This window comes from Dipteris shenzhenensis, chromosome 24, assembly GCF_047967505.1.
Source record: "Dipteris shenzhenensis isolate YYH24624 ecotype China chromosome 24, Dip_SZ_1.0, whole genome shotgun sequence".
Taxonomy (NCBI): domain Eukaryota; kingdom Viridiplantae; phylum Streptophyta; class Polypodiopsida; order Gleicheniales; family Dipteridaceae; genus Dipteris; species Dipteris shenzhenensis.
The window spans coordinates 16,283,141-16,427,319 of record NC_141619.1 but is presented as its reverse complement, the minus strand read 5'-3'; the positions used below and the strand labels follow the sequence as shown (position 1 = coordinate 16,427,319).

Sequence of the window (144,179 nt, the reverse complement as noted above, 5' to 3'; positions counted from 1 at the left end):
AGGGGCTCCACTCCCTACATACTACCCTCCTCCCTCCTTTATTAATGAGTTCCAACTCAACTCCTCTCTTTTCTCTCCTCTTCTTCAGTATCTCTACTCTTGTCCCATTTGATCCCTCTCCTCTTTGAAATGGGGTATAGAGGATTTATTTTTTTCACAAAATGCTAAATGTATAAAGGGGTTGTTAAGGCCCTACAAAGACCAAATACAAAAATTGACTGATAAAAAAGGGCCGAGCCCTTAGCCTACGCTGAACATAGCAAACAAGCGCACCATAGGTGTGCACGTGAGCTCTTACCAAACCGCGAATCGAGGTTCCTACTTACCACCCGATCTTTGTGGGTTAGCACCCACCGGAGGTCTCTCAATATCCCTTCGATAGTTACCGCGATTGCTGTTTCATGACACCCATGACCTACCTCAGTACCAAACACAAGATTGTTCCTAAATTCCAATGTTGCAACCATGACTGTGGCCTTGATGTAGGACCAACATGTTGCCAATGAAGAAGGGAGGTTGGCATCTTCTCCTAGCAGCACAAGGCTCCAATCTAGAGCCCACATAGAGCTTGGACATAAGTCCTGAGGCATGAATAGGGATCCCAAAGATCTACCCAAGTTTTGAAGCCTTTATGAAATAGGTTGCGAGCCCTTGCCACATCATAAGTTCCAAACGGATCGTTGCAGAAGGCGAGGCTCCACCATATACTTTCATGGAGGCTCGCATCGCCTCTGAGTCCCTAGCGGCCTTTCCATTTCAATAGGGCGATGCACTCCTTCCAAGCAGCAACAACTAACCCTGTTGCTATATCAGATCCACAGATCTGCAATGGGAACCTCGATACCAAACAATCATACCCTAAAAGCCCATACCAAGAGCCCACTCTTCTACCCTTTTTGATCTCAATGAAGTGTGTAACCAACTCGATCCACGGTGAGTTTCCATTGAATAGGCAGGGAAGCCATTTAGAGATGAGCGCCTTGTTGCGGGGGTGGACGTCCGTCAAGGAGCCCCTAGGCCACTTTCTAATTTTGGGGCCTTGAGGGGCTCCCAGGGAATATGATGCATTTTCCTTCTTCCTCCTAGTTCAGCTCACATGGAAGGCTCTTAATAGCCTCTCAATCTCCATCCGGTTAGCTTTAGAGAAATTCCAAACTGTGACCACGTAAGTTGTAGTAGCTAAAAGCACGTGTTGAATTATAATGGTTCTAGCATTCCACCCCAACCAAGCCCCATTCCACCTCAAGTGAGCCCCAACGTGTTGAATTATAATGGTTCTGACATACCACCCCAACTGAGCCCCATGCCAATTTTTCAATTTAGCTTTGATTTTGGATAAGAACGAGTCGAGCCTCTGTTGAACCGGTAAGCCTAAGCTCAACGGTTCGCCAAGGTACCTAACTATCTCACCTCTTCTAATGAACTGGATTTGCAAATCCACCAACCACGAACATCTGTCGACCGTAGGGAAAAGTTTTTTGCCCAACTGCACAACGAACCAGAGGCCCTACAAAACTTCTCAACAATGGCCATTAGATTGTCAACATCCCCTTTTCTTCTAGAGAGAAGGAGATCATGCTGTTTGCGAGAGAAATTGGGTGGTGAGTTAGTTTCCTGAGTGGAGAGAGACCCCTTTGCTCAGCCCCACCACCGTGGCTTGCTTAATCCGATGGATGAGAGGAATCATACAAATTGTGAATAGAAGCGGGGCAAGGGGGCATCCCTGCCGAACATACCTCTTGAGGTCATAGGTTCCAACAACACTACCGGTAAGGCAACGAATGGCCAAAACATTCCTAAACAGGGTAGCCACCATTCGGGCAAAATGATCAGCGAACCCGATCCTATTGAGAACTTTTAGGATGAAGTCCCATCTTACCCAATCGTACGCTTTGTCGAGGTGAAAGCCAAAGAGTATGATCCTCTATCTTGAGCTGTAAGCATGGTCCAAGGCTAGCGACACATTCAAAATATTGTTGAGGATGTCTCTCCCTTTCACGAACCTGCTCTGCTCCATGTCAACGATTTCAGTAGAAAATTTTCTTATTATGATTGCCAAGGCTTTGGCGATGACCTTATATGAAGTTTAGCATGGTGATGGGTCGCCAGTCTCAGACCTTCATTGGAAGCTATCTCTTGGGAAATAGCTTCACCAACCCAGCATAACATCTGCCAAAAGAAACAGCTTCATTGGAAGTTGTCTCTTGGGAAATAGATCCACCAACCCAACGTTAACATCCATCGAAAGAAATCCCTTGTCAACTACTGCATTATCCCTGGCTGTGAGGTCTTCTCACATACAATCCCAAAACTCTTGGTAAAACTCGAGTGGGAAGCCATCTTGCTAGGGGCTCTGTCATTCACCATAGCAAAAAGGGCCGCTCAGAGTTCCTTAGAAGTAAAGGGTCTTTCAAGCACAGATTTGACATAGTCAAAAATCGTGGACTATAGGCCATCAAGGAGCTCATTAACTATCTAGGCCCATTGAATGTTCTCACTTGTGGCCTCTCCTACAATCGCAATGAGTTGTTCTTTAAAGACGTCTGCCACATGCCAAATTTCACTAATGAGATTGCCTTCACGATCCTCTGGACTCGGTTCGCTCCGGCTTGCATTTCATTGCTTGAAAAAAGTACTTTGATGGCCAGTCTCCCACCGACAGCCAGCACTACTTGTATCTAATTCGGGCCCATTCTACCTCTTCAAGTTCTTTTGCTTGCATTAAGTCTTCGGCTTCCACCTGTAGGGTGGAGAGGATTGGATTTGTAGGGGTGTGTATTAGGGCTGCCTTGATAGGTGTTGTCCTAGTTGGCCCAATAGAAGGGACATGCTCAGACATTGACACAAAAGAATTGTGTCTGACCCATGAATGTTGCTCACTCCATGACCAACTGCTCCAACCACTACATGATTGACCCATTTCATCTCCTCCAACTACTACACCAATCACACGTTGGTGCCATAAATTTTAGTAGCCTAATGATCGTCGACTACTATCAACATGTCATTCAATGACCATCCTCTAATTTTATTGTGTTACTATCTTTAAATCTTAGTATCTATGGATTGTAGGAATGAGACACAATGACAATGCATAATTCATTCATAAGCATTAATCCTAGTATCTACACAATGACTAAGATACTTCCTCATATTTCATTCTCTCTCCTATTGGGGCAAGTTGTGTGTTGATGTCTTTAAATCTTAGTATGTATTCATGTATGAATTCATTTTTATGTCAAAATCTTTGATTGATATGATTCCTTAGTGTCAAAATCTTGGAGGTGTTCTTTAATTCATACAAAGTTGCAAACATATCCAAGGCTTCTTTTGATGTTTTAATTGTATTCAATTGACTAGGCATAACTTCTTGTACATTTTGTTTGATATGCATAATGATATTTTGTATTGCATTTTAACCAATCTCTAGCAAGGGCAAGATCCATTGTTGATAGACCAGATAGTGTACCATCCACATATTCCCATGTATGTACAAGTATTATTTCCATTTGATACTTTCATATGCCATAATTTGAGTTGTCTAGCTTTGCTAAATATACAAGTTGATGTTGCATGACTTTGACAAGATGTTGGTGTGAAATGATCAATTTATAAGCAAACTCAAATATGTCTAGATAGAGTAAATAAAGCTTGAATCTCGGTGACTAAGATGTAGCTTGATGAACCATAGAGCCCAAAAATTGATTTTTTGGATTATGCTTTCAAAAATGGGGCCAAAATACTCAAAATTTCATTGAATTTTTTTTCTTAACTTGTTAAACCTTATGGTAAAGTCAGGACTAAATGTTCATGAAATTTGAACTAAAACGGGCAAAGTTTGGCAACAAGTTCTTGGATTGACCTCAATAATGACATCCAAAAGTAGTAAAAACATCATGAAAATGTGTCTTTTTTTTTTTTATGTGCTTGAAGTTTTGGTTATGGCATGAACCAAAAATTAGCCATATAAGCCCAAACATTGATGTTTTGACTTTTGCTTTCAATAATGGAGCCAAAATACTCAAAACATCGTTGAGAATGTTGCCTTAGACTTGCTAAACCTGGTGGTGAAATCACGACTAGATCTTTGATCAAATTTGAGCCAAAAATGGGCCCAAAGTACACTATAAAGTATCGACACCAAGTGCTTGAATTGACATTAATAATGACATTGAAAAGTGGTCAAAACAATGCAATAAACACGTTAAAGTTTTTTAGCTTAATGTACTTGAAAATTTGGTTAAAAGAGCACTCAAATAGAGACTAGACAACCAAGACACATAAACCTAAACCTACAAAAAATGGCACCTTGATTGAAAAGTTACCATAAGATATCAGAGTCAATCTATAAATAGGCTATTGTGGAGTCCAATCTTTGGAATGACCTATGGGATTAGCTATTTTATCCACCCATTGAAACTACCATCAACCAAGCATGAAGGAAAATGATCAGTGTTCTTGTGTAGAGGGTGCGTTGGTGAAGCACTATGATAGAGAGGCACAAGGTGTTATATGCTACAAGAGAAAAGTATTCCTATCAAGCAAAGTGAGGCCATTAAGCACAAAGGTAACAAGCACTGATGATGACATGGTATCATTTTATAATGTGGCATTGATATGGCTACCCTGCTTCCCTTGATGGTGGAGAAAGACGGTGCCACAGTCAAAATTCGACTAGATTTTGGCTCCTAACTTGGGAGAAATGTGGCCAGATTTTAACGATCGATCGGTGGTCATTTTGAAATGGGCTGAGGACTTTTGCAAGGTGGTGGTGAGTGAATTTCTTTGAGCTACAAGACATCTGGACTTACTATTGGTGGTATTTTTTGTGGCGTGCTAATTTCCTAAAGGCATGGCAAATGGTAGCTACGAAGATGTGGATGATGGCATAGCACAAGGTGATTGCAGCAGTGTGCTTAGGTAGTAGTAGTGTGTTGTGATAGCAATGGGTGACCCCAAACAATGATCTAGCATTGTGAACATATGGGCATCAGTAAAGGCACATGCAGCACGTATAGTGCTGAGGTGGTTACATAGGGGGGAAAGGTGGTGTGGTGACAAGGTGACTGTGACATTGAGGTAGCATGAATGATGAAATAGAGGTGGTGGTGCAAAATGTGGTGCAAAAGACACATCAACTATGTGTGTAGCATGCTGCAAGCTAATTGTAGATGCAGGCTTAGTTAAGAGCTAGTGTAGAGTTGTCAAGCTGTTTGTATGCTTCAAGGTCAGTACGGTTTCCACTTTAGGTGCTATGGTCTATGATCAAGATCAACAAAGCAAACAAGGTGAAAGCCAACAGACAACAAGTTTTCAAGTAGGGGAAAGATGATAGTCAAAAGGGAGAAAAAAACTCTTCGGCTAGTGTAGTCCAAGCTAGAGTTAAGGGTTTATTCAAATTCCACAACCATTTTGCCACATGCCATTATTTCATATGCTATTATGCCATTAAGGCATAATATGTCATACATCACTAGAAGTTCTTGCGGTGGGAAGCACTCAATCCTAGAGCAAGGAGTCTCTTTTCCTCCACCAAAAAGGCAAACATTTCTTCAAGGGGGAATAGATCCAACCCAAAAAATGATAGATCAATCAAGACAACGGGGAATAACTTTAAGCTTAGATCCTATCAATAAAAGTTCATACTAGCTTATTGAACAAAACAACAACATGGTTTTGTGCTAATGCGGTGGAGGTTATGTTCATGGTCCTAGGCCTCCCATGACCTTTTATAGAGGGATGGATAACAAACACATGCATCAAGAAGTGTCTATTAGTGTTAAATATTATATTTTCTTCCTAAAGGCTAAGATTGTGTTAATCTTATATTTTCATCCTAAAGGCTAAGATCGTGAGTTTTGGGTCAAGAATGGGACCTAGATAATTAGGAACCAAACCCTTTTAGTCTAGTTTTGGGGCCTCTCCTTTTCCCAAGATATGCATTCCCATCGAAAGAAACCATTTGAGTTAAATTTTTGATTTGCACCTTGCACTCTTTTTGCAAATTGAGAACATTTGTTTGACTTTAAGACAATTTCTCAGTTTGGAGGTGAAAAAGATTATAAATTGAGGGCCAATCCTTAAGTATGTGTCGTAATGGATCTTATTGTGGACCCTCCAAGTGTGCTCAGAATAGAAGATGGAGCAGGGAGAGAGCTAGATCCAAAGGTGTTCTACAAAACAACCACAATTCTTGCTTTCTTTCTGGCTTTGGTGGCCATTTTTTGAAAGACTTCCCACAAAGGTCTAGTTGTAGAAACTTTGGGAAAAATTACGGAGACACCAGAGACAGAGCAAAACAAGGATGAGAGTGTTGCAATAGGATAGAAAGAGATGCTAGAGGTTGACCAAGAGAAGAGAGAGCATCCATAATAGTATGCCAAGGGCAAAGGACACCAATAATGCTTTTGATGTGCTAAGGGATTAGGATATGGAATTGGATGATGATGTAGTGGAGGAGACACACAAACATATGAAGAATAACTTCTAAAAGTAGACAAAGACAACTTGGAAAATAAAATGAAATGCAGCCTTTAATTAATATAAAAAGTAGAAGGGTAACCCAAGTTGACAAGAAGGGTCCAAGAAAGGAATGTAGGTAGGTCTTAGAGAGATTAAAAATGTAGAGGTAAGGGAGAAGAGAAAGACGCTCAAGGGATTTTGTAATTTTACCTATACAAAGTCTTGTCTAGTGTGTGTTTAGTTTAAGAATAAGAGAAACAAAAATATTGATGTTCAAGGATTAACAAATGACTTGAAGACATTATTTCTAAAGAGATGGCTGAAGAGAAAGGGAATTACACCAATCTTGTTAGCTACAAGATTGAAAGTGGGTGGTGATAAGTTGAGGTGGAAAATCCAATAGATTATTAGTAACCAAAAGTGGCTTTTCACTTCCTTCCCATGAGGAAGGAAGAGGAGAAGAAACAATTTGATAGTTTTAAAATTGGAACAACGTAGTTTAAAAATTGGAACAATGCATTGGCTAAAGCATTCCAACCTGAGGGTTAAATGGTATTAGGATAGAATTTAGATAGGAAAAGTTGTCTTGTGAGACCTCTTCTGTTTATACTCTAACCTCTACTAGGGATAGGACCCTCTTGTGGGATTATATGTTAGCCCCTTCCCTTCCTCATCCATCCCTTTCCCTTCCATTTACTATACCACTTAGACCCTTTCCTTCCCCATGCATTCCCTCTTTCCAAAATTCAGCTCTCTTTCCCTCTTCCATACTACTCAACCCTTCCATCTACCATACCATTCCTTTTCCTCCCTCTTCCAGACTACTCAACCCTTTCATCTACCATACCACTCCTTTCCTCTTTCCCTCTTGATGGTTTCCTATAAGGAGTTTTCTATACCAAATGGCCATGATCTTGATACAAAGTACATGCTTTGTCATACATAGCCAAACAAAGTCTCTAGAAGAAAAGCTATGTCATAGACCCACTCTATAAGAAGTTTCCCATACCAAATGGTCGTGAGTTTGGTACAAAGTACATGCTTTGTCACATGTGCGATGTACTCAACACTATCAATTAAATTTGGGATGTGGTGAGGGATGACAAGTCGAGGCCTCCTCATGTGAGAAATATAGATTGGAAGAGGGCCAAGTAGGAGTTCCGTGATGATCCAGAGAAGTGGGACAAGTGGCAAAAAGCAACATGAGTCCACATATAGAGGGGAGGCACTTCACATCTCATGAGTGGTGGCAAGAAAGGACCCTTTGGGTGGTAAGTATGTGTGCTATATAGTTCTTTTGTAATTTTTAGCTTGATGTTTTTAATTTAGATTTGCAAGTATTTTGAGATTGGGCAATTTCCTACTGAGGAGGGGTAAGACACGCAGTTACAAATGGCATGTAGGATCTCTTGGAGAAGCTAAATTATAAGGGATTCCCTACCATTGAATGGTAATGTAGCAATGCCATGTAAGTCTCCAATCCTCCTTATTTTCAATCATCATAAACCTTCCCATTTTAAAACTCAACCTTTAGTTATATTTTCAACATTGTTTCAAACAACATGCTTAAGGCATGAGCACCCAAAACAAGGATGTAGGTGATTACTAGGGAGGAGCCAAGACCATAGGTGACACAGGCGAGGGTGTAGGCAAGATTAGAGACCCAGGTGAGGAGAATGAGGACCATGAGGATGAGTAGATTTAGCTTGCATATAGCTATCTTCACCTATGATCACCTTTTGGCCATTTTACCATTTTGTAGCTCTCTTTCAACATGTATCCATTTTTTTACTACCCTCTTTTGAAGGGAACTTTTGTAATACATGATGTCAAAGTTTTGTCTATTTTGCAAATTTTAAGCTCTCTTTTGATATGTATTAATCTGTATACTACCCTCTTTTGAAGGGAACTTTTGTAATACATGACATATGTGAGAATTTATGTAGTAATATTCCCACAAAGTTTTTAAATAAAAGAGACACAACATTGGGCCATATGCTTATACTAATGTTGTCAGTTACATGTAGGAGAAAATATTTTTAAATTTATGTTTTATCGGAATATGAATCGAAATGTGTCCAATACCTTGTAGTGGTGTCTGAGTATAGGTTGGAGCATGGGTGTGCCAAGGCACATCATTGGAGCCTGAGCATATTAAACAATGTGTCACAAGTAAAGGTTGGGAAAGACTCTAGAACATACTACAAAATTTGTGGTGTTGGGTTATTCTTATCAAATTCTCAGTTTTTTTGAATGTGATATGCATGCAAATTCCCATTTAGCTCCATGATCCACAATGCCAATACCTTACCTTTAGATTGTGATAGCAAGTGTAGTGCCAAAATACGAACCATGTAATGAACACCTCTTGAGTAAATTTTTTTGGAAATGTAGTAAGTCAATGTTTGTAGCAAAAAAGAAAGTACATTTTGATGTAAAAAGCAAAATAACATATTTGAATTCAAAAATAATATCCTCTCCACAAGATAGCTTTACATCAACCATCATGTTGGAATAAGATTACAAAGCTAGAGCTGTTTATAGTAAAGCTTCCACTCAACTTCATGTCTAGGAGCATCAAGCAAACATAGAAAACACTCTTAGCATGGAAATGGAGTAATGGAAAATCAAGGGCAATGTGATTTCCTTTAAAAAATTTGCAAATGGAGAATATTCTAAATGAAATTAACAACAATATAGTGGAAATCAACCATGAGGTTAACAACAAAGTATTGCATGCACATAATAAGAATGTCATAGTATATGAAGTATTATGAGTTAAAATTAGGTTGCAGTTTTTTTTAAAAATTTAATGGCCAACCATTCATTGAAAGGATAACCAAGGACCAATTCAAAGAAGACCATCTTAACAACCACTTTGCAAAGATGCATTAATCCTAAAGCAATCACATTAGTTGTCCCTCTTTTTTGTCATCTACATGTTCTTTGGGTGTTGTTGCCCTTGTTTTTTGTCATCTATACATTCAAGATAAATATTTATGGTGCTTCTTATCTTTGTGTTCTATCTTTTGGTGTGTAGGATTTTCACCATTGAACACCATGAAGCTACTCTCAAGATAAATATTTATGGTGCTTCTTGTCTTTATGTTCAATCTTTTGGTGTGTAGGATTTTCACCACTGAACACCATGAAGCTACTCTCAATATAAACTCAAACAACAAACTTAATCATGAATGAAGTAAACAAAAGGGTTGAATTTGTGCATTAATTTACAATCTGAGTATGCCTATTTTGCAAAATCCTTAAAGGCTTTTTGCACTTTTGATGGATCACTATTTGATAGTGTCTCATCATACACATACCTGGGGGTTCTATTCTTTGGCCCTATCTTCATGATGAGATAGGTGATGCAGGCCTACTTGATCAGAGGATACGTCTCTCTTGCCCAACTGGCGAGATATTTCTTCCACTCACACTTTTAAGATGCACAACTAAGGCTCTACTCTTCGATGCTTTGGTCCAACTAGCAAACAACATGTATGGCAACCACATGTGAAGGAGGTGCCACTCCACCCTACAAGTGACATACCCAAATCTCAAAGCATCCTCCATAAGTCCCTCCTCTACATACAAGGCATATGGAATCTTGATATTAGTAAATTGGCATCTTAAGTGAGGCTAAACATAAGCTGATTACAAATCAGCTACCTTCAGTGGTGGTGATGAGGAATACCACCAAGGCCATTATATTCTAGCTAGCAATCCTCATCGGCTGGAGGAAGCAGGGTGGAACAACTTACTCAACCTAGTGGCATAAACAACTCCCTCTTGAATAGAGCATCTCCTCGAGCAATGGAGAGGAGCAAAATACATAGGGGAAAGATCCCCCACACTGTGGAAGAATCTCTATTAATAGGAATACCAAGAACTGTGTCACCAAATGTAGAGGGTAGAAACTCCATCTCCAAGATCAAATAGGGGAGAGAGAAAGATCCTACAATTCAAGCATGGCACCAGAGTGCCTAGAATTTCTTCCTACTACAAAGGCAAAGAACAGGAAAGACCCATACTCTTCCTTGAATTAATGAAGGGAGACGAAAGAGCTAAGTGGAAGTGGGTTGCTTGGATGAAAGACTAGGGCCTAGGAGAGGATTTGAGGGAGCTACATGAATGGCCTCATTTAAGGTTGGATCTAGAGCATCCTTGGCCATGACTGAGTGGGCTCATGGGAATCACTAGTCACGATAAGAACATGGATAACAATAGACCCAGAGTGGAGTCCAAGGAAAGAGAAGTGCCCTCCTAATCTATAGGTTAAGGTGGAGCAACAACTCTAACTTTCACCCAATGTAGGGCGGCTAGTGCGAGATGAGTAGTTGGTGTGATGGAAATTTGGATGCACAATTGGTGCCGAATATGTAGGAGGTTCCATAAGAACACTCTATTGAGGATAAAGAGGGACTGCACTAGAAGATTTCTTGGGTCTTTCTTCTTCTTTGGGAAATCTCTAGAAAAATGCCCAAAGTTCCTACACTCTATTTAGGAGCTTCCACAAGATCACTCTATTGAGCATGAGGAGGGGTTGCACTAGAATATTTCTTGGAACTTTTCTTCTTTTTTGGACAATATCTAGCAAAAGGTCCTACATATGTGACACTAGTCTTGCCTGCCTACATCATGACAAGCTAGGAGTAGGTGGGAAGGATGGGATAAGAGATAGAAAGGGGCAAGGAAGCAAGAAGGGGGAGGAGAAGCAATGGGGAGGGCTACCATAGCTAGCACATGTGTGTTTTTCAAAGCATAAATGTTGAAAAAAGCCCCAAAACATGAAAAACATAGAAACTAAAGCACCAAATGGAATATGAGTTCAAACTTCTTGCAATCATCCTTCATTAATCTTTGTTCCTATTTGCCTTCTAGTCACTTGTTGTACTTTGGATTTGTTGTTAGAAATAACGAGAGTGAGTGCTCAATGGAAGAAGCTTATAGGGGAGAAGGAGAAGATGAAGAGACACCACACAAGCAGATATGGATCAACATATCCATCTCATATTGATCGTCGACCTTTAAATTATAAGGTGCTCCATGCAATACACATAGGTTCCACCTACAAAATAGGGAACCAAGTCTCCACAAATTTATCTAAATCCTATCCTAAATATATTTCCCTCCAATCACCTTGATGATCAAATCTCAACACCCCCTCTCAATATGAAGCGAGGAGTATTGCACTACATCAAGTGATATACAGAATAGGAAAAGCCTTTATCAAGCAGGCTTATTACACAATTTTGGATTTGCTAGGAGACATGGTAACATTGCATGTTGGCCTTCCTCACACAATGACTAACACAAGTCTGCCACGCTTGTTTAACAATGCACTCCATAATTAGAGTATTATATTAATTGAAGTAGATGACTCCGTGAAGTTGCTTGTCCTCTTGATCCGTATACATTGCATGTTGGCCTTCCTCACACAATGACTAAGATAAGACTATCACCCGTGTTTAACTGATTTGCACACTTCCACGAACATTCTTGGTGAGTCTTTGTATACTTTACCTTCTCCAACTCATGAGGATAGCAACATCTCCTCTATATTGCAATGAGGGCTTTCCTCTAAATGATGGTGGATGTAAATGAAGATAGATGGTCTCACCACTTGCTTTACACGAAGGTCAAGGATAGTGCCTACTTCATTACAAATGTCAAATGTGAGCATGAGCGGATTGAGTCCATGAGGTAGATGGAGCGAGAGCAACTTGACTCGATGGAAAGAGTAGATCGAGACAGTCTGCTAGTCTTTGAATTGCATTGTCGAATCCTTGTCTTCTCGTAGGAAATAGGTTAGTGTTCAAGGAAGCCTTTTCTCTTGTGTTTGAATGATTTCATGCAAATTGCAGCTACTGTTATTATGTCGAATTGGAGCTATTGTTATTATGATGTCCAATTGCAGATACTTTCATATGATGTCGATTTGGGTTTGTTATTATATCGAATTGTAGCTAATAGAAAGACATATGGGTTTCATGTGATGGTTGATTGTCATCTTTATTTTTTATGTTGTGGCAAAAAACACTTGGGTTTCATGAGATGATGAGTTGAAGCTTTATTTATTATATTGTAACTCATAACATATTGGTTTCATATAACGTTTTTAATATTAAATGGCAGCTTTGTTTTTGATGTTATCACAAAAAGCATTTTTACATTTCTTTTTAATCTTTCATTAACATTTTATCAGGATTTCAAGGGCGGCTTTCTTTATTTTATAGGCACCGAAATGAAAGAACAAATTGAATTTATAATGCTTGCTAGAAAGCAAAGAGCTGAAACTTTGTATTCATGCTAATGATTGCTAGAAAGACAGAAAGCTTAAATTTTTTATTCATGCTTTACACAAGCAAGTCTCATGGAGCCTACAATTGAGTGTCATACACTCATAGAGCCCAATAGTCACTCTGGTACTAGGTAGTCTAGCAAGGACCTCCTCCTTGTAATCACCGGCCTCATTGTTAAACTAGACATTGAGGTCGGGCACAACATTATCCACTTTAAATCCCAGGCAAATGTTGTGGAGGATGCAACAAGCTGCCACAACTTGCGGAAGGAAGTTAACATCGGGCCTCCAAACGGGGTTTTTAAGGAATGGCTAAGTAGCTTTCAAGCATTTGAAAGCCCTTTCCACCAGAATATGGGTCGAGGAGTGTATGAAACAACCTGAGGTCATCTGGTGAAATGTAGCCTCCATTTGCAAGAATGTACTCCCGATTTCAAAATCACCATTGACATATGTAGCGCCATTCAGAATCTGTCCTCTCTCTGTGAGATGGTATAGGCTAGAATTCTTGAGGTCTCAAATCATTGATAGACCGTGCCCATCCAGTGGAGATGTCCAAAAAATGCATGTTGGCATCCACAATAGCCTGGAGGGACATGGAATACCTCTAGTTGTTGTCTCTCTGTGGAGTGTGCCATTCATTTGGAGGCAACTCAATCTCGATGTGCGTGTTTTCAATAGCACCGTAGCAATTGGGGAAACCATCAAAGCACCTAGAATCCTTGCAAGCTTCACTGTTTGCATGCTTGCATCTGTTTGAGGCCGCCAGATATGAAATCCTTGATGTGCCTTTCAAGGCCAGCGTATGAAATCCTTGATGTGACTTTTCAATCCTTTCATGAATTCAAAATTGCTACACCACTCAGCCAACTGTAGACTTTACCACCCCATAATGTTCAGACAAATCCATTAGCTTCATCCTCAATACCAGCCGATGCAATGCAATGGTAACCTTCTTCTCCACCATTGAAACTTGTGTGGGTATGGAGAGGGGGATTTCTTTTTGTGAAAGGTATAATCATAAATGAAACGGTATATCTGCCTGGGTAACCTCACGGCCACCTCGAACCTCACATCATCCTCATCGATATAGTGGAAAGAAATTCTGCCATAAGTGCAGGGACCTTAGCTTCACGTACCATAGGTCGTATGCATTAATCCTCCTACGACTGCTTTTGAGTCGAAGGAATTCATCCACTATTGATGTTGTTGTATGTACCAAAAGTGCTTGCATTTGTAGCTCCAAGTCTTCCTTATCCGACTCCTCTTCCTCGTCTATGCTTTTTTCCTTAGCTACACCCTCGACATTGGCCATTGTATGGTGAATGGAGTGGGTAGATATGGATTGCATCAGCTGTAGCCATTGTTGAATACACAAACCAGTTTCCATGGCTGTGGCAGTGAAAGATGCAACCATTTCAGAGTCCGTTTTTGAAGATGGATGCCTTACAGGGTAGGAGTAGATGGGCGCAGGGATGGATGGATGAGTTGCTAGAGGACTACTCAGTGGAAGAGGCATTGCTATGTCCAGGGATGATGTGGTCTCTAGTACATTGAGCTTATTGATTGACTGAGAATTCACCCACTACAGTCGGGATAGTTGCACCATTGATGCTGGGCCAGCCGCATGGGGACTAGACTCCAAATCACCAGTTGTGATCCACAGTCTAGTGAGGTAGATGTCTTTGCGGATGCTTCTCCATCTTCGGGGAGCCCCACTTCAAGAGTATTTGCAAGGACGTCTAACATGATTGTTTATCTCATCCGCTTCGTAACATACGTAGAGTTACATCCTTGCTTCCATATCTCGACGTATAACTAGTGCCAAAAAATTTTATCGGTCTTTGATGTATTGGAAGTTCAAGTAAGGTTGTAGATTCGGAATGCCTCTAAGTAAATTCCTACTCAAACTATTGTGTTCAGGGCAATATTACCCATCTGTTTTGTGGGTAGTTCCTTACCAAGGAAAAAGGATCGATGGATGCCAGGAAAGCACACTGCCTTTGGAAAGCAATGATCTCACCCAATGTTTTGATGCCAAGCAATGTTAATAGTATTTTCTTTTGATGTAATTCACTAATGATGCAGCCTCAAGCAGATCGGTAGATCATGTTTGCCTTCCATGCACCAAGGTATTTCTACCTTGGTATCATCCCGTCACCACAGAGAGTTCCAACTCACTGTTTTATTGTTGCAGAGAGCGACTCATTCTTTTCTTCATGGCCAGCTACTAGGTGTGTGCCACCATTTTCTTTGCATTTGCCATTTTTTGGCTGGCCCTCTGGGTAGCCTTAGCAAGGATGCAATTTCGGGAAAGCAAAAATTAGGCATTTCTTGAATTTTTCGGAAGTGCATTTTTCCTATTGGCTTTTCTTCATTGGACTTCAATGAAGACTTTAAAGTGACTAACTTTCTCTCTCTCTCTCACCCCCCCCTCTCTCTCTCTCTCTGTGTCTCTCTCTGTCTCTCTCTCTCTCTTCCCTTCTTTATCTCCTCAAGTCTTCTTACATAGGATCTCCATCTTTTCTCCCAGGACCCACACCCTCTCTCACTCTCACTCTCTCTCCCCCCCCTTTATCTCCTCTAGTCTTCCTCCATACCATTTCTAGTGGATTCCTTTTTGTTTACTTTTTTGACCTTGGGCAAGCCTTATGAATGATTGAATATCATTCACCTTGTTCTAAGAACCAACACTACCAAGAGTTGCTTCTGCATGCGATTGGATTATTTGAGGTTCTTTTGTCTATAAATCTAGGTGGCTGAGTTTCTTTTGTCTCTATATCCAAGTGCGCTGACGAGCTTTTGACAGAATTCTTTCCATCTTTGAGTAATGTATACTTGCTAAGATTTTTTTCCCTCTTTAATTACTTGCTAGAAGTATTGCAACTCTATGTTTTCTGCTTCTACAAAGTGTCCCAGCCAACTGACTTAGTATCCTAAAGGATACTTGCTCCTTTAATTAAAATAGGTAATTAATTTGTCGTGTTTTAATGATAAAAAATTAACCTAAGCTAATCGAAAGACTTTAACTTAGTTAGCATGTTAATTAAACTAAGCTAATCAAAAGACATTAACTTGCACGTCAATTATCCGATTAAGCATCAACTAGTCGGCCCTCTGCCTTCAACGAATTAATATTCAACACTAAGGATTTTTGAAATCGCTACAAAAGTCAACCGATATGGATTCCCATCCTTGATCTCTTAGTCAACGGTGCCAGAACGTCTAGAATACAAGGGTGAGTGCTACTAGAACCTTCACTTGAATGAGAGTGAGGGCTGGTTCCTTGCAAGGTCTATGTTTCTGAACGGAACCCATGCTCTCGACTGGACTTGTAGTCAATAAGCTTTTATTTGCTAATAGCATTTTTGAATTTGGGGCATCAATATGCCCCCCAACTGGACTGAATGACCAGCTCTAGCCAAATAAATACGCCAATGAAGGCCTCTAGAAACACTTCTGAACCAACACTAATAATCTAAGGCTTACAAAGGGAAAAATATTGTGGGCTACAAACATCGTCAATAGCTTAGACCTTTAGTTGATTGGTGCTTCTTCAGTAAGACATACCAAGGAGAGAGCAACATCTTATAGAATTTGAGAGACATTGTGATTCTGGAGTAGCAACGAGGTAAACATCAAGATAATGCTTCCAAGCGGCATTTGCCAAGTAGATGGCAATGTAGGTAGCATAGGAATAGTAGGACTGACAGTCATAGGGGAGAGCCAGCAATAGAACTAGCACCCCTTTAGAAGAGATAGCTCCAAATGAGAAGCAATAGTAACAAGATATGCCATTAGACAGACACCCAATAGCAAGTTGATTATTTAGCCATGGAAAAATGACATAACATGATGATAGCAGCCTTGAGAAACACTAAGAAACAAAAAAGGGAGAGCTATAAAAATGGCAGGAAGAGCTACCACAAACCAAAGCTGCCGTCCTGCCCAAGCTTAAATAGTATGGCTCCTGGTGGGCAGGGGTGCTTACACATGCCATAGTGAATCTTGGGCAAGTAAGTTGTGGGTTCAAGTGCCACCATCTCAACGTGCATTTAATGTTTGAAGAAGAAACCCCAAGCCTTTGGACAAGGGGTTTTGGCTGCCTAAGTTTGGGCAAGCTACATGACTTTTGGGGCCAATTGTAGATGGTGTGTAAACAGCCTAATACCATGTTAGAAATGAGGAGAGAGAGCTACAATATCTCTAATACCATGCTAGGAATGCAGAGATAAAGTGCTCAGGGGAAGAAACTCTTGTGATAGAAGGGGAAAATATAGAAGAGACACCAACGAGAGGATAAGAATCAAACATATCCATGTCATATTGATGATCAACATTGTAATGAGAAGGCTCCTAGGTGCTCCATACAATCAATACACATAGGTTTCACCTATTAAATAGGCAACCAAGGGGCTTAGCACCTAGATGTGACTAGAATGGGTTCGAGTGGGAATGGATACTTTTTTCCCCATCCTAGACCTTGGCATCAAGACTCTACCAGCCTCAAGACGCTACTTTTTTAGGCCTTGAAAGCATGGAATGATTACACTTGTCCTTGTCCCCACCTCCTAAAGACATGATATGATCTCTCCCACCTAATTCATCCCTAGTTCTTTTGACACTTAGCACATGGTGGGAGGGAAATAAATATAAATACACTTGGGTGGGACCACTTTCTCCCATTCTGATCCAATTTCCTCACATGTGCCAATGCCCCAAGTCGCCACAATCTTATCCAATTCTCATAAAAAGTACATCCCTCCACCCCCCTTGATGATCAAATTTCAACATTTGCGCTCCTTATTAGTGACATTTATTGAAAGTCCTATATTAGGCACTTTGATAGTTTCTACCCATTTTTGTTGAGGGTTAATTTAACTAGTAGCTTTCTATTAGGTGTTTGCTCCTCCTTTTGATGGCTATTTGCCCTTTGTATCATGTGTTGTTTGTTGCTTCAATACCCATTACTTTGCCATGATCGTTGGCTTGGTAGAAGTTATCACATATTTTGGTGGGTTGTGGGATGTTAGATTCTTTACTACATCTATTGGGTATAAATTGGTAGACATACTTCTTTGGTATCCATATAGATTGTGTATTGGATTGTTATATTTGTATTAAAGTGATCATTGTTGATCATTATTTGATGTCTTTTTCCTTGATAGGTCCATTTTGTCTTATGGATTTTTATTCACCTTTACTACTGATGTATCCTTGGATCCTTATATGACATTTAACTACTCCTTGTTGACTTCTATGGAGGGTTGGTGTCATTCGATAACATTGATTTGTTATCGTCTTATGTTTTTAAACTCATTTTCCTATTTCAAGTGGCGTGAAGTAAGATTTCCTTTCGTTCATGTTCCTATTGTAGTTGCTTCTTGAGATGATCTAACTATTGTTGCCAAGGATTTTATATTCACTCTTTGTTTTTTGTATCTACTCTTAGAAACATCCTTGAGTGGTTGACGATTTGTTTTGACTCTTTTCTTATCATTTCCCCTTTTTTTAAATCTATCTTGAAGGTGTCAAGGGATGGTGCTTGGCTCTTTTCTTATCATTCCCCATTTTTCTAAATCTATCTTGAATGTGTCAAGGGATGGTGCTCTAGGTATTATCTATGGTAGTTCCTCTAGTTGCTCTAAAATTTCATCTAACCATAATAGATCTTCTTTTGCAATCATAGGGATTCAGGGATAACTTTTGTTTGATATCAGAGACATGGACATGTCTGCTAGAGAGCTTTGTAGCACATTCTCATGTAGTATTGTAACTAGAGATTTTGATGGCAAGGTTGTTCCGGAATATCACACAATATCTCATTACCAAGGTTTTTGCCTACTTGATAGGTGTCACATTTGGTAAGAGTGCTAGTAGTTTTTCTTGTTTAATGTGCGTTACATTTGGAGGTTTCTTAGCTATTGTCATATGTGTTTTGGAGGTTGAGCTATGTCTAATTTTTCCACCTACAGGCATAGAGGATGAGGATCACTTCAACCATTTACAAAGATTTTATAAAGTGTCTTCGGTGAATGGGTGCAACATTGAGGGACATGTGAGGTCCTTCCCATGCACACTATAAAAGGTAGCATATCAATGGTTTAACTAGTACCTAGTGAGCTACGTTCAACTTGAGATCAAGTGAAATATTCCTTCCTTAGGAGATACAGGAGGGTAAAAACAATGAAGAGGATGTTATGACTTGATTGAATAATCTAAATCAAAAATATATATTGAATCTTTGTAGGAGTCAATACACATGAAATTGGTTGAGATAGATATTACATGCAATATTGTAGGCATATAGAAAGGCCTAAAAAGTTCTCACAAACTTACAAAAATATATACTCCATTCGCCTTGCATATGGTCTTGAATTTGTTGTTCCACTCACGTTGGTGGTACCAAGTCTAAGAGTGGCCATTGAACACCTTATTAATGAGCTCCAATCCATCAAGGATCAAATCAATAAGCTCTAGGTTTATGAAATTTGAGATCAAGTTGTTTGGTCTCCATTAGTAATTCAGCACCACAAAAAGGCACGACATGATTGCCATCTCATTGCCATATTCTAAAGAATCACCTAGATCAAAATATCTCATCCTTCTTAATATTTCCTAAGTAGCCACCCACGATGTACTTTACTCAAGCATTTGTATTAACATGAGCGGGAGTGGAGGGTTGAAAGGGCATTTAACCTAATTTTGATGGCAAAAAATTAAGGCTGTGTCAGAGATTCTAGAATGTTTGTTTTGGAACCTTTGTTCCAGAAGCTTCAAGGCTCCTGAGCGACTATAAAGAGGGGGGGTGGAGAGGGGGGAAGAGTGGGAGACTGGGGCGGTTGAGCTAAGGGAGAGTAAAGTGAGGGAGAGGCAAGGAGGAGGTAGAGAGGGGAAGGGAGCAACACAAAGGATAGAAGGAGTGGACAGAAGGAAGCAAAGGGGTGGCAAGGGAGCCAATGAGGACAGAGAGAGGTAGATTAATCCATAAAAGAGTAGTTTAAGCAAGGGCGTAGAGGGGCAGTGGGGTAGATTAATCGAGTAGGACCTTAGATTAATTGGGAACAAGGGGAAGTAAGGAAACAAATTAATGAATTTAATGTAATTATTAACTAGGACCAAAGAAGACAAATGTAAAGATGGATGGAATCACACTTGTCGAGTGGCCAATGTCTTCTCAAATTGAACCCTCAAATTTTAGGACCTCCAAAGTGACATTCTACTAGAGAATTGCAATGGTGGCAAAGTCAAACGATATGTCACCCTCATCATACTTCAATTCTATCAACCAAATTTTGAGATATTCCACTTGGCGAGATTTTTCCAGATTCATAATGTAACATTCACACATATGATCTGGTTTGGTTTACAAATCCAACGAAGTTTCATTACTAGGTTTGGATAAATCTAATCTAGCCTCATTAGGAAATCATATGGGATTTAGAGGCATGAAGTAGGTGGGAGTGAAAGCTATAAATATGGATTACTAGACTTCAATGGAGCACTTAGTGTTACTTTGCATGAACAAGATCCCCCTCAAGCTCTACAAATACTTTGCATTTTAGCTAGTGGCCAACCATAAATTGCCCTTAAATTTTACTTGGGACCATTATAGCATAATAAGACTTACAAATAAGACCTATGCACCCAATATCCAGGTTTGAGCTGTGATATCTTTGATGAAGCTAAATCACACCACTTTATTGATAGTTATAACTTCAATTGTAACACTCTAATCATTTGTAAGAACAAGGTCCCCCTGGAAATATAGCTTGTGCACAAAAATTTCTCCCTAACTCTTGCTACAAAAGACGAGCTGCTATTATGATAAACTCTTTCGACCATGTTAACTTTGCCTTCCCACATTGATACCCCATTATTAAGACTTTAAAAAAAGATAACCATTCTTTTATTTCTTTTTGAATATATTGATTATGAAGATAAAACCCAACCCAAGTGTTGATTGTAGCACTTGATCAGCTCTAGGGCCCTATAATGCACCCATTGTGCTTGCAATTCAACCCTTATGCTAAGCTATTCTCTAGTCTCAGGCCCATTCTCTTCCATTGCCTCCCTCTTTCGTGACCTTCTATGGATCTATAATGCACCATTTGTGCTTGCCATTCTACCCCTTTACTAGGCTCTTCTCTAGTCTCAGGCACACCCTCTTCCATGACCTCCCAACCTAGGTGGTTAGGCCCATCATGAAGCCCCACTCAACCTACATGGGATGGGGCTATCATGCTACCCACATGTCAGCCAGTTTGTTTCCCATGTGTTAGTCCATGAAAATCTAGATATTATCCAACCCCTCTTAGAATAACTCATCATAGCACTAGACTTCAAACAATGGGTCCATAGCTCACTATAGAATTTTTCGATAGTATATGCATCATACATTTTAGCTAGTTGCCATAGAAAATAATGCCCATGTAAAGTAAGGAAATGGGCTAGTGGTACCAATCCTTAAGCTCCAAAGATCCTCTCCATCAATGGGACCCTTCCTTGAGCTCTCTCCTCTACAAATGACATCTAATGCTTGCCCGTGAATTATGCTTGTACATGTGATGGATCCCTAAATGAGGATTACGTCGCATAGAGACTAGGGTGGCACATATGAAGACCATAGGTGAATCACATTCAATTGATCATATATTGCTCAAGGGTATAATCATTTTAATATAATTCTCTAGCAACTTGGGGAGTAAGCCTTGGTGATGATGGGGTGGATGCAAATCAAGACCTTTGGTAAGCACATGAGGACTAGTAAATATTGCCACAAACATGATAGTGTTAAATCAAGTCCTAGTCACATGGTTCTAGTTAAGACACTTCTAATGAGGCTAAAACTATCAAGTACATACCTTGATAAAGTATGGGGATGCATAGAGATTGCCAAGAGATGGCCTCTATTTTACAGATTGCATCACAACCAATGTTTATTTTAAGGCCACAATCTATGCAAATCGGACAGTTTTTTTGTCAAGAAGGAAAAAGGTCACTTTTTGGAACCTTTCTGACAGGTCACCAAAAATTGGGCATAGCTTTAGTATTTTCAAGACCAACACAACATTGAGCTTTTTGGTAATTGTAAAGCTCTATGTTCATCTCTAGTAGCACAATGATAAGATCGACACTATTTTGTTCACCCCCCATTACCAAATCCAACCAATTTTTGATTACTTATCTTATATGCTCACCATCAAGAAGAAAGACAACGATGCCATCATCAAGGTACACATCACAAGCAACATGGTATCTTTGGTGAGTAGTAATTTCTTTCAATTGCTCCTCGTATGTTATTCATTTATGTATGAGAGGAAGGAACCAATTGTTGAGTCCATAATTGATACTCTTGTATTTTTAAGCAACAAGGCATATCAAATCACCACGACTTAATGTCTAAAATATAGTTGTAGTATCGTTGGGAGTGAGGTTTAACCAACGGAAAAATATCTCTTAACCACAAGAACAAGGTTTGAAAATCTCCTCTACCTTGTCTTTCAAGTTCAATGGTGAGGTGGATATGAAGACTAAAATCTAAGATATAATTGGGCATTTGGTCATCTTTGCAATGGAAACTCTATTGAAGAACAATTTTGAGGGCCCAAAACATTGAAACAATAACCTTGTATGAAGGCAATGACATCTTCTAAAGTGTGCATACCTTTGGACAAAGTGTGTTAACCTTTGTCGTATGACATCTTGAGTGTGTCTCTTACAAAGTGTTTGAATTTGTGAATGGTCTCATCTCCAACAAACTACAATGCCTTTAGATGTTAGGTAAAGTGCTTTCCAAAGTCTCTATCTGTACTACACTTAATCATCAAAAGATTTGGCTTGCATAGAAATAATTTAGAATGTCTATAAAAACCTTTAGCTCATTGAAGCAAGCAAAAAGAGAAAGATGAAGCTGAAGAAGCAAGATCTATCTACCTAATGAAGGTGTTCTTGATGGAAAGAGTGGCTTCATGACTATTGTTTAGATTAAGGCCATAACTAGTGCTTTGATTATGTTCGTGGGTGAAGGTTGAGTTATTTTGTTGTGTAACATGTTCAGCATATTATGTCCCGATTTTAAGATAGTTTGGATGATGTACCTCCCTCCAATAGGATAATACTTCAAGTACGCCTTGAGAGGTGGGATCAGGGGGCGGGGCCGCAGGGGGGGGAGGGGTTGGCACATAGAGACATCGTCCCTTGGCCTCATTTATGTTATGAAGACCAAAGCCTTCTTGTTACTTGCATTAGCTCTAATAGATAGGAGTGACCACATTCCATACGGGTAGGGTAAAACCCACTAGAACATGGTCAATTATACTTAAAGGGAAATTGAATTACACTAGTGTTTAGTGTTGGATCATTATGATTAGGTGTGATGAACAGCACGATGGCAGCCATGCAGAAAAAAACCTCGACCTTAGAGTATGCAACTATGTATACGACTCTTCCTCTTTTTATAAAGTCTTGATTTCCAGTAGCAATATGTGGAGCTTTGAAATTGAGAACAGATCGTAAACTGCAGTGGAACTGGAGGTATTCATGAAACACCTTTTCTCACACTAGATCTCACAAAAGACTCACGCCTTGCTCTACCACTCTTGTAGCAACACATGTAGATAGGACTTCCAGCTAGAAATAGATCTGGAGCCATTTGACAATATTTTAAGATGTTAAGACTCGTCAAACAAATTCTAAAATAATCTCAAAATAAGTTGCCTATGAGACCGAGTACTGTCACCAAAAGCATTAACAGCATATTGACATTGTACTAAAAGATGCAACTACTACAAAAGAAGACACTTCGAGAGTTAAACCTGCAAGTTGAGAAAGAGCTACTATTGTATTCACAGAACGATGAGAATCCAATCAAGAGATCTACATTAAACTAAGCACATTCGCGTGTGAAAAAAACAATTCAAAAACCACCAGTTGCTCTAAAAACTGCAACTTCTTTCATAGAGAATATCATTCATATAGCTGCTTGGTTGGCACATATAATTCTTTCCATGGGTGCCACCTCGTAGTCCATCGTACATGATCATCTCTCTCTAACTCATAAAAATGGCAGGCAAGCCCTATGCAAGCTGTACCACTTTCAAAGTGCTTACTTCCATCACAGGTATCAACATTACAAGTCCATTGCATGGCTCTATTAGCCTTGTTTCCTTTCTTTGATTCTTACTTTATCAAGCCATCAAAGTTTATACATCTACAAGGTATTATGTGTGACAAGTATTGTCGAACAAGCTTAATAGTTATAATAGAAGGCTGCTGACCATGCAGTGCATACACTTTGCCACCAAAACTTCAATCGCATCCAACTGGCTGCCTCCTATTATGTACAAGGCATGTATCCATCCTTGTGGCATCCTCATTATTTCATTCAGATTGAATTGATAGAAAATTTTCCTTTTCACCTAGGGACACACAGGATAGTACAAAACTTCCCTTGTAGATTTCGTAAACTGATTAATGGTCCCATGATAAAATAGGTTCCTCATTAAAAAGAAACAACCGATATTACATACCATCTTCATCGTCATCATCATCTTGCTCGTAAATGGCATACTCTGCATCTTCATCGCTTAGATCAACATGGCGTTGTTCTCACATCCTCACTTGTATTCATGGAGAATTTTTCCAAAAGCTCTTGTAAGCAGTTCTTAGGGATGCTATCAGAGGGTTCCATAACTGCATTGCTGTTAAGTAAGGCTTCACATTAATCCATATTGTATTCCAAACGGACAATCATGGAATAACTCCACTTTCATTTCTTAAACTGTTGTATTCACAGCACGAGAAAGAGCTACTGTTGTATTCTTAAACTGAGAAAGAACTACTATTGTATTCACAGCACGATGAGAATCCAAGCAAGAGATCTACATTAAACTAAGCACAGTCGTACGACATGCATGTGAAAATAACAGTCCAAAAACCACCAGTTGCTCTGAAAACTGCAGCTTCTTTCATAGAGAATATCATTCATATAGCTGCTTGGTTGGCACATATAATTCTTTCCATGGGTGCCACCTCGCAGTCCATCGCACACGATCATCTCTCTCTAACTCATAACAATGGGAGGCAAGCCCTGTGCAAGCTGTACCACTTTCAAAGTGCTTACTTCCATCACAGGTATCAACATTAGAAGTCCATTGCATGGCTTTGTTAGCATTGTTTCCTTTCCTTGATTCTTACTTTATCAAGCCACCAAAGTTTATACATCTACACGGTACTATGTGTGACAAGTATTCTCGAACAAGCTTAATAGTTATAATAGAAGGTTGCTGACCATGCAGTGCATACACTTTGCCACCAAAACTTCAATCCCATCCAACTGGCTGCCTCCTATTGTGTACAAGGCATGTATCTATCCTTGTGGCATCCTCATTTTTTCATTCAGATTGAATTGATAGAAAGTTTTCGTTTTCACCCAGGGACACATAGGATAGAACAAAACTTCCCTTGTAGATTTCGTAGACTGATTAATGGTCCCATAATAAAACGGGTTCCTCATCAAAAAGCAACAACCGATATTACATACCATCTTCATCATCATCATCATCTTGCTCGTAAATGGCATACTCTGCATCTTCATGGCTTAGATCAACATGTGGCATTGTTCTCACATCCTCACTTGTATTCATGCTTCTTTCATAGAGAATATGTTCATATAGCTTCTTGGTTGGCACGTATAATTCTTTCTATGGGTGCCACCTTGCAGTCCATCGCACACGATCATATCTCTCTAACTAATAACAATGAGAGGCAAGCCCTGTGCAAGCTGTACCACTTTGAAAGTGCTTACTTCCATCACATGTATCAACATTAGAAGTCCATTGCATGGCTTTATTAGCCTTGTTTCCTTTCTTTGATTCTTGCTTTATCAAGCCATCAAAGTTTATACATCTACACGGTATTATGTGTGACAAGTATTCTCGAACAAGCTTAATAGTTATAATAGAAGGCTACTAACCATGCAGTGCATACATTTTGCCACCAAAACTTCAATCCCATCCAACTGGCTGCCTCCTATTGTGTACAAGGCATGTATCCATCCTTGTGGCATCCTCATTATTTCATTCATATTGAATTGATAGAAAATTTTCCTTTTCACCCAGGGACACACAGGATAGTACAAAACTTCCCTTGTAGATTTGGTAGACTGATTAATGGTCCCATGATAAAACAGGTTCCTCATCATAAAGCGACAACCGATATTACATACCATCTTCATCATCATCATTGTCTTGCTCGTAAATGGCATACTCTGCATCTTCATCGCTTAGATCATGTGGCATTGTTCTCACATCCTCACTTGTATTCATGGGGAATTTTTCCAAAAGCTCTTGTAAGTAGTTCTTAGGGATGCTGTCAGAGGGTTCCATAACTACACTGCTATTAAGTAAGCCTTCACATTAATCCATATTGTATTCCAAATGGAAAATCATGGAATAACTCCACTTTCATTTCTTATTTGTCCATTTTGTTTAGCACACCTCAGATAACTCACATAGAGAAACACACACACACACACACATTTTTTGGGGGGGGTAACATCCATTGAGGATTGCAATTACTAGCGTCAGAAGATTTCATTACTGATAAGAAAGCAGGATAATATAAATCCCGTGCATGTAGACAATCACACATGCATGCATGGCGACTCCTCTTTTAAATATAATCACAAATGTATTTCAGAGAGAGAGAAAGAGAGAGTTTGTGTGTTTCCTTCCAAGACTTTTTGTGCATATAGAGCGGACTTCAACTCTGCAGATCGTTAGCTTACCACCATCTAGGAAACATAAAGCTAACGGCCTGTACTGAAAGGCCTCCACTTCTGCATACATATTCTATATTAGCAGTGGACGATTGAATGTAGGGGTGAGTATTTGAATAACAGCAGCCAATAATAGTGGATCTAAAGGCCTCTCCTATAAGATCAAGAGATACAAAGGCTTGATGGAGTGAATTGTGCAAGGTGACGAGGACATTTAGTGTGGCTGAGTAGGTGGAATGTGAACCTCCTACCGTAGTGACTAGAGATGAAAATGTGGAATGACAAGGTGAAATAGGTGTTGAAATGCATCATTACATTGAAAACATAAGAAAGCCATGTTGAACGAAAACACAGTGAGGACAGGAACGCCAACACCCTAACACAGAATGTGGCCACATGATCCATTATGAGATACTCAAACAGGAGGACCTTGAAAGAAGAAAGGGATACAGATGTTTGCATCTTGTGAACCATTATCAATGCCTGGTTCCTGCAAAATAAGACCATCAAAAAATCTCCTTGAATGAGTGGAGAAATTATACTCAATTTTAATGCATAAACTGGCAGATTTGCCTTGAAACATCTCTGTTTACACCTTTGTTAAATTCATCCATATGTTTTGAAATCCTACTCAAGAAGTGATGAATACGAGTGGCATTCACCTAAAACTGCTGATATTCCTCCTCTTCCTCCTCCTCCTCCTCCTCATCCTCCTCCTCCTCCTCCTCCTGTTCCTCTTCCTCGTCTTCAGAATTCATAGTATTCAGATCACCTTTCTGGAGGCTTGTTCCAACAAAATCAACTGCTGAACAAACATCTTTCTCCACATTGTGCAATCCTACACCTTATGCAAAACATTATAGAACCAAAGTAAGACTCTCTCTCTCTCTCTCTCTCTCTCTCTCTCTTTATCTATCTATCTATCTATCTATCTCTATCTCTATCTCTATCTCTATCTCTATCTCTATCTTTCGACCACATGTTTCCTGTCATCACAGTCTCATTCATCGTCGGGCACCTCTTGAGCTTCCACCTTTGGCACAGGCCCAAATTTCTCTCATGTATTAGATCTGATATGATATGATTATGTTGTATTCCTATACTGGGTTTCGAAAGACCCGTCGAGTCTCTTGGGCAAACCCGGTGCTTACTAAAATATGTCAAATAAAAAAAAGAGAAAGAAAAAAAGAAATAAAGAAGAAAGGAAGAAGGTGACTGATCATAACTTTTATATGTCTGATCATAAATGAAGGATGTCAGATGCATGTTTCTATGGTCCGAATTACTAACTGATTTAGACTTTTGCGTAACCTTTCCGAAACCAACTTTTTCTTCAGAATTTTGGGTTCATATACAGTTTGATGTTCTTATTTTCTTGGAAACAGAATGCATGCCTCAAACTTAAACCAAGACATACCAGCAGTTGAGGCTATCTGGGGCTGACTGCTTGCAACCTGGTCAAGCCGATTCAAGATTCCGAATTTCTTGGATTCAATTTGCTCTATATCTCTTGTAATGTTCCCTGGGATAAGACTAAGAAAACAAACCCGTATATGATGATTGTGGATCGATTAAACTAGCCTATGTATTCCTGCAAATGCCATAATATCATAGGGAATGTCAGATGCAGAGAGAGTCCATAACGTTTACAAAAAATATACAGCAACAAAAAAGCTACTGAATACTTTGGGTATATTTGAGCAGTCAATCATCCAGAGCGTCTATCTTCCCAATGTCTCCCCTATTAAGTCTGAATTTTTATTTGCAAATATGCACCACCTATCCTTTATTAAGTCAATTGATAATTTAAGTTCTATTTATGCACACCATTGCATCGAAGAGTACTATGGCCAAGAGGATCTACTAAGGCATTGCACACTTGTTCAATAGGATGAGAAGAGGTACTTGTTACATCACTTGGGGATCCATGGCCATACTGTCACACCCCTGGATCTTCTATGAGGAAGCAGACTTGGACATGGCCATTCTCATTTCTAGACAGGTTTCTTAGCTCACGACTCTAGATGCAGTACCTTTATCTTTGCACAAACTAGAAACTTCTTCTATAAAGTCAGATTGGGGGATCATCACCAGCCTTACTGCATGGCAAATTTGGTGTACTAGATGCATAGAGGCCTTAGATGGTGAGAGAATTTAGAGCATACAATATGTTTGATACTGACATGACCCAAAATAATTACTCAACTCACACTCATAAATAACACATGATATCCGACACTATAGGAGAAATAAGAAAACCTTCTTATATCAACTTAGACTAATAGGCAACACTACCATGTTTGTTGGCTTACAAGACTCTTCAACAAGAACAGGAACATAAAACACTCTTTTCTCTCTTCATGGAGGGATTGCAGCAAACCAGTGGAGGTCTATGTTTCGAACAAATACTACTTGTATTTGTTGCCTTTCTGCTGAGGAGACTATTCAGCATTATTTATGGGACTGCACATAGGCAACAAGCATCTGGAAGGGGATTGCTTGTTTATTGAGCAACTTTATGCCTTTTCTTTTCTTCATGAGTTGAGGCTCGATAGCTTGGCTTTCTCAATCGGGGACTTAGGTGTTTAATGAGAGAAGACATGACTCCTGCTGGGCTCTTTCAGTTCGAAGACATTTGGTTGAGTCATGGTCACTGGATGGCATTCCTGGCTCTCCTTACAGACCTTGGAATCAGACCCGAAATACAATAATATAGTTGACCAGTCATTTCTTCAGCACAAGTCCTCGTCGATCGCAGAATCGAGACAACAATCTTTACAAAGGAATCAAATGACATTTTTTCCTCTCTCTCTCTCTCTCTCTCTCTCTCTCTCTCCTTCCTTCCTGCACTTTGACACACAGACTAGGGCCTAGAACCAAGAGGCTGGACCCCGCCATAGGTACTTTATTTCACAAATGAAAGATTTATAGAGTACAAGATCTGTAGCTTCTAGGCTGATTTTCCATATGTGAATATTTCAGATTACAAGAGAGATTAACTCTACTCTCTTGGCAAGTGCCAAGTGTCAAAGTTCTAGCTACTATCTAAACTCAGATCATGGGTTGAGTCATTTTGGGCCTTCCAACTCCCATGGTCACTTTGCTTTGGTAAGGTTCTTCCTTAGCTCCATAAAAATCGGCCATTTTGACCCCTCTTGGTACCTGCAACAATTCAATGAAGCACACCACCATGGCACCCATTAATTGTTAGCTTTTGCATGCAAAAATAAACTCTAGACTAATCCTTGTCTCTGTGGGCATCCCCACCAAGCAAACCAAAGCGCATGCTAAACATTAATTCTATGGTTAGCCGAGGTCTACCCTCTTTGACTATTATCAAGGGGCTTTGGCCAATGGTCAAGGTGCCTTAATTATAACCAATTCTCTCCAATCGCGGTTATAATATCTTGGTTGACTAAAGTCAACCCTCTTGGACTAAACCAAGTCTCCTTAACCAAAGTCAGGCCTTCTTGACCGAAGTTAAGTGTCTTTGACCAAAGTCAATGACCACTTAAAATAACTCTTTAACCACAATTAAAACTAAATAAAGAACTCTTTAATTATGATAAAATAAATGGTCAACTTTGTACTTTACTTGGAATATTTACAGCTTGGTAACACACCTACACATGTCTAAGTGGATACTTTAGGTGAGATTTTGGCTTTATCAAATATATAGAAAAGGAAAAGCCTTTATCAAGCAGGCTTATTACACAATTTCGGATTTGCTAGGAGACATGGTAACCTTGCATGTTGGCCTTCCTCACACAATGACTAACACAACAAGGATAGTGTCTAGTACTCCATTACAAATGTCAAACGTGAGCATGAGCAGATTGAGTCCATGAGGTAGATGGAGGGAGAGCAGCTTGACTCGATGGAAAGAGTAGATTGAGATAGTCTGCTAGTCTTTGAATTGCATTGTCGAATCCTTGTCTTCTCGTAGGAAATAGGTTGGTGGTTAAGGAAGCCTTTTTCTCTTGTGTTTGAATGATTTCATGCAAATTGTAGCTACTGTTATTATGTCAAATTGGAGCTATTGTTATTATGATGTCCAATTGCAACTACTTTCATATGATGTCAATTTGGGTTTGTCATTATGTCGAATTGTAGCTACTAGAAAGACATATGGGTTCCATATGATTGTTGATTGTCATCTTTCTTTTTTATGTTGTGGCAAAAAACACTTGGGTTTGATGAGATGATGAGTTGAAGCTTTCTTTATTATATTGTAACTCATAACATATTGGTTTCATATGATGTTTTTAATATTAGATGGCAGCTTTGTTTTTTATGTTATCACAAAAAGCATTTGTACATTTCTTTTTAATCTTTCATTAACACTTCATGAGGATTTCAAGGGCGGCTTTCTTTATTGTATATGCACAGAAATGAAAGAACAAATTGAGTTTATAATGCTTGCTAGAAAGCAGAAAGCTGAAACTTTGTATTCATGCTAATGATTGCTAGAAAAACAAACAGCTTAAAATTTTTATTCATGCTTTACACAAGCAAATCTCATGGAGCCTACAACTGAGTGTCATACACTCATAGAGCCTAATAGTCACTCCGGTACTAGGTAGTCTAGCAAGGACCTCCCTCCTCGTAATCACCTGCCTCATTGTTCAACTAGACATTGAGGTCGGGCACAACATTATCCACTTCAAGTTCCAGGCAAATGTTGTGGAGGATGCAACAAGCTGCTACAACTTGTGGAAGGAAGTTAGCATGCGGCCTTCGAACGGGGTTTTTAAGGAATGGCCAAGTAGTTTTCAAGCATCTGAAAGCCCTTTTCCACCAGAATCTGGGTCCAGGAGTGTATGAAACAACCTGAGGTCATCCGATGAAATGTCGCCTCCATTTGCAAGAATGTACTCACGAATTTCAAAATCACCATTGACATATGTAGGGCTATTCAAAATGTGCACTCTCTCTGTGAGATGGTATAGGCTAGAATTCCTGAGGTCTCAAATCATTGACAGACCCTGCCCATCCAGTGAATATGTGCAAAAAATGCATGTTGGCATCCACAATAGCCTAGAGGGACATGGAATACCTCTGGCTGTTGTCACTCCGTGCAGTGTGCCATTCATTTGGAGGCAACTCAATCTCGATGTGTGTGTTGTCAATAGCACCACAGCAATTAGGGAAACCCTCAAAGCACATGGAATCCTTGCACACTTCACTGCTTGCATGCCTGCATCTGTTTGAGGCTGCCAGCATATGAAATCCTTGATGTGCCTTTCAAGGCCAGCATATGAAATCCTTGTTGTGACTTTTCAATCCTTTCATGAATACAAAATTGCTACACCACTCAGCCAACTATACACTTTCCCACCCCATAATGTTCAGACAAATCCATTAGCTTCATCCCCAATCCCAGCCGATGCAATGTAATGCTAATCTTCTTCTCCACCATCCCTTCTTCTCCACCATCGATACTTGTGTGGGTATGGAGAGGGGGATTTCTTTTTGTGAAAGGTCAATTCATAAACAAAACAGTATATCTACCTGGGTAACCTCACGGCCACCTCGAACCTCACATCGTCCTCATCGATATAGTGGGAAGAAATTCTACCATAAGTGCAGGGACCTTAGCTTCACGTACCATAGGTCGTATGCATTAATCCTCCTATGATTGCTTTCGAGTCAAAGGAATTCATCCACTATTGATGTTGTTGTATGTACCATAAGTGCTTGCATTTGTAGCTCCAAGTCTTCCTTATCTGACTTCTCTTCCTCGTCTGTGCTGTTTTCCTCAGCCACACCCTTGACATTGGCCATTGTATGGTGCATGGAGTGGGTAGATATGGATTGCATTAGCTGTAGCCATTGTTGAATACACAGACCGATTGCCAGGGCTGTGGCAATGAAAGATGCAACCATTTCAGAGTCCATTTATGAAGATGGATGCCTTACAGGGTTGGAGCAGATGGACGCAGGGATGGATGGATGAGTTGCTAGAGGACTAGTCAGTGGAAGAGGCATTGCTATGTCCAGGGATGATGTGGTCTCTAGTACATTGAGCTTACTGACTGACTGGGAATTGACCCACTTCAGCTTGGATAGCTACACCGTTGATGTTGGCGCAGTTGACTCCCATGGGGACTAGACTCCAAATTACGAATCGTGATCCGCAGTTTGGTGAGGTAGATATCTTTGCGGATGCTTCTCCATCTTCGGCGAGCCCCACTTCAAGAGTATTTGCAAGGACATCTAACACAATTGTTTCTCTCATCTGCTCCGTAACATACATAGAGCTCCATCCTTGACTCCATATCCCGACGTCTAACCAGTGCCAAAAGAAATTATTGATCTTTTATGTATTGGAAGTTCAAGTAAGGTTGTAGATTCGGAATGCCTCTGTGTAAATGCCTACTCAAAATGTTACGTTCAGGGCAATATTGCCTATTTGTTTCGTGGGTAGTTCCTTACCAAGGTAAAAGGATGGATGGATGCCAGGAAAGCATAGAATCTTTGGAAAGCAATGATCTCACCCAATGTTTTGACGCCAAGCAATGTTAGTAGTATTTTCTTTTGATGTAAGTCACTAATGATTCAGCCTCAAGCAGATTGGCAGATCATGTTTGCCTTCCATGCACCAAGGTATTTCTACCTTGGTATCATCCTGTCACCACAGAGAGTTCCAACTCACTGATTTGTTGTTGTAGAGAGCGACTCATTCTTTTCTTCATGGCCAGCTACTAGGTGTGTGTTGCCATTTTCTCTGCATTTGCCATTTTTTGGCCTGTGGGTAGCCTTAGCAACGATGCAATTTCGGGAAAGCAAAAATTAGGCATTTCTTGAATTTTTTGGAAGTGCATTTTTCCTATTGGCTCTTCTTCATTGGACTTCAATGAAGACTCTAAAGTGGCTAACTTTCTATCTCTCTCTCTCTCTCTCTCTCTCTCTCTTCCCTTCTTTATCTCCTCAAGTCTTCTTACATAGGATCTCCATCTTTTCTCCCAGGACCCACACCCTCTCTCTCTCTCTCTCTCTCTCTCTCTCTCTCTCTCCCCTTTATCACCTCCAGACTTTCGATTCCTTTTTGTTTACTTTTTTGATCTTGGGAAGGACTTATGAATGATTCAATATCATTCACCTTGTTCTAAGAACCAACACTGCCAAGAGTTGCTTCTGCATGCGATTGGATTATTTGAGGTTCTTTTGTCTATAAATCTAGGTGGCTGAGTTTCTTTTGTCTCTATATCCAAGTGCGCTGATGAGCTTTCGACATAATTCTTTCCATCTTTGAGCAATGTATGCTTGCTAAGATTTTTTTCCCCTCTTTAATTACTTGCTAGAAGTATTGCAACTCTATGTTTTCTGCTTCTACAAAGTGTCCTAGCCAACTAACTTAGTATCCTAAAGGATACTCGCTCCTTTAATTAAAATTAGTTAATTAATTCGTCATGTTTTAATGACAAAAAATTAACCTAAGCTAATCGAAAGACATTAACTTAATTAACATGTTAATTAACCTAAGCTAATCAAAAGACATTAACTTGCACGTCAATTATCCGATTAAGCATCAACTAGTCAGCCCTCTGCCTTCAACGAATTAATATTCAATGCTAAGGATTTCTGAAATCAATACATATCTCCCTCGATTGATAGAAAAAGCCCTTCACCATCACACAATAATTTCAAAAAGGAGTCTGATACTTTATGTGCATTGCATAGTAATATTTACACCCAAACAACACTTGAAGTGATATGGATTCCGAAATCGCTTATTACATCCAAACAAAAAAGTCAACCGATATGGATTCCCATCCTTGATCTCTTAGTCAATGGTGGCAGAAAGTTTGGAATACAAGCTACTACAACCTTCACTTGAACGAGAGTGAGGGCTGGTTCCTTCCAAGGTCTATGTTTTTGAATGGAACCCATGCTCTCGACTGGATTTGCAGTCAACAAGCTTTAATTTGCCAATAGCATTTTTGAATTCGGGACATCAATATGCCCCCCAACTAGACTGAATGACCAGCTCTAGCTAATAAATACACCAATGAAGGCCTCTAGAAATACTTTTGAACCAACACTAATAATCTAAGGCTTACAAAGGGAAAAATATTGTGGGCTATAAACATCATCAATCGATCGGACCTTTAGTTGATTGGTGCTTCTTCAATAAGACATATCAAGCAGAGAGTAACATCTTATAGAATTTGAGAGATACTTTGATTCTAGAGCAGCAACAATGTAAACATTAAGATAATGCTTCCAAGTGGCTTTCGCCAAGTAGATGGCAATGTAGGCAGCATAGGAATAGTAAGGACTGACAGTCATAGTGGAGAGCCAGTAACAGAACTAGCACCCCTTTAAAAGAGATAGCTCCAAATGAGAAGCAGTAGTAACAAGATATGCCATTAGACAGGCACCCAATAGCAGGTTGATTATTTAGCCATGGAAAAATGACATAAGATGATGATAGCAGCCTTGAGAAACACTAGGAAACAAAAAAGGGAGAGCTATAAAAATGGCAAGAAGAGCTACCACAAACCAAAGTTGTCGTCCCGCCTAAGCCTGTATAGTATGGCTCCTGGCGAGCAAGGGTGCTTACACATGCCATAGTGAATCTTGGGCAAGTAAGTTGTGGGTTCAAGCACCACCATCTCAACATGCATTTAATGTTTGAAGAAGAAATCCCAAGCCCTTGGACAAGGGGTTTTGGCTGCCTAAGTTTGGGCAAGCTACATGATTTTTGGGGCCAATTTTAGACGGTGTGTAAACAGCCTAATACCATGTTAGAAATGAGGAGAGAGAGCTACAATAGCTCTAATACCATGCTAAGAATGCGGAGATAGAGTGCTCAATGGAAGAAACTCATGTGAAAATATAGAAGAGACACCAATGAGAGGATAAGAATTAAACATATCCATGTCATATTGATGATCAATGTTGTAATGAGAAGGCTCCTAGGTGCTCCATACAATCAATACACAGGTTTCACCTATTAAATAGGCAACCAAGGGGCTTAGCACCTAGATGGGACTAGAATGGGTTCGAGTGGGAATGGATACTTTTTCCCCCATCCTGGACCTTGGCTTCAAGACTCAAATAGCCTCAAGACCCTACTTTTTTAAGGCTTGAAAGCATGGAATGGTTACACTTGTCCTTGTCCCCACCTCCTAAAGACATGATATGATCTCTCCCACCTAATTCATCCCTAGTTCTTTTGACACTTAGCACATGGTGGGAGGGAAACAGATAGAAATATACTTGAAAATGGATGGGACCACTTTCTCCCATTCCCATCCAATTTCCTCACATGTGCCAAGGCCCCAAGTCTCCACAATCCTATCCAATTCTCATAAAAAATACAGCCCTCCACCCCCCTTGATGATCAAATTTCAACATTTGTGCTCCTTATTAGTGAGGTTTAATTTAACTAGTAGCTTCCTATTAGGTGTTTGCTCCTCCTTTGTATCATGCCTTTTTTGTTGCTTGACCCATTACTTTGCCATGATCCTTGGCTTGGTAGAAGTTATCACATATCTTGGTGGGTTGTGGGATGTTAGATTCTTTACTACATCTAATGGGTATAAATTGGTAGACATACTTCTTTGGTATCCAGATAGATTTTGTATTGAATTGTGATATTTGTATTAAAGTGATCATTGTTGATCATTATTTGATGTCTTTTTCCTTGATAGGTCCATTTTGTCTTATGGATTTTTATTCACCTTTACTACTGATGTATCCTTGGATCCTTGTATCACATTTAACTACTCCTTGTTGACTTCTATGGAGGGTTGGTGTCATTCGATAACATTGATTTGTTATCGCCTTATGTTTTTAAACTCATTTTCCTATTTCAAGTGGCATGAAGTAAGATTTCCTTTCGTTCATGTTCCTATTGCAGTTGCTTCTTGAGATGGTCTAAGGATTTTATATTCACTCTTTGTTTTTTGTATCTACTCTTAGAAACATCCTTGAGTGGTTGACGATTTGTTTTGACTCTTTTCTTATCATTTCCCCTTATTTTTAATATATCTTGAATGTGTCAAGGGATGGTGCTTGGCTCTTTTCTTATCATTCCCCATTTTTCTAAATCTATCTTGAATGTGTCAAGGTTTGCTTTTCCAATCATGGGGATTGAGGGATAACTATTATTTGATGTAAGAGACATGGACATGTTTGTTAGAGAGCTTTGTAGCACATTCTCATGTAGTATTGTAACTAGAGATTTTGATGGCAAGGTTGTTCTAGAATATCACACAATATCTCATTACCAACGTTTTTGCCTAATTGATAGGTGTCACATTTGGTAAGAGTGCTAGTAGTTTCTCTTATTTAATGTGTGTTACATTCGGAGGTTTCTTAGCTATTGTCATATGTGTTTTGGAGGTTGAGCTATCTCAAATTTTGCCACCTATAGGCATAGAGGATGAGGATCACTTAAACCATTTACGAAGATTTTATAGAGTGTCTTCAGTGAATGGGTGCAACATTGAGGGACATGTGAGGTCCTTCCCATGCACACTATACAAGGTAGCATATCAATGGTTTAACTAGTATCTAGTGAGCTACGTTCGAATTGAGATCAAGTGAAATATTCCTTCCTTAGGAGATACAAGAGGGAGAACAATGAAGAGGATGTTATGACTCGATTGAATAATCTAAATGACAAATATATATTGAATCTATGTAGGAGTCAATACACATGAAATTGGTTGAGATAGATATTGCATGCAATATTGTAGGCATATAGAAAGGCCTAAAAAGTTCTCATAAACTTACAAAAATATATACTCTATTTGCCTTGCATATGGGCTTGAATTTGTTGTTCCATTTATGTTGGTGGTACCAAGTTTAAGAGTGGCCATTGAACACCTTATTAATAAACTACGATCCATCAAGGATCAAGGGGGGGAGGGGTTGGCACATAGAGACATGGTTCCTTGGCCTCATTTATGTTATGAAGACCATAGCCTTCTTGTTACTTGCATTAGCTCTAATAGATAGGAGTGACCATGTCCCATAGGGGTAGGGTAAAACCCACTAGAACATGGTCAATTATACCTAAAAGGAAATTTTATTACACTAGTGTTTAGTGTAGGATCGTTATGATTAGGTGTGATGAACAGCACGATGGCAGTCATGCAGAAAAAAACCTCGACCTTAGAGTATGCAGCTATGTATATGACTCTTCCTCTTTTTAAAAAGTCTCGATTTCCAGCAGCAATATGTGGAGCTTTCAAATTGAGAACAGATCGTAAACTGTAGTGGAACTGGAGGTATTCATGAAACACCTTTTCTCACACTAGATCTCACAAAAGACTCACGGCTTGCTCTACCACTCTTGTAGCAACACATGTAGATAGGACTTCCAGCTGGAAATAGATCTGGAAACATTTGACAATATTCCAAGATGTTAAGACTCATCAAACAAATTCTAAAATAATCTCAAAATAAGCTACCTATGAGATCGAGTATTGTCACCAAAAGCATTAACAGAATATTGACATTGTACTAAAAGAGAGGAAGATGCAACTCCTACAAAAGAAGACACTTCGAGAGTTAAACCTCCAAGTTGAGAAAGAGCTACTGTTGTATTCACAGCATGATGAGAATCCAAGCAAGAGATCTACATTTAACTAAGCACACTTTACGATATGCTGTGAAAATAACAGTCCAAAAACCACCAGTTTCTCTGAAACTGTAGCTTCTTTTATAGAGAGTATCGTTTATATAGCTGCTTGGTTAGCACATATAATTCTTTCCATGGGTGCCACCTCGCAGTCCATCGCACACGATCATCTCTCTCTAACTCATAACAATGGGAGGCAAGCCCTATGCAAGTTGTACAGCTTTCAAAGTGCTTACTTCCGTCATAGGTATCAACATTAGAAGTCCATTGCATGGCTCTATTAGCCTTGTTTCCTTTCTTTGATTCTTAATTTATCAAGCCATCAAAGTTTATACATCTACAGGGTATTATGTGTGACAAGTATTCTCGAACAAGCTTAATAGTTATAATAGAAGGCTGCTGACCATGCAGTGCATACACTTTGCCACCAAAACTTCAATCCCATCCAACTGGTTGCCTCCTATTGTGTATAAGGCATGTATCCATCCTTGTGGCATCCTCATTATTTCATTCAGATTGAATTGATAGAATTTTTCCTTTTCACCCAGGGACACACAGGATATTACAAAACTTCCCTTGTAGATTTTGTAGATTGATTAATGGCCCCATGATAAGACAGGTTCCTCATCAAAAAGTGGCAACTGATATTACATACCATCTTCATCGTCATCATCGTCTTGCTCGTAAATGGCATACTCTGCATCTTCATTGCTTAGATCAACATGTGGCATTGTTCTCACATCCTCACTTGTATTCATGGGGAATTTTCCCAATAGTTCTTAGGGATGCTATCAGAGGATTCCATAACTGCACTGCTATTAAGTAAGGCTTCACATTAATCCATATTGTATTCCAAACGCACAATCATGGAATAACTCCACTTTCATTTCTTATTTGTCCATTTTGTTCAGCACACCTCAGACAACTCACATAGAGAAAAACACACACGTGCACTCTTTTTTTTGGGGGGGTAACATCCATTGAAGATTGCAGTTACTAGAGTCAGAAGATTTCCTTACTAGCAAGAAAGCAAGATAATATAAATCCCGCGCATGTAGACAATCACACCTACGCGCATGTGTGTCTCTGTGTGTGTGTGTGATCCTGCTTTCTTGTCATATAATGAGATTTTCTGATGTAGTAACTGCATGTCCCTTTCTTGGGGATTGCTCTTTTAAATATAATCACAAATGGATTTCAAAGAGAGAGAAAGAGAGAGTTTGTGTATTGCCTTCCAAGACTTTTTCTTGACACATGCAAAAGGATCTTTCGGACTTCTGTTGAGGCAGCTAGGTAAGATAGCATGATAAGGATGAAGGATGATGGGCATATAGAGCGGACTTTAGCTTTGCGGATCACTAGCTTACCACCATCTAGGAAACATAAAGCTGTCAGCCTGTACTGTAAGGCCTCCGCTTATGGATACATCTTCTACATTGGGGGTGGACGATTGAAATGTAGGGGTGAGTATTTGAATAACAACAGCCAGTAATAGTGAAAGCCCTCTCCTGTAAGATCAAGAGATACAAAGGCTTGATGGAGTTAATTGTGCAAGGTGACGAGGACATTTAGCATGGCTGATTAGGTGGAATGTGAACCTCCTACCGTAGTGACTAGAGATGAAAATGTGGAATGACTAGGTGAAACAGGGGTTGAAATGCTTCAGTACATTGGAAACATAAGACAGCCAAGTTGAACGAAAACATAGTGAGGACAGGAATGCCGACACCCTAACACAGAATGTGGCCACATGATCCACTATGAGATACTCAAACAGGAGGACCTTGAAAGAAGAAAGGAGTACAGATGTTTGCATCTTGTGAACCATTATCAATGCCTGGTTCCTGCAAAATAAGACCATCAGAAAATCTCCCTGAATGAGTGGAAAAATTATACTCCATTTTAATGCATAAACTGGCAGATTTGCCTTGAGAGGTCTCTATTTAGACCTTTGTTAAATTCATCCATATGTTTTGAAATCCTACTCCAGAAGTGACGAATACGAGTGGCATTCACCTGAAACTGTTGATATTCCTCCTCTTCCTCCTCCTCCTCCTCCTCCTCCTCCTCATCCTCCTCCTCTTCCTCTTTCTCGTCTTCAAAATTCAGAGTATTCAGATCACCTTTCTGGAGGCTTGTTCCAACATAATCAACTGCCGAACAAACATCTTTCTCCACATTGATCAGTCCTTCACCTTATGCAAAACATTATAGAACCAAAGTAAGACTCTCTCTCTCTCTCTCTCTCTCTCTCTCCCCCTCCCGTCTCTCTCTCTCTTTCTCTATGTGTGTGTGTGTGTGTCTCTCTCTCTCTCTCTCTCTCTATCTCTATCTCTATCTATTGACCACATGTTTCTTGTCATTACAGTCTCACTCATCGTCGAGTGCCTCTTGAGCTTCCACCTTTGGCACAGGCCCAGATTTCTCTCATGTATTAGATCTGATATGATATGATTATGTTGTATTCCTATATTAGGTTTCTAAAGACCCGCCGAGTCTCTTGGGCAAACCCAATGCTTACTAAAATATGTCAAATAAACAAAACAGAAAAAAAGCAAGAAATAAAGAAGAAAGGAAGAAGGTGACTGATTATAACTTTTATATGTCTGGTCATAAATGAAGGATGTCAGATGCGTAACCTTTCCCAAACTAACTTTTTCTTCAAAATTTTGGGTTCATATATAGTTTGATGTTCTTATTTTCTTGGAAACACAATGCATGCCTCAAACTCAAACCAAGACATACAAGCAGTTGAGGCTATCTGGGCTGACTGCTTGCAACCTGGTCAAGCCGCTTCAAGATTCCCAATTTCTTGGATTCAATGTTGTCTATATCTCTTGCAATGTTCCCTGGGATAAGACTAAGAAAACAAACCCGTATATGATGATGCAACCTGATAATTGTGGATCGATTAAGCCAACTTGTGTATTCCTGCAAATGCCATAATATCGTAGGGAATGTCAGATGTAGAGAGAGTCCATAATGTTTACAAAAAATATACAGCAGCAAAAAAGCTACTGAATACTTTGGGTATATTTGAGCAGTCAATCATCCAGAGCGTCTTTCTTCCTAATGTCTCCCCTATTAAGTCTGAATTTTGAATTGCAAATATGCACCGCCTATGCTTTATTAAGTCAATTGATAATTTAAGTTCTATTTATGCACACCATTGCATCGAAGAGTACTATGGCCAAGAGGGTCTTCCAAGGCATTGCATACTTGTTCACTAGGATGAGAAGAGGTACTTGTTACATCACTTGGGGATCCGTGGCCACACCGTCACACCCCTGGATTTTCTATGAGGAAGCAGACTTGGATAGGGCCATTCTCATTTGTAGACAGGTTTCTCAGCTCACTACTCTAGATGCAGTACTTGTTTCTTTGCACAAACTAGAATCTTCTTCTATAAAGTTCGATTGGGGGATCATCACTAGCCTTACTACATGGCAAATTTGGTGTACTAGATGCATAGAGGCCTTAGATGGTGAGAGAATTTAGAGCATACAATATGTTTGATACTAACATGACCCAAAATAATTACTTAGCTCACACTTATAAATAACACATGATATCCGACACTATAGGAGCACCAAGAAAACCTTCTTATATCATCTCGGACTGATAGGCAACACTACCATATTTGTTGGCTTACAAGACTCTTCAACAAGAACGGGAACATAAAATTCACTCTTTTCTCTCTTCATGGAGGGATTGCAGCAAACGAGTGGAGCTCTATGTTTCGGACAAATACTACTTGTATTTGTTGCATTTCTACTGACGAGACTATTCAGCATTGTTTATCGGACTACACGTAGGCGGCAATCATCTGGAAGAGGATTGCTTGTTTATTGAGCAACTTTATGCCTTTTCTTTTCTTCATGACTTGAGGCTCGATAGCTTAGCTTTCTCTATGAATGGTCTCATATTCAACAAACTACAATGCCTTTAGATGTTAGGTAAAGTGCTTTCCAAAGTCTCTCTCTATACTATATTTAATCATTTTTTCATTCAGATTGAATTGATAGAAAGTTTTCCTTTTCACCCACGGACACACAAGATAGAACAAAAATTCCCTTGTAGATTTCGTAGGCTGATTAATGGTCCCATGATAAAACGGGTTCCTCATCAAAAAGTGACAACCGATATTACATACCATCTTCATTATCATCATCGTCTTGCTCGTAAATGGCATACTCTGCATCTTCATCGCTTAGATCAACATGTGGCATTGTTCTCACATCCTCACTTGTATTCATGGGGAATTTTTCCAAAAGCTCTTGTAAGTAGTTCTTAGGGATGCTATCAGAGGGTTCCATAACTGCACTGCTGTTAAGTAAGCCTTCATATTAATCCATATTGTATTCCAAATGGACAATCATGGAATAACTCCACTTTCATTTCTTATTTGTCCATTTTGTTCAGCACACCTGAGATAACTCACATAGAGAAAACCACACACACACACACACTTTTTTTGGGGGGGGTAACACCCATTGAAGATTGTAGTTACCAGTGTTAGAAGATTTCATTACTGACAAGAAAGCAGGATAATATAAATCCCGTGCATGTAGACGATCACACACGCACACATGTGGGTCTCTGTGTGTGTGTGTGTGATCCTGCTTTCTTGTCATATAATGAGATTTTATGATGTTGTAACTGCATGTCCCTTTCTTGGGGACTGCTCTTTTAAATATAATCACAAATGTATTTCAGAGAGAGAGAAAGAGAGAGTTTGTGTGTTGCCGTCCAAGACTTTTTGTTGACACATGCAAGTGCAGGACCTTTCAGACTTGTGTTAAAGTAGCCAGGTAAGATAGCATGGTAAGGATGAAGGATGATGGGCATATAGAGCGAACTTCAGCTCTGCAGATCGTTGGCTTACCACCATCTAGGAAACATAAAGTTGCCGGCCTGTATTGGAAGGCCTCCACTTTTGCATACATATTCTACATTGGGGGTGGACGATTGAAATGTAGGGGTGAGTATTTGAATAACAACGGCCAGTAATAGTGGATCTAAAGGCCTCTCTTGTAAGATCAAGAGATACAAAGACTTGATGAAGTGAATTATGCAAGGTGACAAGGACATTTAGCATGGCTGAGTAGGTGGAATGTGAACCTCCTACCGTAGTGACTAGAGATGAAAATGTGGAATGACCAGGTGAAATAGGTGTTGAAATGCTTCAATACATTGAAAACATAAGACAGCCAAGTTGAACGAAAACACAGTGAGGACAGGAACGCCAACACCCTAACACAGAATGTGGCCACATGATCCACTATGAGATACTCAAATAGGAGGACCTTGAAAGAAGAAAGGGATACAGATGTTTGCATCTTGTGAACCATTATCAATGCTTGCAAAATAAGACCATCAGAAAATCTCCCTGAATGAGTGGAGAAATTATACTCAATTTTAATGCATAAAATAGCAGATTTTCCTTGAAAGGTCTCTGTTTAGACCTTTGTTAAATTCATCCATATGTTTTGAAATCCTACTCTAGAAGTGACAAATACGAAAGGCATTCACTTGAAATTGTTGATATTCCTCCTCTTCCTCCTCCTCCTCCTCCTCCTCATCCTCATCCTCATCCTGCCCCTCCTCCTCTGCCTCTTCCTTGTCTTCATAATTCATAGTATTTAGATCACCTTTCTAGAGGCTTGTTCCAACAAAATCAATTGCCGAACAAATATCTTTTTTCACATTGCTCAGTCCTACACCTTATGCAAAACATTATAGAAGCAAAGTAAGACTCTTTCTCTCTCCCCCCCCCCCCTCTCTCTCTCTCTCTCTCTCTCTCTCTCTCTCTCTATCTATATCTCTATCTCTATCTCTATCTATCGACCACATGTTTCCTATCATCACAGTCTCATTCATCGTCGGGCGCCTCTTGAGATTCCACCTTTGGCATAGGCCCAGATTTCTCTCATGTATTAGATCTGATATGATATGATTATGTTGTATTCATATACTGGGTTTCTAAAGACCCCTCGAGTCTCTTGGGCAAACCCGATGCTTACTAAAATATGTCAAATAAACAAAAGAGAAAGAAAACAAGAAATAAAGAAGAAAGGAAGAAGGTGACTGATCATAACTTTCATATGTACTATGGCCAAGAGGGTCTTCCAAGGCATTGCACACTTGTTCAATAGGATGAGAAGAGGTACTTGTTACATCACTTGGGGATCCGTGGCCACACCGTCACACCCCTAGATCTTCTATGAGGAAGTAGACTTGGACAGGGCCATTCTCATTTCTAGACAGGTTTCTCAGCTCACTACTCTAGATGCAGTACCTGGTTCTTTGCAAAACCAGAATCTTCTTCTATAAAGTCGAATTGGGGGATCATCACCAGCCTTACTGCATGGAAAATTTGGTGTACTAGATGCATAGAGGCCTTAGATGGTGAGAGAATTTAAAGCATACAATATTTTTGATACTGACATGACCCAAAATAATTACTTAGCTCACACTCATAAATAACACATGATATCCGACACTATAGGAGAACCAAGAAAACCTTCTTATATCAACTCGGACTGATAGGCAACACTACCATGTTTGTTGGCTTACAAGACTCTTCAACAAGCAAGAACGAGAACATAAAATTCATTCTTTTCTCTCTTCATGGAGGGATTGCAGCAAACCAGTGGAGGTCTATGGGACAAATACTGCTTGTATTTGTTGCCTTTCTACTGAGGAGACTATTCGGCATTGTTTATGGGACTACACACATGTGGCAATCATCTGGAAGGAGATTGCTTGTTTATTGAGCAACTTTATGCCTTTTCTTTTTTCATGGCTTGAGGCTCGATAGCTTGGCTTTCTCTATCAGGGACTTAGGTGTTTAATGAGAGAAGACATGACTCCTACTAGGCTCTTTCAATTCGACGACATTTGGTTGAGTCATGGTCACTGGATGGCATTCCTGGCTCTCCTTACATACCTTGGAATCTGACCCAAAATACAATAATACAGTTAACCAATCATTTCTTCAGTGCAAGCCATCATCGATCCCAGAATTGAGACAATCTTTACAAAGGAATCAAACGACATTTTTTCCTCTCTCTCTCTCTCCTTCCTTCCTACACCAAAACACACAGACTAGGGCCTAGAACCAACAGGTTGGACCCCGCCATAAGTACTTTATTTCACAAATGAAAGATTTATAGAGTACAAGATCTGCAGCTTCTAGGCTAATTTTCCATATGTGAATATTTCAGATTACAAGAGAGATTAACTCTACTATCTAAACTCAGGTCATGGGTTGAGTCATTCTGGCCTTCCAACTCCCATGGTCACTTTGCTTTGGCAAGGTTCTTCCTTAGCTCCATAAAAATAGGCCATTTTGACCCCTCTTGGTACCTGTAACTATTCAATGAAGCACATCACCATGGTACCCATTAATTGTTAGCTTTTGCATGCAAAAATAAACTCTATATTAATCCTCGTCTCTGTGGGCATCCCCACCAAGCAAACCAAAGTGCACGCTAAACATTAATTCTCTAGTTGACTCAGGTCTACCCTCTTTTACTATAATCGAGGGGCTTTGGACAATGAGGTGCCTTAATTATAACCAATTCTCTCCAACCGAGGTTTATTATTATCTTGGTTGACTAAAGTCAACCCTCTTGGCCTAAACCAAGTCTCCTTGACCAAAGTCAGGCCTTCTTGACCGAAGTTAAGTGTCTTTGACTGAAGTCAATGACCACTTAAAAGAACTCTTTGACCACAATTAAAATTAAATGAAGAACTCTTTAATTATGATCAAATAAATGGTCAACTTTGTACTTGGAATATTTATAGCTTGGTAACACACCTACACATGCCTAAGTGGATACTTCAGGTGAGATTTTGGCTTTATCAGATATACAGAATAGGAAAAGCCTTTATCAAGCAAGCTTATTACACAATTTCGGATTTGCTAGGAGACATGGTAGCATTGCATGTTGGCCTTCCTCACACAATGACTAACACAAGTCTGTCACCCTTGTTTAACAATGCACTCCATAATTAGAGTATTATATTAATTGAAGTAGATGACTCCATGAAGTTGCTTGTCCTCTTGATCCATATACATTGCATGTTGGCCTTCCTCACACAATGACTAACACAAGACTGTCACCCTTGTTTAACAAATTTGCACACTTCCACAAACATTCTTGGTGAGTCTTTGTATACTTTACCTTCTCCAACTCATGAGGATAGCAACATCTCCTCTATATTGCAATGAGGGATTTCCTCTAAATGATGGTGGATGTATATGAAGATAGATGGTCTCACCACTTGCTTTACACGAAGGTCAAGGATAGTGTCTACTCCATTACAAATGTCAAACATGAGCATGAGCGGATTGAGTCCATGAGGTAGATGGAGCAAGAGCAGCTTGACTCGATGGAAAGAGTAGATTGAGACAGTCTGCTAGTCTTTGAATTGCATTGTCGAATTCTTGTCTTCTCGTAGGAAATAGGTTGGTGTCAAGGAAGCCTTTTTCTCTTGTGTTTGAATGATTTCATGCAAATCGCAGCTACTGTTATTATGTCGAATTGGAGCTATTGTTATTATGATGTCCAATTGTAGCTACTTTCATATGATGTCGATTTGGGTTTGTTATTATGTCAAATTGTAGCTACTAGAAAGACATATGGGTTTCATATGATTGTTGATTGTCATCTTTATTTTTTATATTGTGGCAAAAAACACTTGGGTTGCATGAGAGGACGAGTTGAAGCTTTCTTTATTATATTGTAACTTATAACATATTGGTTTCATATGATGTTTTTAATATTAAATGGCAGCTTTGTTTTTTATGTTATCACAAAAAGCATTTATACATTTCTTTTTAATCTTTCATTAATACTTTATCAGGATTTCAAGGGCGGCTTTCTTTATTGTATAGGCATCGAAATGAAAGAACAAATTGAGTTTATAATGCTTGCTAGAGAGCAAACAGCTAAAACTTTGTATTTATGCTAATGATTGCTAGAAAAACAATGAGCTTAAAATTTTTATCCATGCTTTACACAAGCAAGTCTCATGGAGCCTACAACTGAGTGTCATACACTCATAGATCCCAATAGTCACTCCGGTACTAGGTAGTCTAGCAAGGACCTCCCTCCTCATAATCACCCACCTCATTGTTCAACTGGACATTGAGGTCAGGCACAACATTATCCACTTCAAATCCCAGGCAAATGTTGTGGAGGATGCAACGAGCTGCCACAACTTACGGAAGGAAGTTAACATCCAGCCTCCAAGTGCGGTTCTTAAGGAATGGCCAAGTAGTTTTCAAGCATCTGAAAGCCCTTTCCACCAGAATCTGGGTCAAGGAGTGTATGAAACAACCTCAGGTCATCTGGTGAAATGTAGCCTCCATTTGCAAGAATGTACTCCCAGATTTCAAAATCACCATTGACATGTGTAGGGCCATTCAGAATCTGCCCTCCCTCTATGAGATACCAATAGGCTAGAATTCATGAGGTCTCAAATCATTAACAGACCCTACCCATCCAGTGAATATGTCCAAAAAATGCATGTTGGCATCCACAATAGCCTAGAGGGACATGGAATACCTCTGGCTGTTGTCTCTCCGTGGAGTGTGCCATTCATTTAGAGGCAACTCAATCTCGATGTGCGTGTTGTCAGTAGCACAGTGCAATTTGGGAAACCCTCAAAGCACCTAGAATCCTTGCAAGCTTCACTGCTTGCATGCTTGCATCTGTTTGAGGCTGCCAGCATATGAAATCCTTGATGTGCCTCTCAAGGCCAGCTTATGAAATCCTTGATGTGACTTTTCAATCCTTTCATGAATTCGAATTTGCTACACCACTCAGCCAACTATAGACTTTCCCACCCCATAATGTTTAGACAAATCCATTAGCTTCATCCCCGATCCCAGCCTATGCAGTGCAATGGTAATCTTCTTCTCCACCATCCCTTCTTCTCCACCTTCAAAACTTGTGTGGGTATGGAGAGGGGGATTTATTTTTGTGAAAGCTCAATTCATAAACGAAACGGTATATCTGCCTAGGTAACTTCATGGCCACCTCGAACCTCACATCGTCCTCGTCGATATAGTGGGAATAAATTCTGCCATAAGTGTAGGGAGCTTAGCTTCACGTACCATAGGTCGTGTGCATGAATCCTCCTACGATTGCTTTCGAGTCGAAGGAATTCATCCACTATTGATGTTGTTGTATGTACCAAAAGTGCTTGCATTTGTAGCTCCAAGTCTTTCTTATCCGACTCCTCTTCCTCATCTGTGTTGTTTTCCTCAGCCACACCCTCGACATTAGCCATTGTATGGGGCATGGAGTGGGCAGATATGGATTGCATTACCTGTAGCCATTGTTGAATACACAGACCAATTGCCATGGCTATGGCAGTGAAAGATGCAACCATTTTGGAGTCCATTTTTGAAGATGGATGCCTTACAGCTAGGAGCAGATGGACACAGGGATGGGTGGATGAGTTGCTAGAGGACTAGTCAGTGGAAGAGGCATTGCTATGTGCAGGGACGATGTGGTCTCTAGTACGTTGAGCTTACTGACTGACTGGGAATTCACCCACTATAGCTGGGATAGCTGCATCGTTGATGTTGGGGTAGCCGACTCCCATCGGGACTAGACTCCAAATTACCAGTTGCGATCCGCAGTTTGGTGAGGTAGATATCTTTGTAGATGCTTCTCCATCTTCCGGGAGCCCCACTTCAAGAGTATTTGCAAGGATGTCTAACACGATTGTTTATCTCATCCGCTCCGTAACATACGTAGAGCTCCATCCTTGAGTCCATATCCCGATGTCTAACCAATGCCAAAAAAAATTATCGGTCTTTTATGTATTCGAAGTTCAAGTAAGGTTGTAGATTCGGAATGCCTCTGAGTAAATGCCTACTCAAAATGTTGCGTCTAGGGCAATATTACCCATCTATTTCATGGGTAGTTCCTTACCAAGGAAAAAGGATGGATGGATGCCAAGAAACCATAGAATCTCTGGAAAGCAATGATCTCACCCAATGTTTTGACGCCAAGCAATGTTGGTAGTATTTTCTTTTGACGTAAGTCACTAATGATTTGGCCTCAAGCAGATGGTAGATCATGTTTGCCTTTCATGCACCAAGGTATTTCTACCTTGGTATCATCCCGTCACCACAGAGAGTTCCAACTCACTGATTTATTATTGTAGAGAGCGACTCATTCTTTTCTTCATGGCCAGCTACTAGGTGTGTCTCGCCGTTTTCTCTGCATTTTCCATTTTTTGGCCTGCCCTCTGGGTAGCATTAGCAACAATGCAATTTTGAAAAAGTAGAAATTACGCATTTCTTGAATTTTTTGGAAGTGCATTTTTCCTACTAGCTCTTCTTCATTGGACTTCAATGAAGACTTTAAAGTGGCTAACTTTCTCTCTCTCTCTCTCTCTCTCTCTCTCTCTCTCTCTCTCTCTTCCCTTCTTTATCTCCTCAAGTCTTCTTACATAGGATCTCCATCTTTTCTCCCAGGACCCACACCCTCTATCTCTCTTTCTCTCTCTCTCTCTCTCTCTCTCTCTCTCTCTCTCTCTCTCTCTCTCTCTCTCTCTCTCTCTCTCTCTCTCTCCCCTTTATCTCCTCTAGTCTTCCTCCACATCATTTCCAGCGGATTCCTTTTTGTTTACTTTTTTGATCTTGGGCAGGCCTTATGAATGATTGAATCATTCACCTTGTTCTAAGAACCAACACTACCAAGAGTTGCTTCTGCATGCGATTGGATTATTTGAGGTACTTTTGTCTATAAATCCAGGTGGTTGAGTTTCTTTTGTCTCTATATCCAAGTGCGTTGATGAGCTTTCGACAGAATTCTTTCCGTCTTTGAGCAATGTATGCTTGCTAAGATTTTTTTTTCCCTCTTTAATTACTTGCTAGAAGTATTGCAACTCTTTGTTTTTAGCTTCTACAAAGTGTCCCAGCCAACTAACTTAGTATCCTAAAGGATACTCGCTCCTTTAATTAAAATTAGTTAATTAATTTGTCGTGGTTTAATGACAAAAAATTAACCTAAGCTAATCGAAAGACATTAACTTAATTAACATGTTAATTAACCTAAGCTAATCAACAGACATTAACTTGCACATCAATTATCCGATTAAGCATCAACTAGTTGGCCCTCTACCTTCAACAAATTCATATTCAATGCTAAGGATTTCTGAAATCGCTACATATCTCCCTCGATTAATAGAAAAGGCCCTTCACAATCACACAATAATTTCAAAAAGGAGTCTGATACTTTATGTGCATTGCATAGTAATATTTACGCCCAAACAAAACTTGAAGTGATATGGATTCCGAAATTGCTTATTACATCCAAACAAAAAAGTCAACCGATATGGATTCCCATCCTTGATCTCTTAGTCAACAGTGGCAGAAAGTTTGGAATACAAGGGTGAGTGCTACTAGAACCTTCACTTGAACGAGAGTGAAGGCTGGATCCTTGCAAGGTCTATGTTTCTTAACAGAACCCATGCTCTCGACTAGACTTACAGTCAACAAGCTTTCATTTGTCAATAGAATTTTTGAATTCGGGACATCAATATGCCCCCCAAGTGGACTGAATGACTAGCTCTAGCCAATAAATACACCAATGAACGCCTCTAGAAACACTTCTGAACCGACACTAATAATCTAAGGCTTACAAAGGGAAAACAATTGTGGGCTACAAACATCATCAACAGCTCGGACATTTAGTTGATTGGTGCTTCTTCAGTAAGACATATCAAGCAGAGAGAAACATCTTATAGAATTTGAGAGACGCTGTGATTCTGGAGCAGCGACGATGTAAACATTAAGATAATGCTTCCGAGTGGCTTTTGCCAAGTAGATGGCAATGTAGGTAGCATAGGAACTGTAGGACTGACAGCCATAGTGGACAACTAGCAACAGAACTAGCACCCCTTTAGAAGAGATAGCTCCAAATGAGAAGCAATAGTAACAAGATATGCCATTAGACAGACACCCAATAGCAGGTTGATTATTTAGCCATGGAAAAATGACATAACATGATGATAGCAGCCTTGAGAAACTCTAAGAAACAAAAAAGGGAGAGCTATAAAAATGGCAGGAAGAGCTACCACAAACCAAAGCCGCCATCCCGCCCAAGCCTGAATAGTATGGCTCCTGGCGGGCAGGGATGCTTACACATGCCATTGTGAATCTTGGGCAAGTAAGTTGTGGGTTGAAGTGCCACCATCTCAATGTGCATTTAATGTTTGAAGAAGGAACCCCAAGCCCTTGGACAAGGGGTTTAGGCTGCCTAAGTTTGGGCAGGCTACATGATTTTTGGGGCCAATTGTAGACGATGTGTAAACAGCCTAATACCATGTTAGAAATGAGGAGAGAGAGCTACAATAGCTCTAATACCATGCTAGGAATGCGGAGATAGAGTGCTCAAGGGAAGAAACCCATGTGATAGAAGGGGAAAATATAGAAGAGACGCCAACGAGAGGAAAAGAATCAAACATATCCATGTCATATTGATGATCAACGTTGTAATGAGAAGGCTCCTAGGTGCTCCATACAATCAATACACATAGGTTTCACCTATTAAATAGGCAACCAAGGGGCTTAGCACCTAGATGTGACTAGAATGGGTTCGAGTGGGAATGGATACTTTTTTCCCCATCTTGGACCTTGGCCTCAAGACTCTACTAGCCTCGAGACCCTACTTTTTAAGGGCTTGAAAGCATGGAATGACTACACTTGTCCTTGTACCCACCTCCTAAAGACATGATATGATCTCTCCCATGTAATTCATCCCTAGTTCTTTTGACATTTAGCACATAGTGGGAGGGATATAGTTAGAAATACACTTGAAAATGGATGGGACCACTTTCTCCCATTCCCATCCAATTTCCTCACATGTGCCAAGGCCCCAAGTCTCCACAATCCTATCCAATTCTCATAAGAAATACAGCCCTCCACCCCCCTTGATGATCAAATTTCAACATTTGTGCTCCTTATTAGTGACATTTATTGAAAGTCCTACATTAGGCACTTTGGTAGTTTCTACCCATTTTTGTTGAGGGTTAATTTAACTAGTAGCTTTCTATTAGGTGTTTGCTACTCCTTTTGATGGCTATTTTTTCTTTGTATCAGGTGTTTTTTGTTGCTTCAATACCCATTACTTTGCCATGATCCTTGGCTTGGTAGAAGTTATCACATATCTTGGTGGGTTGTGGGATGTTAGATTCTTTACTACATCTACTGGGTATCAATTGGTAGACATACTTCTTTGGTATCCAGATAGATTTTGTATTGAATTGTGATATTTGTATTAAAGTGATCATTGTTGATCATTATTTGATGTCTTTTTCCTTGATAGGTCCATTTTGTCTTTTTTTTGTCTTATGGAATTTTATTCACCTTTACTACTGATGTATCCTTGGATCCTTGTATCACATTTAACTACTCCTTGTTGACTTCTATGGAGGGCTGTGTCATTCGATAACGTTGATTTGTTATTGCCTTATGTTTTTAAACTTATTCTCCTATTTCAAGTGGCATGAAGTAAGATTTCCTTTCGTTCATGTTCCTATTGCAGTTGCTTCTTGAGATGGTCTAACTATTGTTGCCAAGGATTTTATATTCACTCTTTGTTTTTTGTATCTACTCTTAGAAACATCCTTGAGTGGTTGACTATTTGTTTTGAGTCTTTTCTTATCATTTCCCCTTTTTTAAAATCTATCTTGAAGGTGTCAAGGGATGGTGCTTGGCTCTTTTCTTATCATTCCCCATTTTTCTAAATCTATCTTGAATGTGTCAAGGGATGGTGCTCTAGGTATTACCTATGGTAGTTCCTCTAGTTGCTCTAAAATTTCATCTAACCATAATAGATTTTCTTTTGCAATCATAGGGATTCAGGGAGAACTTTTGTTTGATATCAGAGACATGGACATGTCTGCTAGAGAGCTTTGTAGTGCATTCTCATGTAGTATTGTAACTAGAGATTTTGATGGCAAGGTTGTTCCAGAATATCACACAATATCTCATTACCAACGTTTTTGCCTAATTGATAGGTGTCACATTTGGTAAGAGTGCTAGTAGTTTCTCTTGTTTAATGTGTGTTACATTTGGAGGTTTCTTAGCTATTGTCATATGTGTTTTGGTGGTTGAGCTATCTCAAATTTTGCCACTTATAGGCATAGACAATGAGGATCACTTCAACCATTTACAAAGAGATACAATGGTTTAACTAGTACCTAGTGAGCTACGTTCAACTTGAGATCAAGTGAAATATTCCTTCCTTAGGAGATACAGGAGGGAGAACAATGAAGAGGATGTTATGACTTGATTGAATAATATAAATAAAAAATATATATTGAATCTATGTAGAAGTCAATACACATGAAATTGGTTGAGATAGATATTACATGCAATATTGTAGGCATATAGAAAGGCCTAAAAAGTTCTCACAAACTTACAAAAATATATACTCCACTCACCTTGCATATGGGCTTGAATTTGTTATTCCACGCACGTTGGTGGTACCAAGTTTAAGAGTGGCCATTGAACACCTTATTAATGAACTTCAATCCATCAAGGATCAAATCAATAAGCTCTAGGTTTATGAAATTTGATATCAAGTTGTTTGGTCTCCATTAGTAATTCAGCACGACAAAAAGGCACGACATGATTGCCCATATTCTAAAGAATCACCTAGATCAAAATATCTCATCCTTCTTAATAATTCATGAGTAGCCACCCACGATGTACTTTACTCAAGCATTCGTATTAACACGAGTGGGAGTGGAGGGTTGAAAGGGCATTTAACCTAATATTGATGGCAAAAAATTAAGGCAGTGTTGGAGATTCCAGAACGTTTGTTCTAGAACCTTTGTTCCAGAAGCTTCAAGGCTCCCGAGCGGCTATAAAGAGGGGGGTGGAGAGGGGGGAAGAGTGGGAAACTGGGGCGGTTGAGCTGAGGGAGAGTAGAGTGAGGGAGAGGCAAAGAGGGGAAGGGAGCGAGATAACGGATTGAAGGAGTGGACAGAAGGAAGCAAAGGGGGGGAGAGGGAGCCAATGAGGATGGAGAGAGGTAATTAAACGATAAAAGAGTAGTTTAAGGAAGGGCGGAGAGGCGTGGTGAGGTAGATTAATCGAGTAGGACCTTAGATTAATTGGGAACGAGGGGGAGTAAGGAAAAAAATTAATGAATTTAATGTAATTATTAACCAAGACCAAAGAAGACAAATGTAAAAATGGATGGAATCACGCTTATCGAGTGGCCAATGTCTTCTCAAATTGAACCCTCAAACTTCGGGACCTCCAAAGTGATCTTCTACTAGAGAATTGCAATGGTGGCAAAGTCAAACGATATGTCACCCTCATCATACTTCAATTCTATCAACCAAATTTTGAGATATTCCACTTGGTGAGATTTTTCCAGATTCATTTAAATGTAACATTCACACGTATGATCTGGTTTGGTTTACAAATCCAACGAAGTTTCATTACTTGGTTTGGATAAATCTAATCTAGCCTCACTATGAAATCATATGGGATTTAGAGGCATGAAGTAGGTGGGAGTGAAAGCTATTAATATGGATTACAACACTTCAATGGAGCACTTAGTGTTACTTTGCATGAACAAGATTCTCCCTCAAGCTCTACAAATACTTTGCATTTTAGCTAGTGGCCAACTATAAATTGCCCCTAAATTTTGCTTGGGACCATTATAGCATAATAAGACTTACAAATAAGACCTATGCACCCAATATCTAGGTGTGAGTTGCGATATCTTTGATGAAGCTAAATCACACCACTTTATTGATAGTTATAACTTCAATTGTAACACTCTATACATTTGTGAGAACAAGGTCCCCTTCGAAATATAGCTTGTGCACAAAGATTTCTCCCTAACTCTTGCTACAAAAGACGAGCTGCTATTGTTGTGATAAACTCGTTTGACCATGTTAACTTTGCCTTCCCACATTGATACCCCATTATTAAGACTTTAAAAGAAGATAACCATTCTTTTATTTCTTTTTGAATATATTGGTTATGAAGATAAAACCCAACCCGTGTTGATTGTAGCACTTGATTAGCTCTAGGGCCCTATAATGCACCCATTGTGCTTGCAATTCAACCCTTGTGCTAAGCTATTCCCTAGTCTCAGGCCCATTCTCTTCCATGGCCTCCCTCTTCCATGACCTTCTATGGACCTATAATGCACCATTTGTGCTTACCATTCTACCCCTTTGCTAGGCTCTTCTCTAGTCTCATGCCCAACTTCTTCCATGACCTCCCAACCTAGGTGGTTAGGCCCATCATGAAGCCCCACTCAACCTACATGTGATGGGGCTATCATGCTACCCACATGTCAGCCAGTTTGTTTCCCATGTGTTAGTCCATGCAAATCTAGATATTATCCAACCCCTCTTAGAATAACTCATCATCGCACTAGACTTCAAACAATGGGTCCATAGCTCACTATAGAATTTTTCAATAGTATATGCATCATACATTTTAGCTAGTTGCCATAGAAAATAATGCCCATGTAAAGCAAGGAAATGGGCTAGTGGTACCAATCCTTTATCTCCAAAGATCCTCTCCATCAATGGGACCCTTGAGCTCTCTCCTCTACAAATGACGTCTAATGCTTGCGCGTGAATTAAGCTTGTACATGTGATGGATCCCTAAATGAGTATTACATCGCATAGAGACTAGGGTGGCACATATGAGGACCATAGGTGAATCACCTTCAATTGATCATATATTGCTCAAGGGTCTAATCATTTTAATATTATTCTCTAGCAACTTGGGGAGTAAGCCTTGGTGACGATGGGGTGGATGCAAATCAAGACCTTTGGTAAGCACATGAGGACTAGTAAATATTGCCACAAATTTGATGGTTCTAGTTAAGACACTTCTAATGAGGCTAAAATTATCAAGCACATACCTTGATGAAGTATGGGGATGCATAGAGATTACCAAGAGATGGCCTCTATTTTACAGATTGCATCACAACCAATGTTTTTTTTGTCAAGAAGGAAAAAGGTCACTTTTTGGAACCTTTCTATGCAAATCAGAGAGTTTTTTTGTCAAGAAGGAAAAAGGTCACTTTTTGGAACCTTTCTGACAGGTCACCAAAAATTGGGCATAGCTAAAGTATTTCAAGACCAACACAGCATTGAGCTTTTTGGTAATTGTAAAGCCATATGTTCATCTCTAGTAGCACAATGATAAGATCGATACTATTTTGTTCACCCCCCATTACCAAATCCAACCAATTTTTGATTACTTATCTTATATGCTCACCATCAACAACAAAGATAACGATGCCGTCATCAAGGTACACATCACAAGAAACATGGTATCTTTGGTGAGTAGTAGTTTCTTTAAATTGGTAAGGGGGGAAGAGTACAAAATAGGAAAAGCCTTTATCAAGTAGGCTTATTATACAATTTTGGATTTGCTAGGAAACATGGTAACATTGCATGTTGGCCTTCCTCACACAATGACTAACACAACTCTGTCACCCTTGTTTAACAATGCACTCCATAATTAGAGTATTATATTAATTAAAGTAGATGACTCCATGAAGTTGCTTGTCCTCTTGATCCGTATACATTGCATGTTGGCCTTCCTCACACAATGACTAACACAAGACTGTCACCCTTGTTTAACTGATTTGCAGACTTCCACAAACATTCTTGGTGAGTCTCTGTATACTTTACCTTCTCCAACTCATGAGGATAGCAACATCTCCTCTATATTGCAATGAGGGCTTTCCTCTAAATGATGGTGGATGTATATGAAGATAGATGGTCTCACCACTTGCTTTACACAAAGTTCAAGGATAGTGTCTGCTCCATTACAAATGTCAAATGTGAGCATGAGCGGATTGAGTCCATGAGGCAGATGGAGCAAGATTAACTTGACTCGATGGAAAGAGTAGATCGAGACAGTCTGCATTGTCGAATTCTTGTCTTCTTTGAATTGCATTGTCGAATTCTTGTCTTCTCATAGGAAATAGGTTGGTGGTCAAGGAAGCCTCTTTCTCTTGTGTTTGAATGATTTCATGCAAATTGCAGCTAGTGTTATTATGCAAATTGCAGCTATTGTTATTATGATGTCCAATTGCAGCTACTTTCATATGATGTCAATTTGGGTTTGTTATTATGTCAAATTGTAGCTACTAGAAAGACATGGGTTTCATATGATTGTTGATTGTCATCTTTATTTCTTATGTTGTGGCAAAAAACACTTGGGTTTCATGAGATGACGAGTTGAAGCTTTCTTTATTATATTGTAACTCATAACATATTGGTTTCATATGATGTTTTTAATATTAAATGGTAGCTTTGTTTTTTATGTTATCACAAAAAGCATTTGTACATTTCTTTTTAATATTTCATTAACACTTTATAAGGATTTCAAGGGCGGCTTTCTTTATTGTATAGGCACCGTAATGAAAGAACAAATTGAGTTTATAATGCTTGCTAGAAAGCAAAGAGCTGAAACTTTGTACTCATGCTAATGATTGCTAGAAAAACAAAGAGCTTAAATTTTTTATTCATGCCTTACACAAGCAAGTCTCATGGAGCCTACAACTGAGTGTCGTACACTCAAAGAGCCCAATAGTCACTCTGGTTCTAGGTAGTCGAGTAAGGACCTCCCTTCTCATAATCATCCGTCTCATTGTTCAACTGGACATTGAGGTCAATCACAACATTATCCACTTCAAATTCCAGGCAAATGCTGTGGAGGATGCAACAAGCTGCCACAACTTGCGAAGGAAGTTAACATGCAGCCTTCGAACGGGATTTTTCAGGAATGGCCAAGTAGTTTTCAAGCATTTGAATGCCCTTTCCACCAGAATCTCGGTCGAGGAGTGTATGAAACAACCTGATGTCATCTAGTGAAATGTAGCCTCCATTTGCAAGAATGTACTCCCGGATTTCAAAATCACCATTGACATACGTAGGCCATTCAGAATCTGCCCTCTCTTTGTGAGATGGTATAGGCTAGAATTCTTGAGTCTCAAATCATTGACAAACCCTACCCATCCAGTGAATATGTCCAAAAAATGCATGTTGGCATCCACAATAGCTTGGAGGGACATGGAATACCTCTGGTTGTTGTCTCTCTGTGGAGTGTGCCATTCATTTGAAGGCAACTCAATCTCTATGTGCATGTTGTTAATAGCACCGCATCAATTGGGGAAACCCTCAAAGTGCCTGGAATCCTTGCAAGCTTCACTGCTTGCATGCCTGCATCTATTTGAGGCTGCTAGCATATGAAATCCTTGATGTGCCTTTCAAGGCCAACATATGAAATACTTGATGTAACTTTTCAATTCTTTCATGAATTCAAAATTGCTACACCACTTAGCCAACTGTAGACTTTCCCACCCCATATTGTTCAGACAAATCCATTAGCTTCAACCCCGATCCCAGCCGATGCAATGCAATGGTAACCTTCTTCTCCACCATCGAAACTTGTGTGGGTATGGAGAGGGGGATTTTTTTTTGTGAAAGGTCAATTCATAAATGAAACCTCATGGCCACCTCAAACCTCACATCGTCCTCGTCGATATAGTGGGAAGAAATTATGCCCTAAGTGCAGGGACCTTAGCTTCACGTACCATAGGCCGCATGCATTAATCCTCCTACAATTGCTTTCGAGTCGAAGGAATTTATCCACTATTGATGTTGTTGTATGTACCAAAAGTGCTTGCATTTGTAGATCCAAGTCTTCCTTATCCGACTCCTCTTCCTCGTCTGTGCTATTTTCCTCAGCCACACCCTCGACATTGGCCATTGTATGGTGCATGGAGTGGGTAGATATGGATTGCATCAGCTGTAGCCATTGTTCAATACACAGACCGATTGCCATGGCTGTGGTAGTGAAAGATGCAACCACTTCAGAGTCCATTTTTTAAGATGGATGCCTTACAGGGTAGGCGCACATGGACGCAGGGATGGATGGATGAGTTGCAGATGCTTCTCCATTTTTGGGGAGCCCCATTTCAAGAGTATTTGTAAGGATGTCTAACACGATTTTTTATCTCATCCACTCTATAACATACGTAGAGTTCCATCCTTGACTCCATATCCCGATGTCTAACCAGTGCCAAAACAATTTATCGATCTTTTATGTATTGGAAGTTCAAGTAAGGTTGTCGATTCGGAATGCCTCTAAGTAAATGCCTACTCAAAATGTTGCGTTCAGGGCAATATTACCCATCTGTTTCATGGGTAGTTCCTTACCAAGGAAAAAGGATGGATGGATGCTAGGAAAGCACAGAACCTTTGGAAAGCAATGATCTCACCCAAGCAATGTTTTGACGCCAAGCAATGTTAGTAGTATTTTCTTTTGCTATAAGTCACTAATGATTCAACCTCAAGCAGATCGGCAGATCATGTTTGCCTTCCATGCACCAAGGTATTTCTACCTTGGTATCATCCCGTCACCACAGAGAGTTCCAACTCACTGTTTTATTGTTGCAAAGAGTGACTCATTCTTTTCTTTATGGCCAGCTACTAGGTGTGTGTCACCACTTTCTCTGCATTTGCCATTTTTTGGCCTGCCCTCTGGGTAGCCTTAGCAACGATACAATTTCAGGAAAGCAGAAATTAGGCATTTCTTGAATTTTTTGAAAGTGCATTTTTCCTATTGGCTCTTCTTCATTGGACTTCAATGAAGACTTTAAAGTGGCTAACTTTCTCTCTCTCTCTCTCTCTCACCCCTCTCTTTCTCTCTCTCTCTCTCTCTCTCTCTCTCTCTCTCTCTCTCTCTCTATCCCCCCTCTCTCTCTCTCTTCCCTTCTTTATCTCCTCAAGTATTCTTACATAGGATCTCCATCTTTTCTCCCAGGACCCACACCCTCTCTCTCTCTCTCTCTCTCTCTTTTTCTCTCTCCCCTTTATCTACTCTAGCACACCATTTCCAGTGGATTCCTTTTTGTTTACCTTTTTTATCTTGGGTAGGCCTTATGAATGATTGAATATCATTCACCTTGTTCTAAGAACCAACACTACCAAGAGTTGCTTCTGCATGCGATTGGATTATTTGAGGTTCTTTTGTCTATAAATCTAGGTGGCTGAGTTTCTTTTGTCTCTATATCCAAGTGCGCAGACGAGCTTCCGACAGAATTCTTTCCATCTTTGAGCAATGTATGCTTGCTAAGATTTTTTTCCCCTCTTTAATTACTTGCTAGAAGTATTGCAACTCTATGTTTTCTGCTTCTACAAAGTGTCCCAGCCAACTAACTTAGTATCCTAAAGGATACTCGCTCCTTTAATTAAAATTAGTTAATTAATTTGTCCTGTTTTAATGATGAAAAATTAACCTAAGCTAATCGAAAGACATTAACTTAATTAACATTTTAATTAACCTTAGCTAATCAAAAGACATTAACTTGCGCGTCAATTATCCAACTAAGCATCAACTAGTTGGCCCTCTGCTTTCAACGAATTAATATTCAATGCTAAGGATTTTTGAAATCGTGCATATCTCCCTCGATTGATAGAAAAAGCCCTTCACAATCACACAATAATTTCAAAAAGGAGTCTGATACTTTATGTGCATTGCATAAGAATTTTTACACCCAAAGAAAACTTGACGTGATATGGATTCCGAAATTGCTTATTACATCCAAAACAAAAAAGTCAGCCGATATGGATTCCCATCCTTGATCTCTTTGTCAATGGTGGCAAAAAGTCTGGAATACAAGGGTGAGTACTACTAGAACCTTCACTTGAATGAGAGTGAGGGCTGGTTCCTTGCAAGGTCTATGTTTCTAAACGGAACCCATGCTCTCGGCAACGACGTAAACATTAAGATAATGTTTCCAAGTGGCTTTTGCCAAGTACATGGCAATGTAGGCAGCATAGGAACAATAGGACTCACAGTCATAGTGGATAGCCAGCAACAGATCTAGCACCCCTTTAGAACAGATAGCTCCAAATGAGAAGCAGTAGTAACAAGATGTGCCATTAGACAAACACCCAATAGCAGGTTGATTATTTAGCCATGGAAAAATGGCATAACATGATGATAGCAGCCTTGAGAAATGCTAAGAAAGAGCTATAAAAATGGTAGGAAGAGCTACCACAAACCAAAGCCGTTGTCCCGCCCAAGCCTAAATAGTATGGCTCCTGGCGGGCAGGGGTGCTTGCACATGCCATAGTGAATCTCGAGCAAGTAAGGTTGTGGATTCAAGCACCACCATCTCAACGTGCATTTAATGTTTGAAGAAGAAACCCCCGCCCAAGGCCTTGGACAAGGGTTTTTGGCTGCCTAAGTTTGAGCAGGCTACATGATTTTTGGGGCCAATTGTAGATGGTGTGTAAACAGCCAAATACCATGTTAGAAATGAGGAGAGAGAGCTACAATAGCTCTAATACCATGCTAGGAATGCGGAGATAAAGTCCCCAAGGGAAGAAACCCATGTGATAGAAGGGGAAAATATAGAAGAGACACCAACGAGATGATAAGAATCAAACATATCCATGTCATATTGATGATCAACGTTGTAATGACAAGGATCCTAGGTGCTCCATACAATCAATGCACATAGGTTTCACCTATTAAATAGGCAACCAAGGGGCTTAGCACCTAGATAGGACTAGAAGGGTTCGAGTGGGAATGGATACTTTTTTCCCCATCCTGGACCTTGGCCTCAAGACTCTACCAGCCTCGAGACCCTACTTTTTTAGGGCTGGAAAGCATGGAATGACAACACTTGTCCTTGTCCCCACCTCCTAAATACATGATATGATCGCTCCCACCTAACTCATCCCTAGTTCTTTTGACACTTAGCACATGGTGGGAGGGAAATAGATAGAAATACACTTGAAAATGGATGGGACCACTTTCTCCCATTCCCATCCAATTTCCTCACATGTGCCAAGGCCCCAAGTCTCCACAATCCTATCCAATTCTCATAAAAAATACAACCCTCCACCCCCCTTGATGATCAAATTTCAACATTTGTGCTCCTTATTAGTGACATTTATTGAAAGTCCTATATTAGGCATTTTGGTAGTTTCTACCCATTTTTGTTGACGGTTAATTTAACTAGTAGCTTTCTATTAGGTGCTTGCTCCTCCTTTTGATGGCTATTTTCCCTTTGTATCATGTGTTTTCTGTTGCTTCAATACCCATTACTGTGCTATGATCCTTGGCTTGGTAGAAGTTCACACATATCTTGGTGGGTTGTGGGATCTAAGATTCTTTACTACATCTATTGGGTATAAATTGGTAGACATACTTCTTTGGTATCCAGATAAATTTTGTATTGGATTGTTATATTTATAGCCTCGCTTAAAGTGATCATTCTTGATCATTATTTGATGTCTTTTTCCTTGATAGGTCCATTTGTCTTTTTTTTGTCTTATGGATTTTAATTCACCTTTACTACTGATGTATCCTTGGATCCTTGTATCACATTTAACTACTCCTTGTTGACTTCTATGGAGGGTTGGTGTCATTCAATAACATTGATTTGTTATCGCCTTTTTGAACTCATTTTTCTATTTCAAGTGGCATGAAGTAAGATTTCCTTTCGCTCATGTTCCTATTGCAGTTGCTTCTTGAGATGGTGGTCTAACTATTGTTACCAAGGATTTTATATTCACTCTTTGTTTTTTGTATCTACTCTTAGAAACATCCTTGAGTGGTTGACTATTTGTTTTGACTCGTTTCTTATCATTTCCCCTTTTTTTAAATCTATCTTAAAGGTGTCAAGAGATGGTGCTTGACTCTTTTCTTATCATTCCCCATTTTTCTAAATCTATCTTGAATGTGTCAAGGGATGGTGCTCTAGGTATTATCTATGGTAGTTCCTCTAGTTGCTCTAAAATTTCATCTAACCATAATAGATTTTCTTTTGCAAACATAGGGATTCAGGGAAAACTTTGGTTTGATATCAGAGACATCGACATGTTTGCTAGAGAGCTTTCTAGTGCATTCTCATGCATTCTCATGTAGTATTGTAACTAGAGATTTTGATGGCAAGGTTGTTCCAGAATATCACACAATATCTCATTACCAACGTTTTTTCCTAATTGATAGGTGTCACATTTGGTAAGAGTGCTAGTAGTTTCTCTTGTTTAATGTGTGTTACATTTGGAGGTCTCTTAGCTATTGTCATATGTGTTTTGGAGGTTGAGCTATCTCAAATTTTGCCACCTACAGGCATAGAGGATGATGATCACTTCAACCATTTACAAAGATTTTATATAGTGTCTTCGGTGAATGTGTGCAACATTAAGGGACATGTGAGCTCCTTCCCATGCACACTTTACAAGGTAGCATATCAATGGTTTAACTAGTACCTAGTGAGCTATTTTCAAAATTGAAATCAAGTGAAATATTCCTTCCTTAGGAGATACAGGAGGGAGAACAATGAAGAGGATGTTATGACTCGATTGAATAATGTACATCAAAAATATATATTGAATCTATGTAGGAGTCAATACACATGAAATTGGTTGAGATAGATATTACATGCAATATTGTAGGCATATAGAAAGGCCTAAAAAGTTCTCACAAACTTTTATAAATATATACTCCATTCACCTTGTATATGGGCTTGAATTTGTTGTTCCACTCACGTTGGTGGTTAAGAGTGGCAATTGAACACCTTATTAATGAACTCCAATCCATCAAGGCTCAAATCAATAAGCTCTAGGTTTATGAAATTTCAGATCAAGTTTTTTGGACTCCATTACTAATTCAGCACCACAAAAAGGCACGACGTGATTGCCATCTCATTGCCATATTCTAAAGAATCACCTAGATCAAAATATCTCATCCTTCTTAATAATTCCTGGGTAGCCACCCACGATGTACTTTACTCAAGCATTCGTATTAACACGAGCGGGGATGGAGGGCTGAAAGGGCATTTAACCTAATGCTGATGGCAAAAAATTAAGGCGGTGCTGAAGATTCCAGAACGTTTGTTCTGAAACCTTTGTTCCAGAAGCTTCAAGGCTCCCGAGCGGCTATAAAGAGGGGGGTGGAGAGGGGGGAACAGTGGGAGACTGGGGTGGTTGAGCTGAGGGAGAGTAGAGTGAGGGAGAGGCAAAGAGGGGAAGGGAGCAAGACAAAGGATCGAAGCAATGGACAAAAGGAAGCAATGGGGCGGAGAGGGAGCCAGTGAGAACAGAGAGAGGTAGATTAATCGATAAAAGAGTAGTTTAAGCAAGGGCGGAGAGGGGCGGTGAGGTAGATTAATTGAGTAGGACCTTAGATTAATTGGGAACAAGGGGAAGTAAGCAAACAAATTAATGAGTTTAATGTAATTATTAACTAGGACCAAAGAAGACAAATGTAACGATGGATGGAATCACACTTATCAAGTGGCCAATGTCTTCTCAAATTGAAACCTCAAACTTCAGGACCTCCAAAGTGACCTACTAGAGAATTGCAATGGTGGCAAAGTCAAACGATATGTCACCCTCATCATACTTCAATTCTATCAACCAAATTTTGAGATATTCCACTTGGCGAGATTTCTCCAAATTCATAATGTAACATTCACACGTATGATCTGGTTTGGTTTACAAATCCAACGAATTTTCATTACTTGGTTTGGATAAATCTAATCTAGCCTCATTATGAAATCATATGGGATTTAGAGGCATGAAGTAGGTGGGAGTGAAAGCTATAAATATGGATTACTACACTTCAATGGAGCACTTAGTGTTACTTTGCATGAATAAGATTCCCCCTCAAGCTCTACAAATACTTTGCATTTTAGCTAGTGGTCAACTATAAATTGCCCCTAAATTTTACTTGGGACCATTATAGCATAATAAGACTTACAAATAAGACCTATGTACCCAATATCCAAGTTTGAGTTAGGATATCTTTGACGAAGCTAAATCACACCACTTTATTGATAGTTATAACCTCAATTGTAACACTCTATACATTTGTTAGAACAAGGTTCCCCTAGAAATATAGCTTGTGCACAAAGATTTCTCCCTAACTCTTGCTATGGAAGATGAGCTACTATTGTTGTGATAAACTCTTTTGACCATGTTAACTTTGCCTTCCCACATTGATAACCCATTATTAAGACTTTAAAAAAAGATAACCATTCTTTTATTTCTTTTTGAATATATTGATTATGAATATAAAACCCAACCCAAGTGTTGATTGTAGCACTTGATTAGCTCTAGGGCCCTATAATGCACCCATTGTGCTTGCAATTCAACCCTTGTGATAAGCTGTTCTCTAGTCTCAGGCCCATTCTCTTCCATGGCCTCCCTCTTCCATGACCTTCTATGGACCTATAATGCACCATTTGTGCTTGCCATTCTACCCCTTTGCTAGGCTCTTCTCTAGTCTCAAGCCCACCCTCTTCCATGACCTCCCAACCTAGATGGTTAGGCCCATCATGAAGCCCCACTCAACCTACATGGGATGGGGCTATCATGCTACCCACATGTCAGCCAGTTTGTTTCCCATGTGTGAGTCCATGCAAATTTAGATATTATCCAACCCCTCTCAGAATAACTCATCATAGCACTATACTTCAAACAATGGGTCCATAGCTCACTATAGAAGTTTTTGATGGTATATCCATCATACATTTTGGCTAGTTGCTATAGAAAATAACGCCCAGGTAAAGCAAGGAAATGGGCTAGTGGTACCAATCCTTCAGCTCCAAAGATCCTCTCCATCAATGGGACCCTTCCTTAAGCTCTCTCCTCTACAAATGACGTCTAAGGCTTGCCCGTGAATTATGCTTGTACATGTGATGGATCTCTAAATGAGGATTACATCGCATAGAGACTAGGGTGGCAAATATGAGGACCATAGGTGAATTACCTTCAATTGATCATCTATTCCTCAAGGGTCTACTCATTTTAATATAATTCTCTAGCAACTTGGGGAGTAAGCCTTGGTGACAATGGGGTGGATGCAAATCAAGACCTTTAGTAAGCACATGAGGACTAGTAAACATTGCCACCAATTGGATACTATCAAATCAAGTCCTAGTCACATGGTTCTAGTTAAGACGCTTCTAATGAGGCCAAAATTATCAAGCACATACCTTGATAAAGTATGGGGCTCGTATGTTACTGATTTATGTATGAGAGAAAGGAACCAATTGTTGAGTCCATCAATGATACTCTTGTATTTTTAAGCAACAAGGCATGTCACATTACCACGGCTTACTGTCTAAAATATAGTTGTAGTATCGTTGGGAGTGAGGTTTGACCAAGGGAAAAATATCTCTTAACCACAAGAACAAGGTTTAAAAATCTCCTCTACCTTGTCTTTCAAGTTCAATGGTGAGGGCGGATATGAAGACTAAGATCTACGATATACTTGGACATTTGGTCATCTTTGCAATGGAAACTCCATCGAAGAAGAATTGTGAGGGCCCAAAACATTAAAACAATAACCTTGTATGAAGGCAATGACATCTTCTAAAGTGTGCTTACCTTTGGAAAAAATGTGTTGACTTTGTCGTATGACGTTCTGAGTGTCTCTCTTACAAAGTGTTTGGATTTGTGAATGGTCTCATCTCCAACAAACTACAATGCCTTTAGACATTACGTAAAGTGCTTTCCAAAGTCTCTCTCTCTACTACACTTAATCATCAAAAATAATTTAGAATGTCTATAAAAACCTTTAGCTCATTGGAGCAAGGAAAAAGAGAAAGATGAAGCTAAAGAAGCACGATCTATCTACATAATGAAGGTGGTGTTCTTAATGGAAAGAGTGGCTTCCTGACTGTTGCGGATTCAAGCCATAACTAGTGCTTTGATCAAGTTCGGGGGTGAAGGTTGAGTTATTTTGTTGTGTAATGTGTTTAGCATTTTATGTCCCAATTTTAAGATCGTTTCCAATAGGATAATACTTTAAGTACGCCTTGAGATGGGAGATCAAGGGACGAGGCCGGAGGGGGGAGGGATTGGCACATGGAGACATGGTTCCTTGGCCTCAATTATGTTATGAAGGCCATAGCCTTCTTGTTACTTGCATTAGCTCTAATAGATAAGAGTGACCACGTCCCATAGTGGTAGGGTAAAACCCACTAGAACATGGCCAATTATGCCTAAAGGGAAATTGTATTACACTAGTGTTTAGTGTTGGATCGTTATGATTAGGTGTGATGAACAGCACGATGGCAACCATGCAGAAAAAAGCCTCGACCTTATACTACGCAGCTATGTATATGACTCTTCCTCTTTTTAAAAAGTCTCGATTTCCAGCAGCAATATGTGGAGCTTTGAAATTGAGAACAGATCGTAAACTACACTGGAATTGGAGGTATTCATGAAACACCTTTTCTCACACTAGATCTCACAAAAGACTCACACCTTGCTCTACCACTCTTGTAGCAACACATGTAGATAGGACTTTCAACTGGAAATAGATCTGAAACCATTTGACAATATTTCAAGATGTTAAGACTCATCAAACAAATTCTAAAATAATCTCAAAATAAGCTGCCTATGAGACCGAGTACTGTCACCAAAAGCATTAACAGCATATTGACATTGTACTAAAAGAGAGGAAGATGCAACTACTACAAAAGAAGACACTTCGAGAGTTAAATCTGCAAGTTGAGAAAGAGCTACTCTTATATTCACAGCACGATGAGAATCCAAGCAAGAGATCTATATTAGACTAAGCACAGTCATAAGATATGCGTGTGAAAATAACAGTCCAAAAACCACCAGTTGCTCTGAAAACTGCAGCTTCTTTCATAGGGAATATCGTTCATATAGCTGCTTGGTTGGCACATATAATTCTTTCCATGGGTGCCACCTCACAGTCCATCGCACACGATCATCTCTCTCTAACTCATAACAATGGGAGGCAAGCCCTGTGAAGCTGTACCACTTTCAAAGTGATTACTTCCATCATAGGTATCAACATTAGAAGTCCATTGCATGGCTCTGTTAGCCTTGTTTCCTTTCTTTGATTCTTACTTTATCAAGCCATCAAAGTTTATACCTCTACAGGGTATTATGTGTGACAAGTATTCTCGAACAAGCTTAATAGTTATAATAGAAGGCTGTTGACCATGCAGTGCATACACTTTGCCACCAAAACTTCAATCCCATCCAACTGGCTGCCTCCTATTGTGTACTAGGCATGTATCCATCCTTGTGGCATCCTCATTATTTCATTCGGATTGAATTGATACAAAATTTTCCTTTCCACCCAGGGACACACAGGATAGTACAAAACTTCCCTTGTAGATTTTGTAGACTGATTAATGGTCCCATGATAAAACAGGTTCCTCATCAAAAAGCGACAACCGATATTACATACCATCTTCATCGTCATCATCGTCTTGCTCGTAAATGGCATACTCTGCATCTTCATCGCTTAGATCAACATGTGGCATTGTTCTCACATCCTCACTTGTATTCATGGGGAATTTCTCCAAAAGCTCTTGTAAGTAGTTCTTAGGGATGCTATCAGAAGGTTCCATAACTGCACTGCTGTTAAGTAAGCCTTCACATTAATCCATATTGTATTCCAAACGCACAATCATGGAATAACTCCACTTTCATTCCTTATTTGTCCATTTTGTTCAGCACACCTCAGACCAACTCACATAGAGAAAAACACACACACTTTTTTTTGGGGGGGTAACATCCATGGAAGATTGCAGTTACCAGCGTCAGAAGATTTCATTACTGACAAGAAAGCAGGATAATATAAATCCCGCGCATGTAGACAATCACACACGCACGCACGTGTGTCTGTGTGTGTGATCCTGCTTTCTTGTCATATAATGAGATTTTCTGATGTTGTAACTGCATGTCCCTTTCTTGGGGACTACTCTTTTAAATATAATGACAAATGGATTTCAGAGAGAGACAAAGAGAGAGTTTGTGTGTTGCCTTCCAAGACTTTTTGTTGACACATGCAAGCGCAGGATCTTTCGGACTTGTGTTGAGGCTGCCAGGTAAGATAGCATGAGAAGGATGAAGGATGATGGGCATATAGAGCGGACTTCAGCTCTGCGGATCGCTGGCTTACCACCATCTAGGAAACTTAAAGCTGCTGGCCTGTACTAGAAGGCCTCCGCTTCTGCATACATCTTCTACATTGGGGGTGGACGATTGAGTAATAGTGGATCTAAAGGCCTCTCCTGTAAGATCAAGAGATACAAAGGCTTGATGGAGTGAATTGTGCAAGGTGACGAGGACATTTATCGCGGCTGAGTAGGTGGAATGTGAACCTCCTACCGTAGTGACTAGAGATGAAAATGTGGAATGACCAGGTGAAACACGTGTTGAAATGCTTCAGTACATTGAAAACATAAGACAGCCAAGTTGAACGAAAACACAGTGAGGACAGGAACGCCAACAGCCAACACAGAATGTGGCCACATGATCCACTATGAGATACTCAAACAGGAGGACCTTGAAAGAAGAAAGGGATACAGATGTTTGCATCTTGTGAACCATTATCAATGCCTGGTTCCTGCAAAATAAGACCATCAGAAAATCTCCCTGAATGAGTGGAGAAATTATACACAAGTTTAATGCATAAACTGGCAGATTTGCCTTGAAAGATCTCTGTTTAGACCTTTGTTGAATTCATCCATATGTTTTGAAATCCTAACTCCAGAAGTGACGAACATGAGTGGCATTCACCTGAAACTGCTGATATTCCTCCTCCTCCTCCTCCTCCTCTTCCTCGTCTTCAGAATTCACAGTATTCAGATCAGCTTTCTGGAGGCTTGTTCCAACAAAATCAACTGCCGAACAAACATCTTTCTCCACATTGCTCAGTCCTACACCTTATGCAAAACATTATACAACCAAAGTAAGACTCTCTCTCTCTCTCTGTCTCTCTCTCTCTCTCTATCTCTATCGACCACATGTTTCCTGTCATCACAGTCTCATTCATCGTCCGGTGCCTCTTGAGTTTCCACCTTTGGCACAGGCCCAGATTTCTCTCATGTATTAGATCTGATATGATATGCTTATGTTGTATTCCTATACTCCTCCTCCTCCTCCTCCTCCTCCTCCTCTTCCTCTTCCTCGTCTTCAGAATTCACAGTATTCAGATCACCTTTCTAGAGGCTTGTTCCAACAAAATCAACTGCTGAACAAACATCTTTCTCCACATTGCTCGGTCCTACACCTTATGCAAAACATTATAGAACCAAAGTAAGACTCTCTCTCTCTCTCTCTCTCTATCGACCACATGTTTCCTGTCATCACAGTCTCATTCATCATCAGGCGCCTCTTGAGCTTCCACCTTTGGCACAGGCCCAGATTTCTCTCGTGTATTAGATCTGATATGATATGGTTATGTTGTATTCCTATACTGGGTTTCTAAAGACCTGCCGAATCTCTTGGGCAAACCCGGTGCTTACTAAAATATGTCAAATAAACAAAAGAGAAAGAAAACAAGAAATAAAGAAGAAAGGAAGAAGGTGACTGATCATATCTTTTATATGTCTGACCATAAATGAAGGATGTCAGATGCATGTTTCTATCGTCCGAATTACTAACTCATTTAGACTTTTGCGTAACCTTTCCCAAACCAACTTATTGTTTAAAATTTTGGGTTCATATACAGTTTGATGTCCTTATTTTCTTGGAAATACAATGCATGCCTCAAACTCAAACCAAGACATACCAGCAGTTGAGGCTATCTGAGGCTGACTGCTTGCAACCTGGTCAAGCCGCTTCAAGATTCCCAATTTCCTGGATTCAATTTGCTCTATATCTCTTGCAATGTTCCCTGGGATAAGACTAAGAAAACGAACCCGTATATGATGACGCAACCTGATAATTGTGGATCGATTAAACCAGCCTGTGTATTCCTGCAAATGCCATAATATCATAGGGAATGTCAGATGCAGAGAGAGTCCATAACGTTTACAAAAAATATACAGCAACCAAAAAACTACTGAATACTTTGGGTATATTTGAGCAGTCAATCATCCAGAGCGTCTTTCTTCCCAATGTCTCCCTTGTATTTGTTGCCTTTCTGCTGAGGAGACTATTCAGCACTGTTTATGGACTGCACACAGGCGGCAATCATCTAGAAGGGGATTGCCTGTTTTTTGAGCAACTTTATGCCTTTTCTTTTCTTCATGACTTGAGGCTCGATAGCTTGGCTTTCTCTATCGGGGACTTAGGTGTTTAATGAGAGAAGACATGACTCCTGCTAGGCTCTTTCAGTTCGACGACATTTGGTTGAGTCATGCTCACTGGATGACATTCCTGGCTCTCCTTACACACCTTGGAATCTGACCCGAAATACAATAATGCAGTTGACCAATCATTTCTTCAGCGCAAGCCATCGTCGATCGCGGAATCGAGACAATCTTAACAAAGGAATCAAACGACATTTTTTCCTCACTCTCTCTCTCTCTCTCCTTCCTTCCTGCACTTTGACACACAAACTAGGGCCTAGAACCAACAGGCTGGACCCCGCCGTACAAGATCTGCAGCTTCCAGGCTGATTTTCCATACGTGAATATTTTAGATTACAAGAGAGATTAACTCTACTCTCTTGGCAAGTGCCAAGTGTCAAAGTTCTAGCTACTATCTAAACTCAGGTCATGGGTTGAGTCATTCTGAGCCTTCCAACTCCCATGGTCACTTTGCTTTGGCAAGGTTCTTCCTTAGCTCCATAAAAATAGGCCATTTTGACCCCTCTTGGTACTTGTAACAATTCAATGAAGCACACCACCATGTCATCCGTTAATTGTTAGCTTTTGCATGCAAAAATAAACTCTAGACTAATCCTCGTCTCTCTGGGCGTCCCCACCGAGCAAACCAAAGCGCACGCTAAACATTCATTCTATGGTTGACCGAGATCTACCCTCTTTGACTATAATCAAGGGGCTTTGGCCAATGGTCAAGGTGCCTTAATTATAACCAATTCTCTCCAATCGAGGTTATAATATCTTGGTTGACTAAAGTCAACCCTCTTGGCCTAAACCAAGTCTCCTTGTCCAAAGTCAAGCCTTCTTGACCGAAGTTAAGTGTCTTTGACCGAAGTCAATGACCACTTAAAAGAACTCTTTGACCACAATTAAAACTAAATGAACTCCTCTTTAATTATGATCAAATAAATGGTCAACTTTGTACTTTACTTGGAATATTTACAGCTTGGTAACACACCTACACATGCCTATGAGGATACTTCAGGTGAGATTTTGGCAAGCATTTCAGTGTGGCATATTTGGAGTCTAGATGCACAAAGGCCTTAGATGGTACTCAGGTCCACCTTGCACACATATTGGTGAGTATTTGAATAGATATGGTACACACCTTGGTGGCCATTTGAGGGAGCATACAAGGGTCTTCCGAGGCAGCCTCTATTAGGAGCATTGTCTTCCTCAAGGAGTGGAGTGGCTCCCCGTTCTTCTCAAAGTCCCCTGTAAGGTTGAGGTGGCACTTTTAGCCTCAACCTTGGATTTTTTCTAGCTCTCTTATAGACCTTCTTTTGCCCTATTAGGGTGGTGTTTTCTCATGCCATGCATGATGTACTCCTCCCTTGCTTTGCTGTTGGTGGTTCTTTCATACTTAATAGAAGTTTTTTCTTTGAAAAAAAAAAGAGAATATGAAAAACGGAATCTTGTTCAAGGATGGCTTGGGACACCAGCTAGATGGCTTTTATTTTAGAGAGAGAAACTGGTAGCAACTTTTTATGAAAGAATAGTGGGTCGGGAGGTGAACACCTCACAGCAAACAATGAGGGAGATGGCCTTCACATGGAGGAGTTATGATAAACAGAAATTCAGCTTGAAGGAGCCTTGTACAAAAACACTTTGAGGGAGCAAGAGAGTAAGGTGGAAGTAGGAAGTAATTAGATAGGTTAAAAATAATACGTAAACTGATATTCGTGGAATCTTGTCACAATAGACTAACTCTAGTATTTCCACTACTAACTATTAATAGTATGAAGCCCACAGAGGCCACTCCAATACCATAGTTCACCTCCATGAGTTGCCATTTTGGGCAGGTATCTTGGCTTATTAAAAAGAACCACACCAATCCTTCTAAAGCCATGCAAAACCACCTTCGAGGGTCCATAACAAGCCGCCAGATGTAGTTACAAACGTGACTAAGCTTGAGACAATTTGACTCGGCAATCCTCTAGTCAACCTTTAAATGAAAGCTTTAATAAATAGGAGGATTGTGATCACTTGACATGAAAGCAAATGGTCAGCTTTAGAGAAACAAACTTTAAGTAGAAGGACCTTTCCTACAAGACAAGGCAAGATATTAGCCATTGACCATATTTGTCGGGAACTGGATAAAATTTTGAGGGAACCAAATTATTAACTATTTGAAAGGAAGAAGACTTGACAACAGACTCAAGACATATGCCACAATAGGACTCAAAAACACATTGCGCTAAAGAGAACTTCCATGATACATCAATAATTAAGGTAGATGATACAGCCAATAGGAGAGTAGAGGTTCAATACAGCCAATGGATGATATCACGTGCATTCAAGCCCTATTTTTACTTTATATAAAATTGTGAATTTTTTAAAATGATACTACTCTGTAAATATATTTTATAGAAAACATGATTTTAAAATGCTATTGAATGCACATGATAGTCACATTTCTTCTACATGGACCACTCAAGAACACCACCTTGTGAAGTTTTCCACATAATACAGTGATTATGGATCTTGGCATTCCATGCCCTAGGTGCTTTCTTCAATCCATACAAGGATTTGAGCAATTTGTAAAACCTTTGCTCTTGGCCTTTGACAACATAACGGTCTAGCTATCACACGTAGATTTCCTCGTCTAGAAAACCAAAAAAGAGTTTTTGACTTCCATTTGATATATAGGCCATCAAATTGTGATGATAGAGTAATAAGTGTTCAAACAATTGTCATTTTTGCAACTAGTGCAAAGGGTTTCTCATAATTTTTACCATATTATGTTTTGTAGTATTAACAGCTCAGCTCTTTTATGAGGTGGTAAGTGCACAACAAGATCGGTAGATCTGAGTGCTATTGTAATGATGAGTACTTAGTCTTTTTATTGCATCTACCTTGTAGATTTGTGCTTTGAGAGTGTTATATTTGAATGTCTATCAGTCTAGACTGACTGAGTTTTTTTAGCACAATGACACAAGCATGAAATTATTAAGTTCATGTACGAACGAGGCAATGGTAATGCAAGGTAACAAAGGATTGGAACCAGACTCGTATTGTCAATCGGTGGATGATTCTAGTGCCACCGACGCATTGCAAATATTTTCTCTTCAAGTGATCTCTTGCACCTAAGACATTTGCTAAAGCATTCCCCACGTTATCAGAAATCTTCTATTGCAATCATTGATTATTTGTACAAATAAAGGTTACCCTTCATCTCAGCTTATTGTGGCAGAGTTCTTCATGTAAAAATATAAATATTGAAAGCTGAACAAACTAGATGCACTTACATTACAAGTAGATCGCTCAGGTGGGCGCCGTATTTGACCTTGAATGTAATCATCCTTTAGATCGTGCAATTGCAAATAAGAAAATTTCTTTGAAGGTGCCACTTTGAAAGAACAAATATCACTCCAAGTAATGTCATGCCTGCAATACCAAAAGAAAATGCATGTCATGAATAGATATGTGCATTCAACAAAGTTTAAGGGTACGTTATGGTTGAAAAAAAATCTTGACAATAGATCCGAATAACACACAATTCCCACCAAATATAGAACCCCCCCCGCCCTCGCAACACTTGGAACCTAGATGTGCATATCTTCATATTATAACAATTTAAGCTAATGATTACGGTTGCTCTGCATTCTCCTAAGTCAAAACAAATACTTCTTGAGAAAAGGATGCCTATATTGGATGCAGCCCTCTTATTTGAGAAATAAAGACAGTCGCAAGGAACATGATGCATCAATCTAGAAGCAAACGTGTTTCTATTATGAGCATTAAAGAAATGAGGAGAAGTATTCGACACTTGATTTAGATTACAACAAGGAGGAACGTTCTTAGGTGGATGAGCTGTCCAAACCATTAAATTCCTTTGTCTCAACTTCCATTCCAAAGTAAAACTTCCAGGAAATAAGGTATATAATGTTCTCATCCAAAAAACATCACGACACCTAGCTTCCTTGAAAATTTTTCTGAAGTAGAAATTTGTCCTTCTAACTGCTCTGTATTTAAAATCAGATTTTGTGATTTGTTTTCCTTTTTGCAGACTTTACTAGCTTCCTTGGTGTGCTCTGGAAAAAAGCAAAAGCAGTATGACAAGTTTTGTGTTATATAAAGCAAAATACTACTATGAATATTGCAGATAATGTTGATTACTTAGGAGGTATGAGTAGGGCTGAGAGGCTGGAAGAAGCCACCAAAAAGTTCCAAGAGGAGAAAACAAGACTCAGCAGACATACGCAAGAACTCACACATAGTTGCAAATTGATACGGTAGTTGTTGTGTCACACACCCCCTCAAAGAATAAATCAATGAAGGACATTCATTGGCTGCAACTTGGACAAAAATTCTTATAGACCTTGCATGCCCACTAAGGTGAGAAAAAGATACCCTCATGAGACTAGAAATATAACAATTTTATAGATTAGGTTTTGTAAATTGAGCAATAGGGGAGGGGAAGGAGATATCATAGCTCTTACTTGTCTCGCTGCTGCTCCTCCCATCACCTGCTGCTCCATAGCTCCTTCAACTTTCCTGCCTCTGTTTCGGCCCTCTTCTGCTAATTCACCCTCTGGTTCACCTGTGCAGCATCCCCGTCCTTGTCCCACCTGTTGCTTCGCCCCATATTGTTGTACAGTTCACTCTCTCCATCCTCCTTCACTCCGGCACTCTCTCTCCACCCGCACTTCATTTCTCTTCTCTTCATTCTATGTGGATGATAGAGGTGGTACTATTTGCATTGCCCCAAGGGAATCTAGTTCTAGCCATTTATGCGAATAAGTTCATCTGGCCATGTTGCCAATGATCCCATAGTGGATGCCTCGAGCCTCATTTCTATCATCAGTTTTCTTTTCTTTTTTTCAATGAAAAAAAGATCCCATAGTGGATGCCTCGAGCCTCAAATCTATCATCAGTTTTCTTTTCTTTTTTTCAATGAAAAAACTTCTAATAAGTATGAAAGAAACTCCAAGAGCAAAGCTCAAGAGAGAAGTGCATCATGCAAGGCATGAAAAAACTAACCCCCTAGTAGGGCCAAATCAAGCTCTTGTAAGAGAGCAAGAAAAAATCCAAGGTTGAGGCTGAAAGTGCCACCCCAACACTGCGGAGGACTCCGAGAAGAATGGGGAGCCACTCCACTTTCTGAGAAAAAGAGCCCTCCTGATACATGTTGCCAAACCCCCAAATGACCACCAAGGTTATCTAACCAAATACTCATCAATTTGTGTGCAGGGTGGACCTCGGAGCCATCCAAGGCCTCTATGCATCTGGATCTCCAGATAGGCTACACTAATATGCTCGCCTAGATCTCCCATGATATATCCACAGAGGCAGGTGCATGTCTATAAGGAGAGCCTAGAATGTCATCCAAAGACCATGACTCAACCAAATGTCATCAAACCAAAAAAGCCCAAGAAGAGTCATGTCTCTCATAAAACACTCGAGGCCCCGAACAAGAGAGCCAAACTTCTAAGTCCCAGATCATGAAGGAAGGAGAAGGCATAAAGGTACTCAATAAGTTAGCAATCCCTTTCCAAACGATCCTTGTTTCTCTATAGTCCCATAAACAATGCTAAATAGACTCCACAACTGAATGCATCTCTACGCATCTATCTTCACTCAACAAGATTGAAACCACCTCCTGGAAGGTTAAGGCATCTGAATTCAAGCGTACAATAGTGACTAATTCAAGCATACCTAGGGTGGAGACAAGTAAGCACAATCGCCTTAGCATCATCATCAACCTGAACTGAGAGATCCTGCAACTGCTTCATAATAGATTGCATTTTGTTGAGATGCATTGCTAGTGACTCTCCATCGCCCATTTGCAGACTAAATAATTCTTGCTTAAGCATGATTTTGGAATTCTTGACTCCGAATCCAAAGAGCGTGTCCAACATGGTCTAGTTCTAGTGTGCAGTCTTCTTAACATCCACATGGTGGAAATACTCTAATCCAAGAGCTCTTCCCAATAGACCAAGAGCTTTTTCATTTCTGGCATCCCAAGCCTGCATCTTCTCGAGACCTTGATTGTTAGTCAGCTTGTTTTCAGAGCCAGATACGACTCCCCATAGCTTTTCTCCATGAATAAAGGTCACACAACTAGTTGCCAGAATGGGAAGTTCCAGCCATTGAACGTCACGAATGATATGTCAGGGAGGCCTCTCTGGATGCATTCGTCGATGAGTCCATTGTTTATCTTTATTGGAAAAGCAATTGTTCACACAAGCTTGCGAGAATGTCAAGTGCAAAGATTTTGTGCCCACGTAAGACCACACAGGCCGAGATATACTACGCTATGAAGTGAGCACACAGCTCTAATGAATGGTGACACACGCCTCTGCAAGTGGTAGACACCTCTGGTCGGGTCAAGCCTCATATAGAAGCAAGCTTCACCGCTTATGCACAGCTGTAAGAACCGCCATGGAGACTGACTATCAGTTGTCAGGACATGCACTCCAATTGGGATCACCCCGAGCTTTTGGAACAACTCTCATCTAGTGCCAAAAGTCGAATGATGTGCTGAGTATTTGGAGAGGGGAAGAGATACCTTCTAGGGAACCGCCATGGAGATTGACTATCAGTTGTCAGGACATGCACTCCAATCGGGATCATATAGAAGCAAGCTTCACCACTTATGCACAGCTGTAAGAACCGCCATGGAGACTGACTATCAGTTGTCATGACATGCACTCCAATCGGGATCACGACGAGCTTTTGGAACGACTCTCATCTGGTGCCAAAAGTCAAATGATGTGCTGAGTATTTGGAGAGGGGAAGAGATACCTTCCAAGGAACCGCCTTGCTCATAAACGCGTCGAAGTATGCATGCACAAATGCCAAGTAGCTGACCATTGCCACCTCAGATGACCCTACAAAGTTTACCATGCCAAGATGTACTAATGCTAACACCTATCACGGTTGTAGGTCATGTGGAGTAGTGCCTTTTGGCTTCAGGATGGTATCTACCATATCAATTCCCTCGGGTTCATGGAGCATTTGGCCCAATGGAGGTGTTTCCATAAAGTATTTGCACAATTGGACTGCAGGGAGTGGGAATTGAACGATTCAGGGCACAAACAGAAGAGCCTCCCCTTCGCGACACCGATTAGTAATGTTAGGAAGTTTTAGCTTAGCCTTATGGGCTGGACGCCCACCAAAGCTCTTTATTCGGAGAATTTCAGATTTCTATTGACTTGCAAAAATCCTTTTGGAAGAGACTCTCAAATCCCTCAAGAATAGAAAAATCAGTCCTTTCTTTTGTCTTCTATGTATGGAGGGATTTTAGTGAACGAGTGGAGGCCCTTGTTCGACTTATATTCGTTGCCTTTCTATAGGCAATGCTGAGCAACCATTTGCAGCTAAGGAGAAAAAGAACACTAAGGACAATGGAAAGAAGCCAATGGTCACTTGCAACTATTGTGGGCAAGAAGGTTGTGAGGAGAAGCATTGTTACAAGAAGGCGTATGATGACAAGCGTGGCAGCAGTTGAACGCTTGCCTACTCGAAGACAATGGTACAGATGAGGTAGCTGGGTTGGTGAGTGAAGGTGGTACTCCTATAATCAACTTGAAAGACAACAGTTACCCTAATGATGACTATGCTTTTTAGCTCACAGAATTACGACCTTTTTTTGGCTTGATAGTAGTGGTTTCACCCCTACTCAGTTTAGGAGGGGGATTGTTAGTATTAGTACATCTTGACATGGTAAACTTCGTAGGGTCATCTGAGGTGGCAGTGGTCAGCCACTTGGCATTTGTGCATGCATACTTCGACGTGTTTATGGGCAAGGCGGTTCTCTGGAAGGTGTCTCTTCTCCCCTTCGAATACTGAGCCAATCATTCGACCTTTGGCACCAGATGACAGTCATTCCAAACACTCGTGATGATCCCGATTAGAGCGCATATGCTGGTAATTGATAGTCGGTCTCCATGGCGGTTCTTACAGCTGTGCGTAAGCGGTGAAGCTTGCTTCTATATGAGGCTTGACCCAACCAGAGGTGTCTACCACTTGCAGAGGTGTGTGTCACCATTCATTAGAGCTGTGAGCTCACTTCATAGCGTAGTGTATCTTGGCCTGTGTGGTTTTTATGGTCGTTTGCTTGACTATGTGTTGAGGTCTATAGGAGACATTTGTGGTCACGTAGATCGAGTGTAGCATCTAATATTTTGTGACCTGCAACAAGCCCAGTCGGGCTAAGCAGATGTGTCATTAGATTGTATCTCTGTTGTCCCAGAGAGTTTTTGGTATTCATAATATAGTCGACATAGTTCTGGTCTTGATTTTTATATCACATGTCTTCGGGTTTGTGAGCTACTACGTGCATTCTAAATCCTCTAGCCTCTATCCTCTGCCTGGCCCTGTCGTGTTACTAGCTCTTGATCCCAACAGTGCCGAAGTCATATGTATATCATTCGTAGACCTAGACACCCTGCACCCATCAATAACATCAAAGACCAAGGCATTCCCGTCTAATCCTCGTAGTCTAATGACCTAAAGCGGGATTCCTGATCTCATAAAGGCCCCTAGCCAAGTAGACTGAGAGTGAGGCCTATCACCTAAAGAACCCAATCCAAGGGTATGGTTGCATTAATTTGCCGAATTCTCCCTGCACTTTCTCTGAGGTGACTTACTAATTGGAGTCTCCGATCATCCGGAGGTTTTTGAAATCCTTGGGAGACCCATGAAGGGAGGTGGCCTCAATCTAATAGATCTAGACGTGTAGAGTGGAGCCCTATTATGCAAGGTGGTGGTTAGAGGACTTTAGCTAGGAAAGGAACCTTGGAAAGATTTTATCGTTCAAAGCATACAGTCCAGCTCTTCTTTCACATGTGGAGATTTAAGGGATAATACTAGGGGGATCTTTACTTGATCATCCCATCTCAGGGCTCTCTCCTCCCCTTTTATGGTTGCTAGCCTGAAAGCTTGGGCCAGGTTCAAGACTACTCTTTAAAGAGCTTACGCTTCCTCTCAGGAAGAGATTGGTAGACCGCATGTCGCGTGCAATGACAGTAGACTTGATGATCATGGCAGACCACTTGGTACTTCTCAAGTATGGAGTGGTCTAGATGGGAGAGAGGTCCTGTTTACTCAATGGAACATGTAAACCATGCCATGGCTAGCAGTACCTCGTTGAACACCACCACTCAGGTCAAGTTTGCTTGAACTCCAAAAAAGGATTTTCCTCTTAACACTGGGGCAAATTGTTGCAAAGAGATGCTGACACCGAGTCTAGCAGACCAAGTATCTAATAGAAATAGCCCCCCATACTGGAGTGTCCTAGTCACTAATCCCAAAGGCATTGGATTTATTCCAATTAATATATACACCTACTATAGGCTAAAATAAATCAAGGAGATGAGATTGTGTGGAGTGGCATCCAAGAAAACAGCAGTATCATAAACTAGCTCACTATTCAAGAGCTCCTCATCCTATCCAAGGGAAGTTTCAGCCCTATAATGTTTGCCTGAGCTCTCAAAAAAATGATCATTCCTTCAGCCATAAATAAATACAAGAAGGGGCCAAGAGGGCATCCCTGGCAAGCTGATCTAGAAATATAATACCTATCTCCCCTTCCTCCTCAGATAAGCACATAGCTGTGGGCTAATCTATACATAGACGACACCCCTTTGATCCAAGCATCTAAAAATCCAAAGCATAGAAGGGTACCCTCTAAAAAACTCCAATCTACTTTGTCATAATCTTTCTTGAAATCCTGGAGTAGAATGGCAAGGCACAGGCTGCTCTATAGCCAACGTAAAGTCTCCTAGGTCTTTATTGCAATAGAAATCTCTTTGTACAAGGTGGCTCATGAGAAAGCAGAGTCTAAGTACAAATTCTCAACTCAACTGAGAGCCTAGAGGCTCTAAATTTATAGACTAGGCCAGCCACATAGAAAGCATGTGCTTTTCAAAAGCTAGGGCCTGCTTTACTTGCCTAAAATAGGCGATTTTCTCTAGAAAGTTGGGCTTTCTCAAAAGCAAACGCTTTCTCCATAAAGAGAGGCACCTTCATTGCTTTTAACTCAAGTACTCTTCCCACTCAGCTTTATGCTCAAATACACATCATTTCAAGAGATCTAGCACTTTGGAATTCGCAAGTCCACTTTGACCATTTGACTAGGGATGAAAAGAAGAAGAAAAATCCCCGCCTCTTGGTGGGAGGGGTTGCACAGCCCACGGACCCCTCGCCGAGCAATTCTCACAAGCAGGGGTGTCGCTTAAGATCCAATTTTTCCAGGAGTCCCTCGGGTCCTATTGCCACAGGTTCTCCAGGGTAGGGCCTAAAGTCCTCTTACAAGCTATGACAGAGAGGGAATGGGAGGATGAGGGACCGATAGTGGGCCACTTGGACAAGGCTTGGCATAGTGACCCAAACACGGTTTTATCAAGTCCAGAGGGAGCAGTTTGGTGCCTTTGGCTTTGGGAGGGCTGGTCTCTTCGAGAGATTCAGTAATATCTGGGGGAGAGGTTTTGGCCAGCTCGTGTCAGGCACTCAGACAGAGTAGAGGAGGTGCCGTTTTTCTCTTATACAACTCGCATCAGTCGGCACATTCAAGTAGAGGCAGTAGCTTAGAGCAGGAAGTCCCTCGATAGGTCATTTCCCACTTATGGCCTCACCTCTAAACTAGCCTAAGGCCACGGAAGATCTCATGTTTCTTCTACCTTGTGGCTCGCGGGGGCTTGCCCATTGGCCCTTGGCTAGAGCAGATGTGGGTAGATTGTAGATGCCTATGCTGTGCAGAGCGGGTGCTAGAGACGATCACTCTTTGTCTCTAGGATTGCATTGATGCACAGAGGATCTGGTTAGCAACCTTCAAGATTGTGGCCAACACGCAACAGATGCAGCGGGACTTCACTTGGGGGATGGTGGCATGGCTCACAGAGGGGGGACATGCCTTCCCTATTGATATAGTCTCACCAGCTTACAGGGTACATGATCAGTAGGTCTTCCGTATCGACGCATATGATGCATCGCCTCCTTCCCGGGCATGGCCGACGTTCTCACTACAGGATAGTGTTTGGGAGACGGTGTCCAACATCACTGCTTGAACATCTGGGTAGCTTGGTATAGCCAGGTGATGGGGGGCCAGTAGGTCTCTCCGACATCTACTCTAGACGCCGCCTGGCATGACATTATATTCACTTTGCGCGCCACCTGGGAGCACAGTACTCTAGTGACCGCCAAAAAGTAGAAGCGCTTATGTAAGGCTTGGCCTGCATGCATCTTTTATACTCTTTCCGCGAGAGGTATTCACTGGATGTATAGACCTCCACCTTGGTTGTTAGCCCCTGTTCTGGAGATTCCCTAGGCAGTGAGCTAGGTTCTCTAGAAACAGGGTGGTTTCTTTGTGACAACCAGTTTCTCATTGTACTTAGCATAATTAGCTACTTTAGTAAGCTTATCTGTATGGTGTTTTTCAAGCATTAATAGAAGTTTCTTCTCTGGGAAAAAAAAAAAAAGAGGACAGGCGGGCAGGTAGGGAGGAGAGCCGAGGGCCAAAGAGAGAGGAGGCGTAACAGAGAGAACAGGTGGGGAGGAGTAGGAGGGAGACGTGTTAGAATTATTATCATATTATAGGCACTGGCCAATGTATTGTAATAAGTAGGTTAGGGACACTTTTCCCTCATTGAGGTTTTTCCCCCTAACCACAGTCCAATCCCTAACTACAATTAGTGGATAGGATAGGGTTTTGTCACTTAGACAAAACCCCTCACTCTTTCTTTGTACTCACTTCATTTTCCACTATTCTATTCTATACACTTATGTTTGCTCACTCTCACTCTTGCTCTCCATTTTGTTCACATTTGGTATCAGAGCGGGTTCTCCCTGCTCTTACTCCTGCTACACATTTGCCTCCAGCTCCCGTCCTCCAGCTCCAGCCCATTCTGTACAGTCGGTACGACTGTACGGATCCCGTACTGCCTACCCATACCGTCGTAAGGTTCTGCACATCGTATTCTGCATCAGCGCCGCCATCCATCTGCTACCCGTCCATACAACAGTACGGTCAGCCCTACTGTTCTGCTGCTTCCGTACACTGTACTGTCAGCCCGTACTGTTCTGTAGGTTATGTACTGCAGGTTCCATACACCGTACAAGCTATCAGTGCATTCCGTAAAGTTGACAGGGCATTCCTTATTGCTGACAAGCATTCCGTACCAGACTGCGCCAGTCGTCCGTACAGCAGGTCGTGTGGGCGTCCGTACAGTGCAGCACTCCGTAGATCTGTGCCTTCCGTACAAGTTGAAGATGTCTATTCTTTTTGGCAGGAGCCATTTGCAGGCATTTGTGCATTGAGCCATTGTTTGGCTGTGGACTCTAGCAGGCATTTCTTTCTAGCATGTGGAAATTTGGGTCTTTTGCAGGAGACTTGAAATTTGAGTGACATTTGCTCAATTTCACCCCAAAATTTGGAACTTTTGGTTTTGAACTGCAATTTCAGGCATTTTTGGGGCTTTCAGTTAATTTGCCCTCTTTTGGATGCAATTTTCTTTGAAAAATTTGGGGCTTTCGGCATTGGGATGCAATTTGGCAGTTGAAAGACCATATGGGATATTGGCAAGCAGTTTTGGACTCAGTGTGAGTCAATTTGCAGCCTTTTGCCACATTTTGCAGATTTTCTTTGCAGATTTTTGGGCATTTCCAAAGCATTGTGGTGCATTTCAAGCCTTTGATAGGCTATGACAGTATTTGTCACTGTGGGCAGATTTTCTTTGGTAGACTCTGGTTGTGCATTTTACATCCCAGGAAGGATTTTACTTGTCTAGTTTGCTGTGTTTTTTGAGTATATCTAGCAAAAATGGCTCAGAACAACCCCAATGAGGTGTTTGGGGTCCTCACATAGCAGGATAAGTTGGATGGCACCAACTACTCCTTGTGGAGTTTTATGGTTCGCAACATCTTGGTTGGCAGACATCTTTGGGATTATGTCAATGGAGATGAAGCAAGGCCAGATTCAGTGGCTACACCTGTCACTCTATAACTGGAGGCAGGGATAGAGGTAAAAATGCAGCACAAGTAATTGGAGCAGCTGCTGCTCCAGTGCCTCCCACATCAGAGCAGAAAAGATGGGATTCTAGAGATGCACAAGCTCTATTTGTAATTTCTCTTTCTGTCAAGAGGTTCATTATTCCTCACATTCGGTCATGCAAGGCCTCAAAGGCAGCTTGGGAGATATTAGAGAGTATGTTTGCAGCAAGAAATGATGCCAGAGTTTCCTTCTTGAAGAGAGAGCTATCTCATACGCATATGGATGAGGGAGATTCCATGAATGCTCACCTCACAAAGCTTCAGGATTTGAGGGAGCAGTTGTTGAATATAGATGAAGTTATTCCAGATTCAGAGATGATTACCACCACTATGAATTCTCTTCCTGAGTCTTATCTTGGTTTCCACACCTCGCTGAATTTGTCATTGAGGGGGGGCAGCAATCCTCTCTCTTTTCACGAGTTAGTAGGACTTCTATTGCAGGAAGAGCAGACACGAAGAAATATGGCAACACGGGCTGGTGAGCATGCCATGATTTCTAAGTTTAAGCCCAAAGGAAAAAGGCAGCAAAAGCAACATGCCAATCAGCCCGCACATCAGCATAAAGCTGATTCAGGACAGCCCTCTTATAAGGCTAAGGGTGATGCAGATAAGCCTAAAAAGAAGGGCATTTGTCACTACTACAAGAAGCCAGGACATTATATTGGTCAATGCAAGAAGCGCATAGCTAAAGAAAAGAGAGGGATTCAAGTATGGCTGTCTCAGATGCATCAGCTCCTAATGCACATGATGGGAGAGATGTTACAACCAACGTTGTGGAAGAGCACTATGCCTTTTTGTCTTGCATTTTAGATTCTTCAGTGGGTAGTTCAGATACTACAGCCACTATTGATGATGATCCATATGCTTTTTTGACTTGCAGTTCCGATCCTTCAAAGGATGTATGCTCTCTCAGTGTCAATGAGACACTGAATACTTGGTATTTTGATAGTGGTTCTTCTAAGCACATCACTTCTCAGAAGAGCCTTTTTGCATCTCTGCATCCTCCACCTATTAAAAAGAAGGTGACATGTGCAAATAATTCTTCTTATTCGATGGCACAGATTTCAGAATTTCAGATGTTCTTTATGTGCGAGGTATAAAGAAGAATTTGCTTTCAATGTCCTCTCTCAATAGAGGAGGATTTCAGGTTATATTCGATGATGCTAAGTATGCAGTCAGAGACAAAGAGAATGACTATGCTTTGATGTTGTCTAGCACTTTGTATCGGGATCTTTTTCAGCTTGATATATAAGAGAAAAGATCCGATCTTGCACTTTCAGTGAGCACTCCCACTGCTGCGATGCAAAATGCGGAGTTATGGCATGCCAAGTATGGGCACATGAGCTATGGCAGCTTAATGACACTTCAGAAGCATGCTATGGTTGATGCACTGCCTCCTTTGGAGTCACCTCCTCCTCACGCATGTGAGGGTTGTATCGTTGGCAAGATGCATAGATTTCCTTTTAAGAAGGATGGTGCAGTAAGAGCTACTCGAAAATTACAGCTCATACACAGTGATGTCTGTGGTCCCGTGAGGACACCTGCTTTTGGTGGTTCTCTATTATGTTATTGTGGGAGCCTGATTCAAAACATAATTTGCACACATGAGGCCTTCGAGCCAAAACCTGTGAGGCAACTTTTTACTGGTAAGCATGCATCTATCCATCTCCATAAGAGTGCGATTCTTGCGCTCAGCTCTGCCATTTTGCTGAGGTGTAAGCCTCACTGTAAGCTGATGCGTAATGCCTTTCTCCTTCAAAAATACCTCGAACTCATGAGACATATACTCCCCCCCTCTATCTGTGCAAAGTGTCTACACCTTGAGTCCTGTCTCATTCTCAACCATAGCCACAAAGTATTTGAAATGCATAAACACTTTTGATTTTGACTTAAGACCATAGACCCAAGTATAATTGGTGAAGTCATCTATGCCTCTTAGATTTGAACTTTCTGACAATGCACTTCAAGTTTGCAACCTAAACAAAGCTTTATATGGACTGAAACAAGCCCCACGCGCATGGTATGCCAAGATTGATGCATTCATGGCAAGTAAGGAGTTACATAATAGTCCCACGGAAAGCACCCTCTACATCAAGAAGGATGGGGGAGATATTTTGGTCATCATTCTTTATGTAGATGACATGCTGCTCACAAAGTCTAATGAGGAAATAATTGCAGATTTCAAAGCTGAGTTGAAAGCTGAATTTGACATGACAGATTTGGACATGTTAAATTTTTATTTGGGGATCCACTTTATACAAGACAAGCGTGGCATCGTTATGTCTCAATCCAAGTATGTGCAGAAGCTCTTGAATAGGTTCAACATGCATGATTGTAAGCATATAGCCACTCCCATGGAGCCAGCAGGACTGAAGCTTACTATGTATGATGTAGGTGAATCAGTGGATGTCACACTTTACAGGCAGGTTGTTGGATGCCTCATCTACTTGTGCGATACTAGGCCCAAGATTCAATATGCAGTATCTCAGGTGAGCAAGTATATGCATAACCCAAAGACAACACATTGGCAGGCTGTAAAACGCATCTTCTGTTATTTGCAAGGCACAAAGTCTTTTGGCTTGATGTTTCCCAGGGGGGGTGACTTGCAGATGCATGCTTACTTGGATTCCCTCCAGAGCCCCCCATTGAGATAGCTTCTTCATCACCGCAGATTTGTGTAGGAATTTCTGGAGAAGGCTCTGGACATCCCTCAGAAATAGAAAGATCACTCTTTTCTTTTGGCTTTCTATTCATGGAGGGATTGCAGTGAACCTGTGGAGATCACGATTTGGGGCTGATCCCACTTGCCCTCGCTGTCATTCTGCAGAGAAGTCAGTGCAACATTGCCTTTGGGACTATAATCAAGCAAGAATTGTTTGGAAAGGAGTTGCTCGAATACTCAGCATTTTTCATACTTCCCCTTTCTTCATGACTTGGGGCTCAGTCGCATGGTTATTCCTTACTAGGCTCTAGGTGTTTTATGAGGGTGAGCCTTCTTCTTGGGCACTCTCAATCCGCCGACAGGTGATAGAGCCTTGCTCTCTTCAGGATGTACCACATATTCATTTCAGAGCTTCACATGTTCAATGGACACCTCTTGGGAGATTTTGGCTAGCATTTCCTCTTGGCACATTTGGAGAGCCAGATGCACAGAGGCCTTGGATGACACCCAGATACACCCATCACACGTGTTCACAGGTATTTGGAGTGACACGGTTCACACTTTGATAGCCATATGGGCTAGCATGCAGGGCCCTTCACAGGCCGCCTCTTCTAGGAGGGCTGTATTTCTTCGAGTTTGGAGGGGTTCTCCCTTTTTCTCGGAGGTTGCTACCGGATTGAGATGGCACTATCAGCCCCAATCCTTTCTTTTTTGCTCTTGAGCTTTTCATGCATTGCATGGTGTATCCCGTATTCCCGTATGGAGCTTGCTCTAACGGTTTTCTTTAATACTTGATAAAAGTCTCTTTTTTGCAAAAAAAAAAGATGCATGCTTACAGTGATTCAGATTGGGCTGGAGACTATGATACCAGGCAGTCCACTAGTAGTAATTGTTTCTTTTTGGGCAAAGCTTGCATTTCTTGGCTAAGCAAGAAGCAATCTACAGTGGCTACTTTCTCATGTGAAGCTTAGTACAGGGCAGCTTTCACAGAGACCGTTGAATGTGTTTGGCTGCGTCGTTTGTTCGCTAATCTTCGTCTCTTATTGGAGGGTTCTTCTCCAATTCTCACTGATAGTCAGAGTGCTATAGCAGTGGCAAAGAATCTTGTGTTTCATGCTCGCACGAAGCACATTGAGGTTCATTATCATTATGTCAGAGAGAAGTTGCATGCAGAGGAGATCAGTATGATCTATGTGTCAACACATGACAATGTTGCAAACATCTTCACCAAAGCACTTCCACGCGGCATTTTGCAGTGCCCTAAACTTTTCTCCTTTTGGTGATTGATCACTACCTTGTACATCACATTGGCACTGCAGGGGGGTGTTAGAATTATTATCATATTCTAGGCAGTGGCCAATGTATTGTAATAAGTAGGTTAGGGGCACTTTTCCCTCATTGAGGTTTTTTCCCCTAACCACAGTCCAATCCCTAACTACAGTTAGTGGATAGGATAGGCTTTTGTCACTTAGACAAAACCCCTCACTCTTTCTTTGTACTCACTTCATTTCCCACTATTCTATTCAGTACACTTACGTTTGCTCACTGACTCTTGCTCTCCATTTTGTTCACAAGGCAGGGAACACGGAGAGAGGAAGGGGGCAGCAAGAGGGGGGAGAGTGAAGCAAGGGAAGGGGGAGATGGCAGCAGGGGAGGAGGAGACCAGGAAGAGCAGCAGCTCAAATCAGTGTATTTGCACTGCTTACAAGCTCACTGAATGATTTGTGGGCACGTGGACTCTCAGGCAACTTGACCATACATGTACTTTCAAACACCGAGAGGAGACCATTACCTTCATCATTCGTTTTCACATTCACACACCTAACATGCCACCTTAGTACTTTTGGCAGTGGGCCTTTAACCACATGAGTGATCTTTTCTTTTGGATTTAGGGAACTCGCACATATCTTACACGGCACATGCCTAAAGTCACATTGGTGACTATTTCTAGCATTGGTTCTTCCACATACAGCAGCCTTGTAAAGTTATTTGGCTATTTTTGGCACATTGTTGCTAGTATCTTATTACATGCTTGAGGTATGTGATCTACTTGTACCAGCAGGGCTAGTTCACAAGCCTCCTGCAACAACTTTTACTTACTCCACCTGATCATGGTTAAGATGAAAAAACATGGTTAGCATTATATATTATCAACCTGAATGTTAAAGATATAATGATACCAATCCTCAGAGGTCAATGCATGAAAGCCCTTGAGAGCTGATTCCTTGCAAACAATCTGTCAAGAATCATTCTATTGGTCAGAGAATCATTTGAACAATGAATCAAAATTATAAATTGAAACAAGACCAGACTACCTAGTCAGATTGAAAGCCATTGGTAATCACTTGACCTCCATTGGTCAAGAGATCAAATGAGAAAGGCTAGTTCATATTGCTCTCAATGGTCTAGGGAAAGTCTATGATCAATTTGTTGCAGCAATGGTCACTAGGGATGCATCACCTTCATTTGAAATCACATCAGCTATGCTTTAAAAGGTGTTTTCCTTTTATATTCATGCGAAATAAGTAGCCAATCTGCTAAACTTTGTGCCGCTTCCCATGCTTGAGACCCAAAAAAAGAACTGCTAGAGCCTAGCACCTTCAATTAAATAACAAGAAACACCATAAAAAAGCACTTTACAATATAAGGATAAAAATTATGCAGCAATCACATGGCGTGTTCTTTAGCTTTCTCAACTAATGTTGAACTGTCAACCCTCTATGTACCTTGTAGTTGATTGATTAATTAGATTCCAAGGCATAGTATTTGTAACTTTCAAGACTTTCTAGTTCTCTGTAGAGATTCATAGTTTCAAACCAGTCTGTGGAAAACTTAAATCAAAGAAATCTGCATGCCTTTAAAAACTGAAAGTTGAAGATTGAGATACTTACTCTTGTTGGCCCTTTTCACTTAAATATGCCTCAGCTGCCTCTCTCACAGGTTTTGGCATACGAAAGTCTATCATTTGGTGCCTGCGATAATGTTCTCCAGGCTCAGATACAGAAGTGAAAGACATACAAAAGGAGCAAAAATCATCTATAGAAAAATCTTTTGCTCAGTTGATTGTAATTAAAGAATAAATGATTAAGTTTTTCCAATGTATCATGCTTGTGCCTCATCCTTAGTGAATGAAACTCTACTCCCTTCTCCTTCAGCCCGCTCCCCCACTGCGGCCGCTATGAATTCGACCGTACAGCTCGCCGCAGCCCATACACAACACAGATGTCTGCACAAGAAAATGGGTGCCAAAATGGAAAGGCATACCAAAGAGGCCAAGACTCGGTCGAATGTGGTAAATGAACACAAACCCCAAACGGTAATCATGAAATGAATGGAGATGCTTGAATCAAAGATTCTAGACGCTTTGCAACAGGAAAATGCAGATTTAAAAGGAATTGCAGAAAGCTCAGGGGCAAGTAATGAGAATTCCATGAAAATGGATGCCAAAATGGAAAGGCATACCAAAGAGGCCAAGACTTGGTCGAATGTGGTAAGTGAACACAAAGCCCAAAGACGCTCCTGCGAATGCTCCCACCCCTCCCCCACTCCCGTCTACCCCCCCCTCGCGCTGCGCGGCCCCCTCTCCCCTCCTTCTCCTCTCTCTCCGCCACCTCCCAGCTCGCAGCCGCCGCTCCTCCTCCGTCCCCCTCTCCTCCTTCTCCACCCACCATCCCCCCCCCCCTCTCCTTCCTTCTCCGCCCCTCCGTCCTCTCCTCGCCTCCCCCCCCTCGCGTTGCGCTACCACCCCTTCCTCCCCTTCCCCACCGTTGCGCAACGCTGCAACCCCCCCCCCTTCCCCTCCCTCCTCTCCTTTCTTCCCCGCCCCCCCTCGCGCTGCGCTGCCACACCCTCCCCTCTCCTCCCTCCTCTTCCCCGCCCTGTGCTGCGCTGCCCCCCCCCCCTCCCTCCTCCTTTCCTTCCCCCCTTCACCATTCGCTCCCCACTCCACCACCTCTCCTCCCCCCGCTTCCCCGTACTTCTCCATCCCTCCCTCTTTCCTCCCCCGCCTCCGTCCCACTCCCCCCTCCCTCGCCTCTACCATTTCCTTTCCCCCGCCTTTTGGAGCTTTCGCAGTTTGTCGGTGCGGTATGGCGGCCATGAGCCCAGAACCGGTGGCCCAGACGGACCCCCCCCCCCTCCATCAGCCTACCGCATAACATTGACAGAGCATCAGGTCTCCTTGCTGAAGCAGGCCGCCACTGACTTCTCCCAGACGTCCGTTTATGGGAGAGTCATTGGCTACGCCCCTTCACGAGCAGACATTAGGGACTGGTTGCAGTCCACCCTCTACCTTGAGGACAGCCACATTGAGGAGGTCGCACTCATGGGACGTGGTATCTTCTGGCTCAAGCTCTCCTCAGCACAAGCTGCGAGCGATATGGTCAGACGGTCCCCTACTTTTGTGGGTGGGAAGATCATCCTTATGGTCCCATGGTATAGGGGTTTCAGTGTAGCGGACTTCGATGCCCGCTTCCACATTCCTCGCCATCCAGTTACCCTCATTTTCCCAGGCCTCGCAACAGAGCTTCGCCCGATCATCAAGGACCTGGGGGCACACTTTGGCTGGCTCATGCAAGACACCTTCGTTGATGCGGCGGCAGCCCAAGGGGTGCCACGTGTCAAAGTGGCAGTCCTAGATCCGCAGAGTATCCCCTCGGAGTTCGAGATTGAGATGGACACAGGTGTGGTGACGCAGCGCATTATGGTCACTGGTCGCCTAGATTAGTGTCTGAGATGCCACGGCTTCGGGCACCAGGCGCGCTCCTGCCCTCGCTTCACGAGGACAGAACCTCAGATGGCCCCCATCCAGGCAACTCACAATCCCCCCCGCCAGGCATCGACACCCCCTCCCGAAGGGGAAGGCTGGATTGAGGTCAAAAGAAAACGGAAAGGAAACAAAACAGGACCAAAAAAGCCTTCCCATCTACAGCAATTGACCCCTGTGGTCACCAATCAGCAGCAGCCCGGTAAGGGGAAGGAGAAAGGGAAGGAGAAGATCAGCCAGCCTCCCCCTCATCCTTCACCCCCCCCCCCTCCCCCCTCCTCCTCGGTTCCCCTACCTCCCCCCCCTTCGGGATCCCCCCCAGCACCTTTGGTTTCAGCCCCCCCCTCTCCCTCGAGCATGATCCCGAGGGAACCCTCCCATCCGCCTACGGCCCCGAAGCTAGCACAGACCTCCTCCGCGCCTATCCCTCCTGGCCCGGTGGAGGGGAGAGGCCCTTCCCTGCAGATGGCCAGCACCACTCCAGCTCGTTCGACAGCCAGCACCCCTCTTTCTGGTTCTGACTCCTCATCCTCGTCCCCACACCCAAGGGCAGCTCCTAGAGCTCTACCTTTGGAGTTTTACCGAGCAGGACCTTGGGATTATTTGGATGCAACTGGTATTGGCTCCTTCCCTGCATGCCTAGACATCAGCATCTTCTTCCTCCGAAAGGGGGCGGAGGTTAAGGTGTCCGTCCTTGCCCCCATGATGGTCCTAGCTATTCCTTCACTATCACCAGTGACGGGAATGAGCAATGGACGAATGAAAATGTTTGGGAGACGATTCGAGATCAGTCCCAGGAGCAGGTGCAGGACTGGATCGGTAGCAGAGCAGCGGAGCTTCTTCAGCAGCAGTGGAAGGAGGGTGACGTTCGTCTGAGATGGCGCCACAGCGCCAAACGATTCCGCCTTTTGGTCATCATTTGACCGCCTCTGGAGTGGATCTACGCGGAAGGACTCCGCCCTTGGAGGACCTCACAGGTAGCGGGCTTCTACAGTATTTCCCTGGCGGAGGCTTCAAGTTGGTTAGAGAGAGCTTACCACCATGGGACGAAGGGCCTCTCCCCTCTGTTGAAGGTTTTAGAGGATGGGTCCGATGATCCGGCCTCTCCTTCGAAACCCTCACAAAAGTGCCTTCGTCCGCACACTGGACATCCTCCGACCACCTCGACATCGACCGCAAGCAGACAGCTGTTTGTGGCCCATCTCCCCTCTTCATGAGTATACGCATTATCTCTTGGAATGTCAACGGGTTCCACTCATCAGGAACCCGGGGCCCCAGGAAGATGGTGCTCAGACAGGAGCTCCAGCCAGCCTTGGTGGGAAGGGTAGATGTGCTCCTATTACAGGAACACAAGCTTTCGGCTTCTTAGACCAGTAAGTGTGGGAAGGTCCTCACAGGACGCTCCCACACCTACTGGGAACCTTCGATTGGCGAGCAGGGGAGGAGCGGGGGTGTCTGTACCTCCATCGATGCTTCTCTAGTTCAGCATGTGTGTGGTTTTGGCACCTTGATCCTAGGACGAGCGCTTTGGGTGGGCTTGAATATTGGGGGATCCCGCATCGACATCCTTAATATCTATGCCCCGACCGACCTCAGACGGAGAGCCGCTTTCTGGAGCTCTTTGACAGACTTATTGCCAGAGATGGATTCTTGGATTGTAGACTGACAGATGAGACTAGACTCGGCAAGAACCTGAGCTACCTGAGCTGCCATATCCCCCATGGGGTCCCAATCCTGCTCCCACAGGTCCACTATCCTACTGCGAACCGCTGCTCTGGAGTAGATGGAGTCTGGGATCCGGCACGAGCGTGGAGGTAAGGAGTGAGAGGCTGAGTCCAGGACTAGGATGATTGGGGCATGGTCAGAGAGGGTCATCCCTCAAACCACTCCCGACTCTCCACCTCTGCCTAGCGCCCAATTGCTGACATAGAAACGGTCCAACCGCTCCAGAAGTCTACCTCCCTCCCTCCTGTAACCCCAAGAGAAGTCCAGACTCCCTGCCCATCTGCAAAAGGAAGGCTCCCTCCAACTGTCTTGACCTCCCACAGCGAACAAGGAGTCCCAATCTGCCTGCTCCGGCGATTCAGGTCAAGCAGCAGTGGTGGGCGAAGGAGAGGGGTCGAGTTGGCTCTAGTGCCTTCTACATGCTCCTTTGCCATTCCTGGACCTTCCTGGGCCTTCTAAACTTCACATGTGTGGTTTTCTCTCTCATCTTCTCCCTTTGTTGAGATTTTGGACTGGTTTTTCAGCCTCCTTCAGCTGAATTCCGTTTTTCTTCATAACTCCTCACCCGTTTGGATTCCTCGACTTCCATTTGGCCCGATGGCTTCCCCTCTGCCTCCCCTTCGTAGTGATATGCTTTTCCCTCCGTGCATTTGGTAGAACGGGCAAAGCTGAGTACTTCTTTTGCTGGTCGAATTTGCAAAAGTGGCTTCTTCTGGACCTTTTTGCTTCTACCGCCTCCTGGGCCTCTCCTCTTGCAAAGCTACAGCTTTCTGTTGAATTTCGAGTGGTCCCACGCGCTGGTTGACTGGTTTTTCTCAGTTTTGGAGGACTTTCTCGCGATGAACCTTCTCCAAAACCTTCTCAATGCATTCCTCTCTGAAGCACGCTTCTTTTGAGCCCAAGAACTCCCATTTCTTCGCGACAGAAGTGCTTCTTTTTGCATTTTTCAGTGAAATTCTTGCTGGTTGGCTCTTGTAAATGCTCTTTCTTCATGCCTTTGCACTCCTCTTTGGCTGAGAATGCAATTGGGCATTGGCTACTATGTCCTCTTGACGATTGAGGACTTGGTTCGAGTTTTCAGGGCTTGGTGAGTTGTGATTTTGCTGCTGCAATTTCTTTTGCCATAAGCTATTGGTTGGCCTCGTGTGCCGCCTCTTTCTTGGCTCACAGGTGCCCAGGCAGTGCGACATGAGTCATTCTTTGGTTGGGTACTTTGCTGATTTTATTTTGGAGCTTTGAAAAGCTTTGTGAATGCCATCTGGAAACCACTCAAAGAGAGTGCAGCTGGGGTGCACTGTGATTGCATCTGGACAGCCAATGGAATTGCACTTGGAAAAGAGAATGCCTTTGGATTGAGCCTATGGGTTAAGTGCACTTATGTGATGGTGTTCTATGCTTGAAAGCCTTGCGAAGGCTTAGTGAATTGGGGCTGCGTGCTCAGTTGCAAGGAAGGTCTCCCAGATGCAACTTGTAATCATTTCACTGTGAAATATAAAGAAATACCGAAAGGGGCGCCACGGTGTTTGGGGCCAATCGGGTGCACTTTTCTATGTTTGTTGAGCAAGGGCATTCTAGCCTCCATCCCTTTTTCAGTGGTTTTGTTTGTGAACAAATGGGTAAATGCCAAATGGTGATCATGCAATGGTTAATGGTTGTGATATATGCTTTGTGAGCTGTAAATAAGTGCTGAAGTGATTAAAGGTTTAGTTCCACTGCCCTGTGAGTGATTGGAGGCCGGTTTCACACCTACTTACTCTGGCCGTCTGTACATACTTCTCGCATACATTGACTTTATATCCCTTTTAGAGGATCGTGCTGCCCTAGTCACTCGCTCACTACACGAGGCTGCTCTTCACGCCTTACTCCACACCACCCGCTCCACCCGCCCACCACCACCTGGGACTGTACCCTATAATAGCAGGTACGATGATGAGTGTAACGCTTTACGCCGTCAGCTCAGATTCGAAACAAAAAACAGCCTTCTGGGAGAACCAGAGACGCTACGCGAGTATCGTCGTCTGGTGCACAAGAAGAAACTTGACTTCATGCGCCGGAACGAGGAGGAGCTACTGAACTTTCTGTTCAGTAACAACTCTAACGACTTCTGGCGAAGATTTCTAGAGGGGCGGTCCCCCCCACCACTCACTGACACTCAGGTGTGGTCTAATTATGCACACACGCTCTATGATATCCCAAATCAACCAGCCCCTAACCTATCACATATGCCACGCCCCACATCCTGCACCAAGTTCATTGCATATGGGATTAACATCCTACCCCGATCTTAGCCAAGCTATTTTATGAAGCTATTTGCTTGGGGTTTCCACACACCTGGACCATCAACACTATCTCACCCATCCACAAGGCAGGGGATCCCATGTACCCGGAGAACTACATGACCATTATGATTGGACATGTCATGTCCAAGATTTATGCATCAGTACTTGATTCTAAGGTCAGCAGATTTGCGGAGTGTCGAGGACTCAAACCAGCGAGACAGGCCGGTTTCAGATGGGATCATGGGACCATGGACCATATTCTCGCACTCAGATGTATCATTAGGGAGGCGAGGGCACGGAAGCAGAGGGTTTATTGTTGCTTTGTGGATTTCCGCAAGGAATTTGACACCGTTTCGAGAATCCACCTCATACGATGCCTACATGATTTGGGTTACGACCAGTAGATCATTTGGGCTATCATGGCACTTTATGAGGCAGAGTTCGGACAGAATCTGGATGGATAGATGAGATCATGAGCACTATCAGGGTCAAACAAGGGTGCCCATTATCACCTACCTTGTTTGGCCTCTACATCGATGAGCTCGAGACAGTGATGCAGGCACAGGGTGGGGTAGGTTGCTCTCTCGCGGGCACGCTGATCCGAATATTACTTTACGCAGATGACGTGGCTCCCTTGTCCTCCTTAGCGGAGGGGCTCCAGAGACACCTTGATGCACTACAGTCCTTTCGCGAGTCTCATGATTTGAAGGTCAACTTGGGTAAAACCAAGGTTATGATCTTCAATACATCTCGAGCCGTCATGCGCGATGAGCATTTCGCATTTGATGGGTCCCCTCTTGAGGTAGTTTCATCATACGCTTATCTTGGGGTCATCTTTTCCGGACCCATCTTCACCATGAGACCCGCGATGCATGCACGCCTGAGCAAAGGATATGCTTCGTTGGCTAGACTAGAGGGACAGTGCTTCCGCTCTCACTTTCAGGATCCACGGACCAGAGGGTTGCTTTTTGACTCCTTGGTCCGCCCAGCAGGGATGTATGGCAGTCCATGGTAGGAGCCAGACTTGTCAGATACAGAGTGAGCCAACGTGGAGCGGCTACAGGTTCTCATGTTATCACGGATGATCCATGGTAAGCCATCCGTCCCTCACTAGATCATTCGGGCGGAGTTTGGGTCACCCCCATTACAGCTAGATGCTGCATTTCAAGTCATTACGTATCTGTACCGAGTCAAGGAGTATGGGGATTACACATCCGGGTGTAGCAGGATACCATGACTAGCACTGTCCTCTTCTATGGCACTTGCAGCAAGGGGGGACCAGAGGTGTTGGTATGCATGCACAGAGAGATGGTTTACAGGACTAGGGCTCCACATGGACAGACTACCTCCTTTCGAGTACAGCATGGATGCTCCTTTCTCTCCCCTCCTATCACATGAGGTCAACCAGGTTATCCGTGAGGATCTACTACAGCTACACACATTCCGGACTTAGTTGGGCCCGAGTGAACTTCCAATGAAGCTGGGCTTCTACAGAGATCACCTCTTACATATCACAATGGAGGGTTTCATCAATCCACCAAGATACACACAGATTCACCTACCCCACTCGCTAAGGATCTCTCTTGGGCAGTTCCGGGTCTCCTCACACAAACTTCGTATCGAGAGCGGCAAAGTAGAGCGATTACCCATGGAGAGGCGCATATGCACACTGTGTGACATGCAGGAGGTTGAGATAGAGGAGCATTTCATCTTCAAGTGTCCTGTTTACTATGAGATCCGAGGGCGTTTCTACTGCCTCTTCAGAGATAGTGATGGGGTTCTAGCCTGTTTTCTCTCCTACCCAGACCAGCGATGTTTGGCTGGTTTCATTCATGAGGTGCTCAGACACCGAGATAGGATACTCCGAGCACGGATACAAGAGCAGACTTCTTCCTCGACTGATACCTCTCAAAGCTCTATCACATAGTTCTTTCATCCAGATCACATGGACCCCCACAAGGCGAGACCTCGATATGACCGTGACCCAGAGCCTGTGGCCCGACAGCTCAGAGAGAGGATTGACTCACAGATCATACTTGGGGACATCCCCTCCTTGTTTAGGGTCGGAGCCCGATCGACGGGCATCACAGTGGCCCTAGTTCGACGCAGAGCTAGGACCAGGAGACGTACCAGGACTGCACCCTTCGGGAGGCGACATCGCTCTAGTGCTGACCTCATGCCTCCACTTCCATAGCCTCTTCCATCCTGATGTCCTGCTGATGATGATGATGGTTATGATGATGTCGACGATGATGCTGAGATTGATATATATAGTTGAGATATGACTATGTTGTACTTAGGATTTAGTACTGCCATTTTGCATTTTTTTACATTCTGCATTGGTATGATGCTCGTTTAGTAGCTTCACTACCACAGCTCATTGTATCAGGTTTTTCACAGTCTCATAGACCCATCGGTCTTCCGAAGACTTTAATACTCTCTCTCTCTCTCTCTCTCTCTCTCTCTCTCTCTCTCTCTCTCTCTCTCTCTCTATATATATATATATATATATATACGTACGTACGTACGTACGTACGTACGTATGTATGTATGTATGTATACCCCCCCTCCTTGTGCACACACCTGTGTGTGTGACACATTAAAACAAACACGATGGAAAAAACATACAAAAATACCTATCCGTTGCACACTCTTACATTCGAGATTCAGGATCCTTTCGAGGATCGTAGCCATTCCTTATCCAAAGTGTTCGAAAAGGACCATAAGCAAAGTAATAGGATACTCGAAATAGAAACCTGCGCAATAAAATAGTTATAAGCTCAAAATAAAGAACTATTTTATTTTAAGTGCATGTGGAAAAAATATAACATATTATAAATGATAGATTGAGCAGAAAAGTACCTGCGAAGCTGGGCATCGGAAAGACAGATGCCATGTTCAAGCAGCCAGTCATTAAGGGTGGCCTTTGCCCAAATCGGCCTGTCATTAAACAATTTTGAAATAGCAGACTGAATATGCCATTCATCAGAATCTTTATGGATTTTCTCTTCCCAATTTATTTTGGGTGGTATCTGTAGGTCGAGTAAAGTTTAACACAGCTTGGGGCATGTAAAGAATCTCACGGAGTACAGATTTACGCAACATATTCCACACCAAAATCTAGATTTTGAGCATCATGTGTGAAGAGAGACATAAATGTTCAAAAACAGCTCAAATTTCAGTTAGTTTCAGAGTTCAGATATCTTTGATCTTAAAATCCAGGTTGAAGCAAGGAACAATATCCATCTGCAAGACAAAAAAGGGAAGTAAGCTTCATATTACAAAATGTATATATTTACAAAATGAATGCAAACTGTATTCAAAACTATTAACATTATTAACAAAATGACTGCAAACCGTATTCAAAACTATTAACAATATTGGAGTCATGTTAAGATACTATATAATGCAAAGTGGATCTTCCCTAGAGCGTGTCTTGGGTAAGGAAATGAGAGCCCAGAAGTCATCGATAGGTCAAGAGGCTTGAGTGCTTGCTATGCCTAGTTAAGATAAGTTCAATTGGTACCAGACTAGGAGTTCCTATGTCCTAAGGTCCCTAGTTAGTAAGTGACAACTAGGCTTGGGGATGGCAGAAAGTGCCTCTAGAAGTCTCAAGCAGAGGGATTATGCCTGCCTAGGTTGGGTGGAGAGCAAAAGCTTCATAAGCAGTAGTTGCTTAGTAAAGTGAGCATTGTAACAAGCCAGAAGCAAACTTTCAGATGCTGAAGTATGCACCTGTGCTGCACAGCGGAAAATGCAGGCCACTCTCTCCAATACACAACTGAACCCATAAACCGTAAATACAACAAGGACATAGAGTAGCAAGGAACTTCCAAAATATGCTTAGCTTAGGTCACCACAAGAGTGGCTGAACTGCTTCAGGGTGAGCCACAAACATCAGCAGAGTGCTGGGCAAAATAAAGTCAGAGGAGACTGTGAAAACTGAGGTATAGATGTAGAGGACATGGCACTCTATTCCGCTCCTGCGTGCCTTGTGGAAAGGACTTCAGTGGGATGCAAAATAAGGGCTCCAGTGCCCCCTTTATGTAGACATTCATCTACCCTGACGAGGCCAAGCTGGTCAGTGAAATCCGCCGACCAGATCAGGATGACTAATCTGTATCTGAGGCGATCCAGCAGGTCTGCCGACTTGTTCTCTGACACTACTACTGCTGCTTAGGCCTATAAATGCATGCCTGTATTGCCACTGCAGTCCTGCAGCACTGGCCTACCGGCCCACCTGAGTCTGCTATCACACAAACCTGCCAGACCTCCATACAGGATGCAGCATTTCGCCGACCTGTTCTCTGACGCTACTGCTGCTGCATGTAAATGTGTGCTTCTATTGCCGCTGCAGTCCTGCAGCACTGGCCTACCTTCCCACCTCAGTTTGCTATCACAGAAACTGCAGACACTGCTGCAGCCTCCTGTGCTCTGCCAGACCTCCATGCAGCAGTCCTCTTACAGCAAGGATAAATCCCAGGTAACCTCCTAGCCTAACCCAGGTGTTAGAAACATGGTGGACAGAGAGGGAGAGAAGGTTAGGGTGTGAGGAAATGATACATGAATGAAAACATAATGAAAGGCTATCTTATTCATAATCATGAGAAGTACAAGCCTTATATAGGCTACACACTCACACACTAGCACCTAGTGCATATGGGATAAGTCCCATAATGACACGTGGCACTCACACATGACTCACACTAACACATCACATCACCACACTCTTTAGCTATGATATCTCCAATACCCCCCTTCAGAGCAAAGAGTGTGAGACCCAATACGCAAAGAGTAGACCGATCCGCCCTCCACCGCAATACTGCAAAGAGCAAGTCCAACTATCCAACACCTCCCATGTGATAGTGACTTCTCAGTCAGCTTGCGACCGGCAAGGGCAAACCATCACTCGTCATCCCCCCTTACTCTGAACTGGGTGGTCAATACCATCAGCCAATGTAAAAGGCAATACATTCATTTGTGTGGAACAACCCAGGGCAGAGTACCTCTTATTGACTCCAAATACGTTCAATTTAGAGGGACAACTCAAGGCTGAGAACCGTTATTTGACTCAACACAAACACACATAGAACTAAGCATCATCTTCCTCCTCAGAGAGGAATAGATCATGCAACACAGTAGATGAAGCTTCCTGCTCAGGTCCAGTAGATGTAGCATAAATATTCTTGAGCTTGTCCAGGTTCTCCTTGGCTGAAGTAGTGAGGTCAAGTTGATGAAGTAGTTTGTTAGCCAACTTCACACTAATAAACGCCATTGCTTTGTCATTCTGCTCATCACTAGCTGAGAGTGGTGCTGATGAGTCTTCACCATGAGGACGAGGCTCCATAGTATCAAACTGAGGTAACAAAACCAGTAGGCTGAAATGGATAACCAGCAAATGAAGAGGCTGGTCTAGGGCTTTGAAATAGATCAGCAGCCTTCACAAATGCAAGGCAGTTGAAGAAAGGCATGAATAAGCGTGGCCAGCAGCTAGTAGATGACCTTGGAGGCTCCACGTATGCAAGAGCACAAAAATAGAGGCCTAGTGGTGCTCCAAATGTGAACCCAAATCAGAAAGCAGTAGGTATATGCCCTGAAAAGCAGAAATAAACCACGAGGTGAGCACTTGTGGGCATGATAACTGCCCAAGGTGTTGTTGTAGGCCTGAAACCCTAAAAACGGCTCACCAGGACACTCTGAAGTTCAAAAACAGGTCAACGATGTGAAAGGTGGCCCCCTAGAACAGCTCCGAATGCTGTAGCAGGTCTCTGATGCCAAAAACGGCTGATGTAGATGTGTTGGAGGCCAAAGAACTGCTCAAAAATGCTTCTGTTGTAGGCGCTTCTGCAACAGCAACCCTAGAACACCTTGAAAATGCAAGCAGGGGCTCGAAAATGCCTCCAAATAGGTCGAAAATCTGCAACCAATGCGCGTGGATGGGCTACTCTGCTGCAGCGGCCTGGAAACCCTAAAAACGAGGATGAAGATGCTCTGAAATGGCTCGAATTTTCGCACATGCTGCTCCTAACAGACCTGAACAGAGGGGGCTATGAAGGGGAGGCAATGGAGAGGCTACGCGTGCAGAAAGGAGAGAAAACGGGCTGCAAAACAGAGGCGAAATGGGCAGCACAGATCGCAGCTATGCAGAAACCCTAAAAGAGTAGAAAGCAGCTGCAAGGAGATAAAAACAAGGCTGAATCTGAGGCAAAAATGTGTAGGGTTGAGGCGGCTGCAGGAAGAAAGGTTTGAGCAAAATTAGGGTTTCAGATTAGGGTTAGGTCTAGGATGACGTGGCAGCTATGGCAGGATTGACCTGCTCTGATACCATGTTAGAAACATGGTGGAGAGACAGGGAGAGAAGGTTAGGGTGTGAGGAAATGATACATGAATGAAAACATAATGAAAGGCTATCTTATTCACAATCATGAGAAGTACAAGCCTTATATAGGCTACTCACTCACACACTAGCACCTAGTGCATATGGGATAAGTCCCATAATGACACGTGGCACTCACACATGAACTAGTACTAGATCACCTAGTACTACACACTAACACATCACATCACCACACTCTTTGGCTATAATATCTCCAACACCAGGTTCATTGTACCCTATGTCCTCCTCATATGGAGGCTCACAAGCGGGTCGGTGACCTTTCTAACACGAGGGATCCACTACTTGTAAGCCCTTCCACCCTGGTTGTTGGCACCTATTTTTGGGATACTTTAGATAGTGAGCTAGGTTGCTTAGCAGCCAACTGTCCATTCCGATTGGTCAGACGCATCAATTCCTTCCTTGTTTACTAATGACTGACCTTAAAGAAGAAAATTCATGTTTCTTGAGAAAGAAAATATCTTGAAACATTTAAAGACCCCAATTCAAATCCTCACCTCAGCAAATCTATTGGAATTGAGAGAGGATAACGTGAAAATAATTGTCGTGAGGACAAGATCATAGCATGGAAAAACTAAAGTTTAATTCCACATATCAAAAGCCTGTTTGTTCATTTTGAGAAGGCTTGGGGATAAGCAATATAAAAAAGTATCAAGGGGGTGGTAAAATTATTTGTACATACTTTCATAAGCTTACTCCCATAAGCTACCACATCCCTTTCAGATGAATTCGTGCAATCATGGTTATTCAGGTACACTAGGTACTCTTGAGACGTTTCCATAGTACTTTAGCCATGCCATTGAGGGTGAATTGGAGGCACATTGACAATGGTAAGGCAATGCAGGTTAGGTTTCCTAGATGACCCAACTCTCTCTTGTAGTTTCAATTGTTATTGGTTCATTATGGAACACACACTACTGTGTCTTGCATTCTCCAGTCCTTGACTCCCTTGCACTTTCAGCTGGCACATTATACCACAACATTTTTTTCCTCTATTGACCTTCACAACACAACCTTTTCACTAGGTCTTGCTAAAACTACTTCAATCAATAGGAAAAATAGCAGATATTGACAAATGAAACTCCAAGAAAGACGCTTTCAAAAAAACTGACCTGCCTCCGACATTCTTGAAGATACATTTTTGCCACCTCTACATCATTGACCAGTGATTCATGAACTACTAAATTTTACCTAGTTGGCTTATTAACACTGATTACCCAGTTTTGATACTTAATTTGAAAGCCCAAACCTTGAAATTTGTGCCCCCATTGCAGTGAGGGAAATATCACTCAATGAAGCCCTGCCGTTTCAAGCTACAATCAAACTCAAGCTTTCATAAGAATATCTCAACATCATTGTGTATATATAGCTTTCACCCTCACTTCAAATGAGCAAATTTCTGGTTCTTGCTTGAAAACCCCAACTTTTACAGATAAACCTCCAAGTTCCTGTCATTAGTGAAAAAATGCAGTTCTAACTCTTGATTTTTAGTGTGAAGGGAATTGCAATTGAAATGTTAGCTTGGTCCTAGTCTCGTCTGGATATAATAGAACTCTTAGACAAAGCCATTTTCAATTTGTAAGATAGATTGTATAATGATTTTACAGAGATAAAGTCACATTATTTAGAATTACACGAAATAAATGTGCAGCAAGGATTTGAAAAGTCCTTCAATTTTCTTAAGAAAGATGATATCTCTTCTTGTTAGTCAACCCTCAAAAGGAGGATTCTCTCGCCATGGGAAAACTATATTTTTCAAATCTTAAATGTGACTCCTTCAAATTTTGGTAATATTTCTAAAGCTGTCATCCTTTATTGTTACACAAAAGAAAATGACTGGCCTTCCATGCTCAAGATGGTACCTCCCAAGGTTGTTCAACAAGCAATGCCTGCCTTTGAGATGCTCTTGAGACTTCTGATGGTCGTAACCTGCCCATGTGTGACAAAATAAGCTGACCAAGAACCAAAACACGAATTCTGTAACACAAAAATAGAGATACGTTTTCCAACTATTTTGTTTCTGCAGACAAAGATTGTAGTATTCCTATGAACTGTCTCAAATATAACTTTTTAAGTTAATGACCTTAAAAAAATGAATTGTACTCTACATCTATGTCACAATGAAGGCATTCTATTTCCACAAGCACATTAATCGAAACAATTATACATAGAAGGTTTGACATTAAACCTCAAAAATCCTCCATAAACTAAGATAAGAGCATCAGAAAATACAAAAAAAAAACGGAAAAACACACTAGAGGTTACTCCATCCCTGACCTTCATGGTAGAATGAGCATGTACCTTCTCATGCTTAAGTCAAAATAATGATACCAATGTCCATTAGAATACAGATCCCAAGAGGAATTTAGTTTTAAATCCCTTGAACAAGCCTCTTTTATTCCAAAAATATATGAAGCATGATTCCTACGCAATGGTTCTCTTGTCCTCATGCTAGTACAAAGGTGTTAGGCCCTATGAGAGATTTCCTAAAGGCCAAAAGTTCCGCAGTCCAAATTCATCCAAGAGTCATGAACTGCACCATTATGGTTATGATGCACAATTGATGATGGGCTAGCCTTGTATTCAATCTTTGTGGTCATGGAGGGTTATCTTGAATCAAGATTCATCCTAAAGAGTCTTGATCCACACTAGTTTGGTTATGACGTGCAATTGATCATGGGCAAACCTTGTTGGGTTAGCTTGAGTAAGGGTAGCAATGTGCTGGAATATTGAGAGCCTCAATGATGAGAATGTATAAAGAAGGTAGTGCGATACAAGGACATTCTAAAGGATGGTGATGGATCTAGAAAAAACGGAAAGCTCTATAAGAGCTATAGAACTTCCCGTATCTTCGCCATGAATCTAGTAGTGGTTCACATGAATTTGAGCCGCATTAGCACAAGGTCAAATGTGCGATATTTACTGTGGGAGATCTTTGGTGAAGGATCTATTTCTAATCATGTTGAAGATGGACATTTGGTCCTTAAGTATGCAAATGAGCTAATAGCCTTCAAATGATTGCACCCTAGTTCTAGAACAATTGTGTCTTCTTCTTTATAGCTTGCATCTACTCTTGACGTATTACATGCTCCTCCTGGTGAGAAAATCCCTCCGTCACAAAAAGTCCTGCAGAAGTCGCCCCTTCCTGAGTCAGCTATCGGGCTCTATCTGAATCTTGCAGATGACTTAAGGGCAAGATGTGGATCCTCCTTGACACTAGTGAAACGAAGGGCAAATGTGTATCCTCCTTGGACATCCTGGGTACTGGTGAAACTAATCTAATTCCTCTAACTATCTAATGAGGCAGCCTAGACAATGTGGCTGGAACAAAACGTTTGTTGGCCACTTCTAGGGTCATCCTTTTGATATTAGGGTCATGTCTACATCACATAATAAAATGGCAAAAGCCCTCAAAGGCTCATGATGACCATGCCGAATTGGACTGCTCCCAGGTGCTCCTCTTTGCCGTCAGCATCTTTGCAAATGATGCACCTCCCTGCTTGTCTTACACATGCTCTAGATATTTGAAGTCACCTCCAACAATCCAAGAATCTACATCTCGAAGACACTCCGTCAACTGCCTCCAAAAGGCCGGGCGTTGTTGTCTACACACCGGAGCAAAGACATTCAAAATGCCTATCCTTGAGTCCGATCACCATCCAAACTGCCTTACTTGTGATCAGCTCTCCCTTGCCAAAAATGTCCATTGACACGCCTATGAAGCCGAGATGCAGACTCCCCTACTCCTGCCTACTGTGGAAGACCACACCTCTGGGCCTCTCCCTGGAAAAAGATGATGGCGCTGGCAAATGTCTACTGCTGAAAAGATATGCTCTTGAATCATAAGGAAATCCACCGATCTCCCCATCATTGCCCTTTGAAGCTCCTGGGGAAGAATTAGGTACTGTGGCTGCTGTCGTGGAGTCCAGGAGTGTTCAGCTCATGGAGAACGGACTTGAGGAAACAGAGCTCTCGTGTGAGAAGGAGCTTGCGTGGCTATATCTGATTTCTGAGAATTTAAGGGGGGTTTGGATGAGTAGTCGTTCGCATCCGTGAGTCTCCAAATCAAAGATATAACAGGTTCCACGCCAATCTTGAGGGCCCACTACATCATGAAGGACACTTCGATCCCCAGTTTGGTTGCACGCTGGTGTAGATACCAATGCATAACCTATGAGTAATGTATCTCCGGTCCAAGACGAATGACACCCATGGCATAGCTTATGCCAAGTCTCTCCAGTCCAAGGCGAATGACGTCCGTGGTGGCATAGGTTATGCCAAGTCTCTTAGGGGGGAAACCTAGCTGAAAAGTAGCCGAGTTGCCATGGTTGAGCCAATTATCCATCCCCTACGGGCCCATCCACTCCTCCATCATGCTATAAATATGATCCTACGTCATTCAATCGAACAAGGCAGCGAGCCACCTTTCCTTCCCCATTGAGGCAAAATCGAACCCCCAGAAGGGGCGAGTGCAAAGAACTGTCGAGTCCCCTTTGCAGGGCTACAAAATCATAACCGTCATCTCCAAAGCTAGGGGGTATGCATCGGGTATCTCCAAGTAGTTCCAGGGACCAATCCTCCAAAAATCCCCACGTAAAGACTTCCTAGGGCGAGGCATAGGGCCTAAAATCTGAGATGAGTTTCCTAGAGAGGCCTTCTGTGACGAGGTTGGGTCCTGCAAAGGAGCAAAAGACTGAGACTATGTCAAGGGGGCCACAACCTAAGAAGAGGGGGGTCTGCCCGACTCTCATGTCCACATTACAAAATCAAATTCATACTCTACCTACTAAACTCATATTTTCTAGAAGTATTAGAGATACACCCTCATTGTTAAATTTTCTTGATCAACCATCAAGAAACAATTGCCCTGATAATGGGTTCCTCTACTACCTCGTCCTCTTCCGCTAGTATTATGTGGATTCTCCCAACTAGTCCCTTCTGATTACCAAATTTAAGAGGTAAGTCTTTTTAATCCTTTTGCCACCTTGCCATTCACCATCCTCACATTTGAATGCTAATCCATAAGTGCAATTGCCAAATTCCAGAGGTAAGCTGTTTATTCATTTCATCCAAAAACATCTGCAATCTTGCATCGAAAGTTTGACTAATCATATCAATCTATCCCTAAGGCTTTGGGTCTAGGGCAAGGGGGACGAGGAGATGAGGAAGAAACCGTTGTCCCTGCCTCAGCGGGAAGGGGAACGGGGGGAGAAGGAGAGCTGACAACTCAAAGGCGGGTGGTGAGGGTGACCGCAGCAAGAGGGGGGAAAGGAGGCTGCGGAGGGGGGAAGGAGAAGGGGGGGGGGGGGGGGAGGCTGCAGGGGGGAAGGGGGGGCTAGAGCAGGAGCTATCAAGGCCGCATTGCCCCGGAAAACCTAAAATCTCCAGTGTCTCTAGAAGGATCTCCTTCGGGAGAGTCAGACTCCAAACACTCCACAATCAACCTGAGCTTGGGGACCCCATCATCTGCAACCATTGTAGCGGCCCTCAATGGAGGCGGCTCCAACACCGTGCCAAAGGCTCCCCCAATGGAGTGGAGAATAGACCCATACTCCTTGGGGAGTCCCGAGAATCGGAGTGTCATAGGGAAGCAAGATACATGATGGGTAGACTCCATATCATCAACCATGAAACCATGGCACCAAGGGATAAGGTAAACAAGATGAGGGCCCAAAAGAATCGGGCTCGGGTGGTGTCGGGGAAACTCAGATGGAGAAGGAAAGACCCTCTTCCATATGGTAACCTCCTGAATGTGGTCCCCATCAAATGCTAAGCTCGCCTGGATCCAATCACAAACCTGGCTCCTAGTTAGCATGAGGCCAAATATCCTGCCTGCCACTGCCATGTCCAAAAGTGATTGTACAGCTTTCTTCACCTAGTGTTTGTCCTTTGGAGGGAGAAGAACCTTAACGGCTTGGAGAATCGAGGGTGCTGCCATGTGAGCCCCTCTGGCCAAACCAACAGCCGCCACCAAGATGTATTCTTCTGGAGAAAACACAATGATGCGCTACAAGAGGATGGAAAGGGAAAAAGGGGTGGGCTGGGAGAGGGTAGACCCTCGTGAAGGACCCCAAAAAAGGGGCTGAAAGGATCAACCAAGAGAGCTTCGAGCAGGGGGGAGTGAAGGCACCAACCACTGTCAAAAACCTCCGAAAACAAACAAAAACACAGCCAGCCAAAGACCGATTGTGGGCTGCTCCAAAAGGAACAGCAACAAAAAACTGAAGGGACCTCAAAGCGCCTCGAAGGAGGGAGTCTTTAGAGCGTTGGGAAGATCACCGCCTCCCAAAAAAACTGCCAGGAGGGGTTCCAAAGCAAAGGAGCTAGAGGAGTCGTCCGAAAACACCTGGGAGGGGCCGCTTAGAGCGCTCCAGCACCGTGGGAGGCCCAACCCACGACCCGCTTGCCCACGGGCAGCATGAATCAACGGGGGCAGCTGCTGGCCAGCCTCCCTTAGGAGATGAGGGGGCTGAGGCCCTCTTGGTCACGAAAGGCTAGGCGGGGAAGACGCCAGACCCTAGCGGCGTTGCAGGCTGCTCACGGGCCCCAAAAACAGGGTCGGCCCCTTCTTTTGAGCAGTGAATTGCAAGGGGGGCACGAGAGGGCACCAAAGAGGACAAGGAGGGGGGGAGAGAGCTGTAGGCGAAGGAAGGGCTGGAGAGGAGGGACAGAGGGGGAGAGGGGAGCGAGGAGGACGAGCAACGAGCTCAAGAGAGGTCTTTTCCACGGCATAAACTATTTATAAAATGTTTTCTGAAAACCATTCCAATCCTTTGGGCTGAGCCATCAGTAGTTTGTGCACTCCACCATGCACTGGCTGTTCCTATGAGATGCAAGATAACCATACTCAATTTCGATGACTCATAGAAATTCTCTGAACCAAAGGCAGCATCAAAGTGCCTGATGAACTGCATAGAGTTTCTATATGACCGTACTAGCCATTATAAGGGACAAACTTCACAGACTTACCACCTTAAATTCTCAAGATTCGAAGGCCTTTGCTGCAGCTTGTTTCTGCTTGTCAGTCTCCTTTCTAGACTTGGGAGCTGGTGAGCTAGAAGAAGAGGATGAAGAAGCTGGAGGAAGAAGAGGAACTGAAGAAGAAGAACGGGATGAAGAAATGGAACTAGAGGAAGAGGATGGACTGGACGGGAGAGACTTCTTACTTTTCTTCTTCTTCTTCTTACCGTCAAGGCAAGGTCTCTTACTCTTTTTGGGGAGGTCGGATTATCTCGGTTTACTAAATTCAACCCTCCTTGGTCGAAACCAAGCCTCCTTGACTGAAGTCAATGCTTTGACCAAATAAAATAACTCTTTGACCATAAGAAAGAACTCTTTGACCATGGTCAAATAAAAGGTCAACTTAACATTTACATGGAGTATTTACAATGTCACGGGGACGTGAAGTTATGAACCGTGACTAACTTTGGCTTAGGGGGCTGGCCCAAGGGAAGCGACACTTCCCAGAAGTCCCTAGGTTCACACACTAGGCCTACTTGCTAGGGGCAAGGCAAGGTTTAGAGGGGTCTTAAAGTTAGGCCCAAGGAAACCAATGTTTCATGGGTTAGAAGGGGTTAGGATTTTAATGTGAGGGGCAAACCAATGTTCCATTGGTTTGCAAGGGTTAGAGCTTTAATGAGGGGGCCACGTGGGGGGTTAGGATTTTAATGTGAGGGGCAAACCAATGTTCCATTGGTTTGCAAGGGTTAGAGCTTTAATGAGGGGGCCACGTGGCATTCCCTCATGCACTACCTACCACCTCTCCTTTCCTTACTCCTCTCCTCAACGTTACGGGATGTTCTTCCTAGATTTTTAAAGGTCAAAAGGCTAGGCACATTTTCCAAAGCTCCACTGCTCGCTTTTCTTGGAGTTCCACACATTTCGAGGCAGTCCGTACGGCTGTACGGACTGCAGGCGCTTCATTAAAGGGCCCCATACGGACTGTACGGGCCATTGGTGCTGCTGTACGGATCAGTTGGCACGTTTTCCAAGGCTCATAATTGCAGTACGGGCTGTTTTTCCTGCTGTACGGACAACTCTACACAGATTTCAAGGTCCCTAGGCTGTTGTATGGGCCTGGTTTGACACTGGTTTGCTGCTTGCTCACCTCCTGAGACAACTAGACGTACCTCGAGGCTGCTGCCCACATCCGGAGGTGTTTTAAATCGCTGATTTGCTGCTGCATGCTTTCTGAAGCACTCATTCCGAAGCAGGGCCGTCATTTGAAGCTGCACGCGTCAATTCCAGTCTGCAGGTGGATTCTGACATGGAAGTTTAGCCCTTCTCGCTCAAGCCTCTGCACCCGTGAGCCTTGCTCTTCTCACATTTCTCAGCTCCCAGCTTTCCTTTCTCCCTTCCTTCCCCTCTCCTAGCTGCCAGTTCCTCCTGCTAGCCTCCACATTGGATTTGTTGGTGTTTCGGAGCTGGATTGAAGTCTGTTGAAGCTGGTTTGAGTTCTCTTGTCGCTATCCCTTTCATGTGATTGCATTTGGTGATTTTTGGAAGCTTGTTGTTGCTCCATCTGTTGTTTGGAGCTTTCTTTGGACCTTACAGGCTTAAGCAGACACCCAATTATAGAAGGTGTGCCTGGGAGAGTGCCAGAGGGGCAGTGTATTGCATTTTGGAAACCTTGAGGCTGCTTGAGCATTTTGGGAAGTGTATGGATGACTGGTCATTGACAGTTGGTTACAGTCTTTGTGGAATGCTTGGATACCTTTACAGTTGGTCATGGACAAATGGTGAATGCCTTAGCTTTGCCTTGGCACTTGGGTACTAGTGTGTGCACTAGGATGGAATGCAAGTTATAGCCAAGGTTTGGCTTGGACAATGGAATTGCCCGTGGGGCAGAGCACAAGGGTGAGCCCTGGTTGTATGTACCAATTTCATTCCTAAAGAAATAAATAAATACCGGAAGGGGCGCCAAGTGTTTGAAGCCAGTGTGGTGTCTTGTACTTGGTTTTATTGAGCAGGGGCACTCTAGCCTCCATCCAGTTATTTCTCCAGTTGTTTCTAAGTGGTATTGTTTAAAGTTAAGTGGTTGGAAATGATGCAATGTGGCTGTGAATAATGAATATGCAATGCAAGTTATGGTCTACTGCCCTTTAGGAAACTGAAGGCCAGTTGCATACAACTTGGTGACACACAGTAACCACCCTACCGCTGCTCTCACACTACAACAAGGCCCCTAACCGCAGGCACCTGATTAGCAGCATTTGAAAGTCCACGGACCACGGTGGCAATGTTATGCTCATGTCCAACTACTTGGCCACATGGATCATATCTTTTCATAATGCCAAATACTAGCATTCCAATCTAGGTATACTTATCTTACGCAATCCCCCTCGGATACAAATCCCTGACTGCTGCCACTTGATTAGCAGCATCTGAAAGTGCACCAACCGCGGTGGCAAAGATGTGCTCATGTCCACCTGCTTGACAACATGGATCATAAAAGAGAGTGGTTCAAAACTATGGAAGGTGCTCATCCTGATTCAAAGGTGACGGTGGGGGACAGCCAGGCATGCCCTATGAAGGGTATAGGTAGCATACATTCATCACAACCTCGGGGGATGAAAAGGTAATTTCCGACGCACTTTATGTGCCTAATCTTTGCAAAATTTGCACTCAGTGAGTCAGATGGACAAGCACAAGATGTCGATATTGTTCAAAGATTAGCAGGTCACTGTCAGATCCGAGGAGACTGGACAGGTGGTGGCTCAAGGAGTCCAGGAGAATGGATTATACTAGCTCAATGCATTAATAGTACATGGGACCATGGATGCTCAAAGTTGTGGCATGAGAGGTTTGGACATGTCAACTATGGCAAACTCACAGAGATGCAGATGTCAAGCATGGTGGATGGACTTCCACCAATCGCAGGCATTGATAAAGTCTGTAAAGCTTGCTTGGAGGGCAAGCAACACCAGGAGACATTCCCAGAGGCGGCACATCATGGACCAAGGGACCGCTAGAGTCGGTTCATTCCGACATATGTGGGCCCATGTCAAGGAACTCATTCACAGGTTTGTGCTACTCTCTACTATTGATCGATACTTTCAATCATATGACTTGGGTTTACTGCCTAGCCAAGAAATCTCAAGCTTTCGAGAATTCAAAGAATGGAAGGTCGAAACGGGGGGACGAGGGGGGGGGCGGGGGGCGGGTGTCACTCCACCGAGTTCAATACTTCCTGCTACAAGCATGTAATTGAACATCAGCTTACCACATCCCACACATCTCAGCAAAACGGGGTTGTTGAACAGAAGCACCAAACAGTCACAAAGATGAGTTTGACCATGTTGAGAAAGAAAGAAAGAAAGATATATTATCGTCCACAGGAGGCCTCACGGGCCTATGGGACAAAGTACATAGAAAAGCGAACTCATACAAGCCTCAGTGGACTGAAGCAAAGGATACGCTAGGACCCTTGCTGAGTACTAATCTATGCTAACAGAATCATAATCATAGAAAAAAAGTCAACTACAACTGCAGAATGGGCCATATCAATCAATCTATCCAGGCACTGGGACGAAACTGAAGCCTGGTAGAGTGATGGCTCTCTGGTGGGCTGTGAAGATGTCTCGTATCTGCGTCTGTCGAGCTGTCTCACGCTGGTGGGGGACGCCGTCTCCTCGCTCTCTGGACTCTCTGAACTATGTCTAGGGTGACCCCTCGTCTCTGTCGGTCTCCCCTGAGGAAAGCTGTGATAGGTCGGACCTCAATAGAGTGTACTCTCGGGGCTCTCTGTCGCACGTGTGGCCTCTACGCACCTCTCTCGGTGGTATTGTGCCGGCTGCTCATCCAGATTGCTCTCATATCAGCTAGCTCCTCCTCCTCCTCCACTCCACTGTGTCCTGGGGCTGACTCAAATGTATAGAAGTCTGTGACGTCACTGTGCCCGGTCATCCTCCATGCCCTGTAGTGGTATGACCATCCCCTGCTACTCTCTGATCTGTCGTAGAAGCGTTTCCTTGTGTCGCCACATCTCCATCACATAAAGCCTGATACAAACCTGATCATGGAAATATATCAATCGTGATAAAGGACCAAAGCCACTCCCCTCTAAGTAGAGACAGTGGTAGCATCCCCGAATCTCGTAGTAGGCTGGGCAAACACAAAGAAAATGCTCCTCTGTCTCAACCGCCCCAGCGTACATAGCGTGCAGACCCACTGCTCTCTGGGTATACCCGCTGCTCTCCCTGCCTCGATCCTTAGCTGGTGGGATGAAACCAGCATCTGACCAATGGCAATCCTCAGTGCATGGGATACTCCTCTATCCTCGAGATACTAGGGTCTCATGATGAATCCCTCCTTTGATAATCTCAGGAAGTGGTCGCGATAAAACTAGGTCTTGGTGGGGAGCTCCTGGTCCTCTCCCCAAGTCCGGGATATGTGAAGCTGGAGGAGGTCTAACCGTATGATACGGTTGATCTCATCTCGCGGGATCGACTTAGGAGGTGCATCCATGCTGTACTGAAAGGGGGGAAGCATGTCTATCTGGATACCGTCCCTGGCAAGCCATGTAGATATGCGTGCATACCATGTGTCTGCCCCACTCTCTGCGAGTCGTCTGGATGACTCTAGGGCTAATCTCGGAAGTCTCCAATGAGGTAAGTCCCACACCCTGTGGATGAAAGTCACTGTCTGAAAGATGGCATCAACCTGGAGAGGTGTCATGGCGAACTCTACCTGTACTATCTCATGTGGAACTGAGGGCTTACATCGGATCATCCTCGTGTAGCCGCTCGAAGCTCCTCCAGTCCAAGGCCATTGAAGGAGGTAAAGCCGTGAACACTACTGTTCACATCCTCAACAAGACCATGACTAAGGCCGTTGAAGACATGACTCCCTATGAAGCATACTATGGTAAGAAACCGACCATTTCTCATTTCAGGATTTTCATTTCTAACGCCTTCGTACATGTGCACAAGGACAAAAGGACAAAGTTGGATTCTAGGAGTAGGAGTCTTCGTTGGGTAAAGTGAAGAATCCAAGGCATACCGCCTCTTTGACCCGATGCAGCAACAGATACTCATCAACAGGGACATGGTCTTTAAGGAGACAGAGCCCAAGCCAGAAAGTTCCCACTATACTCCCACCCAAGAAGAGATCTGGAAAGTTCCCACTGTACCCCCACCCAAGTTAACCATTAAAGAAGTGGAGAAGGCTGAAGAGTCCAAGAAGAGAGAGGCATGTTGAGGTAAGTATGATCAAGGGCTTGCTCTATGGTGCATGTGTGCATCTAGGGGAGTCACATGTGTGTTTGTGTGTGTTGTAAAGGCACATCAAGTGCTATGATGTGTCTAGTGTGTGACCTAAGTGATGATGTAAGACAAAGGGAATCCCACTGATGTAGGGATTGATTCCCACTCATGTAGGGACTGATTGCCACTATGTAGGGAAGGTATTACCTTCTCCCCCTTTCTATAAAAGAGAGTCTTCTCTCTCACAATCAATATAGAGATTTCATTGTGCTCTCACACCTCTTGCAAGATGCATCTATTCTATCCTACGGGATCCTACAAATGGTATCAGAGCTTTAGGTTCTGGATCTAGCCTAGCCTAGCATTAGATGCTATCTCTAGCATAAACTACAAGTTTCTTCATCTTCTCCATTTTCCTCCTTCTTCCCAAAATCTTTGAGAGCTCTGTTCTCTGCCTACAAACGACCATTGCCCAAACCCTCTGAGCTGCAAACTCCTCTTGTATGGGCGAACTTCCAGCTACAAGCTTTTGGTGAAATTTCGATTGAATGTGAAATGCCAACACTCACACTCCCTGACGCCTTTTCTTGCAATGCGACTTGCTGGAGCAGCCATTCCAAAATTCCTCTGAGCCAAGCTTGCACAACAGTATGAGCTAGCTCCTGTCCAGATCTGAAGGGAAATGGTCCACCAGGGAGGGAGAAACAGCAAAAAAACCAGTCGACTTTCAAGCTGCTGGCTATGGCGACGTGACGCGGCATTTCGCCTCTCCTTGCTGGTAGCCCTTCTCTGGTATAAGGCCCTTCTTCCTACATAAAAGTCCCCTTGAATAGAGCTATGAGCTGTGAGAATTGCACCCTCCAAGTTCTGGTCTCTGTTTTGGACAGTTTTCACAATATTGTGAGTTTGATGCTACATTAGATGCTACTTTAGCATTTCTGATGTTTTAAAGTGTTGAATAGCTTCAGTACAACTATGGCTACAGCTTTGCTTTAAGTTGCTACACCTGGATTTGCTTGGAATGCTTTCATTTAGCCACCTCTATGAAGCATGCAAGTGAAAGCATCATTTCCATTATGTTTTGTAGTATGGAATTTGGTTACAAGCCTTTACTATTCTAACGCTTGTATTTTGAAGCTCTTCAACTCTTTCTAGCCTTGTAAGAGAGTAGCCACTGCCCATTTTGGGTTAGACCCTCTCATGGCTACCATCTTGAATATGGATAAGTTCAATGGTAAAGGCTTTCACACATGGCAGATGAAGATTAAGTTTGCATTGATGAGGGAAAACCTCTGGGGGCTTGTCAAACCTGCTTCAACTACTTCTTCAACAGCCTCTAATGCTGGAGAATCCTCAGCTCCGACACATCCGGCAAGAGATCCTGCTAGAGAGGAGAAAGCCTATGGCATCATTGCTCTTGGCTTAGGAGATGACTATATTCATCACATTTCTGATTTAGAGTCTCCTTCTGAAGCTTGGCAGAAGCTTGACATTATTTTTGGTGCTAGCTCTCACATCTCAAAATTGTCACTTAAGATTTCTTTCTTTGAATTGAAGATGGCTAGTGGCACTCCTTTGGCTGCCCATGTCAATTATATGCGGAGTCTCATGACTCAACTTGCTTCTATCAACTCTCCAATCACTACAGAGGATGCAATGGCAGTATTGCTCAAAAGTATGCCTGAAGATTATGATCGCACTCCCGCGGGAACAGATGGACAGCTCTGAAATCCCCTGGAATTAAGTATTAGAAAAATTTACCTCATTCGGGAATCGGAGTATGGGAATTGGCCCCCAGTTGCATCATTGAGAGGGGGTGTTGGAGGTCAATGTCCCCACCTGTGAGCCCCCATATGAGGACACGGGGGCATTGGACCGTGAGGGGGAGATGATTCGGGGGGCTGTATGGGCTCTAGACATGCAGCAGCCAGGAGAAAAGCCAGGCCTTGGGAGGTCGTATTTATAGGCCTACCCAAGGGGGTCAACGTGGTTGGCCAGCCAACCACCTGGTCCCCCATATAAGGCCCCCTCCCCCCCTCAGTCTTGCATCAGCCACTGAAGCCTACAAGGCAGTGCGGAGCAGCAGTTATCTAGCAGAGTTCTCAGCCTTTTGGCCCACCTTCCCTGCTGGTTGTTTAGTGCTCACTTTGGAGCTTGTTTTGCCCATTATTTCGTGGAAGAATTAGATCTGAGTTCTCCCTATCTCTCTCTCCTTTAGTTGCTGTCTATTCTCCAGTCTTTGAGTGAGGGTCTTCATTAGTGCACTGCATCATTGAGTGTGAGAGACGGATCTGATTATTCCACAGAGGGTGTGAGGATTGAGTGAGTCTTTCCTCCATTTCCAACATGTACTTCTACACCAAAGGGGAACATCCCCATGCTGTTGCATTTTGTTCCACAATATATTCTTTAGTGATTTTCTTTCAGGCTTGCATTATTTTGCAAGCATTATTTGTTCAAAACAGAATGCAATGTACCATAAATTATGAAAGATGCACATTGAAAATTACAATATGTGCATCATTTTCCATTCCTGCTTACATCCCATCTAGATCACCCAATCTAATGTGATTTCGGCAACGTACACAAGTTCTTCAGGCATATCTTTCACTGAGAACAAGGGTGGTGGAAGTATCATTATTTCCTCCTGCTCCATATGCAGTCGGCCTCCTTGATCTGAAAACATTATTCCAGTCAGCATAACTAACGAACCCATACAAAGTCAGCAGTCATAAACTGTAGAGTATCTATATAACCACACTCGAAAGCACTATAAAGTATCCCACGGGGAACTAACTCGCTCTATTTCACTCACACCCAGCCCAGAACCTCCTCAAAATATAATAGCATACAATTATGGCCTATATTGCTTGCGACACAAATCTTCAATGTGGTCATTACTTCACAGACCCATCACCACTTGTCTCACACATCTCCACCTTTGCATTTCTCTTGTCTCTAATAGAAGATGATGCCTCTTGTTTAAATTTTTTACAACACTCTGCTCTCCAAAATCACTCTTCCTCTCCCCTCCTCCCCTTGTGATCTTGCTGCCATAACACTACTGATTTATCTTTTAAGGAAGCAATTGCATGTGCCTTCTTTGTACCCCTTCCAAAACAGTTAGAAAACTACAAAGAAGTTTCCTTAGAAAATCCATGGAAAACAAGAAGCTAAGTGCACCACAAGCCATGAGAAAATACCACTTTGAAGATGACCTAAGCGTCTACGTTTCCTTTCCCGGGATAGCTTTGCATGAAAAGGTGCTACATATTGATAATCTGCCATTCCTGCAAGTAAATTGCTCCATGCACAATTTCTTAAGCTTTGTAAACAATCAAAACGTGATCAACTTTTTATTCAGATATTGTTAGCACCCACATATACAACTACATTATACCTGCAGACATGCAAATTGATTCACACTGTAAGATCAAGCTTTGAAGTGACAAGAAGAGATAAAATACAGAAGAAAGCTGGTGTTGAAACACTGACCACCAAAGTCATACGACTGGTTCACTTTTGCAACAACTTCAGCCCTCAATTCTTGACTTGCTTGATCCTTTCCTTGCACATGAGAGAGTTGCAGAAGTAGACCTGACATTCCATGAAGCTCCCCAAATATGGGATGTGCAAATTGATCCTCTGGACGGAACCTCAGCTCCAGATAATTTGACTCAGATGCTCGTGCCTGTAATCAGCCTTTCAAAGTCAAAAACAAAGAGGACACTTTCTAACTCAAAGATTATTCTAGACACCCTCCCAAGCTGCACTACATGAAATCCACTTCCCTTTGAGCCGACTTCTTACCCTTGCTCTTGTGCCAAAGGTCAGCATAAACTCTCCCTCAAACAAAACAAGCAATCCAACCTCCCACTTGCAGTGACAGCTGTTATACACCTTTATAATACTAACAAGGTCGCAATAGTGAGTTTAGGACTAGAGAATAAATTGCCTTATATGTTACCTGTGCAGGTTCTTTTATCAGTCATAAGCTTGTTTGTCTCAACTACAAAGTCAATTATGGCCCACATATCAAAGCTGTAGAATTGATTCCTTAAACTTGTTCTAGTATAAAACTGAAACTCCATAAGATACTTGACGATGTAGCAAAAATGTGCCACGTCATGTGGGTTGGTGGGGCCCACTACAGTCTACAATATCATCAAATTGTGATAAACACAGGAAAGCTTTCACTAAATTCATATAGCCATTCAATGAAATGGCACATATATAAGCTGAAAGAAAAAGTAGAAAGTAGTGTGTCCATAAGATAGTACAAAACTCCACAAGATGTTATGTTTTCATTCTCCCTATTGATCATTTTGTGGTAAATAATAGCAAGTGTCTCCAAAACTAAATAAGATACTGGAGCCCCAATGTTTGCTAAGTTGTTATCAATGGGCAGTAGATTCTGTTAAGGGCTACTATGTGGGGGTGCCCCTCTGGAAAGGCTAGGTTAGCTAGCAGGTAGGGCTGAGTTGGGAGCCCAAACTAGGCCCCAACCAGGGCGGGTCAACCAATCTGCTTGGTCAAGTCAAGCCGACCCAATGAGGGTGGATCAAGAAACCTAGCTGGTCGGGTCAGCCGATCTGGCTGGTCGGTCCATTGGTCAGCCCTGCTGGCCGACCAGGCTGCTGGGGGGGGGGGGGGGGGGGCTCTAAAAGGGCTCCCCCCTTCTCCACTTGTTGTCTCACATTGCGGGTTTTCCCTTGGAGTGTTCTCTACCCCGCTCAGCCTACCCCTACGCTCAGCCTACCCCTATGCCCCCTACGCCCCCTACACTTCCTAGTACCTACGCTCAGCCTACCTAGCCACCCCCCTTAGCTTCTTTTTTTTTTTTTTTTTAAATCTCCTCGCCACCTTAGCCTCTCCTTCTCCACCTCCTGGCTGCCTCTCCACCTCAGGCTTCCACCCTGCCTCGCCACCACCTCGCACTAGGCGTGCCTCCCATAAGGAGGGGGGAGCCGGTGCTCCCGCTCCCAGTCGAACACTAAGACCTGCACCCACCAAAAAAAAAAAACAGTCCAAGAGAAAAGGGGGACAAATCCAATAAAGACGACAACAACAACAACCACCAAAAAAAGCAAACGACACAACTGAAACTGGAGGATGTGAACACACGTTACAACCGAAGTGGACTCGGGGTAGACAGCAAGGCAAAGGCAGGACCTGCCTCAACTTCTTCAGCCTCTATCTCTACCTCGACCTCAACTCTCGCTACAGCTTCAGCTTCAGTTTCAGCTCCAGCCTCAGTTCCCTCTATCTCTATCTCTACTTTGACTTCAGCCCCTGCTTCAGGCTCATCTCCAGTTCCAGTCTCAGCTCCCTCTACATCTACGATCAGTGACATACTCATGCCCATGGTGCCGGTTGTTCCCTTCCCCTCCTCTCCTGTTACAGCTCTCGCACCGCTTATGACCCCTACTTCGGAGGTGTCATACACTGTTCCGCATTACGCTTCACTCTCCCCTCTCCCTCTTAGTCAACCCACGCTCCCACACCCCGTTGGGACTGCCTCATCCATTCCACTGTCATCTCCGTTCCTCACCCAGTTCACTTAGTCACCGTCTAGTTTCCGGACTCAGTCCCACACTTTCATGCCACAGTCATCACAGTTTCAGCATGAACATGGGTGGGCTGATACACCAAAGGCCTATGACACCTTGCTCATGGAGATACATAGTTTCCGTGAGGGTGAGATGGAGCTGACTCGCTTCGCACAGGAGCAGGTCCGCTTCAACCAGGAGCAGAGCCACATCATACAGGAGCAAGCTAGGGCCATTCGGGAGCAGGCGGGTCTTATTCAGGGACTCAGACAAGATATCATGCAGCTCCAACAGGAGGTCACAGCCATACACACTCTCCCAGGGAGTACCCCGGTGGTCGAGGCACAGATTGCGAGCATGCAATCTGCTATTGAGAAGACTTCCAGATGGGTTGATATGGCCAAACGGGAACCCACAAGGGTAACCGTTTCGGCTACCCTCATGGAGCAGCAACAGAGAGCCAGTAAGGCTCTCAACATCAGAGTACGCGGGATCCCACGCACTGAGGCTACATCGATGGTAGATGCGACTGCGTTCGTGGCCGCTACCCTGGGTGTGGCGAAGCACATGATAGAGAGGGCATGGCGGGTGGGGAGAGATCCCAACCGAGAGCAACCCCCGATCATACGGTTCCATGACACTCAGGCACGACTTTCAGCTCTACGACGCAAGTCAGTCCTTCGAGATCAGCCAACGATCTCTATGGATGAGGACCTCACACCTCTACAGGTTGAGGAGAGGCGCTCTTTGCTGCAGCAGCGGGATCAAGCCCAAAAGGAGGGGAAGTGGGCAGTGGTACGAGAGGCATGACTTCTTACAAGCCCCTGTAGGGCACCTGCCCCCTCCCCTACATAGGGAAGCGGGGTCTATGAGACTCAGATATCCGAGACCCTGTCCTGCACCATTTGGAACTGTAATGGTACCTTATGGTCAGAACCAAGGAACTTCTCGGAATCCTATACAAGTCTTTTATACAGAGAGACATCAGAGTCCAGAGCACCCTCTTCCAATAGTCAGCCGATATACATGGGACCCTGCCTACAGAGATGAGACGAGGGGTGTAGGAGGAGTTCGAGGTTCAGGTGGAGTTGCAGTCCTTTTCAAATCCACACTTCAGGGGACCATTTCAATAGAGCACAGAGATACACATTCCAGATTTCTTTGGATCCGGATTCGACACATGGACAGCCAGGATCTGTTTGTTGCAATTTGCTACTTCCCCCCTAAGACCTCCCACTTTGCCAGAGATATCCGAGGTGATGATGAGACATCCCCATTTGCTGCTCTTTATCAGTCCATCGTTGACTTCTCTAGCCGCGGAGAAGTCCTCCTAGTGGGGGGCTTCAACGCGAGGACAAGGGCCCGTCAAGTACCACTTCTTGACTTCAGAGATAATTCCACTCTATTGCTAGATATTGACCTTGAGGAGAGGCAGGTATGCTACAGGTTTCGACTGACAGGTGAGGTCCATTCTCATCTTATGGGCAGGCCCTATTAGACCTCGGCAAGATACTTGATCTCATTATCTATAATGGTCTGACAGATGGCCCGCTTCAGGTGGTTTCACATGCTTTCCACATGGGGGGGTCTCCAGTGTTGTTGATTACATTAAGGAGGGGTAAAGAATGCCGTAATGAAACTTCATAATGTCCGAGCGAAGGATCATGAGGGCACTGAGTTCATTGCATATGGGATTAACCTCCTAGTCCCAATCTTAGCAAAGCTTTTTAATGAAGCTGTTTGTTTGGGGTTTCCACACACTTGGACCATTAACACTGTCTCACCCATCCACAAGGTAGAGGATCCCATGAGCCCGGAGAACTACAGGACCATTATGATTGGACATGTCATGTCCAAGATTTATGCATCAGTACTTGACTCTGAGGTTAGTAGACTTCCAGAGTGTCGAGGACTTAGAGCAGCAGGATAGCGGCGTGATCATGAAACCATGGACCACATTCTCATGCTTAGATGTATCATCGAGGACGCAAGGTCACGGAAGCAAAGAGTTTATTGTTGCTTTGCGGATTTCCGCAAGGCATTTGACACGGATCCAAGAGCCCGCCTCATACGGCGCCTATAGGACTTAAGAGATCAGTTAGGCTGTCATGGCACTTTACGAGAGAGTTTCAAGCACACTTCGGATAGAGTTTGGGCAAGATCTGGGTGGACAGACGAGATCATGAGCACCATCACGGTCAAAAAAGGCTATCCTTTGTCGCCTACCTTGTTTGGCCTCTACATTGACGAGCTTGAGACAGTGATGTAGACACAGGGGGGTGTAGGTTGCTCTCTTGCGAGCACGCTGATCCAGATATTGCTCTACGCAAATGACGTGGCTCTCTTGTCTTCCTCAGCAGAGGGGCTTCAAAGACACCTAGACGCACTACAGTCCTTTTGTGAGTCTCATGATTGGAAGGTCAACCTGGGTAAAACCAAGGTCATGATCTTCAATACATCTCGAGCCATCATGCGTCAGGAGCAGTTCACATTTGAGGGGTCACCTGTTGAGATAGTTTCATCATACACTTATCTTGGGGTTATCTTCTCCAGACCCAGCTTAACTGTGAGACCCGCGATGCAGGCACGCTTGAGTAGAGGGTATGCTTCATTGGCCAAACTAGAGAGGTAGTGCTTCTGCTCGCACTTTCAGGATCCACGCACCAAGGGGTTGCTTTTTGACTCCTTGGTTTGCCCAGCAGGGATGTACGGCAGCCCTTCTTGGGGGCCAAACTTATCGGATACAGAGTGGGCCCGTGTGGAGCGGCTACAGGTTCTCATGTTATCACAGATGATTCGTGGTAAGTCATCCGTTCCTCACCAGATCATTCAGGCTGAGTTTGGGTCACCCCCTTTACAGCTAGATGCTGCATTTCAGGTCATCACGTATCTGTACCGAGTTAGGGAATATGGGAATTATACCTCGGGGCGTAGCAGGCTACCATGGATAGCTCTATCCTCTTCTATGGCACTTGCAGCACGAGGAGACCAGAGGTGATGGTATGCACATACAGAGAGATGGTTTGAGAGACTGGGGCTCCACATGGATAGACTACCTCCCTTCCAATACAGCATGCATGCTCTGTTTTCTCCCCTCCTATCACACGAGGTCAACCAGGTTATCCATGAGGATCTACTACAACTACACACATTTCGGACCTGGTTGGGATCAAGAGAAGGATTATTGTGATACTTGAAGGTAGTGACAAGAGTAGCATAGGTGTCAGGTAAGCTTTTGAGAAGCACAGCAATAGCAATATCTTCGGAGATGGGAGACTTTACTGATGCAAGCTGAACCATAAGACTGTGAAGATAATTGACATGAGAGGCTATAGTAGCTCCTTCCTGCATATGTAGATCAAAGAATGAGATCATAAGTGCAATCTTAGAGTTTTTAGATCGGGGTCCAAAAAGGGTATCCAAAGTGATCCATGCTTGAGGAGCAGACTGTATGTCGGAGATGTGATGAATGTAATCATCTCCAAGACCGAGCAAGATGATAGCATAGGCTTTGTCGTTCTTGGCAGTGACAACTTGCTCAATGTCGGGATCTTCGGGAGCAGCACGGTGAACAATGTCCCAAAGACCTTCTTTCATAAGATGGCACTTGATTTTGATTTGCCAAGTATGAAAGTTGGACCCATTAAATTTGTCAATAGACATGAGAGAATGAGTAGAAGAGCCCATGTGGGAAGGTCTTACCTCTTGCTAAGATGCAAGGGCAGTGTCTATTCCCTTACAAGATTGCAGAAATGAAAGAGGAGATCCAAGAAGCCGGCTCTCTCTCCAAGAAGCAGTTTGCAGATATGAGGATAAAAAAAGACTGCTCAGCAAACTGAAAGAGACAATGCACAGTACCTTAGCAAGAACTGAATGCAGGTTGGGCAGAGATAGAACAGCTTCAGCTCCTCCTTTGTTTCGAACAGAAAAGGTACGCGCAGCAGCTTCAGAAAGTCGTGGGCAGCTCCTTCAGCTCACGAAATCGGGGCAGAAATGGCGGGCAGATCTGCAGCAGTAGAGGCAACCTGAACAGGAACAGCAGCTCACAGGTACAGCGCTGGTACAGCGGGTGCAGGTACGTACGGCCAACGTACGGTACGAACGGAGCGCCACACGTGCAGATCTGGCAGAGAGCGGAACTGTGCAGCAGATCTGACAGCGCAATGGCGTGCAGATCTGGCACGCAGATCTGGCAGAGAGAAGCTGTGGCGCAGAGAGTGGCAGGGCAGACAGGAGCAGCCCGTTCGGAGATGATGGCAACCAGCTGAGCGGGGCAGAGATCTGAGAAGAGGCGGCTATGGCTACAGCAGACTGAGGGGAGAGAAGAGGGATCTACATGGCTCTGATACCATGTAGTAATATAAAAGCAAGAACTAGAAACTAGAAAACTAGAAGTAAAATAAGAACAAGATTGAAAGACAAAGAAGTACCTTAAAAAGAGTGTAGACAAGACACAAGCTAGATTGATAGATTGCAATGATGTGACCCATGAATATATGGGCCAAAGTACAAGACATAAAGCAAGAGTGCTTATGGGATAATTGTAGAGGTGCCACATGGCACACACTCAAGACACAAAGACTAGACTAGACTAGACAAATGTAGACTAGGGGAATAGTACACTTAGTGTGCACTTATCTCCAACAGACTTGTGCTCCCTTCTCCTTGAGGAAAAATCGGTTCTCGTCTTCCGAATGGTTATCATGATTTGTGGGACCCACCACGATCTATATCCTCTTGTGAACACATCACATCCAAGAACCTCGAACAACGAACTCTAGTACACACCCTGTCCATAGTCTCTGCGACATCAAGCAAGGAAGCTCAACATATTTGGTCCATAGCTCCACGGCCTTGCTTTGCTTGTCAAACTTTCAATTGATAGGGGCCGTTATCAGCCCGCATTCCCTCTTTGGCTGTGACCTGTGGGGGACCGGTAACTAGTGCTACAAAGCTGGGGCAGCCAAGAGATCCTGGGCAATTGCTGCCTTGGAGCCACTAGACTGGGTAGAGGACATACTTCACGCCGTGTCCTAGTCCTTAGATTTGTTCTGGGACCGACAATCTTTGGCCAGATGCCCTATCTTTCCGCAAGCAAAGCACTTCGACCTTCCTATCTTGTGTAGTGATGAAAGTGCTTTACCACCTAGAGTGACCCTAGTGCATACTAGCATGGCAAATCACAGTTGAGGACATATCATTTGCTATTCAAGGTGGCGAGGATCCAAGCTATTTCGTGATCTTTCCAAGGTGAATCCAGTAGGCACGCTGTTGGAGGGTCCATGGTTGCATCTTCATCGGCTTGCTTCAGATTATTGTGCTCACTATGAGCTGCAGAGAGGGTGTTAGAGTGTGGCATCTCATAGTGAGAGAGGGCTATGTGGGTTTGCCCGCCCGAAGAGGCTAGGTTAGGTAGAGGCTGGTTGGGCGAGGTTAGGTGGTGGGTAGGGCTGAGTTGGGAGCCCAAACTGAGCCCCAACCAAGGCGCGTCAATCGACCTGCTTGGTTGGGTCAACCTGACCCAACCAGGGTCACCTCAGCCAAATTAACCTTGCTGGCCGACGGTCGGCCAGCAAGGGGGCCTATAAAAGGGCTCCCCCCTTCACTCATCGTCTCACATTGGGGATTTTTCGCTTGGAGTGCTCTCTCTCTCTCTCTCTCTCTCTCTCTCTCTCTCTCTCCATCCATTGGGGAGTTTTCCCTAGGAGTGCTCTCTCTCTCTCTCTCTCTCTCTCTCGTCTCACATTGGGGATTTTTCCACTCATTGTCTCACATTGGGATCACATTGGGGATTTTTCCCTTGGAGTGCTCTCTCTCTCTCTCTCTCTCTCTCTCTCTCTCTCTCTCTCTCTCTCTCTCAACCAAAATACTCTCAGTCTTAAACAGATTTATGGCCAGCTATATATGTGTATGTTTTATCTAGGTTATCACGTAGGTACTTAATAAAATGGAGCTACCTCAACACTCCCTAGGAGCTGCCATTTGCCCTCACTAAGCTGATGTACTAGATGGTTTTCATGTTGTCCCACAGACCTCTTGGTCTCCCATGGACATTAATAGACTTTCTTTCTTTCTTTCTTTCTTTCTCTCTCTCTCCTGACCGACCGACTGACCAACCCCTTGGCTGTGGATTGTATCCCTAGATCTATATACAGTTGCTATTGCCTATCTCTACGCTCTCTCTCTCTCTCTCTCTCTCTCTCTCTCTCTCTCTTTCTGATACACTTTCAACTCACACAGATTCTTCATGAGTAGCGCACTAGTGAGCCCACAAGACTATTTGTTGAACTGTTGCACCTCCCAAGCATGATATGTGTGTATTTATGTGCAAATAGAGGGCTAATTTGGCCCTGGGGTGCCACATATACAAATACGTATCCCACATACTAAATTGGTCGTCCGGGAGATCTTGAATATATTTTGTTGGGATTTTTTGTGGATTGGGTTGCTAGGTGGCTAAAAGATCCATCACTGTACCAGGCTTCGGTTTCGTCCCAGCGCCTAGATAGATTGATTGATATGATATGAATATGATTATGTTTATGATTATGATTCTGTTAGCATAGATTAGTACTCAGCAAGGGTCCTAGCATACCCTTTGCTTCAGCCTACTGTGTATGAGTTCGCTTTTCTGTGCGCTTTGTCCCATAGGCCCGCGAGGTCTCCCATGGACGTTAATATATCTTTCTTTCTTTCTTTCACGAGTGGCGGCGCACATTTGCCTCCTCCCTCAACAACTCCCCGTGGCTACACCTTGAGTGATCAAGGTACATGCCCGCTCTCCTATGCATGAACAGCAACAGCCACACACCATTGCGGGCCTGCAATCAGGATCTTTTCCAGCTGGTGCCAGCCCTATCAAGCATGTCATGGTCACCAATGAGTAGCAATTTAGACAGGGCCATTAACTCTGGAGCCACATAGGTGTCATGTTCATTTGCAATGAATACTCCGAGACATGGGTTGCAATGTTGCGTGACAGGCACCAATTTTTGGCATATAATGTGCCACATGTTGAGCATGGTCTGTGGGGGCATTGAGCCCTAAATAATGAATCCCTCCTCTGATACTCTCAGGAAGTGGTTGCGAAAGAACTGGGTCTTGGTGGGGAATTCCTGGTCCTCCCCCCAAGTCCGGGATGTGTGAAGCTGGAGGAGGTCTAACCGTATGATACGGTTGATCTCATCTCGCGGGATCGACTCAAGAGGTGCATCCATGCTGTACTGAAAGGGGGGAAGCCTATCCATCTGGATAATGTGCCTGGCAAGCCATGTAGATATGCGTGCATACCATGTGTCTGCCCCGCTCTCTACGAGTCGTCTGGATGACTCTAGGGCTAATCTCGGAAGTTTCCAATGGCGTCCCACACCCTGTGGATGAAAGTCACTGTCTGAAAGATGGCATCAACCTGGAGAGGTGTCATGGCAAACTCTGCCTGTACTATCTCATGTGGAACTGAGGGCTTACATTGGATCATCCTGAATCCCATCGTCACCTGAAGCCGCTCGAAGCTCCTCCAATCTGTCATCCTCAACTCCTTGGGGCCCTTTTGTGGATTGGGGTGAAACGACTGCTGGGTGGGTAGATGGGGCAAAGTGCAGCGCATTTTGTAGGGTGCCTTATATTCTCATAAAGCTGCTCCAATGAAAGGACTCTTCTACTGCTCCAAAGCTCCCTTGTTCTATTGACAGATGGATCCCCTTCTATGGTTGTTCGTGAGCTCCTCAACCATTCAAATTTTATGTAGGCTGCCCTCTCCTCTAATCTGCCAACTACATAGGATAAATGGGTTGAGCAGACTAGAGCCTTTTAGAGATGCTGCATGAGAAAGAGAGCCAACTGACATGCAACCTAGTGTGTCAATCGTGGAATCGAGAATGAAAGCCACTAAAAACGGGCATCCATATCCAAGGCTCGCATTTGAGACAAGAAAACAAATACACTGCACTGCCGCTGTGTAGAAGAATACCCAAATGCATAGGACAAAGAGAGGTCCCTAACAGTTGGCCAACCGATCAGCTAACCATCGGAGCGATGGGACCTATGTATGCTATCTGTGGGACCAACTCTACCGGTTGGTTGAGGGTAGATGAAATGATCTCGACCGCAGTGGCTCTGGATCTAGTAAGGGCCGGCACCCTCGAGGAAGGAAATCAATAATGGAATGTTTCTTGTGCTCAGCCTGATCAGTTTGATCAGTCTGTCTAGGCCCCTCCCTGCTCTATAATCTCTGTCAAGGAAGTGTTGGAATCTAGCTGGTCACCTCCCCATTTGTAAGCCCCCATATGAGGAGAGCGTGGGGCGGTGAACCATGATAGGATGGGACTGCTAACATGGGCAGCACATTGGCTGCCATGTGGGCAGCATACACAAAGAAAAGACAGAAAAGGGGGCTGCCACATGGGCAGCACATAGGCTGCCATGTGGGCAGCACACACAAAGGGTACCTGGCAGTGTTAGAGCTCCCCAGGAAGACAGCCCTGTATGGAACAGCCATGTTGCTGGCAGGGACTGGTTGAGCAGAATTGCGCAGGAGATCCAGTGTGGCAGATGACATCAGCAACCCGAGAGCTAGCAGGATCTGTAAGGACAGCAGGCGCCTACTATACGGCCTGTTTGCAGCGGCTGTATGGAGGTGCAGAGGAGGTTTGCAGGCAGGGAAACGTCCAAGAGCAGGTCGGTATGCAGGGCACTGTTCTGGCCAGCAAAAGAGCTGGAGAAGAACCCACTCGGAGCTGTGGGCCAGTGGCTGGATGCCACGTGGCCAGACGGGCCAGTAAAAGGCTGGTCAGGGTCCCATAGACCAGCAAAAGGCTGGTCAGGCTGGTCAGTAAAAGGCTGGTCAGGGTCGAGCCCCATAGACCAGCAGGTCGGACCTGCCTGGGTTGCCCAGAATAGGCTGTTGGGTCAATCCATTTTGGAGGGCCTATGACCCTATAGAAGGGGAGCCATTTGGTCTCATCATTCATCCATTAGAAGAGCCAGTTTGGAGGAGCACCTCAGCCGGGATCTAGCCTTGATCCAGGAGGACTTGGAGCAGCAGAGATCAGGCTGAGCGCAACAGACAAAGCTCAAGGGCTTCTTCATCCTAGGCTGACTATCAGGGCAGCAAGGAGGTCAAGCATCCAGGAGAAGCATTGCCTTACTTGTGGCTGTTGTAGGGCACAACGATGAGCCCCACCTAAGCTCGTAGAAAACATAGAGTGTTTTGGGAGTGCCACTGAGATAGGAGAACAAATATTTTGTTTATGTGCAGGGGTGCACATCTAGATAGCAATCTGCTACTAGGGGGTGACATACTGGACATGGCTTTTGTATTGTGTCCAATGTGGACAAAATATAAGCTTTGTTGGCTCTACATCTCTCCAGTGCATTGTCCCTTGCTGCAAATCTACGCTAAGCACACATAAGAAAAGAATTCCACTTATTACACCAATGTGTGAGTTCTTGGGCTCTATTAGTCTTCCTCTGCGTACACCCCTGTTCGTCACTATTTCTAACATGGTATCAGATCTCTGACAGAAGTTCACAAGTGGTGCAGCTTGAAGGCAAGGACCTTTCCAAACGACAACCTTGATTCAAAGCTCTAGGGAATGATCTGAAGGACGGTGCCGTTGCTAGAAGGAGGGAGACTAAGGTTCAGACAGGTGCACGACTTCCTACCAATCTCTTTCGGTTCATTGTCATGGCTGCCAGGTATCCAATCCCGAACTTCGAGGAAACGGGCAAGTTGGATTGGACAAATTACCCCCTATGGAAGATGAAGTCCGGAGCCAACAGGTGGTGAGATTGACATGGGAGATAACTACAAGGGTGGAGTTCATGCCTCACTCCAGCTATAGAAACAGCAGCTGCGGTGACGGTGCCTGCGGATCCAGTAGCAGTTAAGGACTGGGTGACTCGTAATGCAGAGGCCCTGGCCATAATCATTCACACCACTGCGGATTCGATGCTACCTCATATCAAATTGACAGAAGCTTCCTTTGCCACATGGACCATATTGAAGGGGCTGTACAAGGTAACCATAATGCGAGGATTCCCGACCTCGAGACGGAGCTCCACGGCATGAGCATGGATGAAGAGGACACGGTACAGGACCACATCACAAAGATGACTGGTAAAGGACAAGCTCTCAGCAGTTCGTCAAGCGACGACTTCGGCAAGGATGGCTAGGCTTCTGCTTGGCATGCTTCCCAGGAGCTACAAACCTTTCGTCACAATGATGATAGCAGGGCATAGAGCGATGCCAGTGACGTTTGAGAAGCTGGTGCCGTTGCTCCTGTAGGAAGAAGCTCCGAAACTAAACTATGACAGATCTAGTGAGAAGACCCTTTATGCCAAGGAAAAGGGCAACGGCAACAGCAAGGGATGCTTCTAATGATGAGAATAAGAAGAAAAGAAAGAACAGAAGAAGTGCTTCTACTGTGATATCCCAGAACATTTTGCAAAGGATTTCAAAAAAGAAGAAGGCGGATCAGAACAAAGAAAAAGACTCCGATCAAGATTCAGAAGAGACGAAGAGTTCGACAGCACATGTGGTAATAGGAGAGCTTTTCTTGGTGACATCTCCATGTATTACCAAGGTAAGGCATGCACACCCAGGAGTACTTGTAAGGATGTCTGACATTGAGATGTGGTTAGAAGAGTCGTTGAAAACCTTTGTGAAGGTGAAGGAGAGCATTGAGTGCTTGGGCCCTCCAAGTGCTTCACTGGTAGCACTGACATGAGGGAGGATTCTTCAGGAGGATCATTGGATTCAGGGTCAAATGAGAACTATAAGATTAAAGCGGGCATTACAGAGTTACATAGTGTGGTTGGGTGCACCTCAATGAGGTGCATGGTTTGCATTCAAAGCAAACAAGCAAGCAAGTGGATGATCTAGTTGTACATTCATTGTAAAGTCATTTGAACCTTATAACCTGTTGTGGGTAGATTCTATGCTTTGCATTTCTGAGGTGATGAGAGATTGGAGGGTGTATGCCTTCCTGGAAGTCAAAGGAGGGAGGCTTGGTGCTTCTTTGAGGCTTGGAAGCAACATCCCAGAAGGGGAACCTTGCTTCCAAGCCTTAGCGGAACACTACAGGAGGGCAGAGTGTGTTGAAGCCTCAGCAGTGGGGACAGGAACACTACAGGAGGGCAGAGTGTGTTGAAGCCAGAGAGATACTTGTTTGAGGGCTTGTTGGGAGATCATGTTCAAGTATTCTGAAATTCCATTTGGAGTGGACCTGTGTACAAGGCGGAGAGCCGGACCTGAAGGAGCAGGACCCATTGATCGAGAGACCAAAAGATGACAGCTCCTCCGAGGTGTTCCATAGGGCTCCCATCATGGGAGCTGATGGACTATCTTCATAGACCGGTTGCGATTGCTGGCCCAAAATGGCTTGGTGAAAGGGGGTGTTGGAATATAGCTGCTCACCTCCCCATTTGTAAGCCCCCACGTGAGGAGAGCGTGGGGGAGGTGGACCATGATAGGATGGGGCTGCCACATGGGCAACACATTGACTGCCATGTGGGCAGCATATGAACAAAGACAAGACAGAAAAGGGGGCTGCCACATGGGCAGCACATAGACTGCCATGTGGGCAGCACACACAGAAGGTACCTGCCAGTCTTGGAGCTCCCAGGAAGACAACACCTGTATGGAACAGCCACGTGGCTGGCAGGGACTGGTTGGAGCAGAATTGCGCAGGAGATCCAGCATGGCAGATGACATCAGCACCCCAGCAGCTAGCAGGATCTGTATGAAGCTGCTTGTACAGAGGTGCAATGGGGTCTACAGGCAAGGAAATGTCCACGAGCAGGTGGGTATGGCTGTTCTGGCCAGCAAAAGAGCTGGAGAAGAGCCCTCGTCGGGGCTGTAATAGCCTGGGCCAGTGGCTGGATGGGGGACCAGCAACAGGCTGGTCAGGGGCAGCCAACCAGGTTGGGCCCAGGTCAGTTAGTTGGGCCTGCCTGGGTCACCAAGTATAGGCCGTTGGGTCAGTCCACTTTGGAGGGCCTATGGCCCTATAGAAGAGAAGCCATTTGGGCTCCTCATTCATCTATTGAAAGAGCCATTTTCAGGAGCAGTTTGGAGCAGCACTTCAGCAGGGATTTGGCCTTCATCCAGGAGGACTTGGAGGAGCAGAGATTAGGCTAAGTGCAGCAGACAACGCTCAAGGCCTTCTTCATCCTAGGCTGACTATCAGGACAGCAAGGAGGACAGATCAAAGGGGTCCTTAGGCCTCACCATTGGCTGCGTTTGATAGAAGCAAGGAGGTCAAGCATCCAGGTCAAGCACTGCCTTACGTGTGGCTGTCTGCGAGGATCAATCTGAAGGTGTGTTTGTAGAACACGACAACAAGGCCCACCTAAGCTCATAGGAAGCATGCAGGCCGAGTGTTTTAGGAGTGCCACGGAGGTAGGAGAACAACTGTTTTGTTTATATACAAGGGTGCACATCGAGATAGCACTCTACTACTAGACACAATAGACATTGCTTTTGTGTTGTGTCCGCTGTGGACGGAAATATAAGTTTTGTTGGTTTTACATCTCTCCAGTGCATTGTCCATTTTCTTGCTACAAATATATGCTAAGGACAGCAATGTGTGAGTTCTTGGGCACTATTAGGCTCCTCTATATGTAATTATTTCTAACAGGAAGGAAATTAATAATGGAACACTACTGGTGCTCAGCCTTATCAGTCTATCTAGGCCGCTTCCTCCTCTATAATCTCCGGGAGGTAATTCATCGTCTGACACTACTGTCACGCCAGTTTATCTAGGCCCCTCCCTGCTCTATAATCTCCGTCAAGGAAGGAAATCAATAATGGAACACTGTTGGAGCTCAGCTTTCTAGGCCCCTCCCTCCTCTATAATCTCCAGGAGGCAGTTTGTCGTCTGACAAGTGCTACCATCACTCTAGTGGTTTGTCTCCTTGGGTCGAAAATCAAAAAAGATGTCTCTCCAGTCCTCATGTGAGGGTCCAATTGAGAGCCACACACAGATGCACAAGGAATTTATGTCCTCCCAAATCATGATCGACTCCTAGAGCTAGAACTGTGCATGGAGCCCAACAGTGAGCTAGAAGCTAGGTAGGTGTCAACTATGATACAGACACATTATGCAAAGGGCAAACCCATACATTATCAAAATTCTCATCCCAAGGACCTCACTTTTATGACTGCAAAGGCTAGCCAATGTTCCCTCATCACTAGCTGATTAACCTCATAGAGACCTTAAGGATGGACACGGGGATTATCTAGCTAACGTCTGTCAATTCATTGTTTATGCAAAGTTTGTAAAGAAGGGGGGAATGTTACAAACCTGTGTAAATTGTAGAAGGCAAACAGAAAATAAAAACCAACAGATAAAGCAGTACAAGAGGACTACTGAAGTCAATTTTAAGATTTAACGTTCATGAGGGTAGAAAAGAGTGAAAGCAAGATAATAGAACCAACAGGTAACCGAACATGAAAATAAATAAACGGAAATCACATGAACATAATGGTCCCCACAAGTTAAAGGACAAAGATTGGGTTTAAAATATCAAACCCACAATTGATTCCTAGCATAGGCACTCAAATTTTGCAAACTGCAAACACTACATAGCTATAACAGAAAACTAAAGGTTGATCTTATAGCACTAGCCTTATATTGACTTTGATTTCCTCAACACATAAACAGCTTTGATTGCAAAACAATGGTGCAATTGCGTGCTTGAAAATTATGTATATACCTGCATCTTATGACTGGTAGAAGGTGTCGTATTCCACAATTTATCTAGCATGGACAATTGAATTTTGCAAATGGCAAATCAAAATACATTAAAATTTCCAATCGTGTATTACTTGGTCAGTTTGATACAAAGCTTCTCCTACCAACGTCAGTGTGGATTTGGATGTCCTTAATGTGCAAATGGCAAACCAGTTCACAGTAAAAGTTCAAATCTTCGACCAAGGTTCAGTTAAACCCCAAGCACAAGTCTGAGGTGTGCTAAAAAAGAAATACAGATGCCAAATAAGGTATATCCAACCTTTGAAATCCCATCCTCGCCTCCTAAGGTCTCCACAGCTCTTGTCAATGACGTCGGATATCCAGGATAATTGACTGCAAACAATGCCTTTTCAGGGATGACTCCAGTGATGATACCGTTTTCAATCAGCCCCATGAATCCTATTTACAAATTCAGATTTTACAACATATGGACAAAGGTTAGCAATCAAAAAACGTATGAACAGAGTAGTACATAAATACCCAAGCCTGCTTACAGTGCTTGTCAGACAACGGTACCTTGTGACTTTTTCAGACGGAGGGAGGGGAAGCAACCCTTGTCAAAAGCATTGAGTTAGTGCTATGACGTACTTTTGGCTTCTGTTTTGAATCACTCTACCGCTATTTTGATCGTACACACTTAACCCATGTTAACCTGCAATCATGATGTTTTTTAGTTTACACTACCAGCCTAGACCAAGTTTAAGACTATTGAACCACGTGTTAACTGGATTTTATTGTTATGTAGACAGCTGAGCATATGTTTTCACTCGTATTCTTCATGCGTCGCTTTCCAGCCGCACACTAAGGGTTATTTTGCAAACAACCATAAAACTGTGCAACTATACAGAAGAAAGTTGAAGGAACAGGGGATAACAGAGCTCGGTCCTCGTAGTGTACAATTATTGCGGTGAGGAAGAGTCGTGGAGGATTACACTGGTGGTCTAAGTATGCATGGCTCTCTCTCAGTGAACAGGATATGTTTCCTTCCGACAAACAGGTTTGAGCAGATGATTTCTCAGGAATAGTCATGGACGATAGACTGATCCACCAGAAGCCCTTGCTCGACGAAATGCGTCACTTCTCTCATTGAGCAGGCTTTGTTTCCTTCCAACAGACAGGATTGAGAGGCTGATTTCTGAGGAAGAATCATGGTCGATACACTGAACAATCAGAAGGGGAATGAGCCCTTACTCCACGACTCGGATTTTCAATCAGCTCGCCAGGATTTCCTGCATACTCACCATTAAAAGGGAGTTAGAGACAATTTATTTTGCAGCAATCTGTGTATCTTTGCAAAAGCTAATAGTGTTTTATTCTGTAATGAAAACGTTAAAGATGATATCATCACAGGAATGATAGATTTGACACGTGGAGCAACGCCACATCTCACACGACAGGCACGCGGTCACACACCGAATGCTGCCCTGCACATGGCAGTGAGCTAAAACAAATGGTGGACGACCAAACATAATCTTCGTTCACACACATACTATGCCCCACGTCCCGCCCAAATGTCGGTAGGGAAGCTTGCTTGCCTCAGTTGGGCGTCAAGCTGACGCCACAATGGTTATGTTTGATCCTCTAATGGAACGAGGAGGTAGATGAAGCACTACGAACGAGGAGAGCAAGATTCACGGGGTAGGATGGGCTTAGTGTCTAAGCGATGTACCCATGCCTCTGATTTTTATTGCGCCCACGGTCTCAGCAGGGTTCAGGCACACCACGACGACGTGTATCCACCCCAAGGGTATACCACCATACGCATGAAGCAAAGAGGAGCAAAACACGTCCAACCCATGACCCAAATGCACCATGCCCAGGCATGGGTGCCCTTAATCTATAAGCACCATAAGTTCATTCTTAGTACGGACGGCTCATAGGAATGCCTTGCAGTGCTATAGGGTAGAGTTGGGTGGTCTTGTTTGGGACATGTCTTTTGTTTGGATTTTTTGTGTCATTCTTGAACAAGAGATGCCTCTTCAGGTCGTAGGCGAGGACTTCTACTGTGGTTCGCAATAGCAATTTGTGCATGTAGATGATGGATTGAAATCCTTAAAATAAGAACTGTAATTTGTAATGAGTGTGTTCGATGCATAGTGAATTGACAAGATGACACAATTTCAATTGCTCCTACTGGGAAGTGTGCCCATGGGTGGCTAGAAAGGCAAAGTAATGGATAGGTCCTAAAAGTTGGATACGTTTACAACCTAGATGCAAACTGCTCCTTGAATGCAATCTCTAAACTTACTATAATTTATCATCCCTGCAGAGGAAAGGTAAAAACGGGAAGCTTTGTTAGGCGCAAAACGACTGCTAATCTCGACCATCATCTAATCATACTAGTAATACCAAACCAAACAAGAATCCGGCCAACTTTGTGGAGGATTATGTTGCAAATCTCACACAAGCTACCCCCAGGTCTCGAGTTTCATCTTTTTAGTGTGAAGCTAGGCAAGGCCGTAGTCAAATACTCTACTTAGAATAGCTTTTCTTGACTGGATTGGTATGAATTCCCACTTGTAATTACTATTTTTCAAATAAGGTTGATAAGCTTTCAAGTGCTCTATATACTTAAGGTATGTACACCTCTCAATATACTAGGAGCTTGCCATTCATAGGACCACTACCATCGTCTCCCTTTTAACTTGATCACTGACCTCTCTCTTTTGTTGACCTTCTCTATGGTGGCTATCACCTTCATAGTTTTGCGCCTTACTTTGCTCTAAGCCCTCCTTACCTCGTATACTTATATATCCACCTACCTACACACACACACACACAATAATTTTGATTAGTAAATGTATCTCACACTCACAGACACTTATTTCTTTACACACACACACACACACACACAAATGTATACTTCTCCAACTATGAATTATTCTTTTATGTACCCCCATGAAATCTCCCCTTTACATTCTCTTTTTAACCACCCACACACCAAGCACACTAATCTCCCATATCTCCTCCAATCCCTTCTCAACCCATGCACTCATTCTCTCCTTACTCCACTTGTGACTTAAACATTTTATTTTATTTTTAATATATAAGAATCCATATGGTTGTCTATATTCCTATGTGAAACGATAACAAGCCGGGGAAAACATCCATTACATGTCTACCCAAATGTAACTATGATGTTCTAACACCAATTTGTTTGGATGGTGGTGGCACAGGTAAGTGGACCCTAACCTCGGAATCTGGACTACCTATGGATTCGACATCTTTTTTTAATATTGTGTTTGTCAAACTCTGAGGATGGTGTAAATTGCACCATACCTCTAGGGCATTAGGGGCAAACCTAACCCTAACCCTAAGGGGTTCACTGTATATCTTCATGTTCATGTTCAATACACTTAGTGTACAAGTAGCTATATCGTGTGCACTCCTCTCCCTCTCCCTCTCTCACTTCCATTATCATGGTATCAAAGCCGATGGTGCTCCACTCCCTTCATGAGTGTCAAGCCCTCCTTGCGTGAGGCATCCTCCATTCAAAGAGTTTTCTAGACTTGTTCCGTCAAGGCATTAAGCCCTCGATTCCGTCAAGGCACAAGCCCTCTCCTTGAGGCATCTTCATGACTTCTTCAGCTCTTTGTGTAGAGCGCAATCTCCTCTCTGTTTCATTTCAAAGAGCTCTCCATTCGAAGCTATGGATAGAGAGTTATGTTTGTTTTAGTGTTCACCGTTCTCTAAGTTCCTTGAGAGACACTTAGTTCATCAAAGATCTCAGACACTTAGTTCATCAAAGAGAGATCTGAGAGAGATAGATTAGGTCCACTTCATGAGTTTCTAAGAGGTCCTCCTAGAGAAGTCAAGGCAGCCACAAGCATAGCTTAAGTAGCTCTCGCCTCTAGCAATGCTCTCGACTCCTTCACCGATAGCAGCTACGAGCCAGCTTCAACACGATTAGACCACTCCATGCAAGCAATTGCGTCTCCACAACATCCTCAACACGGTCCAACGACTCAACTATCTCTTTAACAGCGTCGACCAACCAACGCAACGAGCCATCTAAGGTAATATGATGGGTTCATCTCCTTCAAGCTCACCTACTTCAACCGCCTTCATCGACTAAAGCCCACAGTGCTCCACAGCTCACCTTCAAAAGAAAAGCCATCGACTCAAAGCCTAGGTGGCTCTACAGCAATGATAGTCTTGACCTCACTCGCTTTAGCCTCCGGCTCCCATTCTAACAAACAATCTTCTCCGAAAGCCTATCTACAACACTGCAATCAAGCAGGTAGTCGACCCGACTGCATATGGCACCTCGCAACCACAAACGGTCGGCATGCAAAACTAGTGCCTCCAATGAGCTGGTAACCACATTAGCCGATGCCTTCTTCTCCACTGGCTCCTTCAAGCCTCAAGCTCTTTGCCTTCACGTCCGGCCTCCGACCAAGCAAACGGCTATGAGCGTCTACAAAAATCTCTCTAGCTCCAACGCCGTTCCATCGAGCTCAAGAAGCAGTTCCATAGCAGCACCTCTAAGGCCAGCTACGTAACAAAATCCAACTCATATGACCTCAAGCAATCACTGTCGGACGGGCCTCCAACGACCAATAGTAACCGACTACACCAGCAGTAGAGACTCCATGACCATATCTCCTAAGCTCCCTAGCCAACCATCCAAATGACCAGCTACACCCTCCACGCTCCATCGCTCCAGACATACGCAGTGCCAACAGCTCCTCTGCGGTTCCATGCCATCTAGAGCAGCCATCGACTCTAGGCCATTGGCTTAGCCCATCTCAATGCTCACAACGCCTATCGCATCAACTGCTCTCAATGGGCTCCCAGCTCTATCTTTGGATTCAACGCCAGCTCCTCAACAAATGAACTGCATAAGCCATCAATGCCTTCAGGCTCTATATGGCTCTAGCACCTCGCCACAGGGCTGATGCCCGAGCGATGCCCATAAATGACCCCGTGCGACACATACGGAAGCGAAACCTCTTAATGGAATCATTCGAAGATTTCGGCGACATCTTGGTAGATTCCGAAAGATCTTATCCTCAAGGAGATGGCTCATTGTTCACCACGTGGCATGCCACATTAAACAAACTTGTGCTACCATGTCACCTTATTTGGCCACATCATCATGGGACATGAGACAAGCCACGTCATCATGACCAGGCCTAGTGCCACATCAGTGCATCCCTGTCAGTTGCCACATCATTAGTGGCCCCCTCATCATGCAGTGCCCAATCAATAGCACAGTCAGCCTGCCCAATCAATAGTGCCATGTCACCATGTGCCACACTGGCACACTTTTGTAAACTACATGTGACACACAATGCCACATCATCACTGTGCCACCATCATCATTTTTGCCCTTCTTGGGTTCAAAGTTGCGCCTATCCTTCCGAGGGCCGTATCTTTTGATCCAGAGGGAATTTTGCAGCACTCCAAAAAGCAAAATTGCTTGCCAACTCACGCTCTACGCACTTGACACATCAGATTTCACATCTGAGATTTCCACAAGTCAGCCTTGTACAACCTCTTGGATACTCTCGACACGCAATTGTCATCACTTTACTACAGGCTTGATCCTTGGCACACAGTTGTTCTCACATGACTTGGTTTTGACCGTTTAGTGTAAGCCCCCAGTGGCAGCTCTCACATAGTGTTCTCATGGGTAGACACTATCACCGCCGATACATAGGTAAGCCTCTTGCACAGAGCACCAAACCGCCTCTAGCATGGAGTTATTCACATTACGCAGTTGATGATACACCAGTCATGACTCCGGATGAGATCCATGAGTGGAAAGAGAACCTTCTTCAACCATTTATTGCCACAAGGTATGTTCCAGTGTACGATGTCAACTCGAGCCTCATTGGTCTTGAGTACGCAGATGTTCCACAAGTTAGCATGGATCAACCCACAGTTTCTGATCATGCACATTCCTTGGTAAGCCCTCAGCACGAGGCACATTCAGTAGTAAGCCCCCAACATGAGGCAAATTTGACGGTAAGTCCTCAGTACAAGGCAGTCCCACCTACATCAGCACAGTTTGATTCTTATGATGCACATCCATCATCTTCATGCATGGATTCGACTCCATCATTTGCCACAAATGTAGATACATAGTAGGAGGTCAATTATGATCATGCAGATTTTCAGCAAGTAAGTCCTCAATACAAGCCACACACGTCTTCTGCCGCATGTAGAGATACATGCCATAGTGCATCCAGCTCTTCAAATGATACCATTACAGCATCCATCATTGATGCTTTCACCTCTAACATAGAGTATATCTTGGGTTCAGTTCCCTTCAGCAATTCAGATAAGCATATCACCCTTTTGGACATTTCAGCATCGACTCAGTCATGCCACACTGCACCACTCTTGGATCTAGTGATCACCACCTCTTTTGATCAACAGATTATTCCTCAGCAGAAGGATACCTATGCATCAGTGCGGTCCTACCCCAGTGTAGTGGACATCATCAGGTTCAGCCATAGCGCAACTTGGGGAGACTCAGTGTTTCAGTATGCACTTATGGCTGTAGTATGCAGTCCTTACATGATGTAGATAACCGGTTGGATCCACGGCTACAGATCGATTCCTACACCAACATTCGACACCTCGTATGCCTCAGGTACATCCTATGGATTTTCAGTGATATTCCAGGCTTCTAGGCCCTTATACTATTAACTCTTTCTCAATGAGCCTACGACATATGCTACATCCCATGCCGATGGATGCTTAGCTATCCACACATTAGACAACCTTCAGCTCATGATAGTTGAGCATACAGGTTGCACACGTTCTTATACCTTGTCATTTATATGGGGCTCTTCTTCAGCAGAGCAGCGTATCATACGTGCACCTGTAGCCCCAGATTTTTAGCCCCTGGGATCACTCTGTCCACATTGACTATGTAGTCTTCTTCAACTGTGCATCATTCGATAGAGATTACAGTTTTATTGCAGCATACCTTCACTATTGCTGTCAGTTCTTTTGGGTTTGTGACACTCTTTTATGTCACAACCTACCGGATCACATCGCCATAGCTACATCGACTAGCCTCACATCTAGATGCCTCTTCTTCAGAGCAACTGCATAGTCCACAATGATTGACATGTTCAGCCTTGACATGTTCAGCATGCAGCCATACACGCAGTCATCTTTCGATCGACTTGTCTTTGATCTAGGTGGACTTGACTTTCTGCATATTTCCTTCCTCTTCCTTTCGGCCTATCTTCTGGGTTTTATTCCCAAAGCCAAAGGATGACCCACAACTAAAGAGGGGGAAATCCACGATATGTACAGGATCTCATAAGTTGTACTGATTGTACATGCTTTCGCTACGTAGTCACTGTGCTCACATATGCACATACTACTTTGATTTCTTTCAGTTTTCTTTTTCGTTTTGGATGCTATCATACACACCAAACGAAATCCACAAAAAGGTCTTGTATAGGCACCCTCTACTTACCCACTGCAATTTAAGAGGGGATGTTGAGGATGGTGTAAATTGCACCATACCTCTAGGGCATTATGGAGAAACCCTAACCCTAAGGGGTTCACATGTATATCTTCATGTTCATGTTCAATACAATTAGTGTACATGTAGCTATATCGTGTGCACTCCTCTCCCTCTCCCTCTCTCACTTCCACTATCAATTTTTTCCTTATATGTTCCCCTTTTTAAAAATTTTATCCAATTGATAGAATTAATTGTATGGCTCAATTGTTGATGGGACTTTTTAATCTAAACACACACTTTTATTTCCTAACTAGCCTTTGGTCAAAGCTATTGCCATACAATTACTTCACATTCATTGGATAATTCTTCAGCATGGATAATCCCTAGTCATTTTGTGAACCGTCTTATTTTTACTATTTTTTGTATCTATTTTGCTGAAGTGGTTTACGCATTTACTATTGGCATCATTTTTTCATTTTGACACTTATCATACAGATCCACTTTTTTTCAATAGGTGGGGAGTAAGTTCCACATGGCGGGCATACTCCTCACCATGTGGTCTTACCCTCTTGGTGGGTGGGCCACATACACACACACAATAATTTTGATTGGTAAATGTATCTCACACACACAAACACTTATCTCTTTACACACACACACATTTTTCTCAATAAAATTTCACTCACACACATGCGCGCACACACACACACACACCCCCACACACAATTTATACATTTGATTGCCCCACTTTCTTTTTGAGATGATTCCTTCTTGAAATTTTAGTAATTTGGTTATGTTGGAATTTCACTCCCATGTTTCCACATCCTTGCTCTTCATCAATCGACCTCTACGTGATGACCTTCCTCTTCGTGATGGCGAATCCCTTCACTCAGGCAAATGATGTCTCTACTTTTTGTACTTTTCTATGTGTTTTATGAGCCACCTTTCTTATGGCGAACCTTGCAAGACTTTATGAGAAACACATTGAACTTCTTACTCTTGTGTTGCTTTGGTTGGCATGCTGATTCTTGACTCCTAATGCTCTCAAATAAGGCCACTTGGCCTTCTTGAAAACTCCCACTAATCTACCTTCTTGAACACTCTTTCTATTCTCTCTTTCTATACTCTCTCTCTCTCTCTCTCTCTCTTCCCCTTAACATTTTTTTTGACACTCACACTTATATACCATAATAAATTTATGCCCCCCTTAGGATTTACTCAATTTTCCCTAATAGTACTTTTGCTTTGCTTGTAAACCTACTTTAATTGGAATTGGATTAAATTTCCCTTGGTTATTTATTTTGTCTCTTACATTTTCAGTAGGTGGGGAGTAAGTTCCACATGGTGGGCGTACTCCCCACCATGTGGTCTTACACTCTTGGTGGGTGGGCCACATACACACACACAATAATTTTGATTGGTAAATGTATCTCACTCACACAAACACTTATCTCTTTACACACACACACACACACACACGCACGCACGCATGTATACTTCTTTACACACACACACACATGTATACTTCTCCAACTATGAATTATTCTTTTATGTAGCCCTGTGAAATCTCCCCTTTACACTCTCTTGTTAACCACCTCACACACCAAGCACACTAATCCTCCCATACCTCCTCTAATCCCTTCTTAATTTGTGCACTTATTTGCTCCTTACTCCACTTGTGACTTAAACTTCACTTGTGACTTAAAATCCACTCGTGACTTAAACTTTCTTTAAATTATCTAAGGCCATATTGGCCAATAGTTTTGACGATTGTTGCATCTGTTGACTGTGATGTTGTATGATTTGGGAAGTGGAGTTGCCTTGTTTACATTGAGTATAGAGTTGATTTCCATGCATGCATATAGTACCCTGATCCTTATTCTGAATGGCAACATGTTTGCTGAGTGTCATTCAAGATGATGCGTGGTTGAGGCAATGGAATTGTAGATTTATCAATAGCATTGACTTGCGATGCTTGAAGAGGAACACGATCCGATAACTAGTGAAGTTGATTTGAGACGTGGATCCCTCTTGGATTTATGCCCTGAAGTCATTTTGCTTTGGTCGATGTGGTAGCAATTCTAAATTGAGTTACATTTTTTTTTGGCATAGTTTTATATTGTCAACCTCAAGATTCTGCTCTGGTTGTATGCCGTTCATGGCATCCACATTGAGTGCGGGTTGGGTCTTTTTCCCATTCAAGAGATGAAAGAAATTGATCAAAGTCCTCCATTTCTTGGGATGAGAGGGGTGCAAAGTCCTCATCTTGTTGAATTTCATATCTAATGATAATGGCCAGTAGATGGGCAATGTAGCTCCTACCATTATGGGTTGTGGATACATATTTTGTTAGCAATAAGGATATGTGTTGACCCTAATCTTGTATTTTGTACCTACCAATGAGTGTAACAGTTTTTATGGGCATAAGGTGTTTTCTCACTCCTGTATGATTGAGCATTCAGCCATAAACTTGGCTACTTCTTAGCATACTGGGTCCATAATCATATCATGGCATATTCCATTGCATTGGGATTTTGTGCCAGGTGGGAAAAATTCTTGGATTTCTGAGAACTTTACATCCAAATGTTTCATTGGTGGATAGTTGTCTTGTGGCTTTTGAAATGAGAAAGGTTCCTTAATAGTAGCTTTACTAAGGTAGATTTGGATAGGCTTTTGATTATGCATGACTATGCCATACTTTACCTTCTCCAACTCCTTGCTTTGATATGGGGTAACGAATTGAATTACATATTTTATCATAGCGGGTGTTGGTAAAAAACGTCCCTAGGCCTCAACGGACAAGCTATAATAAAAGTCCTCACAATTATTTGAACCAAAGGCCGATTGGTTGATGAGATTGATTTTGTGTTAGATGGCGTGAGTTCAATTCCAAATTATGGATGGAAAATACACCCGCCCAAGTAGATGAGCAGCCTCCACTCGTCGGACAGTTTTTTTTGAAGAGACGCATCTAGGCCCTCGCTCTCTGTTGGTCCAATTGTGACCACAACCCTCCCCATTCCTTTTATGCACTAGTTGGGCAGGTGGTGTGACGCCTATGAGGGTGATTACACACTGCCCACCTAGCCAAAAGCACAAGTGTGTGGTGTCACATGCCAAGTCGCAATTGACCCA

General features: G+C 42.9%; 1 protein-coding gene and 1 long non-coding RNA gene across 2 annotated transcripts; both read right to left on the bottom strand.

Annotated features, from left to right (window-relative positions):
- Nucleotides 1–25,624: 25,624 nt before the first annotated feature.
- LOC147886283 (uncharacterized) lies at nt 25,625–27,265 on the bottom strand. The gene is made up of 3 exons (XR_015543285.1): nt 27,206–27,265; nt 26,994–27,033; nt 25,625–26,153 (listed from the first exon to the last, which is right to left on the bottom strand). It is a non-coding gene; the product is annotated as an uncharacterized LOC147886283 (long non-coding RNA).
- A 14,983-nt stretch (nt 27,266–42,248) lies between these two features.
- LOC147886282 (transcription factor tau subunit sfc1-like) lies at nt 42,249–134,948 on the bottom strand. The gene is made up of 18 exons (XM_087395082.1): nt 134,545–134,948; nt 134,129–134,264; nt 133,872–134,011; nt 117,805–118,000; nt 117,513–117,599; nt 116,895–116,985; nt 103,969–104,035; nt 98,911–98,958; nt 98,575–98,759; nt 98,370–98,468; nt 89,835–89,915; nt 74,537–74,675; nt 70,751–70,937; nt 69,757–69,902; nt 69,544–69,583; nt 68,413–68,584; nt 43,467–43,498; nt 42,249–42,457 (listed from the first exon to the last, which is right to left on the bottom strand). Exons 3-18 carry the CDS (start codon nt 134,004–134,006, stop codon nt 42,285–42,287), a joined length of 1,878 nt encoding a protein of 625 aa, XP_087251208.1. The 5' UTR covers nt 134,007–134,011; nt 134,129–134,264; nt 134,545–134,948; the 3' UTR covers nt 42,249–42,284.
- Between the last annotated feature and the right edge of the window lie 9,231 nt (nt 134,949–144,179).

Coding starts and splice junctions, on each gene's coding strand:
- LOC147886282 (XM_087395082.1), bottom strand. CDS start 134,006: ATGGGGCTGATTGAAAACGGTATCATCACTGGAGTCATCCCTGAAAAG. Junction 43,499..68,412: donor GACGATGAAGATGGTATGTA/ATATCGGTTGTC, acceptor TTATTTTGCAAG/CATTGATAATGGTTCACAAG. Junction 42,458..43,466: donor TTCACAAGATGCAAACATCT/GTATCCCTTTCT, acceptor ACAGCAGTGCAG/TTATGGAACCCTCTGATAGC.